This window comes from Schistocerca cancellata, chromosome 3 (genome assembly GCF_023864275.1).
Source record: "Schistocerca cancellata isolate TAMUIC-IGC-003103 chromosome 3, iqSchCanc2.1, whole genome shotgun sequence".
In the NCBI taxonomy this organism is placed as follows: domain Eukaryota; kingdom Metazoa; phylum Arthropoda; class Insecta; order Orthoptera; family Acrididae; genus Schistocerca; species Schistocerca cancellata.
Genome location: NC_064628.1, coordinates 378,721,130 through 378,865,308, shown reverse-complemented (window position 1 = coordinate 378,865,308; position 144,179 = coordinate 378,721,130). Strand labels below are relative to the sequence as shown.

The 144,179-nt window shown below is 41.4% G+C and overlaps 1 protein-coding gene and 1 long non-coding RNA gene across 3 annotated transcripts; one reads left to right on the top strand and one right to left on the bottom strand.

The window, feature by feature from the left end:
- Window positions 1-50,794: 50,794 nt before the first annotated feature.
- LOC126175075 (uncharacterized) lies at window positions 50,795-112,221 on the top strand. 2 transcript variants are annotated; one of them, XR_007535518.1, is made up of 4 exons: window positions 50,795-50,904; window positions 85,913-86,099; window positions 104,437-104,546; window positions 111,920-112,221. It is a non-coding gene; the product is annotated as an uncharacterized LOC126175075 (long non-coding RNA). The 2 variants fall into 2 exon arrangements; XR_007535517.1 differs by lacking the exon at window positions 50,795-50,904 and adding an exon at window positions 83,669-83,782.
- LOC126175074 (thymidylate synthase) lies at window positions 92,009-113,685 on the bottom strand. Its single transcript, XM_049921602.1, has 4 exons — window positions 113,312-113,685; window positions 112,592-112,771; window positions 98,017-98,363; window positions 92,009-92,391 (listed from the first exon to the last, which is right to left on the bottom strand). Exons 1-4 carry the CDS (start codon window positions 113,589-113,591, stop codon window positions 92,182-92,184), a joined length of 1,017 nt encoding a protein of 338 aa, XP_049777559.1. The 5' UTR covers window positions 113,592-113,685; the 3' UTR covers window positions 92,009-92,181.
- Window positions 113,686-144,179: the final 30,494 nt, after the last annotated feature.

The window sequence follows — 144,179 nt, the reverse complement described above, 5'->3', positions numbered from 1 at the left end:
AGGTTTATAGTTAACGATCGCAAGTAGACAGTACTTTAAATCATATACATAACACGTGGCTGTATGCGAGTCGAATACATGCTGCGTCACGCGACCGCAGATCCATTTAAAGTTTATAGACGAATGGTTTTCTATCTTCCTGAAAAGCGTCAAATACAGTAGTCAACTCGCGTGTATCACTGAGACCTCAATAGACATACAGTATAATGCTGCCTCAACGGGCAAAATTGACTGCTTCCCTTCGATTCCATGTCGACGTTTTCGAATGTTCGAATGTGTGTGAAATCTTATGGGACTTAACTGCTAAGGTCATCAGTCCCTAAGCTTACACTCTACTTAACCTAAATTATCCTAAGGACAAACACATACACCCATGCCCGAGGGAGGACTCGAACCTCCGCCGGGATCAGCCGCACAGCCTTAGACCGCTCGGCCAATCCCTCGCGGCAGTCGACGTTTTGTCGGATTTCTCTTGCTGCAACATAATTGATTCCATGTACAAATTGCTCTGCACCAACCAGAAGATATGCAAGTACTCGCTCAGTTTCGCGGCATTTATAATCGGTCAATTTATACCTATTCCCTATCACTTTTCGCAATTCTATCTATTTTATGGGAGTTCTGTCCATGCGATCGTGTAATAATCCCTCATTCTGTCTTCTAGAATTGGTTTTAAATTTAGTATAGCTGCCAACAGCTAGCCTAAATGCACCGATCTGGAGCCGTAGTATAGCACAGTACTCGATTGTATCCAGTTACCCACACATTTGGAGAACGTTTGCTCTGTTTTCTGTATGTCTATATATGCGTCGCAGATGGCCCCCAGGACCCATAGTAGAGCAGAGTTAGTGTTCGAGTGTGGACCCGCGTGCGTTATATCTGGGGGTTCACTTGAGCTACCTAAGAAAATGGTGAGAAAGAAAGGGCAGTTGGACTACCTCCACTAACATAAGTCAAATCGTCCTAGCAACTAAGAAAACGGCGGCAAAGAAACGGTACTCAGGCTACCTCCACTAACCAAACACGAAACTAATGCTGTAGGTAGATAATAAATTTAAACAAATTTACAGACATTTAAAGAAATTTAAACAAATTCAAAGAAATTTGTAAAATTATATTCGAATTGAATGTAAGCTATTAGAGCAAAAAATTCGAAATTCGAGGAGGATGGCGAACACACTTGATGGCGGTACTGTTTGTAATTGTTTAAATAAAGACTTATGTCCAGTGCATGTAATACGGCTATCGATATCTCAACCTCTTGTGGTGGTAACACAACACTAATTCTGTAGGTATATAATAAATCTAAATAAATATATAGACCTTTAGAAAATTAAAATAAATTTAAACAAATTTATAGAAAGTGTATTCGAATTAAATGAGCAGCCTCTAGTGGAGGTGACACCATACCAGTTCTGCTAAACAAAATTTTCCAAGAGGATGGCTAACAAAATTGATGGTGGTACTGCTTGTAATTGTTTAAATAAGGACTTATGTCCAGTTCCAAGGAAGAGGTGACTTTGGTTAGTGGAAGTAGCCTGAGTACCGTTTCTTTGCGCCATTTTCTTAGTTCCTACGACGATGTGACTGAGGTTAGTGGAGGTAGTCCAACTGCCCTTTCTTTCCCACCATTTTCTTAGGTAGCTCAATTGATCTATCTTCCCGCCAAATTTCAAACTTGTCACATGTTCGCTGCATGGGTGACTTAGGTTAGTGGAGGTAGCCCAATTGATCTATCTTCACGCCATCTTGAATGACGTCAATCGCATCATCAGCTGAGGGCACAGCCGCCATATTGGATTGGATTGGATTGACGCCGGCCCTTGGGGTGACAGCGGCCCTTGGGGTGACCTACTTTGGGGTGGTGGCCCCCTTGTCCCACTACTATCATACAGGACATTTCGCAATTCTTATTACAGGTCTCTGTAGGCCGTAGAAGGGACTTAACAAATAAAGTTTTGATAAAGAATCTAAGTCTGAAAATGCACCGTTTGGATGTAAAATAATTTTGAAAACCGGATTACTTTCAAATCTCCCACTTCAAGATATGCTCACAAACTGAACAGATGAGACCCACTAGAAAGACAGGCCTGGTGCGCATGTCACAGCAGATGACTGCAGATCTTACGAGTGCCAGCAGCCATCTCCGGTGAGGAGCGAGTAACTATTTCAGAGGAGTTTAATAGTGTTCTTAATGACACATTTACATGCATGTGAGTACTCGAAAGTACACAACAAAATTTAGATCTTTAGTGGGTACCTTCCAATTAAATACTGACTTCCCGTGGGCCCTGCACGAACGTTCCTGAAGTGTGGTGGACAAGCCCACTTGAGGCCCACGAGATAGACATGCTGCTCAACTCAGCAGACAAACTACATTTCTACATCTGTTAACTCGTAAGTAGGTGTGAACGTACAAACGAGAAGTGGAACTTTTACTGGAATCCGCTATTATGGAGCCTTACTGTTATTAGTCTCACAATGTTCGGAAGTCCATAGGCCTAGTTATAATTTCTACCGAGGTACAATAAAATTAAAACCGTGCCAAAATGGTTATCAGTTGCGTAAGGCCCCACTTCATGTACGAAATGAGGACTGCTAAGCAGAAGGGACTAAATGCTATAAACAAGCCGTTATACCATTTATATCGAGTACTGATCTTAAATTAAATTTTGTTGTAATACTGTTAATCAGTAAGACTTCATAATAGCAGGTTCCAGTAGAAGATAGATTTCTCGTTAATACATACACGCCCAGCTGCGAGTTAGTAGGTTTAGAAATGCATTTTGTCCGCTGAGCTGAGCGAGCGAGTGAGCTCAGGCCTACCTTTGTGATTACACGCCGCTGCCTGCCTTTCTCGTAGGACTTGGGACTAACAGTGTGGCGTCACAAGTTTGTTGCAGGAACCTTATATCTCGTTGGCCCCGGTGAACAGAGCGCTGTCGTCAGTCCCCGTTGTGTTTGCTTGCGACGTCACCCACCATTTTCGTCAATAACATCAACAGCTGAGAGAAAGTGATACGTTCACAACAATTGCAGAAGAGCAGACTGTGGTACTAAACGGACGTGCCACACTCTCTGGTTTGAAGAGTAGGTCCTTCGTCACGCAGGAGAGAACCAGGCCACGAGTACCCAAAACATTGCCCATGCCATGGGCTAATATAGAGCACAGAGGTCAGAGCTCATTTCCTCCGCTGTGAAGTGGGAGATCTGAAAGTGATCCAGCCCTAAAACCTAATTTATGACCATACAGTGCATTTTTAGTCATGGTTTCTAATGTGTTCTACGTGGCAGTACACACTCAGTAACTGATTCTCCCAGGTTGTAGTCAATTAGTATTCACTTTCACTCCATGAACAAATGTTAAAAAGCAAGGAAACATGTTCAGCGTTGACTTAGTGTACCAACTGGACTTGTTGTTGTTGTTGTGGTCTTCAGTCCTGAGCTCTCCATGCTGCTCTATCCTGTGCAAGCTGCTTCATCTCCCAGTACCTACTGCAACCTACATCCTTCTGAATCTGCTTAGTGTATTCATCTCTTGGTCTCCCTCTACGATTTTTACCATCCACGCTGCCCTCCAGTACTAAATTGGTGATCCCTTGATGCCTCAGAACATGTCCTACCAACCGATCCCTTCTTCTGGCCAAGTTGTGCCACAAAATCCTCTTCTCCCCAATTCTATTCAATACTTCCTCATTAGTTATGTGATCTACCCATCTAATCTTCAGCATTCTTCTGTAGCACCACATTTCGAAAGCTTCTATTCTCCTCTTGTCCAAACTATTTATCGTCCATGTTTCACTTCCATACATGGCTACACTCCAAACAAATACTTCCAGAAACGACTTCCTGACACTTAAATCTATACTCGATGTTAACAAATTTCTGTTCTTCAGAAACGCTTTCCTTGCCATTGCCAGTCTACATTTTATATCCTCTCTACTTCGACCATCATCAGTTATTTTGGACTAATGGCTGATAAATAGTAAATATGATGAAAGTGCTTGAAAAACTACACTGATCAGTCAGAAACTTATGGCCACCTACCTAACAGCCGGTGTGTCCACGTTTGGCACAGAAAACAGCGCCGACGTGTTATTTTTTTTATTATTTATTTTATTTACACGTCACGTTCCGTAGGACCAAATTGAGGAGCAAATCTCCAAGGTCATAGAACGTGTCAGTAAATGAAAATACAACATAAAAGGCGGCCGTTGTGGCCGAGCGGTTCTAGGTGCTTCAGTCTGGAACCGCGCGACTGCTACAGTCGCTGGTTCTAATCCTGCCTCGGGCATGGATGTGTGTGATGTCCTTAGGTTAGTTAGGTTTAAGTAGTTCTAAGTTCTAGGGGACTGATGACCTCAGATGTTAAGTCCTATAGTGCTCAGAGCCAATTTAACCTATTTTTTTGGGAATAAGCTAATATTGTTAACAAGAAATGACAGTAAGGAATACATATACTGAGAGGTCAATGACAAAATACCCAGACTCCTGAACAGGGATCGGCAAAAGGTTTGTGAACTTACACCACTTATTGCCCAAACCGCCCGTTTCTGAGCCATAAATATCCTTTTAGAATGGGAAGAGTTACCCGAAAATATAATACTATACGACATAAGCGAATAAATATAAGCAAAGCAGACTAATTTTCGTGTAATAATGGCAGCATTAAGTCTTCGGACAAGATCCTGAGCGTGGGCTTTCCACGACAGTTTACTATCTATCTGAACACCTGTGAAATTAAAACGTCAGGTTTTGTTGAACTGTGTGTTTGAAACTGTAAAAACTGAGTCTTACTGTGATTTAGTGTTAGTTTATTTTCTACAAGCCATGAACTTATGTCATGAACTGCACTATTTGAAATCGAGGCAATATTGCACACAACATTCTTTACTACCAAGCTAGTGTCATCAGCAAACAGAAATATTTTAGTATTACCCGTAATACTATAGGGCATATCATATATATAAATAAGGAACAGGATCAGTGATCCCTGGGGCACCCCCCACTTAACTGTACCCCATTCAAACCCCACATCACGGCCATTCCCAACACCGTGGATGTTGCTAAAGTAAGAGGTGAACCAATTGTGAGCTACTTCCTGTGTTGCGAAATCGTTCAACTTCTGGGGAAATATTTTGTGATCAACACAATCAAACGCCTTAATTAAATCAAAAAGTATGCGTAGCGGCCGAAACCCTTTGTTTAACTCATCCAGTACCTCACAGAGAAAAGATTCAGGTGTTAAACCCCTTCTAAAGCCGAACTGTACATTTGATAGCAAATCGTGTGATATAAAATGATCAATTATCATTACATACACAGCCTTTTCAATAACTTTAGCACACACTGATGGCACAGAAATAGGTCTAAAATTTTCTACATTATCCCTTTTTATACAGCGGCTTTACTACTGAGTACTTTAATCGTTGAGGAAACTGACCGTTCCTAAAGGAAAAATTACAAATATGGCTAAATACAGGGCTAACATGTGCAGCACATTACTTTAATATTCTGCTAGGCACTCCATCATATCTATGAAAGTTCCTAGTCTTCAGTGATTTAATTATTGACTCAATCTCCCCATTGTCTGTATCACAGAGGAACATTTCAGACATAGGTCTCGGAAAGGCATTTGCCAAGAGAGTTAAATGATTCATTGTAGAAACTAATTTTTTATTTAATTCACCAGCAATGCTCAGAAAATGATTGTTAAACACTCTACATATATATCTGATTTATCAGTAACAGAAATATTTTTCCTACAAACTGACTTTATATCGTCGACCTTGTGCTGCTGACCACACACTTCCTTCACAAGTGAGCATATGCTTTTAATTTTATCCTGTCAATTAGCTATTCTATTTGCATACCACACACTGTTTGCCTTCCTAAAAACATTTTTAAGCACCTTACAATACTGTTTGTAATGGGCTACTTAAGCTTGATTCTGACTACTTCTAACATTTTGCTATAACTACCCATGAACCACGGACATTGCCGTTGGTGGGGAGGCTTACGCGCCTCAGCAATACAGATAGCCGTTCCGTAGGTGCAACCACAACGCAGGGGTGTCTGTTGAGAGGCCAGACAAACGTGTGGTTCCTGAAGAGGGGCAGCAGCCTTTTCAGTAGTTGCAGGGGCAACAGTCTTGATGATTGACTGATCTGGCCTTGTAACACAAACCAAAACGGCCTTGCTGTGCTGGTACTGTGAACGGCTGAAAGCAAGGGGAAACTACAGCCGTAATTTTTCCCGAGGGCATGCAGCTTTACTGTATGGTTAAATGATGATGGAGTCCTCTTGGATAAAATATTCCGGAGGTAAAATAGTCCCCCATTCGGATCTCCGGGCAGAGACTACTCAAGAGGACGTCGTTATCAGGAGAAAGAAAACTGGCGTTCTACAGATCGGAGTGTGGAATATCAGATCCCTTAATCGGGTAGGTAGGTTAGAAAATTTAAAAAGGGAAATGGATAGGTTAAAGTTAGATATAGTGGGAATTAGTGAAGTTCAGTGGCAGGAGGAACAAGACTTTTGGTCAGGCGAATACAGCGTTATAAATACAAAATCAAATAGGGGTAATGCAGGAGTCGGTTTAATAATGAATAAAAAAATAGGAGTGCGCTAAGCTACTACAAACAGCATAGTGAACGCATTAGTGTGGCCAAGATAGACACGAAGCCCATGCCTACCACAGTAGTACAAGTTTATATGCCAACTAGCTCTGCAGATGATGAAGAAATTGATGAAATGTATGATGAGATAAAAGAAATTATTCAGGTAGTGAAGGGAGACGAACATTTAATAGTCATGGGTGACTGGAATTCGAGAGTAGGAAAAGGGAGAGAAGGAAACATAGTGGGTGAATATGGATTGGGGGAGAGATATGAAAGAGGAAGCCGTCTGGTAGAATTTGGCACAGAGCATAATTTAATCATAGCTAACACTCGGTTCAAAAATCATAAAAGAAGGTTGTATACATGGAAGAATGCTGGAGATACTAGAAGGTATCAGATAGGTTATATAATGGCAAGACTGAGATTTAGGAACCAGGTTTTAAATTGTAAGACATTTCCAGGGGCAGATGTGGACTCTGACCACAATCTATTGGTTATGAACTGTAGATTAAAACTATAGAAACTGCAAAAAGGTGGCAATTTAAGGAGATGGGACCTGGATAAACTGACTAAACCACAGGTTGTACAGAGTTTCAGGGAGAGCATAAGGGAACAATTGACAGGAATGGGGGAAAGAAATACAGTAGAAGAAGAATGGGTAGCTCTGAGGGATGAAGTAGTGAAGCCAGCAGAGGATCAAGTAGGTAAAAAGACGAGGGCTAGTAGAAATCCTTGGGTAACAGAAGAAATATTGAATTTAATTGATGAAAGGAGAAAATATAAAAACGCAGTAAATGAAGCAGGCAAAAGGGAATACAAACGTCTCAAAAATGAGATCGAATGGAAGTGCAAAATGGCTAAGCAGGGACGGCTAGAGGACAAATGTAAGGATGTAGAGGCTTATCTCACTAGGGGTAAGATACATACTGCCTACAGGAAAATTAAAGAGACCATTGGAGAAAAGAGAGCTACTTGTATAAATTTCAAGAGCTAAGATAGAAACCCAGTTCTAAGCAAAGAAGGGAAAGCAGAAAGGTGAAAGGTGTATATAGAGGGTCTATACAAGAGCAATGTACGTGAGGACAATATTATGGAAGTGGAAGATGATGTAGATGAAGATGAAATGGGAGATACGATACTGCGTGAAGAGTTTGACAGAGCACTGAAAGACCTGAGTCCAAACAAGGCCCCGGGAGTAGACAACATTCCATTGGAACTACTGACGGCCTTGGGACAGCCAGTCCTGACAAAACTCTACCATCTGGTGAGCAAGATGTATGAGACAGGCGAAATACCCTCAGACTTCAAGAGGAATATAATAATTCCAATCCCAAAGAAAGCAGGTGTTGACAGACGTGAAAATTACCGACCTATCAGTTTAATAAGTCACAGCTGCAAAACACTAACACGAATTCTTTACAGACGAATGGAAAAACTGGTAGAAGCCGACCTCGGCGAAGATCAGTTTGGATTCCCCAAAAATGTTGGAACACGTGAGGCAATACTGACCCCACGACTTATCTTAGAAAATAGATTAAGGAAGGGCAAACATACATTTCTAGCATTTGTGGACTTAGAGAAAGCCTTTGATAATGTTGACTGGAATACTCTCTTTCAAATTCTAAAAGTGGCAGGGGTAAAATACAGGGAGCGAAAGGCTATTTACAATTTGTACAGAAACCAGATGGCAGTTATAAGAGTCAAGGGATATGAAATCGAAGCAGCGGTTGAGAACGGAGTGAGACAGAGTTGTAGCCTTTCCCTCATGCTATTCAAATGGTTCAAATGGCTCTGAGCACTATGGGACTCAACTGCTGAGGTCATTAGTCCCCTAGAACTTAGAACTAGTTAAACCTAACTAACCTAAGGACATCACACACATCCATGCCCGAGGCAGGATTCGAACCTGCGACCGTAGTGGTCTTGCGGTTCCAGACTGCAGCGCCTTTAACCGCACGGCCACTTCGGCCGGCCTTGATGCTATTCAATCTGTATATTGAGCAAGCAGTAAAGGAAACAAAAGAAAAATTCGGAGTAGGAATTAAAATCCATGGAGAAGAAAGAAGGACATCGAGGTTTGCCAATGACATCGTAAATGTGTCAGAAACAGCATAGGACGTGCAAGAGCTGTTGAACGGAATGGACAGTGTCTTGAAAGGAGGATATAAGATGAACATCAACAAAAGCAAAACGAGGATAATGGAATGTAGTCGAATTAAGTCGGGTGATGCTGAGAGAATTAGATTAGAAAATGAGACACTTAAAGTAGTAAAGGAGTTTTGCTATTTGGGGAGCAAAATAACTGATGACGGTCGAACTAGAGAGGATATAAACTGTAGACTGGCAATGGCAAGGAAAGCGTTTCTGAAGAAGACAAATTTCTTAACATCGAGTATAGATTTAAGTGTCAGGAAGTCATTTCTGAAAGTATTTGTATGGAGTGTAGCCATGTATGGAAGTGAAACATGGACGATAAATAGTTCGGACAAGAAGAGAATAGAAGCTTTCGAAATGTGGTGCTACAGAATAATGCTGAAGATTAGATGGGTAAATCACATAACTAATCAGGAGGTATTGAATAGAATTGGGGAGAAGAGGAGTTTGTGGCATAACTTGACAAGAAGAAGGGACCGGTTGGTAGGACATGTTCTAAGGCATCAAGGGATCACAAATTTAGCATTGGAGGGCAGCGTGGAGGCTAAAAATCGTAGAGAGAGACCAAGAGATGAATACACTAAGCAGATTCAGAAGGATGTAGGTTGCAGTAAGTACTGGGAGATGAAGAAGCTTGCACAGGATAGGGTAGCATGGAGAGCTGCATCAAACCAGTCTCAGGACTGAAGACAACTACTACTACCACTTTGTTCTACATGATATCCTTATTCCAACTAGACAGTCACCCTGGCTGCCTTTTACTGCTAGTACCCCGTTCTAATAGAAAGCAACTCTCAAAGAGCATGAGAAATGTGTTAATGAAAGCATTATATTTGTCATTTACGTTATTGGCACTATAAACATCCTGCCACTCTTGTTCCTTGACAAGGTTTAAGAAACTCTCTATTGCTGTTGCGCGCAATGGAAGCAATGAGGACTTGGTAAGTCGCTGGAGGGAACTGGCACCACATCTGCTTACGCAAGCTAGTAATTCCCATAAATTCCGGGGAGAGGAGCGATAAAGCTCTGGCGCCACGTTCAGTTACATCCCAGATGTTTTCGATCGGCTGCAGATCTGGCGAGCTAGGGGCGCAGCACATAATTGGAACTCACCACTGTGTTCCTCGAACCACTCCATCGCTCTCCCGTCCTTGTGATGTGGCGCATTACCTTGTTGAATAATGTCACTGCTGTCAGGAAGCATGATCGTCATGAGGGGGTGTACGTGGTCTGCAAACAGTGTACGATACTCCTTGGCCGTCATGGTGCTTTGCACGAGCTCCAGTGGACCCATGGCTGCCCACGTGAATGTTAGCAAGAGCATAATGGAGTCGCCACCAGTTTGTCTCCATCCCGCAGAAAGGGTGTCAAGGAGCCGTTCTCATGAAAGACGACGAATTCGCACACTCTCGTCGGCATCGTGAAGAATGTATCGGTGTCCATCAGACCATGCATCGCTCTGCATTTAAGTCATAGTTGCCGATGTCGCAGTGTTTAATAGACACATGCATGGGTCGTCGGCTTCGGAGGCCCATCGCTTCGAGTGTTCGGTGCACTGTGTGCTCAGACACACTTCTACTCTGCCCAGAATATAAGTCTGATGTTAGTTCGGCCACAGTTCGCCGTCTGTCCTGTTTAGCAGTCTGCCCAGCGCAGGGAGTACTGATAGTAAATGGACCGTACGTGTGTCTGACTACCATTTATTCCATCCACATCTACATCATACTCCGCAAGCCACCTAATGTTGTGTGGCGGAGGGTACTTTCGCTACCACTATCTGATCCCTCCAACCCTGTTCTACTCGCGAATAGTGCGTGGGAAGAATGATTGTCCGTAAGCCTCTGTATTGGCTCTAATTCCTCGAATTTTCTCCTCGTGGTCAATACGCTAGATGTATGTGGGGGAAGATATATATTGTTTGACTCCTCCTGAAAAGTGCTGTCCCGAAATTTCAATAGTAAATCTCTCCGTGATGCACAACGTCTCTCTTGTAACGTCTGCCAGTGGAGTTTGTTTAGCATCTCCGTAACGCTCTCTCGCCAGCTAAACGATCCAGTGACAAAACGCGCCGCTTTTCTTTGAATCTTCTCTATCTCCTCAATCAGCCCTACCTGGTAGGGACCCCAGATAGATGAACAATACTCAAGAAACGGGCGAACAAGCGCTTCATAAGCCACTTCTTTCGTGGATGAGTTAGTTTAGTTTAGTTTAGTTTGGTTTAGATATGTCATGTTCCGTAGATCATTTTCACGATTATTTTATCGATATGATGTGGAAAAATTCCAGATTACAAGATATATATACACACATGAGTAGTGCTAATATTAATGTTACTGAAATTTTTAGTTCTACACATGTAACTACATTTAGAGGTAAGAATTTTTTTTTACCAGTTCTGAAACAGAAACTCGTCCATGGAATAGAAGGAGTTGGTCCAAAAGAAATGATTTCAAGCTAGATTTAAAACTTGATCTGCTACCTGCCAAACACTTTATGTTGCTGAGTAATGTACTTCTTTTTGAGCAACTGACAGCTTCAATAACGGATAGGAAAGGTCATGTTCCCCTCTAGTGTTGTACGTATGAACATCACTGTTCTTCGCTAATTGAGATAGATTATTTATAACGAATTTCATTAGCGAATATATGTACTCTGATGGTGCAGTTAAAATACCTAAAACCTTGAATAGTTGCCTACATGACGTTCTTGGGTGAACACCACTAATTAGTCTCACTGCTCTCTTTTGTGCAATCAATACTTTATGTCTAATTGGTGAGTTACCCCAGAAAACTATTCCGTAAGACATTATTGAGTGGAAATATGCAAAGTACGTTAGGAGGCTGATCTGTTTATTACCAAGACTAGCGATTATACGAAGAGCGAAAGAAGCTGAACTTCATTGTTTGAGAAGCTCAGTAATATGTTTCTTCCAGTTCAAGTTGTCATCAACGTGAACACCCAATAATTTGGAGAAATCTACCCAGTTAACTGAGCCCTGTTCATATGTTACATCAATTGTCAGTATGACTATTCGGTGTACAGAACTGGATATAGTGAGTTTTTTTCAAAATTATGGGAGAGTCCATTTTCTGAGAACCACTTAATAATTCTTTGAAAGGCATCCTTAACAATATCTTCAGCTACTTTTTCTGGAATGGGGTTTATTGTAACACTTGTGTCATCTGCAAAAAGTACTAGTTCTGCTTGCTGAACGTAAAGTGAGAAGGTGAAAGAGGAGGGTCGTAACTTTCTGAACAGCATGGCGGCGAGCTGGTATGACATGGGCATACAAAAACTGCCACAGCGTCTACAAAAATGCATCGACAGAAATGGTGATTATGTCGAAAAATAGCTAAATGTTCAAGCTGTAAACTGATGTAAACCACTGTAGAATTAAACAGGTCTATGTACTTATAAAAAAATAGGAAATCTTACTTTTGGGATTACACTCGTAGATAGCCGCCGTCTTTGCCGGATTAAGTTGCACCTTATTAGCAGTGGCGTCCAGTTGAGCGTCTGATATTGGCCTGTACATGTTGTCCGCTGGAGACAAGGGCTGCGTCATAAGCAAATTGAGCTATCTGGACTACTTCAACAGTCGGCATGTCACTCACGTAGACGTTAAATAGGATTGAGGACAACGCAGAACCCTCAGGCAGCTTCTACAGTGGCAACTATCTTCCTGTCCATAAAAAACTAGCAATAAGCTTTACGTAACAGACAGCAATTAACATATTCCCATGTAGTATGTGGATCCGTTGCACCTTCCAAATTTTGTCGTAGGCATTAGCGATATGCAAAAAGTCTGCAGGAGTGGCTTTAGTCGGATTCAAGTTCCGTATCACTATTTCCGCAAAGCGTGTAAGTTGTAACTCTGCAGAGAGCTTACGTTGGAACCCATACCACTCCACCGTAATCGTGCATTTTGCAGCAAAATGCGGGCGAGTATGACCCTCTCAAACGTTTTGTCTAAGCCGCTAAGGAGCCTGAGAAGTCGATAGTCAGCAGCAAGCGTCAAATTCTTCCATGGCTGGGCATCGGGACTACCCTAACCGTTTCCACACCGGGTGCCTCTTTGCCATTCAGTTTTCTGATAATAGTTATCACTTAGCTGGGCGTCGTTAAACGCGGTTGGAGATGGTCGTCCGCCCTGATGACCCTGTAGACGAGCTGGAAGACATAGGTTCATACTCCCTCTGTGCAACAGCCAACGGGTCTTGCAAGAGCATCGTCTGTTGTTCAAAGGCTGTACCAAACGTTTCCGGCATAGTGACAGGGTCGTCTGTAAGCACTTGGTGGTTCTGGAGCAGTCACTTAGGACTGAGTTCGGCCCATAAATTCTTGATCAACTCCCACTGTTTTTTGGTTTGAAGGACGAAGAAAGACATCTTGTCCTTATCAATGGAGAGACGTCTACAGACGTTAAGGTAAACTCTGGCGTGCCACAGGGGAGTGTTATGGCACCATTGCTTTTCACAATATATATAAATGACCTAGTAGATAGTGTCGGAAGTTCCGTGCGGCTTTTCGCGGATGATGCTGTAGTATACAGAGAAGTTGCAGCATTAGAAAATTAGAAAAAGAAACGAAATGCAGGAAGATCTGCAGCGGATAGGCACTTGGTGCAGGGAGTGGCAACTGACCCTTAACATAGACAAATGTAATGTATTGCGAATACATAGAAAGAAGGATTCTTTATTGTATGATTATATGATAGCGGAACAAACATTGGTAGCAGTTACTTCTGTAAAATATCTGGGAGTATGCGTGCGGAACGATTTGAAGTGGAATGATCAAATAAAATTAATTGTTGGTAAGGCGGGTACCAGGTTGAGATTCATTGGGAGAGTCCTTAGAAAATGTAGTCAATCAACCAAGGAGGTGGCTTACAAAACACTCGTTCGACCTATATTTGAGTATTGCTCATCAAAGTGGGATCCGTACCAGATCGGGTTGACGGAGGAGATAGAGAAGATCCAAAGACGAGCGGCGCGTTTCGTCACAGGGTTATTTGGTAACCGTGATAGCGTTACGGAGATGTTTAGCAAACTCAAATGGCAGACTCTGCAAGAGAGGCGCTCTGCATCGCGGTGTAGCTTGCTCGTCAGGTTTCGAGAGGGTGCGTTTCTGGATGAGGTATCGAATATATCGCTTCCCCCTACTTATACCTCCCGAGGAGATCACGAATGTAAAATTAGAGAGATTCGAGCGCGCACGGAGGCTTTCAGACAGTCGTTCTTCCCGCGAACCATACGCGACTGGAACAGAAAAGGGAGGTAATGACAGTGGCACGTAAAGTGCCCTCCGTCACACACCGTTGGGTGGCTTGTGGAGTATAAATGTAGATGTAGATATCCTCCCACGTCGCCATACGCCATTCCAGAAGCCGATTTCGAAGCCGCCTTTCCAGTTTGTGTAACTGTCAGATCGGCTGTAGTTCCACTTAAAAACAGACAGGCACGTTTTGCACCCAACCCAAGTTGACCTTTTTTTGTGGCTGATACGCCGTAGCTGCCGTGCTGCTGCCGTCTGGGTCTGCCGAGGGAGTGTCTCCTGCAGATATGGAGCGCGAGCAACCTGCAAACCATTCCTGTATTGCTGGTAGCTGCGTTTGCAGGCGAAGGCATAGAATACATCAGTATCTTCATCACAACCTTACCAAGTCCTCTCTACAACCCCTAGGAGCCTGTAATAAGAATTGTGAGACATCCTATAGAAGTAGATGCAATGGAATTCCAACCCACAAATTGCTTTCTCCTACAAAGTTCTTTGGAAAAGGCCGTAGAGATTAACATTAGAGACATTCCTGCTGATACGTAGCCTTACGAGTATCATTCTTCCCGCGCACCATTCGCTAGCTGCGTAGAAAGTGAGTGGAAGAGTAGCAGGACTGACCACAGCAGATGAAATACCTGCCGCCACACACAATCAGGACCACTGCGCAGTACAGTTGTAGGTGTATAGCTGTTTTCCTAGATGCGGAAATTTATCGACGCATGCTACGAAATACGCTTGCGTCTTCCGCTGTCCGATGCCGCAGGATGCTGCGTGAAACATTTTCCTAGGCGAGGGGCGATGCCCGCCAGAGCGTAAAAAATGGTAGTGGTGTGTTTTACAATTTGGCAACTTTACATGGTAGAGTGATACAAGATTTACCTTTTGACCCTTTTTTTTAATTCAATGAAAACTTTGTACTATTGAAATCGAGAAACATTTAAGCTTGTAAGAAATGATTTTTTTTTTTTTTTTTTTTTTTTTTTTTTTTGCGACTCAATATTTATCACGCCATATCTCCTAAACTTTGTGTCGTACAACATAATTTTGTAGTGGCCTTCAGTAGTATATGTCGATAACGTGTGGAAGCTTTCTGGCCAATAGAGTCAGCAACAGTGAAGTAATAACTTAAAATTTAGCGTGTGACGCGGAACATTTACAAAACCAACATCCGAATTGTACTGAGCGATAAACTTTTTCCCTTCCCTTTTTGCGTGGGGGGTGAAAGCGAGAAAATGTTTAGGTATGGGCAGAATTTATTTTTTGCAGTTTGTTAGAAGTCGGTGCGTGCTACAGTTTCCCCTAGACGAGAGCGGTACTGTGTGGTTCAGCGGTGCGACGCGACTTCCAGCGCGCTGCAAGGAACACTTTGCTAGGTGCTCTACAGCAGTAGCGGAGATGGTGAAGGTCGAAAATACAGCGCAGTGCTCTGTCTAACAAGCTGTTAATTTCAGCACTCATTTTCTAGGGAAGAGGAGGAAGACTATATGTTATTGGGAAGGGTGTTCAGGAAGCGCAAAGCAGTCACACAAATGTTCTCACATCTTGAAAGAGGAACGTATAATATTTTACTAAGAAAACATTTGCTCGACTATGTGGAGGGATCTCAGTGTCCATTGCCTTATAATGCCGACGTATCAGTAATTAATGAACTGGGCAAGGGCGACATGGGGTAGCTTTGGTAGGTATCGGCGGTTATGTCAAAACTGAAGGATTCACTGTTGCAATTGTATTCAGTCATTATTTCAATGGCTCGAATTTTAATCGTCTTTTACAGTACTGATCAAATGGCTCTGAGCACTATGGGACTTAACTTAGAACTACTTAAACCTAACTAACCTAAGGACATCACACATCCATGCCCGAGGCAGGATTCGAACCTGCGGCCGTAGCGGTCGTGCGGTTCCAGACTGAAGCGCTCGGCCACTGCGGCCGACACAGTTCTGATCACAACTGCAACAACATCCAATCGTTATAACTACGGTTAAAGAATTAGTACAAATACATTTACAATTGTATTATGTTGTACATAATAAAATACATTTCTGCTTACTTGTTTTATTCAATTTTCTTCCGATTTCTGCCCAGAGTAGTCCCTTTTCTTATTTTGTTTTTCCACTAGGCGTCAGCAATGTTCATCAAAATACTCTGTTCGGGCACCACTCGATAAGCTGTTCATCATGTGTGGCAGAGAAGCAATCAGCCGACACTTCTGGAGAACGTTTCAGCAATTAGACTGGAAGAGTTAGCTTCTCTGTTGACGCCCGCTCTCGCGAAACAAATACCGCAACTGTCTTCTGTACGGTTTCATCATAAGAATAAACCTGATGTAAACATTGCGCCATGTATTCTTCCGCGTTTGCTTGATTCTCACAGGATTTCGTTTCACGTGGAGCGGAAGTCAAGCTGTTAGCAGTGCAGTCAAGCACGATCGTAAGGATACGTTTTATGCTGTGTTACACGCACATAGATTGACCAATAACACAGGCGAACGAAAAATTTGTTTTGAAAAACTTTTTTTACTTTGATAGCTGCTCTTTATAGATTTTTATGAGCTGAATCCAAATCTAGCCTTAGTTTTTTGGTATTACCCATAGTTTTCGAGCAATATCCTTTTATTATATAGTATAAAAATCCTATGCTATAGAGTTAACGGGGAAACTGATGAAACACTTTTGTTACAACATAAGCATGGTTTGTATTTACAGTAAGCTACTTAAAACAATTATATTTGTTAATAGAGGTTTCACTTGTCAGCTGGAATTGGTTTGTATTTTCTTTCTCGTTTTTCTTTCAAGCTTCTTGGGTAGCTTTTTCTACGACGAGTCGCTTGCTGAACTTCTCGGTGAAGTGACTAACAGTAGTCCCCCATCATGTTGGTGTTCCAGCGGCCTTGGTAGCGTTTTTCCATCCCTTTAATGTCCTGGTGAAAACGCTCTCCTTGCTCCTCAGTAACATCTCCCATATTATCCGGGAAGTAATTATGGTGACTGTTCAAAAAGTGAACTTTCAGGCTCATGAAACATCCTAAAGTTTTAACTTTCTTAACATTGTAGCTATAACAGAAACATATTCTGAGTCTTTTTCATGTCCTAAGAACTTTGTAACGACTTGCTCGAATGATACCCTTGCTTCTTTCTCGTTTAAGGTCATTTTGGATTCAAAGTTAACATCAAACATCAGCTTTCTAATGTCAGGTCCGACAAAGACTCCTTCTTTTAGTTTAGCTTGTGAAAGATGTGGAAACGTTTGGGAGAGATACTTAAAGCATGGTTCATCTTTAGGCAAAGCCATTACAAACTGTTTCATTAGGCCTAACTTTGTATGTAGAGGTGGTAGGAGTAGGTTTTTTGAATCTACAAGGTTTTTGCGTAGAATGTTCTTCTCACCAGGTTTTAAACACTCCCTCCCAGGCCAGTTCTTTCTGCACCAGTGTTGATCCCTAGCCCTACTGTCCCATTCACACAAGAAACATGGAAATTTGGTAAAGCCACCTTGCTGACCAAGGAGCATGAATGTTACTTTTAGATCGCCACATATCATCCAACCCCGAGCAGAATAGCTTGTTTTATTTAGTACTATTTTTAGGTTTTCGTAGCTTTCTTTCATATGTACAGAATGTGCAACAGGTATAGATGCATACGCGTTACCATTGTGTGATAAAGAAGCCTTTGAACTAGTTTTGGATGAATCATTAAACAGCCTCCAGTCTTTCTTTTTGTATTCAATATCAAACTCATTCATCATTCATCAGACTGGGAATGTCTGAGCAGTACACTAAATCACCTTCTGGTTGAAAAAACTTAGAAAATTGCTACTCTGTCTTTCTATACATGTATATGCTGGTTACAATTGCCAATAAGTACGGGAGGGAAGCATTCGGCTAGCTTGCTTCGCATCCGCAGCTGCTCGTTCGTGCTCTGCTGGCCGTCGGTCATACAGCTTACCATCAAAGAAAGTTGTGACGAAAGCAAAGAAATATTCGTCTAAGATTTAAGCGGAGCCAAAGCCAAGTTGAAAAACAGACACTTGTTGGGGCGATTATTGAGTATGGTTTATTTTTTGAGTCCCTTACCATGTTCGATAACACAAGAGATTGGGCAGCTTATTGCTTCCTCCCTCAGACGTATCGCGAAAAAACAAAAACAAAAGACCGAAAGCTAATAGGGAGATTTATCGACTATTATTCTTCACATGCGCTATTTGCGAAGGATGAGCGAAGGGGGGAGAGAATAGTTGTATCAGAAATATCTCGTGTCACTCACCGTAAGCGGCTTGCGGAGTATAAAGCATGGTCAAGAGCAAAGATAAAGAGCAGAAACGCTATATACTTAGTGGAGAATTAAGATTAGGGATCAACTGAACTGACCGATTCCAGATGTCGGCTTTGTCCCATGACGAAATGATGCTGTTGTGTTTGAAGTATTACATGTGCAAACAGGAAGTGAACAGAAGTATTACATGTGCAAACAGGAAGTGAACAGAAGTATTACATGTGCAAACAGTAGAAGAACAGATCACTGAGTCTATTTTAATTTGGAGTTTAAGTTGTGGTGACAAAAGGGATCTATAACGTAGCCCGAGGACTAGGTTAAGTGCAAAGATGGCAGATTGGTTCTGAGGTTATGATTCGATGAAGTAAACAAATGTCACTACAAGATCTTAGCTGTGGTGATAGCTTAGGTTGAAAAATGACAGTTTCGTTGAGGACTGGATAAGCAGTATTGAAGGCTTCATTTAATCAAAGATTAGCATTCGAATGAAACTTATTACTTCATTTAAAGCGTCGTTTTTATTAGTACCACATTTCATTATAATGTGATATGCTAAGAATCTTAAGAATGACTGCAACAAATAACGCCGCGTTAGTATTATAGAATACATATTTGGCGACGTCTTTAACCTCACAATTTACATAAAACTCGAAACTGTTGCCAGAGCTTTCTGCTTGCAAGTGTTTGACGTGGAAAACAGGAATTGTTGAATAATACAAGCACGTCTCTTCCCTGTCTGCCTCAATTAAGTGGATAATGCTTTCTTCACTCCACTGTGGAGCCACTCGTGGTAATGAAAAGGCACTGCGAAGTTATGTTCTATCCAAGCGTCTTTCTAGCATGGTTGCGGTCTCAGGTTATGACCCCAGACAGCGACAGGACTTTTGATTGGCCATCACACACAGTGCTCAAGGACACTTACAAAAATAAGAGCACCGGTAAAACTCCCGCAGGCGAAAAGGCTAAAGCTGGGTTTATTCACGACCCGTGTCATACGTCACTTTAGCGCAGAAAATAAACCAGATTGTTGAACCAAAAACAAAACGGAAGAAATGTCATTTAGGAAGTGATTTCCGCTCGCTTATAGGATACAGGACAATTTAATGTGGTTAACATAGTTGTCAGTAAAACGTACCCAGATGATTTCAAGAAATTATTACGAGTGTCTGAAGGCCAACTTCAGTATCCTCTGGAATTCCTTTCGCTACTGATTTTTAAATGTTACAGTATCAGACGGGCAGTAATGAAAAAATCCGAACTTCAAGTGATTTTACGCTATTTATTCACAGGTTTGTCTTTCAAATATGAGGAAGTTTTATTTCAGTTCCCAAAAAAATGCAGTTAGCAAATTTATGCCTGATACCTGCGAAATTTGCAACATAACTATACCGCCAACAGATTTACAGCTAATACAGATTTGTATTTGTTCTATAAAATGTCTTCTTATTTTTCTAACTCTGCTTCAATTTATTTATGATTATTGTAACGTTACCTTTTTTTGTAGCTTTTGTACTTAAAATGGTATTCCTCGTAGTAGCATTTTGTGCCAAGTATTTCAAGGAAGATATAATTGTTAAAAAGAGTATAGTCTGAACTTGGTTAGCCTCTGGTAAAGACGTAGCGGTGTTGCATTTTGCTTGATGCGATAATAAATTTCCTGGCAGTTAAAATGTGGATAGTTTTTGCTCGAGATTCTGGTGATTTGCCTCGGATAGGTGTTCTGCAATGCGTACAGCTGTTGAATAATAACTGCACTTAAAAAGGCTGATAGAAGAAGGACGTTAAAATGGTATTTGATCTGTACGGTATAAAGCAACATGTCCGACCACTCTCGAACTGAGAGAATTAATCACTGTTGTCGATTACCACAAGCAAGTTTCATGCCGCGCGGGGTAGCGGGGTAGTCGCGCGGTCAGGGACGTCATGTCACGGTCCGCGCGGCTACCCCCGTTGGTGGTTCGAGTCCTCCCTCGGGCATGGGGGTGTGTGTTGTCAAAACGTAAGTTAGGTTAAGTTAGATTAAGTAGTGCGTAAGCTTAGGGCCCGATGACCTTAGCGGTTTGGTCCCATAAGACCTTACCACAAATTTCCATTTTCCAAGTTTTGTAACGGGGTGAAGATCAGTTTAATTCCAAATACACAAAGTTAAAAGTACTATGTGTCTCACACGCTATATACGTCCTTGCCATCCAAGTCCTTTTGTGTAATTTAGGCTCAAACAACTTTAACTTATCAAGTAAATGAAGTGTTTCTGCTTTCTCAAGTTTGATGCAAAACATAACAATTCCGTTCAGTCAGTGCTATTTTGTCGAAAACTGATATTCTGAGCTCGTGGCGGTGTACAAAATATGGGAATTATGTAAAAAACCTATTAAAGTGAAGATGTTTTCGTTACTTATGTTGAAAAATCTGCGCCATCACGTTCTAGTGCTGACTGCTTGTGATCATGCAGCATCGAAAACCGTGTGATGTACTTTTTTATGTATATGGGTACCCATAATCTAAAGCACCATTTAAAATTCATTCATTTCCGTGTCCGGTCAGCATATCCAGAAGATAGCAACTCCGATGGCCTTGTTGATTCCCTCGATCAGGTCCTGTGTTGTGCAGGGTTGTTAAAGTTGAGGACAAAGTAGCAGGTGGGCCGGGTCTTGTGTTGTTCCGCGCTCGTAGGATGTATCTCCATCAGCTGGAAGAATGCCCCATTTTCGCATGTTGGTCTTCCAAAGAGGAACGCCCACCCTAAGACGATTGAGTGATCTCCAATAGGGTAGGGCAAGTCATTTCCTGGGGCTAACTCTTCCTGTACAGGGATATCAGGTGATAGCTTGATCTTCCACGTGGTGATGCGGTTCGACTCTGGTGTTCCCTCTAGTAGGTGAGTCCTGGCGATGAAGCTCGTTCTCGACTTCAGTCGACGGACTGCAGCCTGATGATCATGAAGTGGATGTCGGGGATCATAAGTTTGTTTATCCCTCTCTACATCAGCAGCAACAGCCCTTCTAATACAGGGGGGGGGGGGGGGAAGCTATTCCAACAATCGGGTAGATTTTATCGACTGGAGTTGGCTTCATCCATCCCGACAAGATTCGGACGGTCTCATTGATTGCAATATCAACCTGTTTGGTGTGAGTGGATGCACTCCACACAGGTGAAGCTTACCCTGCAGCGGACACACACAAAGCAAGAGCCAAAATTCTCAGGACGGGAGGACTTGTTCCCCAGGCGATGGATGTGAGCTTCCTCAAGATGTTATTCCGTGAACGGTCTCATTGATTGCAATATCAACCTGTTTGGTGTGAGTGGATGCACTCCACACAGGTGAAGCTTGCCCTGCAGCGGACACACACAAAGCACGAGCCGAAATTCTCAGGACGGGAGGGCTTGCTCCCCAGGTGGTGGATGTGAGCTTCCTCAAGATGTTATTCCGTGAACTAACTTTCAACCTGGTGTCGTGGCAGTGTTTTTTGAAGGACAGAGTTCGGTGAAGGGTAACACCCAGATATACTAGTGTTTAACAATGCTCCAGTCGTTTGCCTTGCCATGTAACGTCTAGTTCCCGCCGAATTTCTCTATTCTTCAAGCGAAATGCGCACACCTGAGTCTTTTTGGGATTTGGCTTTAGATGATTGGGCTTTGTAGTATGAGCCAAGCGTATCTAGCGCAGAAGTCAACTTCTCCTCTACTTCTTCAAACGTCTATCTTTGAGCAGCCACTGCAGTATCGTCAGCACAGATGGAAAGCCTGGAATTTTCCGTTATGGGCTGGTCATTAGTGTAAACATTGAAGAGCACAGGGGCGAACACACTGCCTTAAGGTAAGCCATTTAAAATCGTTTTGAGGCACAATTACAGTTAAAAAGACATTATCTCATACCTTGTTTTAGTTGTAGGGCATCAGCACCCCAAGTAAATTTCATCATTTGCGAAAACAAAAAGTGAAGGCTACTGTATAATGTGACTTAACGTGAATTAGATGTCTGAAGATGAACTATAATGTTCGAAACCGGTAACGGCGCTATTTAAATATATACTTACTTGTCACTTCTTCCGTGTGTATTTGCTTTTAGGAAGCTTTAATTGTCGGGTGCTATTAATAGTGTTCAATAGATTTCGTGTTTGTTTTTAATATAGTCAGAGAGAGTTCCTTTAGTCAACCATAGTGCCAGTAGTGCTAGTGTTTGTTTTCAATACAGTCCAGAGACAGGTAGTGCAATTTCCATTGTTTTCTACAAGAAGTGGCTAGCAACCCCAGTTTAGTGAATAAACAGCCGCCTTTAGTGAATTAGCAGTCTATTTAAAGGTTGAACAACTCTCTTCAGTAAATTGATTATTTGGGATGGATAGGATGTGTGACTGCTGTGTACGGACGCAGGAGGAGCTGGCCACTGTTCGCGAACAGCTGAGCGTGTTGATGGCCGCGGTCAGCCGTCTTCAGGCTGCTGCCTCGGAGTGTAGCGGCAGTGGGGAGTCTGGTGCGTCGCAGGGTACACCCCAGGTGTTACATGCTTCACACACTGTCCCTGCTGTCGAGACATCTTCGCGGGTACCGGGCGCGGTTGGGCCACCCTCTCCCCAAGGGGAGTGGCGGGTTCAGCGGCGTTCGCGGCGCACGAGGCGGAGGGTCAATGTGGAGGCTGGCCGTGTGGCATCGCCCGCTCTGCCTGTGAGTGGACATGTGGCTGCTCCTTCAGCAAGGTCCGAGCAGGCACACGGGGGGAGGGGTTTATTAGTTATTGGGAGCTCCAACGTTAGGCGGGTGATGGAGCCCCTTAGGGAAATAGCGGGAAGGTCGGGGAAGAAGGCCAGTGTTCACTCTGTCTGCTTGCCGGGGGGCCTCATCCGAGATGTGGAGGAGGCCCTACCGGCGGCGATAGAGAGCACTGGGTGCACCCGACTGCAAATTGTTGCTCATGTCGGCACCAATGACTCCTGCCGTCTGGGTTCAGAGGTTATCCTCAGTTCGTACAGGCGGTTGGCGGAATTGGTGAAGGCGGAAAGCCTCGCTCGCGGGGTGGAATCAGAGCTAACAATTTGTAGTATCGTTCCCAGAACCGATCGCGGTCCTCTGGTTTGGAGCCGAGTGGAAGGCTTAAACCAAAGACTCAGACGATTCTGCGGAGATCTGGGGTGCAAATTTCTCGACCTCCGCTATCGGGTGGAGAAATGTAGGGTCCCCCTGAATAGGTCAGGCGTGCACTACACGCCGGAAGCGGCTACAAGGGTAGCGGAGTACGTGTGGAGTGCACATGGGGGTTTTTTAGGTTAGAGAATCCCCTCCCTAGGCCCGACAAGACGCCTCCTGAGACGCGGCAAGGTAGGAGTAGGCAAAATGCAACAGGGAATAACAATATTAATGTGCTAATAGTAAACTGCAGGAGCGTCTATAGAAAGGTCCCAGAACTGCTCTCATTAATAAACGGTCACAATGCCCATATAGTACTAGGGACAGAAAGTTGGCTGAAACCAGACGTAAACAGTAATGAAATCCTAAACTCAGATTGGAATGTATACCGTAGAGACAGGCTGAACAGTGAAGGGGGAGGCGTGTTTATAGCGATAAGAAGTGCAATAGTATCGAAGGAAATTGACGGAGATCCGAAATGTGAAATTATTTGGGTGAAGGTCACGGTTAAAGCAGGCTCAGACATGGTAATTGGATGTCTCTATAGGCCCCCTGGCTCAACAGCTGTTGTGGCTGAGCACCTGAAAGATAATTTGGAAAATATTTCGAGTAGATTTCCCCACCATGTTATAGTTCTGGGTGGAGATTTTAATTTGCCAGATATAGACTGGGAGACTCAAACGTTCATAACGGGTGGCAGGGACAAAGAACCCTGTGAAATTTTTTTAAGTGCTTTATCTGAAAACTACCTTGAGCAGTTAAACAGAGAACCGACTCGTGGGGATAACAGATTAGACCTTCTGGTGACAAACAGACCCGAACTATTTGAAAAAATTAATGCAGAACAGGGAATCAGCGATCATAAAGCGGTTACGGCATCGATGATTTCAGCCGTAAATAGGAATATTAAAAAGGGTAGGAAGATTTTTCTATTTAGAAAAAGTGACAAAAAGCAGATTTCAGAGTACCTGTTGGCTCAACACAAAAGTTTTGTCTCAAGTACAGATAGTGTTGAGGATCAGTGGACAAAGTTCAAAACCGTCGTACATTATGCGTTAGATGAGTATGTGCCAAGCAAGATCGTAAGAGATGGAAAAGAGCCACAGTGGTACAACAACCGAGTTAGAAAACTGCTGCGGAAGCAAAGGGAACTTCACAGCAAACATAAACATAGCCAAAGCCTTGCAGACAAACAAAAATTACGCGAAGCGAAATGTAGTGTGAGGAGGGCTATGCGAGAGGCGTTCAATGAATTCGAAAGTAAAGTTCTATGTACTGACTTGGCAGAAAATCCTAAGAAATTTTGGTCTTATGTCAAAGCGGTAGGTGGATCGAAACAAAATGTCCAGACATTCTGTGACCAAAATGGTACTGAAACAGAGGATGACAGACTAAAGGCCGAAATACTAAATGTCTTTTTCCAAAGTTGTTTCACAGAGGAAGATTGCACTGTAGTCCCTTCTCTAGATTGTCGCACAGTTGACAAAATGGTAGATATCGAAATAGACGACAGAGGGATAGAGAAACAATTAAAATCGCTCAAAAGAGGAAAGGCCTCTGGACCTGATGGGATACCAGTTCAATTTTACACAGAGTACGCGAAGGAACTTGCCCCCCTTCCTGCAGCGGTGTACCGTAGGTCTCTAGAAGAGCGTAGCGTTCCAAAGGATTGGAAAAGTGCACAGGTCATCCCCGTTTTCAAGAAGGGACGTCGAACAGATGTGCAGAACTATAGACCTATATCTCTAACGTCGATCAGTTGCAGAATTTTGGAACACGTATTGTGTTCGAGTATAATGACTTTTCTGGAGACTAGAAATCTACTCTGTAGGAATCAGCATGGGTTTCGAAAAAGACGGTCATGTGAAACCCAGCTCGCGCTATTCGTCCACGAGACTCAGAGGGCCATAGACACGGGTTCACAGGTAGATGCCGTGTTTCTTGACTTCCGCAAGGCGTTCGATACAGTTCCCCACAGTCGTTTAATGAACAAAGTAAGAGCATATGGACTATCAGACCAATTGTGTGATTGGATTGAGGAGTTCCTAGATAACAGGACGCAGCATGTTATTCTCAATGGAGAGAAGTCTTCCGAAGTAAGAGTGATTTCAGGTGTGCCGCAGGGGAGTGTCATAGGACCGTTGCTATTCACAATATACATAAATGACCTGGTGGATAACATCGGAAGTTCACTGAGGTTTTTTGCAGATGATGCTGTGGTGTACCGAGAGGTTGTAACAATGGAAAATTGTACTGAAATGCAGGAGGATCTGCAGCGAATTGACGCATGGTGCAGGGAATGGCAATTGAATCTCAATGTAGACAAGTGTAATGTGCTGCGAATACACAGAAAGATAGATCCTTTATCTTTTAGCTACAAAATAGCAGGTCAGCAACTGGAAGCAGTTAATACCATAAATTATCTGGGAGTACGCATTAGGAGTGATTTAAAATGGAATGATCATATAATGTTGATCGTCGGTAAAGCAGATGCCAGACTGAGATTCATTGGAAGAATCCTAAGGAAATGCAATCCGAAAACAAAGGAAGTAGGTTACAGTACGCTTGTTCGCCCACTGCTTGAATACTGCTCAGCAGTGTGGGATCCGTACCAGATAGGGTTGATAGAAGAGATAGAGAAGATCCAACGGAGAGCAGCGCGCTTCGTTACAGGATCATTTACTAATCGCGAAAGCGTTACGGAGATGATAGATAAACTCCAGTGGAAGACTCTGCAGGAGAGACGCTCAGTAGCTCGGTACGGGCTTTTATTGAAATTTCGAGAACATACCTTCACCGAAGAGTCTAGCAGTATATTGCTCCCTCCTACGTATATCTCGCGAAGAGACCATGAGGATAAAATCAGAGAGATTAGAGCCCACACAGAGGCATACCGACAATCCTTCTTTCCACGAACAATACGAGACTGGAATAGAAGGGAGAACCGATAGAGGTACTGAAGGTACCCTCCGCCACACACCGTCAGGTGGCTTGCGGAGTATGGATGTAGATGTAGATGTAGAAATAGCATTGTATAAAGTGGGTGATTGATGTCATCTTTTACGTAAGAGTCAACTTATACATTGAAGTAGGTTTATCTTTCTAACTTAGAATTACCATAGCATTTTCAAATTTATAAAACTGTCAGGTGGACTGTCTAATAGTAAGTACTTTCGTCTGTCTCAGGCTGTGTGTACTGCACTGCCAGAAACTGTGTTGATGTTGAAGCTGACTAGGCAGGTAGGAAGTGATACAATGAATTAGGCAGGTAGGAAGTGATCCAATGAATTAACGGCAATACTTCAGTGTGTCATTTTGTTTTCGGGTATTGATTGCGTTATGTCGACTTAAGTTCAGACACGCTGTAACTGTTGCACCGAGTAGGTGGATCGATACTGTGAAAAAGTAGGGATAGATTACAGGTACCCCACTTCATAGCTAAGAGAACCGTTACTAGCCGACTGTATGAACACAAAAAATATTTAATAAATTAAAATTTTTCCACAGTTCTAACAACAAAGATAGTTTGACTAACTTTTCCGCCCGATTTTGGGTTCAATGAAAGAATAAGGGCCGTTGCTGTTTCTTGACGCTGCCATTCTAGGGTTTCTCTCAGTAATGTTTCATGCTAGCTGCATACAATTCCAGAAACCGCTACGTTTCATTATTTTGTAATTTTGTCACTCGATCCCGCTGTCGACGTGGCGGAAACACACTCATGACTGAAGATCAAACACGTGAAATGTATTCGCAGCTGCGAATCTTGACATCAATCAACTGTATACTGGAATGACGACAATTAAAAACTGTGATGCTCAGACTGGATTATTCAGATAGGATTATTTGTGTGTGACCGGAACTCGAATCTAGACCAATTATTGCGAGCGGCCACGTTCCCATAGGCTACCCGAGCATTCCTCCCGGCCAGACATAAAGTTCCATATGCCGTCAACCATGTGTCTACAATCTGTACTCGTACACCCGTTATGTACAGGGTGTTTCAAAAATGACCGGTATATTTGAAACGGCAATAAAAACTAAACGAGCAGCGATAGAAATACACCGTTTGTTGCAATATGCTTGGGACAACAGTACATTTTCAGGCGGACAAACTTTCGAAATTACAGTAGTTACAATTTTCAACAACAGTTGGCGCTGCAAGTGATGTGAAAGATATAGAAGACAACGCAGTCTGTGGGTGCGCCATTCTGTACGTCGTCTTTCTGCTGTAAGCGTGTGCTGTTCACAATGTGCAAGTGTGCTGTAGACAACATGGTTTATTCCTTAGAACAGAGGATTTTTCTGGTGTGGGAATTCCACCGCCTAGAACACAGTGTTGTTGCAACAAGACGACGATTTCAACGGAGGTTTAATGTAACCAAAGGACCGAAAAGCGATACAATAAAGGATTTGTTTGAAAAATTTCAACGGACTGGGAACGTGACAGATGAACGTGCTGGAAAGATAGGGCGACTGCGTACGGCAACCACAGAGGGCAACGCGCAGCTAGTGCAGCAGGTGATCCAACAGCGGCCTCGGGTTTCCGTTCGCCGTGTTGCAGCTGCGGTCCAAATGACGCCAACGTCCACGTATCGTCTCATGCGCCAGAGTTTACACCTCTATCCATACAAAATTCAAACGCGGCAACCCCTCAGCGCCGCTACCATTGCTGCACGAGAGACATTCGCTAACGATATAGTGCACAGGATTGATGACGGCGATATGCATGTGGGCAGCATTTGGTTTACTGACGAAGCTTATTTTTACCTGGACGGATTCGTCAATAAACAGAACTGGCGCATATGGGGAACCGAAAAGCCCCATGTTGCAGTCCCATCGTCCCTGCATCCTCAAAAAGTACTGGTCTGGGCCGCCATTTCTTCCAAAGGAATCATTGGCCCATTTTTCAGATCCGAAACGATTACTGCATCACGCTATCTGGACATTCTTCGTGAATTTGTGGCGGTACAAACTGCCTTAGACGACACTGCGAACACCTCGTGGTTTATGCAAGATGGTGCCCGGCCACATCGCACGGCCGACGTCTTTAATTTCCTGAATGAATATTTCGATGATCGTGTGATTGCTTTGGGCTATCCGAAACATACAGGAGGCGGCGTGGATTGGCCTCCCTATTCGCCAGACATGAACCCCTGTGACTTCTTTCTGTGGGGACACTTGAAAGACCAGGTGTACCGCCGGAATCCAGAAACAATTGAACAGCTGAAGCAGTACATCTTATCTGCATGTGAAGCCATTCCGCCAGACACGTTGTCAAAGGTTTCGGGTAATTTCATTCAGAGACTACGCCATATTATTGCTACGCATGGTGGATATGTGGAAAATATCGTACTATAGAGTTTCCCAGACCGCAGCGCCATCTGTTGTTGAAAATTTTAACTACTGTAATTTCGAAAGTTTGTCTGCCTGAAAATGTACTGTTGTCCCAAGCATATTGCAACAAACGGTGTATTTCTATCGCTGCTCGTTTAGTTTTTATTGCCGTTTCAAATATACCGGTCATTTTTGAAACACCCTGTATATTCGCGTACAGGGGAGACGTTAATACAAAGTCGCTTGCCCGGTGACGGCGAATAAATACCATATTGCCGTGTGTGTGTCGTTCAGAAGTACGTTGAAATGTTCCTTTGACGTGTTTGGCCCTGAGACGTGTTTGGCCCTGAGACGTGTTCGGATAGCTTAACAATAAGGTAAGCAGGAAATTCGAGCTCAAGTCCCGATCAGCCACAAATTTTCATTGTCGTCGTTCCATTATATAGTTGATGGTTGTTCCTATTGATAAGTGCGAATGCAGCTCACATATTTCACAACCGCTGTACTCGCAGCACTCCCTATTCCTTTGGACATGCTCGCATGTCGAAAGAACATTCATCATATTTCTGAACAACTCAGACATTGCAATATGGTATCGAAGATCAAACAAGTTTGATATGAGGCGTCAGCCTTCACGCATGCCTGTGACGTCGTATGTAGACGTGAGCCCCGTCGCTCACCCGTGACATCGAGGAATTTCCCGTGATGACACATCGATCTCGTGGGCCTTAGTATACACGCAACGAGGTGCAAGCTAGCGTGTCACATGTCACGCGAAAACACACAGTAACAGTGAACGGCGCTTGCCCTGGAACCGTCACGCGAGCCCAGATAAGTTCGCCTGCAGAGAACGCATAGAAAATTGGCCGAAACGCTGTCACGACTCGGCCGATTATTCACCAAAAAAAGGCTGCGTTCTCGTAGAACAAGTTAACTTACAGGGTAATATGTTAGTCTGCGTGACTTGGGCTTAAGTGGTAGTCTTTCGTCAGCTGATATTCGTCGTAGTTGTTGAGTACTGCTTCACAGTGTTACCCCGACTAGCAGTGCGCAGCCAGCGAAAGTCGTCTGTTACCGACATTCGTGTAAATTTTAGAATAAGATTAAGAAAGGCTGGAACGGCCAACTCAGTGATACGTGTACCATCACGATGTGCACGATGCTTCCTTAAAAATTCAGATATCCGCAACATTTTTTTTCTTTTAGACCTATCTAAATATCACAATATTATGCGTAGCGACTACAAATTACGTTACCTGGATTGAAACTAACGTACCGATGAATCTGATATCAAGAAACAGTAATGCAGCGTTCGTAATTGCCGCGTACTTCCACGTTCGTTCTCTTCTGATGTCTTCCGTTCCTTCCATTATAAGTCCTTACTCACGAATGTAAGGTAATTGTTGTGAACGCAATGAAACTGGAGTGTGAGCAAACATGTTTTCAGTAGCAGCAGACTGGTCAGCATTTACGAGTGTGAGCCAATTAGCAACTAGACTCAATTGTTATTATCTATTAGCTCAAAAAGACCCACTTCACTTGATATTTATTTTTATTTGTCTTCTCATAATATTCTATATTACTCGAGAACGTTCGACAACATCGTAAAAAAAAATTCAAAAAATTATTAAAATGTTACGATACCACGTTCAAAAATTAGCTCTAATGCTCAAAAATACTCTCAAGTACTCCCTATAATTCTATTAAGTATTCAGTAATACCCTAATTTAAAATAAAGTACTCCCTCTATCATGTATTAATTTGTTTATAGAACACCGAGAACATTCCAAGACATTCGAGATAATTCCAAAACATTCGTAAATATTTGAGGACGGTAAACGAAACTCTGGAACTTTCTTAAACATTTAAGAATATTCTAAAACTTCAAGAACTCTCTAGAACATTCAAGGGCACTTGCAACAATCCCCCACTCGTGCTAAACCTCCAGAAATGTCTCAGTTTAGCCGGTGAGTCCGTAGATGGTGGTATAAAGGGCGTATAGTATAACTTGCCACGCTTTTCCGCCCGAGTTCTGCGATAATTAAGTCAGTTTGTCCTTCAACTGATTTAGTGAGCCGCCGCGTAGAAATTCTTCCTACCTGTTATGTGAAGATGTCCTCGTACTTTTATGTCCCATTGCAGAGCCGTAGTAGCGCCATCGGATTCTGAAAGTGCAGTACTACTGTCTATGTTCTACGTAATGTGCCGCGAAGAAGTTTTTTCGTGCAAATGATTTTTACACGGGACGCCATTATGGTGCGCTTATTTAAGAAACACCGTAAAATGAACTTGTTCAAACTGGTTACAAGCTAACTATTAACGGTACGAGAGCAGGGTCTACCACATGACTAGATCGAAGGGCATTCTATCGACGACTGCCGACGATGGCGCATAATCTGTAACTTGAACATACAACTGGTATAGTTCGTTTAAGATCGTACAACTTCGGTAATGCCAAAGTTAATCGTATCTTTAAAAATATCAACGATTCCTGGCATTGTAAAATTACTGAAACATAATATTTATGACCTGTAGGATCCTCCTGAAGTCTGAGTGGCAAAAGGTAACTTTTGTTAGCAAATATTTATTAATAACGATTCGCGGCAGAATAAATGCACCTTCCCTACGTATCTCTTTTCTGTCGTCATGAGCGATTTCTGCAGCGTCACCCCATTCCACTGGTTCTGAATGCGCCAGGTGGTCAACTGCCTCTGCTAGCCAGCGTAGGAACCTACCGCTCCCACCTTAGGTACAGGAGCGCTGATTCATTCACGTCATCTGTGTGAAATAGCAAAACTGGAAATAAAATAAAATGCGCTGTTGTCCGCAAACAAGGTGTATCTTATACACTCCGGAATAATCTAGAACACTATGGAGTATTTTAGAATATTCGAGAATCTTTCACATCATTCAAAAACATTCGTTAGGATATAAGAATATTCACAAAAACTCTAGAAAATTATAGATAAATAACGAATTATTTTCTGGAAATGTATACTGATGCGAAAGAGACAGATGATGTCCTGGTGACCACCGCAATGTGATGGCAACCGGTTCAAACATCGTTGTGAATATACATTCATAACAGAGAAGGCGCGTGTGATACGGAATAACAGAAACGTGCAACACAAAACACAGACTAATGCAAAAAAAACCATCCGCAGAAGTATTGTGATGAGGTTGCCATTGGTGTGTGAACAGCTCAGCATAGTGTTTTGCCACTCATCTACTGCATCAACGAACCCACAGCTTCTCAAATGGCATCACCAGGCTGACAAGTGACACTTTTGACCTTGAGCGTAAAAACAACAGTGGTCCGTGTCATTTCAATGCAAAACTCCGTACTTGTCCGCTAGCGCCATCAGACGGTGGCATGTTGTAGCTGTACTAACAAGTGCTCGAGTTGCATGAACGGAATAGTTGCAGTACGAGTATGTCTCTTGGATAGTTCGAATGAGGGTTTCTGTGCAAACTGTGTACAGTGATATCATGAAGAGAATTGATCCTACGAACGTGGTTCACATATTAGGAACAAAGTTGGGACTTGCTGAATATGGAAATGAATTGGGGTCGAGGATAGAGAGTTAACAGATACATTATATTACATAATAATTCTGAAATACAATGGGGATGACACAGAAATACACAACGTTATGCTAGGTAGATGCATTTATTATGACGGACAGGAAGAATCTGAACCTAAAAGTGGTTGTTCAAGTGGTAACACGATGTTCATCTCCTGAGCAACAGGAACAGTTCAGTCAAAGTGAGTACGAACTAGTTCCACCCAAACAGGCGAGGACCAGTGTGTTAGAACGTATTGATGAAGGTGTACTGAAGTATGTTTATGAAGACTATTACAGTCTTTGCTTCAGTTCCTATAGCAAACTAATGTGGCGCTGTAAGTGCATTAAAAGTAAATCAAATTGCAGGTTAATTCCAAATTATGTATCCAGCAAAAGGCAGGCAGGAGCTCATTCCAAAGGAAACAGACTGTTTCAGTTACAAACTATGAAAGAGCATGTAATATCGCAATTTGATACAGCAGGGAATTACAGCTCAGCTATTGGCATCTGCAAATGTTGGCACTAGAAGCGTCTAAAATGGTTGGATTGGACAATTTCAAAGCTTAGATTCCTTTTATCGACACTCTTAAGGCTAAATATGGCATTTCATCCAGGTATATTACTACATTTCTCACAAGCGAGGACATACAAGATATGTCAGAAGGCACAACAGTTTGTAGAGGAAGTGAACGACTTTACGATACAGCAGGATCTAGGGAAAGGAGGTGTTTGGAACAATGACCAGAGTCAGCTCCAGTATGAAATGTCTTCATCATCAACACTGTCTCACACATGAGAGAAAACTACAGCTAGTGTATTGCACTCTCAACATAGATCTACCCACAGCTACACAAGTGATGTGACTTTATCAATGACAGGCAGACTAACAAATAAGTTTTACATCTGTTTTCAAGAGGCACAGGGCACTTTGGCCCAAATATTTAAAAGAAACTTGAAACAGCCCATCCACGAAACATTCATATGGAGGCAAGCAAAAGTGGAAAAATGACTAAAGAAGACATGAAACGGCAGTCCTTGGCAGACATGCAGCCCGTGAAAAGAGCCTGTTGCTGTGTGATTCCTGGTCAAGTCATACAGATTGTACCTTTCTAGATGTTATGTTCAAAATATTGCCTCGGAAACAACAAAATATTGCCAACCCCTTGATGTTTACTTCTTTCGGCAATATAATCTCTGTATCAGAAAGACTGCTGATTTTATAGGCTACACAGAACTTACCCTTGTAGATGTATGTTTTCCAAACAAAGACATTATGCTGAAAATATTGCCTCGGAAACAACAAAATATTGCCATCCCCTCGATGTTTACTTCTTTCGGCAATATAAGCTCTATATCACCGAAGGACTGCTGATTGAGTAGGACTACAATGTGCCAAACCACAAATGAAGATACATCTTCTTTATTTCACCATCAAGATTCACTCTGTGATTTACAATAAAATTTCTGCACCCAAGTATAGGCCTATGTTGCAGTATGCTTGGCAAAAGGCAGGTTATGGCACTGACATACCCATATCATCATTTGAAAATGTAATTAGTGTGGCTTTTGGTACAGGACTGCTTGAATGCGAAAGTGATTTTGAATGTAAAAACGTGGCTTTCGTAAGTTGTGCACATTGTTCTCTTCCATTTAGTCTTAAACACTTCACTGAAATCCCGCATCTGCACTATGAGACTAACATAAGCACTATCAGGTGCGAAGGATATGTGTGCGGCACGGTGATTACCGAACGGTACGTGAAGCTTTTGGAAGATGATTTCAATCCCAGTATCCGAAGTGACCGTGATTTCGACAAGATGTGCTTCGTGCAAGACAGAGATCGGTCGCATCGATGCAGAAGAGTGTTTGATGTCCTGGAGGAGCACTTTGGGGACCGCATTCTGGCTCTGGGGTACACAGAGGCCACTGGCATGGGCCTCGATTGGCCGCCATATTCTCCGGATCTGAACACATGCGTCTCCTTTTTGTAGGGCTATATTGAAGACAAGATGTACAGCAGTAACCCCAGAACCATCGCTGAGCTGAAAACAACCATTTAGGATGTTCCGACACTTCAGCGAGTCATGCAGAATATCGCTATTCGTCTGCGCCACATCATCGCCAATGGTGGCAGGCATATGGAACATGTCGTAACCTAAATCCGAATATCTGTATTGACGTTTACATAATGAATAAAGTGTGTGCACACCGTAGTCTGTAACTAATTTAGGTATTTTTCTTACTGTTCAATAACTGTCATCGAGTAGAAAGGCCTGCTGCATAATTTAAGAGAGATATTAAAACTTAAAATAACTTTTCCAAACTTCGTCGGTGTACGCTTCAGCATATTAATGTTCACAGTGTAAGTCTTCAGAAAGATCAATGTTTCACTAAATACATTATTTAAAGAAATAAATTAGTGGTGCTAAATAATGAATCTAGAAAGCTAAAAAGTGTTCAGAATGTGCAAATATATGTTGCAGTCAAATGTTACAAGTCTCACTTGACCGGAACGATACTTTGGTGAAAATCGGCGAGTCTACGAGAAAACTGAAGCCGAAATATTAGAGACAGAAAACTGAAAATTCGTATGTAGCCTCAGTTTCATGCAAAACCGTTAAATATGTGGCACCACTGAGCTACATCCATTAGTTTTCAAGTTATTTACTAAAAACCCAATTTGGAACGAAAACGTCCTTCTTCATGGTAGATTACGTATCATATTTGCAATAAAATTTCTGGCGAAGTATTCTCGGGCTTCCAGCCGGGTGGCGGTGTCTTCAAACTGCGACGTTTCGACGAGTGACATACTCGTCATCTTCTGGAAACCCGAGAACTCTTCGCCAGCTGTATACGCCGGGAAAGTATACATTCACAATAAAATTTCTACTTTCAGCACTCGATTACTTTCATAAAATAATACAGCTGTAGCAAGTTTCAAGAATGTACTGTAGATAACTATGAACTTGAGGAATCTTAAAGAGACAGTTCAAAGGTCATGTTCTATTGTCAGTTCCGTTCTAAAAATTCTAGCCGGCAACGTTTAAATGCACTCGAGCCTAAACGTTTTCAGTAACTAACGCAAATTTAACTCTATTTATACAAAAATTAAGAATATTGCAAATTGTTAAATGACAGAGCTATTAATTAATATGTGTCCGAGAAAGAGGTCCCTTTAGATATTGCTGCGCCCCTGTATAAGCACAGCCAGAGGGGTAATGGCAGCACACTAGACTTGGCCACCGTTTCTATGTTTCGATACAGTGTATCGATACCTGGAACTGTTTCAGTGTTTCGGAACGGCTATGGTTCACTGTGTCGAAGCAGTGGTGTTTCATTCCGCCCCTGTCTCGGATCTCGAGCCAGACACAGAAACTGTATCGTTGTTTCAAAATAAGACTGTTTCAGTCCACCTGCGCCTGGAACGGAGTAATTGTATCGAAACAGTGATGTTTCATTCCGCTCTGTGTCGGACGAGATTCGTGTTCGGCACAGGTACTGAAACACAACATACCACTTCATGAAACACTTTCAAGAGTGTCGAAATCTTTAGACAAGCAATAGCATGAAGCTTAAGATATCCGAAAATAAAGCTTCGTTTCTAGCTGACTGTCCTATTCCGAAATGGCGTTACATCTGCTTTATAAACACTAACCAAACAATAAAACAACGCATACTATTCACATTCAAAATAATAAATATGTGAAAATCATTCAGTTAAATTACACTTTTTTTATAACATGCGCTTCTCTGTTCATGTACAGTAATCATATTAAGAAACGCAAGTAAGACTACAACATTTTAAATAAAAAAAGGCGTAGACTGACAGTTATTAGACATGTACATAAATTTGATGTAGGTATAATTGCAAGCAATCTGTTTGACATATCACTGATAGTGTAATGGTGAACGGGAAGCATCGTAAATTTATAGTAACGGTTCGAAACACCTTGAAACACAAAAAATTTTTTCTGTTATATTTTGTTATTTGTTCAAATTATTTGGCGTTATTTGTGAGTCTATAGTCACTGTGTCTATTATCCACAATGATTCCCTTTGTGTGCATGGAAATTAGCAGGATGGGTATATTAGCCATACTATTGAAGAACCTCCAGTTCCGTTCGTGGTGGTTCTTCTGTCTTCAGCGAAGGCTTTCCTCAGCCAATTGAAAAGTATGAAAGTCACATGAAACAAAAGCAGCGCATTTGCTGCAGGAAATACGAAACTGCCAAGACGCCTAAGTGATAGTTTCATACTTTCTGCGATATGATTAGCGCTCTCGCACCTCATTTGTGTTTATATGGACATACTTATACAGTAGACATTCAAGATGATAAAATGTGTAGGTTTATTAGATTACAAAACACAAACTGTTTCACTGTTTCGAAACACCGTATCGAAACATTATATTGTACTGTTTCATTTGTTTCGAAACATTTACGTGTTTCAGTTTGCCCATCTCTACAGCACACACTTCGCACCGAGATATGAAACTGTCCGCGTCAGTCAAATACCCGCGTGCGTTGTGCTTCGGATGGCGTCAGAGCTGGGGGAGTCTGGAATGTGTTTTCGCTAAAATTAGGAAGTGAAATAGCAAGGACTGTTCACCGTCGCGGACGCTTAGATTTCACGGAAGTAAATTTTTGTGTGCCGCCCATCACGGTGACAAAATCGTGTGGCGAGTGGCGAGATTGTTTTCCACTTTTGAGGCGAGCAATTAAGTTTTGGTGATTGCATGTCATGGTGGTAAACAATTTTACTTGCAACTTCCCGTAGAGATCGCCTCTGAACCGTTAGAAGTGCTGTGTCCGATAGAGACATTAGTTACAATACTAGGAATATTATTTTGTGTGTGTGAATTTTTGTAAAATAAGTCAATCAGTTAAAACTAAATACTTTTATTTATAGTCATAGTTCCTGATCCCGCTGGGAATAAATAGCAAATAGGAAAATTCAGCGAGCAAATAACTAATGCCAACTTCCAGACTGCAAATTATCTTCAGTATGTCTTCCATCGCTTTCTGGCTAACCGGAAAAATAGTTTTCAGGCGCTTGTACAGCGCGAAGGTACGTGGAAAGCACGCACAGACAATTTGAGAGTCTTTTCATAACGAAGTAACGACCATTTGATTATTACCCGCCAACCCACACACTGAACAATGGAGGAAGACGCCGTTTATATTGTTGCGCCCTATTTTCAGGGCAATACAGAATCCAAGCTAACTGGAGCAAGAAACATGCAACATCTGTCTAACGAAACCCCCGAGACGATGGATAACATATACCAAAGTACTGAGAATGTATCCCTGAAGAACGTCTGAGGATGGAAACACATATTGCCAAAAGAGGTAATCTAGTAACAGTGTTAGCGTAGCGATCTTAGCAGATAAATTGGTTTTCAAAAGAAGACCACAATACAACGTCTGAAACGATTTCGGTGGAATTCGGGTTCACACTATATACAGGGTGAATCAGAACTCCAGCGACAAACTTTCAGAGGTGTTAATATGGACCAAAACTAGAAAAAAACGTTTAGTAAACATTGGCTCTAAAATGCACACGTTAAGAGCTAGGAACACTAGTTTGTCTTCGACATTGTGAACACACTTTCTCTACCGCAAGCTTTTTGCTTTCCATATTTTGGAAGGAGGCAGTGTGAAACAAAAGTATAACAGGTTCACAAGTAATTTTTATAATTTATAGTCGCCGAATTACGACGACTTTTTTTCTAATGGACCTATATACTTGTTAAAATAAGCTTCCAAGAGAAGCAACATGCATGGGACTTGGTCAAATAGTATCAAGATAACAGCGCCGCAAACCACTGACTGACCCGCCGTCAGGAGAAGAGATTCTACAGATGTCTGCCCCATTATGCCAAAACTAAGCCAACACACAACTCAGGTCCGATTCTTCTGTTAACCTGTATAGCAGAAGTCAACCATTCAGTGTTTTCTGCTGTTGTAACAATCAGATAACTTGCTCGTAAAGCTATTGAGACATGCACAGCGTATACAACAGTCGAAAAAGTGAATCGTTTGTGGTGAATGTGACCAAACAGTTAGGCACCTGTGCGGCCGTATACTGAAGAGCATTCAGATTGTGAGAAGCACTCATCGTCTATCTTTGCAAACATTATAAAAAAACGTTTTAGAACCGGAAGCGTAGAGAATGAAATACACCAAGAAAAAAGAATAGCATCCGATGAAATCAATGAAACTAACATTTTATCAAAGTAACACACAATACAGATGTTACTAAGATGAATCCTGGAAGTACGAGAGAGATCAACCAAACGAACATTGCTTGCAAACCACGGAAAAGTCAATTTTCACAATATGTACTAATCTTCAGTTGAAAATCCAAGCTGACTTAAAAGAGGCGGATAACATCCGCATCATTGGTCCCTGTTTTATTGACGTGAATCTAAATACACTCAAGTATCTCGAGTTCCTTAGATATGCTGCTGCCGCAGTTACTGGGTGATATCGCACATGGCCGGCCGGAGTGGCCGAGCGGTTAAAGGCGCTACAGTCTGGAACCGCACGACCGCTACGGTCGCAGGTTCGCATCCTGCCTCGGGCATGGATGTGTGTGATGTCCTTAGGTTGGTTAGGTTTAAGTAGTTCTAAGTTCTAGGGGACTTATGACCACAGCAGTTGAGTCCCATAGTGCTCAGAGCCATTTGAACCATTTTGATATCGCACATGACATAAGGGAATCAGTGTGGTACCAGCTTGACGGGTGTCCCCCCCCCATTCCGCACATGTACTGACAGACCCTATTAAGAGTATTGGAACGGTGCCACGCGGGATTAACCGAACGCCGGCACGGTAGCTCAGCGTGTTCGGTCAGAGAGCTGGTTGACCTCTGTAATAAAACAACTGAGTGAAAGGATCAACAACTAACTAGAACGGATGTTATGTGACGTCCGCAACGACCAAACACAACGACCAACAACGACCAGTCCGCTGCTTGTGGTCTTGCGGGAGCGTTCTCGCTCCTTGCGCGCGGGGTCCCGGGTTCGATTCCCGACGGGGTCACGGATTTTCTTTGCCGCGAGATGACTGGGTGTTGTGTGTCCTTCATCATCATTTCATCCTCATTCACTCGCAAGTCGCCGTAGTGGCGTTAAATAACTTGTGGAGCGGCGGCCTAACCGCCCCGCGAGGGGTCTCCCGGCCACCAATGCTATACGCTCATTATTCATTATTAACAACGAACAAAGTGCAAAAAAAAAAAAAAAGCTGTCTAAGGCGCTGCAGTCATGGAGTGTGCGGCTGGTCCCGGCGGAGGTTCGAGTCCTCCCTCGGGGATGGGTGTGTGTGTTTGTCCTTAGGATAATTTAGGTTAAGTAGTGCGTAAGCTTAGGGACCGGTGACTTTAGCAGTTAAGTCCCATAAGATTTCACACACATTTGAACATTTTTCATTGGAACGGTCATTCAGGAAACATAAAATGGTCTGCACTCTCACCAAACTCGAAACTTCTATACTTTTATCTGCGACGAAAATTAAAACAAGAGACTTCTATTAGGGAAAACTGACAACTTACGAAAGCATGAAATACATAATAACACGGACCTGTCATGCTGTTAATTACAGACGAAATCCAACGTGCAGTACTGTTTCTCCAGAATGACTGCACAGCGTCTAACGATACTCAAGGTCAACATTTTGAGCACTTATTATGACAACATGATAACAAACACATGAACCGTACCTGAGTTACGTGTTTGCTTATATTTGGTACAATAGAGCAGACAGCAGACGTTTGTAGAACCTCTTCTCCTGGTTCAAATGGCTCTCAGCACTATGGGACTTAACTTCTAAGGTCATCAGTCCCCTAGAACTTAGAACTACTTAAACCTAACTAACCTAATGACATGACACACATCCATGCCTGAGGCAGGATTCGAACCTGCGACCGTAGCGGTCACGCGGTTCCAAACTGAAGCGCTTAGAACCGCACGGCCGCACCGGCCGGCCCTCTTCTCCTGGTGGCGGGACAGTGGTATGCGGCGTTGTTATCTTAATACTATTAGATCAAGTCCCATACATGTTACGTCGTTGAAGTTCTCTTAGAAACTCCTGTCAAATGCCACAGAAGAAAGTATATAAGCCCATCAGAAAAAAAAGTCGACGTCATCATTCGGCGACTATACAACTACATCTACATCTACATGGTTACTCTGCAATTCACACTTACGTGCCTGGCAGAGCGTTCATCGAACCATTTTCATACTATTTCTCTACCATTCCACTCTCGAATGGCGCGTGAGAAAAAGAAACACCTAAATCATTCCGTTCGAGCTCTGACTTCTCTTATTTTATAATGATGGTCAGATATCTTTTCCAAATCGATTTGCAATTCATTTTGGTCTTCTGATGACTTTATTAGTCGATAAACGACAACGTCATCAGCAAACAACCGAAGACGGCTGCTCAGATTGTCTCCAACATCGTTTATATAGATAAGGAACAGCAAAGGGCCTATAACTCCCTTGGGGAACGCCAGAAATCACTTCTGCTTTACTCGAGGACTTTCCGTCAATCACTACGAACTGTGACCTGTCTTTCAGGAAATCACAAATCCCGTCACATAACTGAGACGATATTCCATAAGCATGCAATTTCACTACGAGCCGCTTGTGTGGTACAGTGTCGAAAGCCTTCCGGAAATGCAGAAATACGGAATCGATCTGAAATCCCTTGTCAATAGCACTCAACACTTCATGTGAATAAAGAGCTACTAGTGTTTCACAGGAACGATGTTTTCTAGACCCATGTTGACTGTGTGACAATAGACCGTTTTCTTCGAGATAATTCATAATGTTCGAACACAATATATGTTCTAAAAAACTGCTGCATATCGACGTTAACCGTGACAGGTAAAGAGTACCGTACACTGGTTGCAGACCATGTGCACCCGTTCATGAGAATCATGTTTCTCGACGGCAGTGACATTTTTCAACAATATAATGTGCCGCGTCACAAGGTCATGAGTGTGATGAAGTGGGCCGGCCGGAGTGGCCGTGCGGTTCTAGGCGCTACAGTCTGGAGCCGAGCGACCGCTACGGTCGCAGGTTCGAATCACATCTCGGGTGTGATTGAATGTGGCGTAAGAGCTCATCGGCCTTCTCTGCAGAATTTACAGGAATTAGGTGACTTCTGTGCGTAGGCGTGCTAGCAACTCCCTCCAGCGATCTAGCAAGGCTTCCATGCCACGACACGTCGCCGCTGTTATCCGTGCCAAAAGTGGACATACCGGCTACTGGGTAGGTGGTCATTATGTTCTGGCTGAGCAGTGTGTATTACTATACCGCTTTTACGAGTATGTTTAGCCTTTATCGGAGACAATCCTCTGAGGATATTGTGTTCAGGAGAAGATCATTAATTTTAAAATTTGAATATTAGTGATCTTGCTTTATTAATACCGTCGCCAGTTTAATTTTTTTAATGTTGGTTACAGTGCACAGTGCACAGGCCTTTGGGTGGTCTGAGCTTGCATGGTGCCAATTAGGAGTCTAATATAGCTTTTGTCGTAAATACTTTCATTCATGTTCTCTTATTGAATACGGGGCGTGTTCAATAAGATTTGATAAAAGTACCCCTTTTACTCAGAGAATGTATCCATAATCAATAAAACCAGTGGCAGATGCTACAGTGTATCTTCTGCTTTTTTCTGTTAGCCTTGCGCAGTGGATGTGCAGTCTGACCACTATCTACCCTTGTGGAAGTCATGTTCAGAGTTTTTTCAGCCTCTGCTATCGCGTGAACTGGTCGTTGCATAGCTTTGGAATATATGCTGCTTGCTGTGCATGCAGTATGCTTATGGCCTTGCGGTTAGCAGTTTCCATTTTTTCATCCCCTTTAGATATCAGACACCTTGTTATATTCATCACAGGTGTAAGAAACTCTGAAACTGACTTCGAAATTTTTCAAAAGCATACTTAGGCAGCTTACAATTTAAATAATAACAGCCTTGCGTTCGTCTCTTTCTTCATATCGACATAGCTGCATGTAACTCCTCACCTGTCGTTGGACCTACATAAATATGTATGTCTGTTGTTTTATATATTTCCGTTACGTCTCCTTTATTATAAGTCCATACGTATGTGAAACACCTGTAGCTACTAACTTTTCGGAATGGGTTTAAGGACGATATTTCAAGTCTGTTGTACCCGAAATGTACACTACTGGCCATTAAAATTGCTACAACAAGAAGAAATGCAGATGATAAACAGGTATTCATTTGACGAATATATTATACTACAACAGACATGTGATTAAATTTTCACGTAGTTTGGGTGCATAGATCCTGAGAAATCAGTACCCAGAACAACCACCTCTGGCCGTAATAACGGCCTTGATACGCTTGGGCATTGAGTCAAACAGAGCTTGGATGGCGTGTACAGGTACAGCTGCCCATGCAGCTGCAACACGATACCTCAGTTCATCAAGGGTAGTGACTGGCGTATTGTGACGAGCCAGTTGCTCGGCCACCATTGACCAGACATTTTCAATTCGTGAGAGATCTGGAGAATGTGCTGGCCAGGACAGCAGTAGAACATTTTCTGTATCAAGAAAGGCCCCTACAGGACCTGCAAAATGCGGTCGTGCATCATCCTGCTGAAATGTAAGGTTTCGCAGGGATTGAATGAAGGGTAGAGCCACGGGTCATAACACATCTGAAATGTAACGTCCACTGTTCAGAGTGCCGTGAATGCGACCAAGTGGTGACAGAGACGTGTAACCAATGGCACCACATACCATCATACCATCACGCTGGGTGATACGCCCAGATGCTGTAAACAGAACCTGGATTCATCCGAAAAAATGACGTTTTGCCATTCCTGGACGCAGGTTCGTCGTTGAGTACTCCATCGCAGGCGCTCCTGTCTGTGATGCAGCGTCAAGGGTAACCGCAGCCATGGTCTCCGAACTGATGGTCCATGCTATTGCAAACGTCGTCTAGCTGTTCGTGCAGATGGTTGTTGTTTTCGAAACGTCCACATCTGTTGACTCAGGGATCGAGACGTGGCTGCACGATCCGTTACAGCCATTTGGATAAGATGCCTGTCATCTCGACTGCTAGTGATACGAGGTCGTTGGGATCCAGCACGGCGTTCCGTATTACCCTCCTGAACCCACAGATTCCATATTCTGCTAACACTCATTGGATCTCGACGAACGCGAGCAGCGATGTCGCGATACGATAAACCGCAATGGCGATAGGCTACAATCCGATCTTTATCAAAGTCGGAAACGTGATGGTACGCATTTCTCCTCTTTACAAGAGACATCACAACAACGTTTCACCAGGCAACGCCGGTCAACTGCTGTTTGTGTATGAGATCGGAAACTTTCCTCATGTCAGCACGTTGTAGGTGTCGCCACCGGCGCCAACCTTGTGTGAATGCTCTGAAAAGCTAATCATTTGCATATCACAGCATGTTCTTCCTGTCGTTTAAATTTCGCGTCTGTAGCGCCTCATCTTCGTAGTGTAGCAATTTTAATGGCCAGTAGTCTATAGTAAATGTAAGTGTGGTTTGTTCGCGCGTATCCCTGTAGCCCTGCAAACCTATGAGGGTATCATGGCATGAGTAGCGCTCCGCCCCTCATCCACAACCAGCTTTAAATTCGAATATATGGGCGTCAAAAGAAGGCCTTCCACCAAGTGAGGTTGCTAAGACAGGCCACCCCAAATATATCCGCAATGAATTAACATATGAGATGTGATTTTCACCAGGTAATAACGGACAATACTGTCGCACCAGGAGTAACATACAGGGACGCAGGATGCCCGTGACATACTGCTACCCAGACAGAATTCTCTCAGTCACCACCAGCTGTGACCTGAAGTCATAACCAATAGCTACCCACACCACGATGTCAGGAGTAACACAGCTGTGCCTCAGCAAAACATTGGAAGAACAGGCCCTCTCCCCAGGTCGCCACCATACTCGGCGAGGATGATCGTCTGGGGCAGTGCAGAAAAAAAAAAAAAAAAAAAAAAAAAAAAAAAAAAAAAAAAAAAAAAGAGTTCAAATGGCTCTGAGCACTATGGGACTTAACATCTGTGGTCATCAGTCCCCTAGAACTTAGAACTACTTAAACCTAACTAACCTAAGGACACCACACACATCCGTGCCCGAGGCAGGATTCGAACCTGCGACCGTAGCGGTCACGCGGTTCCAGACTGAAGCGCCTTGAACCGCACGGCCACACCGGCCGGCTTGCAGGCTGCAGTTCATCGCTGAAAATGCGGCGCCATTCATTCTAGATGCTGACATGTTTGTTCTGATGCTAATGGCAGCCTACGCATGCCACGGTAATTCCCTAGTCCACTGCTGCTGGTCTCCGACCAACGGTGTGGGATGACACGGAACGTTGCAGGGACTCCATTACTTGTTCTCGGATGGAAGGTGCGTATGTGAACGGGGTTGCAATGTACTTGGTGCACAACACAGCGATTCACCCATGTGGTGGTCATAGGAGGTGGTTGATCAGAACCTTGACGACGCCTGCTTCCACTTTCTCATGCAGTCCAACATCGGAACTCTGTCCCATTCGAGTGCCTGGTGCGTCTGGAAGATGCACGATTCGACCAGCCGGCCAAATGGACTTACAATGAGGCCCCTTTCAAACTCTGCCTCGTGCTGATAATGCTGTCTCACAAGAGTACATGGCATCTCCGGCACAGCGATCACTCTACATCTAGCGGTGTTCATGCCCCCTACATACCCTATCACGAGTGTTAACGTCAGTAAACAGGACCAACACTAGTGCGCTCTGTTGGCTGTTTTTTCTCACAGAGAATTGGAACTGTTAACCATTTGCATAACCGCCAATGGTGTGTACGTGCATGAGACAAGTTTCTATTGACAGTCGACCATGTCTTTTGGGGGCTTCACTTTTTCTGTCAGGCATTGTAACTAAAATGGTTCAAATGGCTCTGAGCACTATGGGACTTAATTTCTCAGGTCATCAGTCCCCTAGAACTTAGAACTACTTAAACCTAAATAACCTAAGGACATCACACACATCCATGCCCGAGGCAGGATTCGAACCTGCGACCGTAGCGGTCGCGCGGTTCCAGATTGTAGCGCCTAGAACCGCTCGGCCACAACGGCCGGCGGCAATGTAGCTCGAACATCTCTATAACAAAGAACAATGTGATGGTATTCGCAGGAAGGGAGTCAGTCTACGCCAAGATATTACCTATCTATGACATCACTTTGCCTCTTCAAAACTAAAAACAATTTAGTATCTTTGTAGCGTGTTGTTTTTGTGATGGTTCGATGCAGTTCTCAATGCTACTCTATCCTGTGCAAACTTCTTCATCTCCGAGTAACTACTACAACCTACATCCTTCTGAATCTGCTTACTCTAGTCGTCCCTTGGTCTCCCTCTACGACTTGTAACCCCTTCCCCACACTTCCCTCCAGTACTAACTTGGTGATCTCTTGATGTCTCACGATATGTCCTAACAACCGATCAGTTCTTCTAGTCAGGTTGTGCCACGAATTTCTTTGCTCCACAATTCTATTCAGTCCTTACTCTTTCGTTACATGATCTGCCCACCTATTCTTCATCATTATTCTGCAGCACCCATTTCAAAAGCTTCTATTCTCTTCTATTGTTTATCGACCATGTTTCACTTCTGTACGTGGCTAAACTCCACATAAATGCTTCCAGAAAAGACTTCTTGACACTTGATTCTATTCTTGATGTTAGCCAAATTCTCTTCTTCAGGAATGCTTTTTTTGCCATTGTCAGTCTGCGTTTTATGTCCTTTCTACTTCGGCCATCATCAGTTATTTTGCTGCCCAAATAGCATACTCGTCTACTGCTTTAAGTGTTTCGTTTCCTAATATAATTCCCTCAGCAACACCTGATATAAATCGACCACATTCCTAACGAAGAACAAATTCCAGAATAGCTCACTGGAGACAATGTTCAGTTTCAACCCATTTTACTACAACCAGTTTTCTAGGGTATCAGTGTGCTCATGATAGCGCTCGGAATGTTTTCTGCGTCGTCATCTTCTGTTAAATCACGAGTATCATTTTCAAACAGAACTCATGGGGAATTTATATTTATGAGTGAGTGATTTACATAGAACAGAAACAGAATTAGCCCTGAAATGGAGTCCTGAGGTATACATTGTAATACCGTACTCCACTTAGAATAATACATAATTTACTGCATTAGAAGTGATACTTACCCTTCTTTCTGTTCTGCAAGTACGATGCAAACCATTTCAGAGCACTGACCTTAATCCTATATTTACCTAATTTGCAGATAAGCAAGGTGTGGCTTACGGAGTCAAAGGCTTTTGTAAGATCACGGAAGACACCTGCAACTTTACTCCTCTGATTCAATGCTTCGCACATCTTTTCAATAAAGTTATTCACTGCATCCGGGATGATTGTCCTTGTTGCAGTCCAAATTGGCCACTTGCAATAATATAGTTTTTCTGCAATAAAATTTTGGGTCTGGTTTGAGGCGACGTTCTCTAGCACTTTCGACAGGTTTGGAAGAATAGAAATAGTGTAATAGATTCCCATGTCTTCCCTCGACACTTTCTTGAACAGAGGCCTGCCTTTGCATACTTCAACACATCAGGAAAGTACCCCTGTTCAAAAGATTGCTTGTTTATTTTAGTTATTGGAGGTGCTTTAATCACTTTAGTGGGTATCCCATCACACCCAGCAGAGATTTTATTCTTAATGATAATATAACATTTCCACAACCTTTATTGCGACTTTTTTACAGTCTGTCAGATACTCAGCTTCTTGATGGAGTCGAAACGGTTTTATATTACTCTAATACTTTGTTATGCCAACATCAGACTTTGCCACAGTTATAAAGAATTCATTTAAATTCACTGATATTTGATACGCGTTTACAATAACGCTATCATCTACTGTAGTCCTACATCACCACTACTAACTACAATGCCTAACTCTGATTTGACGGTAGACACATTGCCTTTGTCTTAATTTTATGTTGTAGAAACTTTTGGACGCTCAACGTATAGGTTATCAGTGTTTTATGTTGTAAAATGAAACTGTTGTTTGCCATTTGTTTGACTGCCTTCACAACTTTTTTAAATGTAGCTTTACAAAGTTTAACGTGCTCAGTAAAATGCCAATTTTTTATTATAATTTACTTCATTGTGGAGTTGCCTCTGCTGGTGCTAGAAATTTTTGTACCCTGAGTTTTACATGTAAGTGTACTATCCATTATGTTGCATGTGGTTCTAAGAGGAAAAGTTTCATTAAAGATTTCTACTTAAAAATTTGCTGAAGTCAGTCTACTTGGAATGCAGTTGTCGTAAGGCCATTCAGAATCTCTTAACTTACTGCTAAATATAACTGAATTTTCTTTTCATGTGGTTTTCGTTACATGAAATTTCTTTGTCTTTTTTTATAGTTTCGTTAATAATGCTAATTGGTCAGAGATGCACAAATCTCACCAAAATCTATAAATATCTTCAAATACATAATTTTTTAAAATATTAAAAATACAGGTCGCTGACTATGTATTTGCTCTAATGACATGCATGAAGTTTACTTTGAAACCAAAGCTTTTTATTGTGTCAGTGAATTCGGACACATTGTTCCTTCCAACTATAATATTAATACTGAAATTAGCCGCCGTCACAGTCTTTTTCATTTCTTGTTTATTGAGATTTTCAAGCAGGCATTGAAATTTGACCAGAAAAGCTTCAATTGTAGCTTTCTCTGGTACTCTGTAAATAGAAACTTCTATGACATTTAAGTCCTCTATGTCGTCACAGCGGTTCTCAAGTATACACTCTTCAGTCAAAAAGTCAAAACTCATTTCCGTTCTCATATTTTATATCAGCATGAGTAAGTATACAAGAGATTCACGTGATTACTTTCGCCTACAAAAGCTACTGCCTACTTCGAAATGTTTTATATTATTAAGAATTGTAAAATTTTCATCTATAATCCAAAGTTCATCGAGGCAAATAATTTTCATATTTTACCTTCGGAAAGAATTGTGTGTAATTCGTTAACTTCATGACTTTGCTTTGAAAAGTCACCACTTAGACCATTTATTTTACAGTGCTTTATGTAGGAACAGTCTTTCTTATTTATTGTTTCAAGCATACTCTTTCTGGTGTAGCGCTTGGGTCTTGCAGTTTTTGTTACCAAACACTATTTCGCATCCCCATCCTTTGTTATAAATTCTTCTATTATTCAGAATTTCACACGTACCAGCCAACATTTTACTAACAATTTTGGATCCTAATCTATTTAAATGGAGACCGACTTAACCCAAGCATTTATTGCTGAATAATTTAGTTGGATTTACAAACACAACTACTAGATCGTTGCAGTTCTCGTTTATATCACGGTTTATTCTCTCTATACATCAATCACTGATGGATCTTCTGTAGGCAACATCACTCGCTATGATTCTAGACTTTTGTGGAAGTTACTGGCAGATCGAATTAGATTTTTTTGTTACACTAACAATTTCCTCTTCTGCGTTGCTTCTAAGAGAATTCGTACCTACCTGGAGGAAGGTTCTTTTGTTATTCTTCTGAGATGTCTCTGCTGAACCTTCCTGCGAGTTATATACAGGGCGGTTAGGACCCGCGCGACTGCTACGGTCGCAGGTTCGAATCCTGCCTCGGGCATGAATGTGTGTGATGTCCTTAGGTTAGTTAGGTTTAAGTAGTTCTAAGTTCTAGGGGACTGACGACCATAGATGTTAAGTCCCATAGTGCTCAGAGCCATTTGAACCATTTTGAACAGGGCGGTTATAATTAAACTTCCGCTATTTGAGCCAGTGTTGGCTGAAAACTATTTACTTTATGAATACCGGTCCTTACAGTAATGATGTTCAGATTGCGTGCTGAAGAATCTACGTTGTTGGTAGAGTCAGAGTCATGACTAACTGTTAGGCGCCAGCACTGGTACGGCGACATAGGGTTGGAACACGAGCATCATTGTGCATTGCAGCTGCAAACAGCCAACATGGTTCTGTACAAGGTGATCAGAGCTTTACTGGTAAAGCTGTTCTATCAAACCCAACAGCAATATTGCTGCTGCTCTTCGCAAGTATCGACTCAGTAAAGGAATACGGTGAGATCCTATTTCGGCACAGCAGTTGAAAAACATGATTAGGAAGTTCTAATTAACCGAAGATTTGGGAATTGCTCCTGGAAGAGGCTGACGGCCAATTGCGCCACAAGTTGTTGAAGAAGCTACTGTTGACATGGTAGAGAATGCTGGACGCATTGTGCGATCTTCAAGCAGCGCACGAGCTGTGTCTCGATATCTCAACATTCCATAGTCCACCGTTCGAAGAATGCTGCAAATGACTGTGAAATGGTAACCCTAGTGCGGTTTCAGATAATCATCACAGTGAGCAACGTTTGTAACCTAGAATGCAGACATTGTAGGCAGTTAACAAATGTTACTTTCTCATGTGGAAATTAAAATGCGTTTCCTTCAATGGTTTATTCGCTATTTCTCTCACAAATGTTTTCATTAAGTTTCATAGTCCTACGATCACTGTTTCTTCATGGGGGCACTATCAAGTAGCAAAGATTTAATTAAAACCACACTGTATACTACTGAAATGTTTCTTCAACTTGTGGATCCTGATTCCTGGACGAACGTCAATCGTGGAATTCGGTAATACCACATTCTTGAACACGAAATCGCCTACAACAAGGAATTAATTTTTTTTCGTTCCATTTTTCATTGCTTAGTTGGTTCGAATTCTTTTTACTGTATGTTACACTTGTTCACTTATATTTATTGTAAGTTTTTGAGACTACTGTGTAAGTTTCTTCCGTATGTGCAGCAGGTTCATTTTATGAACGAACAGATGTATCACTCAGCTTGTCTACGATGTTATTTTCAGCTAGCGCCTCAGCTATTTTGCAACATCATTTTTGTCGCGTTCCAGGTCACAATTTTCTTCCTTCTGCACTAATAATTCTGCGTTTAAAGTGTCAGTCTCGCTACGAGGCGCTTTAATAATTTCTTTCTGTGAGCTCATGGTTAAAGCTACTGTCGTGTTTTTGTTCTGAAAACAGTCCAGGCATGACCAGTGAGATTCATCACTAGTAAATTCAGTGCAAACTTTTACACACTTTTCGTGCTGTCAGGACCTGCATTTCACACACAGAATTACTTTTATTTACTATCCATTCCTGATAGTGCTTACACGATGCACTATTAAACATTCGTCTTTTTACGAACTTTGTGTCACTGCACTTTTCAATAGGCGCCATCTTGAAACTGGCAATTTGTAGTTTAGTTAGGTCATGTTAATAAAAAATAAGCTTCGTAAAATCAATACAGATTGCAGAAGTCGTGGTTATCAGCAAAGATAATGACTGTAATCTAGCGTCCGTGCTACTTCCTGATATGACAGAGCTGTGCCGTCCATTCATCGCACGTGCGCCACAGCACCATTAGCTCTGCCTTGTGGGAGAAATGTACAGTTTTCGAATCTATGCCTGGAGCAGGAACTACAGATGGAAATGTTAAAGCAGTATCCACAGGTATGCCACTCTGACAAATACACAATACAATCATTCAACGACGTGCAACGATGTCACCCATTGTCAGTTGCAGTACTGTCGACTATTTCAAAAAATGTAGTTGAAAAGTATTGATTTGATGGTGTTTGTCTGATCGTGTCCTGAATATTCAGTGTCGTAGCAACATCATTCAACCAAATTCCACGAAAAATGTGCTAGTATTGTTGTAGTTATTGTCTAGAGGTTTTTGTGTTCTTCCTAGAAAATTGGTGAAGTATAGTGAAATTATTGATGTCGCTGAGTCAGCTGCCTCTCGCGAATGACACTGATGAGTAAACAACGAGAGTGACAGTGATACAGGAGGAATACTGGCTTCAGCAGAGTGGAGGACACCGCGTGTTCAGTGTTGGAATTATTTAATGCTCTGACCCAGGTTCACGAGTAAATTTAGTCTCTTTGTTGATATTGTAACCACTCTAGGACTCGAAGTTATTTCTAAACACTACTGCACAAAGTTCTCTTTGCCGAGATGCCAACACGACGCCGAATATAGATGAGTTATGCGTCATCTCCAGAATTATACGTCAAAATACAGAAGAAAAGTGGTTAATGCACGCCAGGTACCGCGTATGTTGTGATAAAACGTAAGTTTTGTGCTAAATTATCGCAAAAGTCGGCGAAAAACGCAGTGAGGCAACAGAAAAACATAACCATAAGTAGAGTGAACAGCATCAACATCGTACTGTGAAGGACGAAGCACTGAGCTGTCTCTGGATCCCTGCGCCTGTGAAAATTGCCTGTTGAAAGGCATAATGTTCATAAAATGTAGCTACTTAGTTACATGTTCCATTGACCGTCTGAGTGATTCTTCTATCAAAAGGGCGTGGAACGAGTAAGTTTACAGTGTATGTATATACATAATTCGTCCGTGGAATAGGAGTTGTTGAGAAGAAATGATTTAAGGTTATAGTTAAACCTTGCTTTGCTACCTGTCAGACATTTAACGTTATTGGGCAAATGATCAAAAGTTTTTGTTGTTGCTTATTGAACACCTTTCCGAGCCACTGACAGCTTTAATAATGGGCAATAAAGGTCGTTTTCTTCTATCTAGTATTGTGGTTATCGATGTCACTGTTCTTCTCGGATTGCGTTGGGATTATTTATGACGTATTTCGTTAGCGAATACGTATACTGTAAAGGTGAGGCTAAAATTCCGATCTCCTTGAACATATGTCTTCATGACAACTAGGGGTGAACACTACGTATTATTCTTACTGCTCGCTTTTGTGCAATCAATGCTTTCTAAGTGATGAATTGTCCTAGAAAATCATTGCATAAGCCATTATTGTGTGTGAATATGCAAAATGTATCAGAAGGTTTACTGGTTTGATTCCAAGACCAGCAATTATACGAAGAGCAAAAGTAGCTGAAATTAATTGTTTGAGCAGTTCACTAAATATCCTTCTTCCAGTTCAAGTTTTCATCAATACATACACCTAAAAATTTGGAGCATTCTATCGTGTTTATTGACTACTGTTCACGTGCTTCATCAATTGTTGGTGTGACTGTCTGTTGTACAGAACTGAATGTAGTTAGTCTTCTCGAAAGTGACGGAGTGCCCATTTTCAGAGAATCACTTAGTAATTATTTGAAAAACGTCATTAACAATCTCTTTTGGTAATTTCTCTCTAATGAGGTTTATTATAACGTTAGTATCGTCTACGAAAAGTACCAGTTCTTCTTTATAAATGCTAAGTGGAAGGTCGTTCACATAAATAAGGAATAGGAATGAATCCAAAACTAAAGATTGTGGAACTCCCTTCGTGATTTCTCCCCAGTCACTAAAATTTTCTCTCCTCTCTACCTTGTTTGAATTATTCAGCACAACCGTTTGCGTTTTGTTTATTAAGTGTGGTTCAAACTAGTTATTTCTAATACCATCAGTTCCATAAAACTTAAGTGTTTCTAAGTAACATGATCTACGCAATCAAATGCCTTGGAAGGACCACAAAAACTACTTACGGACGATATTTAGAAATTTAAGGCTTGTAATACTTGGAGAGCGAATTTATAAATAGCATTTTCAGTCGAGCAACCCTTCTGAAATCCAAGCAGTGCTGTGATAAGTAAACTTTTAACTACTTAAATGTGGAACTGCTCTTGAGTACTGTACATTACTTTTTTGAATACTTTGGCAGAAAAATATTTGATAATTATTTAAGTCTTTCTTGTCATCTTTGTTATGAAGAAGTTCCATAAAACTAAGTGTTTCTAAGAGAGTAACATGATCTACACAATCAAATGCCTTGGAAAGATCACAAAAACTACTTACGGGCGATATTTCGTTATTTAAGGCTTGTAATGTTTGGAGAGCGAATATTTTAGTTTGTCTGGAAAAATTCCCTGTGCCAGCAATGCATTACATATGTCACTAAGGATATTACTTATTAAGAAAGAACAACTTCTCAGAATTCTGTTTTCTATCAGCATCATATGAGCTTTTGTTTGAAGAGTTTTGTTAATTTTAGTGAAGGATGTTGGTGCTACTTCTAGCTGCTTAAAGTTATGTTGATTGACATTTTTAGCATCGCCTCTTGCTTCTTCAACTGGATGATTTACTCCTATTTTTGTTGCTTATTTATGAACTGTTTGTAAAGGTACTTGCAACTTGTGGGTATTATCTGCCTCATCACCATTTAGTTCAAGTGTTGTGGTACCTTGTCTGCTGACTAACTGTCCTGTCTCCTGCTTCACAATATCCCATATAGTTTCAGTTTTATCATTTCCATTATAAATTTCTGTCAGAACGTGCATATTTCTGGACATTTTAATGACTTCCCTTAAAATATTACAGGATTTTTGTAGAATGCAAGCAACATCAGATCTGGTCTCATTCTGGCCTCCGTATAAATTTCCATTTCTCTCTTATATGATATTTTAATTTCTTTAGTTATCCATTGCTTACTTGTTTTCTAATGACCTTTCTGGATAACTTTTCAGGAAAGCTACTTTCAAATATTGATACAAATTTACTGTTGAATATTTTGATTTTCACATTCGAATGCAAATATATATATATATATATATATATATATATATATATATATATATATATATATATATATTATGTCATTTTTAATTACCGATGGTGAATCCAAGGCAAAAAGTTGGACTATGCTCACATTGTGATAAAGAAAATCTTGGCAAGAAACTTACGAAGACTGTTCAGGTGAAGTCATTACGCGGTTTAAATCACAAATGGGCAGAATATAAACAAAAGTGTGATTCAGAAATAGGCACAAAAGTGAGAGTAAACACATCTAATTAAAATGTTAATTGTTATCTCCGCAAAAATTATAAGAGAATCGTGAGAAATGGTACTCTGTGCACTCAATGTGACACCACATTTCACTTTCGATTTGGTAAAGTTGATCCCTTATCAAAATAGGATGAGAAACGTATAAAAGAGCGGAGACGCAGTTCTTGCAAGCATAGAAGAGAATTAATGGACAGAGACGCTAGATGCGAAGTAAATGAACGTAAGAACAACCGTGGGGAGGCAAGTCATTCAATCTACATAAACAACTGTGGGCCAACTACTGTTTCAGGTGCAAATAGACTAGGCCAGTCAGCTTGGAGACCTGTTTTAGAAGATGGTAGCAGAAAAACTGTTACCTGGAAAAATATGGGAGTTCTGACGGTGAATAACTTTTTACACGCTTGTCAGATTTTTGTGGAGCAAAAGAATCTGGCAGAATACGTCCACTACTTAAGAACCAATTTAGACCTAATCCGTGGAATACCAAAAAAGGCTGCATATGTATTAGTACACATAGCTGTGAAAGAAACATTGAACCAGTCACGATAGAAAAGCATCTCCAAGATATTACTAGTACAATTAGGCCAAATTCTTGTTTCCAAAACGTGGTAGGAAGCAACTCTAAGATATATAATTTGGGGACTGACTATATTACTGTGTTCTCGGCCGGCACAAACGATGTGGCTGCAAGTGACACGAAAGTACTTAAGTTCAGTGGGTTAACAGCATATGACAGTCCTGTTTATTTTGTATGGCAGGGGACTTACCGACCATACGCCTGCTCAGCAAGTTTCGTCCATTTCTTTCTGTGTAATGCACTGAATGTGAATACGGTTTTTATATCGATCCTTTACACGTCATCCCAGATGTGAAACCGCCATCTGCTACTGGGTATTCCTCTTCCTCGTGTTCTATCTGTTCTCCCGGATAACACTGTGCTAGATAACCTGTTCACCGACATTCAAACTATATGACCGCCTCAGCACATATTTCTCCTGTGACGACGTTACGGCGTTTGTACAACTCCCGTAGCTCATTTTTTTTCCCAGTCCTATATTATCTGGTCTCTTTATCGATTAGAGTTCGAACAATTTTCTTAATATTTGCCTTTCGGGGAATGTTAACAGTCTTTAATCATAGTCTTTCCATGACATACCGGTACTGTAGTAGGTCGAGATATGCGAATTTTTAAGTTGATTCTGAGTATTCTTTTTCTTAGGATTCTGGAAAGGCTAAAGTTTTCTGCTGGCATCTCCCAGACGTTCCGGTATTTCTATATCTGCTCTGTTGTATTACCTGATTAGACTCCTTAAAAGAAAGTAAAGCGGTGATCTCTCTTGAAGGTTAGTCTACTGCCAATGGTGGATTAATACGTTTTCCTTACTAGTGAGGAGTTCTGTTTAGCAGCTTTGGAATTGTTTTCGTGATTCTGATTATTTCTGTCTTCCTATTAACGCTACACTTCATTCGTAGGCAAGTCTCGTTCTGTTTGATCGTGTCTGTCGTAGGCACGAAACTAGGTTGGGGAAATAGGGGCCATTCCATAGCGCCTCCTGCCACTTAAAAAAAAATTCAAATCCGCTTTACCGTCTTTCTCTTCGTAGCAGACCTGTCACCTGTCCACAACACATGGTACCAAGCGAAGGAGTCCCTGACTTCATATTTAAATTTCTCGGAAACTAAAATCGATGGACGAGTGCAACAAAAGGTGTGTTTATTGTGAAAGCTGTAAGAATTTTGCACAAAAGTTTCGAAATAGTACGAAAAGCTGCAAAGAGATGGCGCTATAGGTTGTGCAGTTCGTATAGTATCAGCGTGCGTAATTAATCTAGTCCTCTGCAAACAGTCTTCGCAGTCACATCACAGTCTTTTGGAAATGTCCTCCACTCGCAGTGCAGAGGTAGCGCAAACGAACAATGAAATTTACCACCACATCCTGTAGTGTCTCAACGGAAATGGATTCAGATGCCACACACAGATCGCCGATTCGAATTCGTCCAGCGTGGTTGCATGATTCCGATAGACAGCGTCTTTCAATGTGTGACACGAAAAGAAGTCAGATCAGGCGAATATGGAGGCCAATCCATCCCTGCGTCAGTAAATTAGCAATAATACAACGTATTCCTGAAGTACCCATCCAGAAAGCGAAACACGTGTTCGATGCGATCTGGTTTGGCCCCATCTTGCATGAACCAGTGCCTGAGCGATCCTCTAACGCTAGGTGTGTGGCAACAAATTGTTCCAAAATTGCACCATAACGTTCACTGATGATCGTTTATCGCATAAAAAAGGGCAAATAATGCCTCTGATGCATACCGTAGCGCAAACAGTAACTTTGGGAGAATACGGCGATTACCCTTTACATAAATGGCGAGTTTCGGAACCCTAAAATCGTCACTTCTGTTTATTCAAGACTCCATTCAGGTGGAAATGTTCCTCTCCTGTGAACCCGATGCAGCCAAAATCAAACCTTTCATTATCAATCATTGTGAGAATCTGATTCGTGAAGTCGGCCCGTTCTGTCGCTCAGCTCGTACAGGTGTGGCCTGGTGGCTTTGGATTTTGTCTGGAAACATTTGTAGGCTGTGTCTCAGAATTTTCTGCGTGCTGGAACTCTTCAAACTGATCTCTTCTGCAAGTCTTCTGACGTATTTCCCTGGAGTTTGCTGAATAGTTCCAGAAACCGCGGCGACATTTTCAGGAGCAACTGCACCTTGTCTGGGGCCAAAATTTCTCGCTTGAACACCAGCCATACTGCCCGTCCGTTGAACTTCGGCGAAGAGTCTGATAATGTTTTCCGCATTGGCTGCTTTCACGTTGTTCTGTACAATACATGACTTCAACGTCTTCCTTCGGTACGTTAACCTCCTTTCACGTTTCAACGGTGAGTTTGCGCTGTGGCGCAGTATTTATAGGTAGAGCACTGGATATACCGAGTTGAACAATTCGCCATTTTGAATCCCAATCCGAGGACATTGATACATGCTTCGCGTGGCGTAGGTAAGTGACTCAGCGAATTTTGCTTAATTTTATTGTTCCACAGCGTCAAATGGTTGGGTGTGCAGCTCCAAACTGTTCAAATAATAGCAGACATGGTCGCTATAAGTTTTATCGGTTTCCTTTAGATATAGATCGGCGTAAAAGGTGGCTTGAAAATTAAAGGCGCAAAGACTGGACATCAGAATCGAACAACTACCTGTGTAATGTAAGTAAAAACGGGTTTTTTCCTTTGTTTTAGAAATAGATATGCTCATAGAGTGGTGGTGATGAAATTATATATGTAAAAGTGTTTTTATTTCAATCTTGGTGCATATCATGTTTACATCACACGACGTAACGTTGTCCCAAATTTAAGTGTAAGCTACTTTTCTTGATTATATTTACAACAACTGTATAAAACCAAAAGTCATCCTAAGGAGCTGTAAATTTTATAGAAAGAGTAAATTGATGATACTTACCTCATCGAAACTTGTTGGTACAAGAAAATATTTGCAGTTATTACTACAGTTCCATTTTGAAGAAAGCCAGTTTGAGCATAACCGAGGACAAACTGAAACCAAATGCCATCCCTACTCTTTTTGATGTGCCAAATCCTCCACTTCCAGTTGCTCAGCTATGTTTGAGAAGTAACGGTTAAAAGTGTTAGCCACTAGTGAGGGGTCAGTTAGTTTATTGCTTTTTCAATCAATCTGGTATTGCTGTGATTACCTAGCATTCAATGCCCTTTTAACAACATGCCAGGTTGCTTTAGTTTTATTCCTAGATTTACCAAACAGTTTGTCGTTTCTCAGTTATTTTTTTAACTTTTTGAAACAACTTCTGACAGATTTCTTTTAAAGCTGTTAAAATAGTCAACAAATTGACATCAGTAATATACTTTGAGTACTCATACAATTCCCTCTTCTACCGACATGACATTTTTATGTCAGTTATGTTCCGTTTTAACATTATTCCGTAATTGTTTACGAATGCAACACTTATTTACTGTAAACTTAATGGATATACCATATATGAAACAGAACATACGATACTGGTAACGCATTTTAACCGATTTTGGTAAAAATATAGAACAGCAACGTACGGCTTACATGGCACCTAAGTGAATGTGTCATATCTCGAAATACTCGACTAATCACCTACTTTAATTTGCTTGCCTCTTAATGTCAAATGTAAGCCAATACATTTACTACACCGTAATATTATTTGCGGAAGGAATATACCTTTGATGGCCTTAAGAGCATATTAAAAAGCGAAAACGTTCCGTAGAGTTTAAACGAGCGTCTTCAACGTGGGATTCAAGATGACAGATTGTTCAGCTTGTGCTATAGAGTGCTCTATCTATAGGCACTACGTACTGCAATTAAAGAGCCATCAGTTAGCGGCTTTTCGAATTATTGTGAAACTTCTTTATAATTTACATATAAAATTTTTACAGCTTACAGAGTAAGCATACCGTTTGTTGTACTCGTCTATCGACCTTAATTTTCGAGATATTTACTTTTAAATTTAGGAGCTCCTTCGCAGGACACCCTGTTAAGTATTCCATTTACCTACGCCTCTTCTAACGCGTAGCTATCATTCTCAGCTGACTTTCGATATTCTGATAACCTACTAGGAAATATAACGCATACAAACTACAGGGAGAACGGTGGAAAGACGGACATAAGAGACAACTGCAGAGGAAGGAAACAGATAAATCTTTCGTAACGGGGCTCGCTTTCTAGCGGGAAACCACAACATTTTGTCTGATAAGCCATGGCAGCTGCAAGCGGATACCACAGTAGATTGTACAGCCAGAGAACAGAGGTTACTACACAAGGAAATAAAAACTATAGCTTAGTATGGTGACAGGATTCAAAAAGCAAGTTCTGTGAGTAGCTTCAAGGATAGTTTTAAAGCCACTAAACCAAACGTTTTGGACAGGGACGTACGGTGATGTTCGTGTACTTACAATAAAGATTCGTTGACGTTCTTAAAACTATGGTAGACGTAGCTCTAACGATTAAGAAACGTGATAAGCGCAGTGTAGAAATAAGTCTTAAGAAGAAAACTGAATGCACGACTTCTGTTAATCTGCATATACACCTGCGTCTATACTCCGCAGACTACTTAGTGTGTGTGGTGGAGGTTACTTCTGCTACCACAATCTGATTCCCCTCCCGTTCTCTGACCCACTCACGAATGGCGCGTAAGTAGAATGACTATCGCAAAACCTCCTCATTAGCTCTAATTTCCCAAATTTTCTCGTCGTGGTCATTTCGCAAGACGTATGTGGCGGGAAGTAATTTGTTACCCAACTGTTTCCCAAAAGCACTCTCTTAGAATTTCGATGATAAACCTCTCCGTGACGCACAACGCTTCTCTTCTCGAGTCTGCCACCGAAGTTTGCTGAGAAGCTGCGCGACTCTCCTGTGGCGAGTAAACGATCCCGTTACGAATTTTGTCGCCCGTCTCCGCATCTACATCTGCGTCTACATCTACATGGATACTCTGGAAATTACATTTAAGTGCCTGGCAAAGGGTTCATCTAACCATCTTCACAATTCTCTATTATTCCAATCTCGTATAGCGCGCGGAAAGAATGAACACCTATATCTTTCCGCACGAGCTCTGATTTCCCTTATTTTATCGCGGTGATCGTTCCTCCATATGTAGGTCGGTGTCAACAAAATATTTCCTCATTCGGAAGGGAAAGTCGGTGATTGGAATTTCGTGAGAAGATTCCGTCGCAACGAAAAATGCCATTCTTTTAATGATTTCCTGCCCAAATCCTGTATCATTTCTGTGACACCCTCTCCCATATTTCGCGATAATACAAAACGTGCTGCCTTTCTTTGAACATTTTAGATGTACTCCGTCAGTCCTATCTGGTAAGGATCCCACACAGCGCAGCAGTATTCTAAAAGAGGATGGACAAGCATAGTGTACCGTAGGCTGTCTCCTTAGTAGGTCTGTTACATTTTCTAAGTGTTCTGCCAATAAAACGCAGTCTTTGGTTAGCTTTCCCCCACACGATTTTCTACAAGTTCCTACCAATTTAAGTTGTTCGTAATTGTAATACCTAGGTATTTAGTTGAATTTACGGCTTTTAGATTAGACTTATTTATCGTGTAACCGAAGTTTAACGAGTTCCTTTTAGCACTCATGTGGATGACCTCACACTTCTCGTTATTTAGGGTAAACTGCCACTTTTCGCACCATTCAGATATCTTTTCTAAATCGTTTTGCAGTTGTTCTTTTTTATCTTCTGATGACTTTATTAGTCGATAAACGACAGCGTCATCTGCAAACAACCGAAGACGGCTGCTCAGAATATCTCCCAAATCGTTTATATAGATAAGGAACAGCAAAGGTCCTATAACACTACTTTGGGGAACGTCAGAAATCACTTCTGTTTTACTCGAAGACTTTCCGTCAGTTACTATGAACTGTGACCTCTCTGACAGGAAATCACAAATCCAGTCACATAACTGAGACGATACTCCATAAGCACGCAATTTCACTACGTGCCGCTTGTGTGGTACAGTGTCAAAAGCCTTCCGGAAATCCAGAAATACGGAATCGACCTGGAATCCCTTGTCAATAGCACTCAACACTTCGTGTGAATAAATAGCTAGTTGTGTTTCACAGGAACGGTGTTTTCTAAATCCATGTTGACTGTGTGTCAATAGACAGTTTTCTTCGAGGTAATTCATAATGTACGAACACAATATATGTACTAAAATCCTGCAGGATATCGACGTTAACGATATGGGCCTGTAATTTAGCGGATTACTCCTACTACCTTTCTTGAATATTGGTGTGACCTGTGCAACTTTCCAGTCTTTGGGTACGGATCTTTCGTCGAGCAAACAGTTGTATATGATTGTTAAGTATGGAGCTAATGCATCGGCATACTCCGAAAGGAACCTAATTCGTATCTAGTCTATCACTTCAGTCAAGCCAAGGAGCAATACTCGAGAGTGAGTCGAACAAGTAGCTTCAAGGATAGCATTAACTCCACTAAACCCAACGTTTTGGCCTGGGACGTACGGTGCTGTTCATGTACTTAACTAAGGATTCGTTGAAGTTCTTAAAACTATGGTAGACAAGGGTGTCGTGAGGAGTGCCCCGGGGGAGTGTGATGGGACCTCTGTTGTTCTCTATTTACATAAATGGTTTGGTGGACACGGTGGGCAGGAATCTGCGGTTGTTTGCCGATCATGCCGTGGTGAACGGTAAGGTGTCGAAGTTGAGTGACTATAGGAAGATATGAGACGACACAATCTTTCCAGTTGGTTGATGAATGGCAGCTAGCCCTAAGTTTACATCTATCTACATCTACATTTATACTGCGCAAGCCACCCAACGGTGTGTGGCGGAGGGAACTTTACGTGCCGCTGTCATTACCTCCCTTTTCTGTTCCAGTCGCGTATGGTTCGCGGGGAGAACGACTGTCTGAAAGCCTCCGTGCGCGCTCGAATCTCTCTAATTTTACATTCGTGATCTCCTCGGGAGGTATAAGTAGGGGGAAGCGATATATTCGATACCTCATCCAGAAACGCACCCTCTCGGAACCTGGAAAGCAAGCTACACCGCGATGCAGAGCGCCTCTCTTGCAGAGTCTGCCACTTGAGTTTGCTAAACATCTCCGTAACGCTATCACGCTTACCAAATAACCCTGTGACGAAACGCGCCGCTCTTCTTTGGATCTTCTCTATCTCTTCCGTCAACCAGATCTGGTACGGACCCCACACTGATGAGCAATACTCAAGTATAGGTCGAACGAGTGTTTTGTAAGCCACCTTCTTTGTTGATGGACTACATTTTCTAAGGACTCTTCCAATGAATCTCAACCTGGTACCCGCCTTACCAACAATTAATTTTATATGATCATTCCACTTCAAATCGTTCCGCACGCGTACTCCCAGATATTTTACAGAGGTAACTGCTACCAGTATCTGTTCCGCTATCATATAATCATACAATAAAGGATCCTTCTTTCTATGTATTCGCAATACATTACATTTGTCTATGTTAAGGGTCAGTTGCCACTCCCTGCACCAAGTGCCTATCCGCTGCAGATCTTCCTGCATTTCGCTACAATTTTCTAATGCTGCAACTTCTCTGTATACTACAGCATCATCCGCGAAAAGCCGCATGGAACTTCCGACACTATCTACTAGGTCATTTATATATATTGTTAAATGTGGAAATATGTAAGTTAACGCGGATGAGTAGGAAGAACAAACCTGTAATGTTCGGATACAGTATTACTAGTGTCCTGCTTGACACAGTCAAGTCGTTTAAATATCCGGGCGTAACGTTGCAATGCGATATGAGATGGAACGAGCATGTGAGAACTGTGGTAGCAAAGGCGAATGGTCGACTTCGGTTTCTTGGGAGAATTTTAAGATACATTGGTTCACCCGTAAAGAAGACCCCATATAGGACGCTAGGGCGATCTATTCTTGAGTACTGCTCGAGTGTTTGGGATCCGCACCAGGTCGGATTGGAGCAGTTCAGAGTCGGGCTGCTAGATTTGTTACCGGTAGGTTTGAACATCATGTTAGTGTTACGTAGATGCGTCGGGAACTCAAACGGGAATCCATGGAGGGAAGGCGACGTTCTTTTCGAGAAACAGTGTTGAGATAATTTAGAGAACCGGAATTTGTAGCTGACTGCCGAACGATTCTACCGCAGTCAACATACATAGCGCTTAAGAATCACGAAGATAAGATACGAGAAGTTAGGGCTCATGCGGAGGCATAGAAACGGTCGTTTTTCCCTCGCACTATTAGCGAGTGAAACAGGGGAGGGGACCGACTAGTAGTGGTACAGGGTCCCCTCCGCCACGCACCGTACGGTGGCTTGCGGTGTTCCTGTCTAGATGTAGATGTGTCAAGCTTCCCATCGAGTGACACGTCCAAGGTATCTTTGTGCAGAATTGTGGGAAAATTTGGTGCCAATGTGACATCATAAACCCAGTTGAGCCGGCCGTTGGTGGCCGAGCGGTTCTAGACGCTTCAGTCTGGAACCGTGCGACCACTACGGTCGCAAGTTCGAATCCTGCCTCGGGCATGGATGTGTGTGATGTCCTTAGGTTAGTTAGGTTTAAGTAGTTCTAAGTTCCAGGGGACTGATGACCTCAGATGTGAAGTCCCATAGTGCTCAGAGCTATTTGAAACCCAGTTGACACGTCACTGGGCTTCTGAGTTTTTGCCTGTTTACCTTATGTGTGGAGACGCTGCTATCTGAAGCATCGCCGAATCCGACGGCAAGGTAGTAGGGCGTCACGCTTTTGTACCATTACACAAGGAAGTCGTAGACACCGTTGACGCAAATCTCAAAATTCTGCATCGCACTGGGAAACAATTGCAGCATTTGAAAAAAGTGATCATTTAATTGCTTTAGTACTCTGCATCTTGTAGAGATGTAGATGTAACTCCAACAAGTTACTTTTATCGTTGACGAGCTACACTTCCTTAATACTCTTCCAGTTCATCTCGTCCTGACGTCTGTTTTTCCCGTAATTTGTATTACGTGCCCATTCCGCTTCAGGTCGCTCCGAGATATTTTACGGCAGTTACTGTTTCCACAAATGGGAGATATAACCTAAGTCGAAACAAGGCCACGGGAGTAGACTACATTTCATTAGAACTACTGACAGCTTTGGGAGAGCCAGTCCTGAAAAAACTCTACCATCTGGTGAGCAAAATGTATGAGACAGGCGAAATACCCTCAAACTTCAAGAAGAATTTAATAATTCCAATCCCAAAGAAAGGAGGCGTTAACATATGTGAAAATTACCGAACTATCAGTTCAATAAGTCACGGCTGCAAAACACTAACGCGAATTATTTACAGACGAATGGAAAAACTGGTAGAAGCCGACGTCGGCGAAGGTCAGTTTGGATTCCGTAGAAAATTGGGAACACGTGAGGCAATACTGACCCGACGACTTATTTTAGAAGCTAGATTAAGAAAAGGCAAACCTACGTTTCTAGCATTTGTAGACTTAGAGTTAGCTTTTGACAATGTTGACTGGAATACTCTCTTTCAAATTCTGAAGCAGGCAGGGGTAAAATACAGGGAGCGAAAAGCTATTTACAATTTGTACAGAAACCAGATGGCAGTTATAAGAGTCGAGGGGCACGAAAGGGAAGCAATGGTTGGGAAGGGAGTGAGACATGGTTGTAGCCTCTCCTCGATGTTGTTCAATCTGTATATTGAGCAAGCAGTAAAGAAAACAAAAGAAAAATTCGGAGTAGGTATTAAAATCCATGGAGAAGAAATAAAAACTTTAAGGTTCGTCGATGACATTGTAATTCCGTCAGAGACAGCAAAGGACTTGGAAGAGCAGTTGAACGGAATGTACAGTGTCTTGAAAGGAGGATAAACATCAACAAAAGCAAAATTGAGGATAATGGAATGTAGTCGAATTAAGTCGGGTGATGCTGAGGGAATTAGATTAGGAAATGAGACACTTCAAGTAGTAAAGGAGTTTTGCTATTTGGGGAGCAAAATAACTGATGATGGTCGAAGTAGAGATGATATAAAATGTAGACTGGCAATGGCAAGGAAAGCGTTTCTGAAGAAGACAAATTTGTTAACATCGAGTATAGATTTAAGTGTCAGGAAGTCGTTTCTGAAAGTATTTGTATGGAGTGTAGCCATGTATGGAAGTGAAACATGGACGATAAATAGTTCGGACAAGAGGAGAATAGAAGCTTTCGAAATGTGGTGCTACAGAATAATGCTGAAGATTAGATGGGTAGATCACATAACTAATGAGGAGGTACTGAATAGGGTTGGGGAGAAGAGGAGTTTGTGGCACAACTTGACTAGAAGAAGGGATCGGTTGGTAGGACATGTTCTGAGGCATCAAGGGATCACCAATTTAGTATTGGAGGGCAGCGTGGAGGGTAAGAATCGTAGAGGGAAACCAAGAGATGAATACACTAAGCAGATTCAGAAGGATGTAGGCTTCAGTACGTACTGGGAGATGAAGAATCTTGGACAGGATAGAGTAGCATGGAGAGCTGCGTCAAACCAGTCTCAGGACTGAAGACCACAACAACAACAACAACTGTTTCAAATGGTCAAGTGGCTCTGAGCATTATGGGACTTAATATCTGAGGTCATCAGTCCCCTAGAACTTAGAACTACTTAAATCAAACTAACCTAAGGACATCACACACATCCATGACCCGGGCAGGATTCAACCCTGCGACCGTAGCGGTCAAGCGGTTCCAGACTGAAGCGCCTAGAACCTCACGACCACACCGGCCGGCTAACAACTGTTTCCCCACGTTTGTCACCAGGAATGTAATCGTAAAATAGTGGATTTCTTCGCCTATTTATGAGCACTACGTTACATTTGTCTAAGTTCAGGGTCAGCTGACAATTCCGGAACGATCATTGAACCTTTGAAAGTCATCCTGCGCTGCGCAACATTCCTCAGGCGTTGCTACGCAGGTTTGTCAGAAATATGGAAACGCCGCGAGAAACGCATGCTCGAAAACAAATGCAGATCCTAGACAAGCCCCCAGGTTGCGCTGTTGTATTTGACCGCGAACGGCACCTGTGAAACGTCGTCAGTACCTTGCAAGTGTCATTCGTGATCAGAATAGTGTTCTGTGTAGTCGTGACTGCATTATATCAGAGCTAAGTGAACTTTATTTTTAATTCTTTTTTTATTTACACGTCTCGTTCCGTAGGACCAAATTGAGAGACAAATCTCCAAGGTGTCAGTACATGAAATAACAACATAAAATTAATAACAGATAAACATAAATGTTTATCAACCCGAAAAAAGTCAGTCCATAAGTTTAAATAAGCGCAATGAACAGCTTAATTTTTCAAGGAACTCCTCAACAGAATAGAAGGAGTGACCCATGAGAAAACTCTTCGGTTTCGATGTGAAAGCGCGTGGATTACGGCTAAGATTTTTTAATTCTAGTGGTAGCTTTTTGAAAATGGATGCAGCAGTATACTGCACACCTTTTTGCACAAGAATTAAGGAAGTCCGATCCAAATGCAGGTTTGATTTCTGCCGAGTATTAACCGAGTGAAAGCTGCGTACTCTTAGGAATAAGTTAATATTGTTAACAAGAAATGACGGTAAGGAATATATATATTGAGAGGCCAATGTCAAAATATCCAGACTCGTGAAAAGGGGGCGACAAGAGGCTCGTGAATTTACACCACTTATTGCCCGAGAGTGAGATCCCAAGAGATGAATACAATAAGCAGATTCAGAAAGATGTAGACTGAAGTACACTCGTGCTCATAAATTAAGGATCTTTGAAGAATGTGATGCCACACAACGTGGTACTACACAAAACTGGCGCTAATAGCATAAGCACCTATGGAACACACACGACACAGATCTGTAAGTCCACAGTATTGGTGATAAATTGAGAAAACCGTCCCGAAACATTTGTGCTACAAAACGCCACTGTTCCCTGCCCATGTACATCGACATCAATATGGGATATGATCACCATGCACACTTACACAGGCCGCACAACTGGTTGGAATACTCTGGATCAGATGGTATAGCCTCCCATTCTTGCACCAGTGCCTGTCGGAGCTCCTGAAGTGTCCTAGGGGTGTGAAGACGTTCAGCGATACGTCGACCGAGAGCATCCCAGACGTGCTCGATGGGGATAAGGTATGGAGAACAGGCAGTCCACTCCATTCACTTGATATCTTCTATTTCAAGGTATTCCTCCACGATGGCAGCTTGGTGGGGCCGTGCGTTATCATCCATCAGGAGGAAGGTGGGACCCATTGCACCCCTGAAAAGGCGGACATACTGGTGCAAAATGACTTCCCGATACACCTGACCTGTTAGAGTTCCTCTGTCAAAGACATGCAGGGGTGTATGTGCACCAATCATAATCTCACCCCACACTATCAAACCACGACCTCCATACAGCTCCCTTTCAAGGACATTAAGGGGTTGGTATCTGGTTCCTGGTTCACGCCAGATGAAAACCCGGCGAGAATCACTGTTCAGGCTATAACTGGATGCGTCCGTGAACATAACCTGGGACCACTGTTCCCATGACCACGTGTTGTGCGTCTTGACACCAGGCTTTACGGCTCTCCTGTAGCCAGGGGTCAGTGGAATGCACCTTACAGGTCTCCGGGCGAATAAACCATGTCTGTCCAGTCATCTGTAGACTTTGTGTCTGGAGACACCTGTTCCAGTGGCTGCGGTAAGATCCCGAGCAAGATTACCTGTAGTACTCCGTGGCCGTCTGCAGACACTGATGGTGAGACATCGGCCTTCTTGTGGTGTTGTACACTGTGGATGTCCAGTACTGTGGCGCTTGGACACTTTTTCTGTCTGCTAGAATTGTTGCCATAATCTTGAGATCACACTTTGTGGTACACGGAGTGCCCGTGCTACGACCTGCTGTGTTTGACCAGCCTCCAGTCGCCCTAGCATTCCACCCCTCATAACGTCATGAATATGTGTTCTCTGAGCCATTTTCAAAAGTCACCATTAGCACGTATGAAAACGTCTTCACACTTACTCGCTGCACCGTACTCTGACATGCACCAACACACCTCTGCGTATGTGGACTGCTGCCAGCGCCACCGTGCGACGACCGCAGGTCAAATGCACCGCATTGTCATACACCGAGGTGATTTAAACTCGCAAACCGCCAACCAGAGCGTTTTATCACCATGTATCAGCATATCCTTAATTTATGAGCATGAGTGTAGTTATTTGCAGATGAAGAGGCTTCCACAGGATAGGGTAGCATGGAGAGCTGTATCAAAACAGTCTTCGGACTGATGACCATAACATCAGCATGGTAGATGGACTACTGGTAGCATTTTGGAGCTCGCGGGTAATTGATTGCGATCATTTCAAGCGATTTCTTATAACCACCCTCCGCAATGCTCGACGGTCCCTTTCCGTCAGTGCACGAGCTGCGCCTGGTTGTTGGTTTAGCTGTGGTCGTTCCTTCGCGTTTATGGTACACTTCACACCCACATCACCAGCAGTGAACTTAGGCAGATGTACGAGTGTTGTTGTTCAGGTCTCATCCAATGACTTGTCCATATTTGAAGTCACTCAGCTCTTCTGTTACCGCTCCTCTTCTCACCTCCTTTTAAAATCAGGGGTGGAGAGGGGAGGGAGGGGGAGGGGGGCGTCCACCTCTCGTGACATCTGGTGGTCAATTCAGCATTATATAGAGGTGTCCAGACACTTTTTAGTAGACAGTGTACATCTTCTGTGAACAGCCACATGGAACCTCCAATGTTACTCGCTGGATCATTTATACTTATGTAAACAGCAACGGTCGTATCACAGTTCCTTGTGCTACTCCTGAAATTACCATCAAACCTGTCGATACCATTTCGTTAAGAGTGACGTGTTGAGTTCAGTCTGCAACGAAGTCAGTTTACTCACAAATCTTATTTTGTCCACAAAACGACAATGTTGTTGTTGTTGTTCTTGCTGCTGTTATGGTCTTCAGTCCTGAGACTGGTTTGATGCAGCTCTCCATGCTACTCTATCCAGTGCAAGCCTCTTCATCTCCCAGTACCTACTGCAGCCTACATCCTTCTGAATCTGCTTAGTGTATTCATCTCTTGGTCTCCCACCACGATTTTTACCCTCCACGCTGCCCCCAAGTACTAAATTGGTGATCCCTTGATGCCTCAGGACATGCCCTACCAACCGATCCCTTCTTCTAGACAAGTTGTGCCACAAACTCCTCTTCTCCCCAATGCTATTCAATACCTCCTCATTAGTTATGTGATCTACCCATCTAATCTTCAGCATTCTTCTGTAGCACCACATTTCGAAAGCTTCTATTCTCTTCTTGTCTAAACTATTTATCGTCCACGTTTCACTTCCATAAATGGCTACACTCCATACAAATACTTTCAGAAACGACTTCCTGACACTTAAATCAATACTTGATGTTAACAAATTTCTCTTCTTCAGAAACGCTTTCCTTGCCATTGCCAGTCTACATTTTATATCCTCTCTAATTCGACCACCATCAGTTATTTTGCTCCCCAAATAGCAAAACTCCTTTACTACTTGAATTGTCTCATTTCCTAATCTAATTCCCTCAGCATCACCCGACTTAATTCGACTACATTCCATTATCCTCGTTTTCCTTTTGTTGATGTTCATCTTATATCCTCCTTTCGAGACACTGCCCATTCCGTTCAACTGCTCTTCCAAGTCCTTTGCTGTCTCTGACAGAATTACAATGTCATCGGCGAACCTCAATGTTTTTATTTCTTCTCCATGGATTTTAATACCTACTCCGAATTTTTCTTTTGTTTCCTGTACTGCTTGCTCGATATACAGACTGAATAACATCTGGGATAGGCTACAACCCTGTCTCACTCCATTCCCAACCACTGCTTCCCTTTCATGCCCCTCGACTCTTATAACTGCCATCTCCTTTCTGTACAAATTGTAAATAGCCTTTCGCTCCCTGTATTTTACCCCTGCCACCTGCAGAATTTGAAAGAGAGTATTCCAGTCAACATTGTCAAAAGCTTTCTCTAAGTCTACAAATGCTAGAAGCGTAGGTTTGCCTTTCCTTAATCTTTCTTCTAAGATAAGTCGTAGTTTCAGTATTGCCTCACGTGTTCCAACATTTCTAAGGAATCCAAACTAATCTTCCCTGAGGTCGGCGTCTACCTGTTTTTCCATTCGTCTGTAAAGAATTCGCGTTAATATTTTGCAGTTGTGACTTATTGAACTGATAGTTCGGTAATTTTCACATCTGTCAACACCTGCTTTCTTTGGGATTGAAATTATTACATTCTTCTTGAAGTCTGAGGGAATTTCGCCTGTCTCGTACATCTTGCTCACCAGATGGTAGAGTTTTGTCAGGACTGGCTCTCCGAAGCCTGTCACTAGTTCTACTGGAATGTTGTCTACTCCCAGGGCCTTGTTTCGACTTAGGTCTTTCAGTGCTCTGTCAAACTCTTCACTCAGTATCATATCTCCAATTTCATCTTCATCTACCTCCTCTTCCATTTCCATAATATTGTCCTCAAGTACATCGCCCTTGTATAAACCCTCTATATACTCCTTCCACCTTTCTGCCTTCCCTTCTTTGCTTAGAACTGGGTTGCTATCTGAGCTCTTGATATTCATACAAGTGGTTCTCTTTTCTCCAAAGGTCTCTTTAATTTTCCTGTAGGCAGTATCTATCTTACCCCTAGTGAGATAACCCTCTACATCCTTACATTTGTCCTGTAGCCATCCCTGTTTAGCCATTTTGCACTTCCCGTCGATCTCGTTCTTGAGACGTTTGTATTCCCTTTTGGCTGCTTCATTTACTGCATTTTTATATTTTCTCCTTTCATCAATTAAATTCAGTATCTCTTCTGTTACCCAAGGATTTCTACTAGCCCTCGTCTTTTTACCTACTTGATCCTCCGCTGCCTTCCCTATTTCATTCCTCAAAGCTACCCATTCTTCTTCTACTGTATTTCTTTCCCCCCTTCCTGTCAATTGTTCCCTTATGCTCTCCCTGAAACTATGTACAACCTCTGGTTCTTGCAGTTTATCCAGGTCCCATCACCTTAAATTCCCACCTTTTTGCAGTTTCTTCAGTTTTAATCTACAGTTCATAACCAACAGATTGTGGTCAGAGCCCACATCTGCCCCTGGAAATGTCTTACAATTTAAAATCTGGTCCCTAAATCTCTGTCTTACCATTATATAATCTATCTGAAACCTTTTAGTATCTCCAGGGTTCTTTCATGTATACAACCTTCTTTATGATTCTTGAACCAAGTGTTAGCTATGATTAAGTTATGCTGTGTGCAAAAATTCTACCAGGAGGCTTCCTCTTTCATTTCTTAGCCCCAATCCATATTCACCTACTAAGTTACTTTCTCTTCCTTTTCCTACTGTCTAATTCCAGTCACCCAAGACTATTAAATTTTCATCTCCCTTCACTACCTGAATAATTTCTTTTCTCTCATCATACATTTCATCAACTTCTTCATCATCTGCAGCGCTAGTTGGCATATAAACTTGTACTACTGCAGTAGGCGTGGGCTTCGTGTCTATCTTGGCCACAATAATACGTTCACTATGCTGTTTGTAGTAGCTTACCCGCACTCCTATTTTTTATTCATTATTGAACCTACTCTTGCATTACCCCTATTTTATTTTGTATTTATAACTGTGTATTCACCTGACCAGAATGCTAGTTTTCTTTCTCCTGATAACGATGTCCTCTTGAGTAGTCCCCGCCCGGAGATCCGAATGGTGGACTATTTTACCTCCGGAATATTTTACCCAAGAGGACTCCATCATCATTTAATCATACAGTAAAGCTGCATGCCCTCGGGAAAAATTACGGCTGTAGTTTCCCCTTGCTTTCAGCCGTTCGCAGTACCAAAACAGCAAGGCCGTTTTGATTAGTGTTACAGGGCCAGATCAATCAATCATCCAGACTGTTGCCCCTGCAACTGCTGAAAAGGCTGCTGCCCCTCTTCAGGAACCTCACGTTTGTCTGGCCTCTCAACAGATACCCCTCCGTTATGGTTGCACCTACGGTACGGCTATCTGTATCGTTGAGGCACGCAAGCCTCCCCACCAACGGAAAGGTCCATGGTTCATGGGCGGGGGGAAACGACAAATCAGAACTGTATTCGGTGCCTTTCACAAGGAAGACGCCATCAACCTTTAACAGTTAAATTCGCCAAACAGCTGTGTAATTGAGTTGTTATTTTATTTCGTTTTCGCTACCAGTTTCGTCAGTCATTATGCCATTTTCAGGCCTCACATGCACCTCTCAGAAATAATTGGTATTGGCATACTGGGGCCATGTGTTTCTGGCCCAGTTGCAGTCAAGTCTACGAAGCGAGTACTTGAGCTACGAATTCACGACGTCCAGAAACGCATGGCCCTAGTATGCAAATATCGATTATTTTTGAGAGGTGCATTTGAGTCCTGAAGATGGCATAATGAACTGCCGAAACTAGTACCGAAAATAAAATAATATCTCAACTGCACGGCTGTTCGGCGAATTTCGTTGTTAAACATTTGACCAGCCGCTGTTCCAAGTCCACAATGGATCAACAGAGACTCCATCAATCTGGTCACCTTAGTCTAAAGCGGACTCAGTGCGGACCGAGCGAGGTGGCGCAGTGGTTAGCACACTGGACTCGCATTCGGGAGGACGACGGTTCAATCCCGCATCCGGCCATCCTGATTTAGGTTTTCCGTGATTTCCCTAAATCGCTCCAGGCGAATGCCGGGATGGTTCCTTTGAAAGGGCACGGCCGACTTCCTTCCCTAATCCGACGAGACCGATGACCTCGCAGTTTGGTCTCTTCCCCCAAACAACCCAACCCAACTCAGTGCGAAGCAGTCGAAAATAAAAGCAATAGAGTACGAAAGTTCTTGCAATATGAAAGTAAGGACGTTGCCCCCAAGACTGTTGTTACACCCCATGTCGGTTGCCGTTTGTTGTCAGATATTTCTGAAATCTACAGACAGGACGTGGGCATCTGTCTCATACCACCATCTCTTCTGCGATATTTGTCTCAGGATGTACAAATGCTCCAGTGTGGATCTGTTTTTGCGGTAGCCACATTGGTAGTCCCCTACTGGTTCTTCAGTTATTAGGATCAGTCTTTTTATAAAGCAGTCGATATGATTTTGTGTGTAGCATCACGCTATGCAACTCTTCTGTGGTCATCACACACAAGAGGATGATTTTTTTTTAATGTCGGATAAATAACTGGTTTCCGAGTTTTCAGCTGTGCTTTGTGTCTTCCAAACAGTTTTCATTAAAGACTGTAGTTACGATTCTAGGGGAGTTGAAACTTTAATATTGGCAACCATTTATTTTAAACTTATACAAAATAGATACATGTTTTAAAGTTTTACTACCCTTCGAAGTAATTACCAGCATCGTCTACAACCCGTTACCAGCGATATCGAAGTCGTAGGGTACTGTTAACAGCACCATTTATGATAGGTCGGGTGGAGTGGTCTATTGCACGACGAATCTCTGCAGCAGCTCTGAAGCGAATGCCATGACGTGCTTCCTTCAGTTCACGAATGAAGTTGAAATCACACAGCACTTCCTAGACTTATCGATCGAATAAATCAGTCACAACTTGGGTCGTATGTGCCCGAACATTGTCCTGCAAAACGATGGGTGGGTCCAGCAGAAAGTATCGCCGCTTCTTTCTCTAAACTGGTCGCAGGCTGTGTTCCAAAAATGAACAGCATGCAATACGATGCATGGTGATTACATAGCTCTTAAAGAACCATGTCATGCCTTTCGTAACGTCCAGGGTACCATCATAAATCGAGGTGACGTCAGTATAATTATTGTCTTTGGACAAAAGTGTCATTTCTGCTCGTCTCATTGTATAATTTTTTCGGTTACCTTTTGTACTATACTATATTATGCTATGTATGATCCAAGTTTCGTTGTGTGTGGCTATAATCAAAGTGCAGCTACTCACGGATGTCCAGCGTGGCCTGTAATTATCGAATGGCTGCAAAACTTGGTAGATATCCTAATGCGTTAATGCGGAACCGATTTGCGCTGCAAAAAATTCAGTTACAATTTTGGCCACCAGGTGCAAATCTGGCAACGTGAGTGCAAGAAAGATGTATAGAAATGTTTCCAAATTCTATGGATTAGGAATGGAACGTAGGCATAAAAGGTGAAACGAATGCGAAAGGCATACTGTTGATTTTACTATTAACTGTCTCGCGTACACAGTTTTTCCAGTATGAGCACCAGAGACATCCATGCTATGCTGCATCAACAGTTGCTCACAGCAGTTACAGTGGAACCTGTGTAGCGTGTTCCTGTGCATTGGCCTTCGAGTAAGGTAAATACCAAACTCCTTGTGAACGCATTCTTTTAGATACCCCCAGAGCCAAAAGGCACATGGATTCAATTCAGGTGATCTTATAGGCCATGCACCTGGAAAACCTCTGGAGATGACATCTTCATGGAAGGATGCATTAAGCAGGTCTTAAAGGATGGGCGAGTGACGTGAGGTGTTGCCCCAATTTGCATGAAAACAGTGGATTCCACACAGTTATGCTCTACCAGAATAGGACTCATTTACTGTACAGGAAGGTCTCAATTACATACAGACATCACGGTGCACCTGAAAGGCCTTCTGGATGTATTCTCTTCAAGGAAGAATGGATTGAGAATGAAGGTGCCCGTTAATCCACACCACAGAGTCGCATACGGCAAGTGAAATAGCTCTTCGTGCAAGACACGCAGTTTAACAGTACACCAAACTCGGCAGTTCTGTGTGTAGAGGACAAGGGGGTATTTTTAGGAAATACAGTGCGAAATTGTGATTTAGTGTGTTTCAGTGCGCGATGCGCCAGCCTCACGGCAGACGGCGGACGAAGGCCGGCCGGAGCGTTATGCAGGTGACACAGTTTTACAACGAGCGTCGGTACGTGTGTACGTGCGCGGCATCCATCAACAGCCAGAACGCAGCATTAGCAGAATTACGCAGGCGCTGGCCGCGTGTGGTGCGGTTGCATCAGCCAACTCATCGAGAACCTTCTAATAAACACGCCGCCGCGTAACCGGCAGATTCAGCAGCGGTCTGCGCGATTTAAGGGCATCAGAGGTGGGCGTCGGCATTCGGTTCGACCGATTGGGCGTTCGGTCGCTGTTACGTCGTCGTCATCTGTGACGCTGTCCCGGAGGACTGGCCGGCAGAGGGCGTTGCCCGCTGCTGCACCGGCGACTCGTGGCATCGTCACGAGCCGCCGCGACTGCAGGGGGCGCGCTGGGCCGGGCCTCGTGCTGCTAACCTCCTACCGCCTGCGAGGCCGAAGACCGAGCATGGTGTCACGTTCCCCGGGCTGCGTGCATCAGCACGTCTTCAAAATGGTTCAAATGGCTCTGAGCACTATGGGAATTAACTTCTATGGTCATCAGTCCCCTAGAACTTAGAACTACTTGAACCTAACTAACCTAAGGACATCACACACATCCATGCCCGAGACAGGATTCGAACCTGCGACCGCAGCGGTCGCGCGGTTCCAGACTGTAGCGCCTTTAACCACTTGGCCACCCCGGCCGGCAGCACGTCTTCCCCGTGACATGAGCGGTGGGGCTGAGCTACCGGAAAATGTATTGAAAGAACCAACAATAAAGAGGGAGATTGCTAAAAACAGCCACCTTCTTCTTCCCAGCCACGCCCTACAAACCCGACCACATCACCCGATCTGGTCATCCGATTACATGTATATTGACCCTGCAGTGTACTAAAATGTGCTACGTCACTCCATTGAATATCGCCCGGCCACATGTTATCAACGTCGATCCCTGCCAGAAAATAACGAGCAAATTCAGAATGTTGCTGTGGATCGTGAGTTTCAGTTGCTGCACTATCTGGATCCTGTACGGGTACCATTGTAAAATAGACTACAAAACTTTCTGTGCTGCTGACCATGGGATGGACAATTCTCGTGACACTGCACGAGCACAAGCACTACCGGGGCTCGTGCAGCATGGTCAGTTACAGCAACAGCAACCTCGTTAGTCACTTCCATCGGGATAGCAGGCCTTCCTCTTTCAGGTGCCGCACAAATCTCAACCGTGTTTTCAAATTTCATTGTCATCTTCTCTAAACCATTTAATGACATCTGTCCTCTCTGCTGATCCTTTAGTCGGCGATACTCTCTCAATGCAGCACTATTATCGCTGCCGTTCAGATAACACAGTTTGAGTACTGGCGTGTGGTCTCTCTTCTCGATAGCCATACTGTTCACTCACGTTGTGGCTTGTCAAATGGCAGCGTGGATGTCATACCATCATGGAAACAATGTACAGCACCAGATTTGCACCATCTGACCACAACTGGAGCTACTTTTTACTTTTTTTCAGTGGAAATCTGTTCCACATTAATGCATTAGCGTATCTACCAAGTTCTGCTGCCATGCGATAATTACAGCCCGCACTGAAACTCCGCGAGTAGCTGTACTTTAATTATAAGCACACGGTCGAACGATCTTATTTGGCAATGATATATCTTGCGAAAGTTACTTTTATCCTTAAGTTTTGTACATCACTGTATATAGAAAGGCGTTCATTATTCTCAACACACATCAAAAGTCTTGTTTGTGTAAAGCTATTATTTAAGAAGTGGCTGAAATACATTCATAAATCATTCTACACTCCTGGAAATTGAAATAAGAACACCGTGAATTCATTGTCCCAGGAAGGGGAAACTTTATTGACACATTCCTGGGGTCAGAGACATCACATGATCACACTGACAGAACCACAGGCACATAGACACAGGCAACAGAGCATGCACAATGTCGGCACTAGTACAGTGTATATCCACCTTTCGCAGCAACGCAGGCTGCTATTCTCCCATGGAGACGATCGTAGAGATGCTGGATGTAGTCCTGTGGAACGGCTTGCCATGCCATTTCCACCTGGCGCCTCAGTTGGACCAGCGTTCGTGCTGGACGTGCAGACCGCGTGAGACGACGCTTCATCCAGTCCCAAACATGCTCAATGGGGGACAGATCCGGAGATCTTGCTGGCCAGGGTAGTTGACTTACACCTTCTAGAGCACGTTGGGTGGCACGGGATATATGCGGACGTGCATTGTCCTGTTGGAACAGCAAGTTCCCTTGCCGGTCTAGGAATGGTAGAACGATGGGTTCGATGACGGTTTGGATGTACCGTGCACTATTCAGTGTCCCCTCGACGATCACCAGTGGTGTACGGCCAGTGTAGGAGATCGCTCCCCACACCATGATGCCGGGTGTTGGCCCTGTGTGCCTCGGTCGTATGCAGTCCTGATTGTGGCGCCCACCTGCACGGCGCCAAACACGCATACGACCATCATTGGCACCAAGGCAGAAGCGACTCTCATCGCTGAAGACGACACGTCTCCATTCGTCCCTCCATTCACGCCTGTCGCGACACCACTGGAGGCGGGCTGCACGATGTTGGGGCGTGAGCGGAAGACGGCCTAACGGTGTGCGGGACCGTAGCCCAGCTTCATGGAGACGGTTGCGAATGGTCCTCGCCGATACCCCAGGAGCAACAGTGTCCCTAATTTGCTGGGAAGTGGCGGTGCGGTCCCCTACGGCACTGCGTAGGATCCTACGGTCTTGGCGTGCATCCGTGCGTCGCTGCGGTCCGGTCCCAGGTCGACGGGCACGTGCACCTTCCGCCGACCACTGGCGACAACATCGATGTACTGTGGAGACCTCACGCCCCACGTGTTGAGCAATTCGGCGGTACGTCCACCCGGCCTCCCGCATGCCCACTATACGCCCTCGCTCAAAGTCCGTCAACTGCACATACGGTTCGCGCCCACGCTGTCGCGGCATGCTACCAGTGTTAAAGACTGCGATGGAGCTCCGTATGCCACGGCAAACTGGCTGACACTGACGGCGGCGGTGCACAAATGCTGCGCAGCTAGCGCCATTCGACGGCCAACACCGCGGTTCCTGGTGTGTCCGCTGTGCCGTGCGTGTGATCATTGCTTGTACAGCCCTCTCGCAGTGTCCGGAGCAAGTATGGTGGGTCTGACACACCGGTGTCAATGTGTTCTTTTTTCCATTTCCAGGAGTGTATTTTCGGGCTGATTTTTTACGTTATGCTAGAAATATACGTAATTTGTCTGTAGTGTTTGTACTATTTATTGTAAATCTTATGTCATAATTCACAATGATGAAACTAAAGAAGTCTTTTATTGCAACTGAATACGATGTAGTGAGCGCAAAACCAGGCTACTGAAACGACAGGGCCATCTTTCTTGTCATACATAAGAATGATTTTGTCAAATTTTGCCCGAGGTGTAGAAGTGCATTACGTCATGATAAAAAGTTCGTGTGTGGTGGACGATGGACTGAGGAGAGACAAGGCCAGTACACTCCGTTACTTAAACGCAACTGGGCAGTATGTTGGCTCCAGGGTACACTATATGCCCCTATTGTTACGTAACAGTCTATTGCCAGCCCGGTGGGTCTCATGCGCTACTCATAATTTGATTTATGTGAACTTTATTCCCGTCACTTAATAAAACAGTAAACCATTGTAATGAATAACGTCAGTAACTGGCAGCAGTATGCCATCTACCATATTCCGAAGGTGGTTTGGAAAGTTCTCAGAATGGAGCAGAAGAAAAGTATTTACATCACTGAAAATGTTTTTATTTTTCAATTTAGTCTCCTTGTAGATTAGTGCATTTCGTCCAAAGATGTTCCAGTGCCTTGATCCCAGCTCGAAAATGAGTTTCCTCCAGGCCTGCAAAATAGTTGTCAACTCCAGCTATCAGTTCTTCCTTTGAAGTGAATCTTCGTCCACCAAGAAAAATTTTCAGTTTTGGGAAGAAATGGAAGTCTGACGAAGCCATATCAGGTGAATAAGGCGGGTGTGGCAACAATTCATACCCTGGTTCGTGTAATTTTGCGATAGCGACGGCACATGTGTGCGGCCGAGCATTGTCTTGATGGAAGATGACTTTCTCCCTTGCTAAACCTGTCCTTTTTTTCGCGTGTCTTTTGTTGCAATTTGTCCCGGAGGTTAGCATAGTCTTCTCCGGTAATTGTTTGCCCAGTGGAGAGATAAATCTACAAACAGAATCCGTTTCGCATTCCAGAACACTGATGTCATGACCATTCCCGCCGAAAGAATTGTCTTTGCTTTCTTTGGTGGTGGAGAATCAGCATGTTTTCCTGCTTTGACTGTTGTTTCGTGTCTGGGGTATATTGGAAATGGAAAGGTTTGGGTTTGTTGAATACCTGAAGAACGTTACCTGGCCGGCCGCGGTGGTCTAGCGGTTCTGGCGCTGCAGTCCGGAACCGCGGGACTGCTACGGTCGCAGGTTCGAATCCTGCCTCGGGCATGGGTGTGTGTGATGTCCTTAGGTTAGTTAGGTTTAAGTAGTTCTGAGTTCTAGGGGACTTATGACCTAAGATGTTGAGTCCCATAGTGCTCGGAGCCATTTTTTTTAACTTTACCTGCCGTCACGTGTTGCGCCAACAGCGAGGTACACAGGTGGTGGTGTTGAGGTATGAGATATGAGGTGTGTGTTCCACGGTAAGGGTGTGGTTCCCTTACTACACTTAAAAAAACGTTAAATGAGGATAGATATGAACACTTTTTACAGCAATGTATAGTGCGTACCATAGAGGAACATTTCAGAGATGACAACTGATTGTGTGAGCACGATAATACACCTGTCATAAAACAGTATCTGTCAGGAAATGGTTTGTGGACAGTAAAATTCCTCAAACGGACTGACCTTCCCAGACACTTTTCGCATGAGCTAGAAAGGTGACTTCATTCCTGACCCCAATGTCTAACATCATTACCTTGTCTGGTTTCAGCTCTTGGGGAAGAATGGGCTGCAGCACACACACACACACACACACACACACACACACACACACACGTTCTGACTCCCCATTGCCTCACTGAAACTGTCTTCAGCAGAGTTCAAGCTGTCGTAAAAGTGAAGGGTGGAGACATTTCATATTAATGTTCAGTGTAAGTGTCCTGATACCTTTGATCGGATAATGTGTACTGGGCAACAATAGCTCCATTGTTCTTGAAGCAGTCCGAAAGGGCACCATGAGAAGTTCCAGAGCTGAACAGTGCAAGACACTATTACGTATGTGGCAGAGGGTTGCACCATACATTCGGCTTACTTTCCATCCCATTGATGTATTGAGTGCACAAGGAACAATTGTTTATTCGCTTCTGTGTGAGCTGTTATTTGCTTCATTTTACCTCAATGATCGATAAATTGCGAGCTGAAGATGCGAAAGTCGACCCTTGGAATTTTCTGAACAGGTTTTCGCGAAATATGCAGTGCCTTTCTTTGAAAGCTTGCCAGTTAAGATTAGGCCTATTTTAGCATTTCTGTTAAATGCCAACGTTCGTCACATAGGGCTGTAGCCATTCGCCCCATCTTCCCTTGCATTCACGAAACAAGACCTTTTAGTCACACGTGATACTTTATACAGTCTCTGCAAGTGTCCCCCAAGCGATTTGTTTTGTAGACATATTGCAGTTTCCGCGTGTCCTGCTCAGATAGGCAGTGTTCTATCACCAAATAAGTATTCTTCAATACCACGCAAAGGTTGCTCTTTTAATACACACAAAATTTTAATACTAAATTGCTCCATTGGTAATCATTGAATATCCTCGGGTAGAGCATTTTAGGGCCACCATTGCGAAACTGTTGTGTTTCTCTGTTAATCAATATCTTGGCCTGCCTATACCGTCTTTATTACCAGTGCTGTGTTGATGAACTTAATTTCTCTGTCTGTAGGTCTGATGATATGTCTTTGTGTGAACGAGCTGCTTTGTTTTGCAACATAAGCATATTGTTGCAGCCTACAGAATGGTTAGATAGTAATAAAAAGCCCATGGATAATGAGGCTGTGGAACATTACAGAGTGCACTTTAGTAGGTACTATTCTAATATAACAACTTTTAGTTTCCTCAAGAATATAGAAAGTTTATGACATACATGAGTGCTGATGCCAGGTTAACCCTGTATCAATGAAAAAGCCCAAGCTTAGTTGCTGCTATGTTACCTGGTACTTCAGAATCACTGAGGCTGCATATCATTCTGTGTTGTCTCTTCATTAATGCGCATCTTGTTCGTGATAGACCAGGCCTCAGCCTCACTAAATAGGATTTCTGCATGTTGAAGAATCAGAGCTACATCCCCCGTTTGAGAATAAAGTTGTATTGTGCGTGAACTGCTAGCTGTGTCCGTTGGAGCCTGTCATAAATGAAAATTAGGAACAACAGAGGCACTATTACGGATACCTGTGGCACCCTGTGTTGTAATTTGATTTCATCTGAGTCTGCTCTGTGCATTGTGACAATGTGTCATCTGTTATTCAGGGAGGATTCACTGTGTAGTAACTTCATTTCTCCTGAGTCTGTTCTCTTCTCTGAGACACTCCGTCGTCTGTTATTCAGCTAGGATTCGAGAATTTGTAGAACAGCTCCCCCAGTACCATACGATTTTAGCTTGCCGAGTAGGGCCTTATGTGGGATACAATAGAAGGCTTTATTAAGGTCGCAGAGTGCCATTGCTATAGACTCTGTGTCTTCAAAACCCTGACTTATATTTGCAACTAGTACTACTGTTGTCGAGTTTCCTTCCTGAAGCCATGCTGCATATCACACAGCAGGCTACTTCTTTCAAATTAAAGCTTTAATTATGGACTCAATCTGGCGTTATAGATATAGGCCTGTAGCTTGATGCTTCATTTTTCGTATATTGGCACATGTGTGCTATTTTCAGGAAGTCTGGAAATTTACCGCCATTGAGGCATTTATATATTACCAGTGGTTAAAAAATTTCACAGATTATATTTTTTAAAATACAGGGCATGCCATAAATATAAGGGCTCTGCTACTGTTTGTAATGTTTACTATTTTTATGTCATTTTGGATACACTCTCTTCCAAGTTACCACGTTGCATTTATTTCCAAATTTCAGAGCAACTGCAGGATCTATTCCAAAGTCAGGAATTTCACCCATTGTGCTTTCCTTTATGTTTATAAAATAATGGTTAAATTCGTCTGAACTGCAAAAATTAGAGTGAGATGTTAGCTTTTGCCTTTCTTCGTTAACCAGACCCCACAGAGGCTTGCAAGGATCATGAGCTACTTCAATAAATCTGGCATTGCTTTCCTACTTTGCTTTCTCTACTTACTTCTACACATCCCTTTAACGTGTGCAGGCAAGACTGATGTGCTGCAGCTTCCTCTACATCCAGGAACATTATTTGGCTTCTAACGACGTTCAATACATGCAGCACCTGCCGTGGCTAGATACCTCGCAGCTACCTCTGGGCAACGTCTCCTGTCCGCATCAAGAGGTTGCCCTGTATTTGCCGTGACCTGTCAGATGCATTCCTCACAGACGTAAACTATGAACCTCAGACTTCACTATATTGTAAAAATGCAAGGCCATCCCCACACGGAGCGACTGGAAAGCAACACAATGGGCAGGCGATTTAAACTGGTAACTGGTCACGTGGCTGACAATGCAGTGAAACACGGTGCAACTCAGGACTGACAAACTGCAGTTGCCGTGTGCAAATGTGGAGGAGAGGAAGCATTGTTTGTTGCACGCAAACATCTTTTGATTACACTCAGCATGTAGAGTACAGTCACACTTGGAGGAAGCTGTGGTGTTCTATTATTATTATTACACATGAATGAGAAAAAATTCTGGATTCATCTGTAAGAGAGCCAAACTGTAGGCTGTCCGTAGCAGACAGATCGATTCGAAATTCATTGCTTTTTACAGAATGAATACACATTGCTACAGTGATATTGTACAGTTTATTTTTCCCGCCATTGACACCACATAAGACAAACGTGAAAGAATGTGTCAGTGCAGAGGAACAGATAAAAATCTCTCTGAAGTAAGAAAGTGCCACAATTTATTTTATGCACACAGTAAATAAATACTGAAAATTATATCAATAATAAACATCACAATAATTAGATTAGTAAACAATACATGTAAATGGCAGTACATTCTGATTGTTGTGTTTTGTAAATCACTTTTGAAACCTAGCTACTGGGACAGACAGTTGTGGAGTAGTTGCTTGGTTCATAATTTCATCGATTTGTTGTAATACTCTACACTTGAATACTTTTATTCCTTCATCACTCATCTCATACACCTCACACGACAAGTTTAAGCGGAAACATTTTCGTATCTTCTCTCCTCTGGTTCTGGGATTTAGAGTGCTGTGAGGTGGCCTCCATTTTGGCCTCTGTTTTAATCAGTTTGATGAAGCAGCTGTAGAGGAGAATCTGGCATTACCTGGAAATTTCTCTCAGGCAGGCAAAACTTGAATTGTACAGGTTGGCTGTCTTCATTCAGCTCAAAAGTCGCAGTCTCTGGAAAGGTTTTTTTTTGCACATTTGGTCCCACTGGCGTGTAGGTGATTTTCTTTTAAACAATAGATGTACCTGCCAAGTGATCTTTTCTCATTTCACACGTCTCGTTCTATCAATCCTTCATTAAGTAGCCTGGGAACTTGTACAAAATCGGATTTTTTCTACTTGCCGTACAAAGCTAAAGTTCACCACCTGCTCGTTCGTCTTCATACTGAACCAATACAGAGGTCAAAGACGCAATTCAGATCATTAGGCAATGCCGCCGGCAGTTGGTTGGTGACGCGTTGCGAACGATTTAGTAGTGTTGAGTAACGCAGCAGTCGCGCCATTTGCGGAGTCCCATTGAACTACACAGGAAGTCATTCGCAATCGACCGGTTACCAACTCGCGTCGGCAACGAGTTTCAATTGAGTCACTCCGTGTGCGTAGCGCACGTCTCGTGGTTTTGAGCACTTTGCCGTGACGCTCCGCCTGTATTGTTGCGCTTGCGCAGTGCGGCATCCGCGCACGCACAGTTCCCTGCTGGGGCCGCCGGCTGTGAGCAGTTCGATAACGGTCGCGGCTTCGGCTGATGCGACCTCAAACTCTCACGGGCATTATTTCGAAGAACGCGGAAATCTTGAACCAACCGCCATTTCTCCAGAAGCGAAAAAAAAAAAAGAGTCCGGATGCAGAATTTGGTAACTTGTCAGCTGGATGCCATACTAAACCTATTCGCTTTTGCTGTAACTGCAAACCTGTTTGCAAAATAAACGACTGTTCGGAAAAAGCTATGATTTTGTTGAATGTAGTATATAGAACGAATCTCAAACATATTGCCCAGCATGTAACTCACGTAGAGCAAATAAATTTAAGTCAATAACGTCAAGTATTCCCTAAGGAATATTTCTCGCTGGAGAGCTATTTGTGGTAATAGTAACATGTTCCTCTCGTTTTTTCTGAGTTTGCAATAAAATAGTATATTACTAGTAAAACCATATTTTCATACTTTCATCCGAAACCTATCAGTAGATTTTGAGTTAGTATCTGAAAATTTAGTTGTAATCAGTGACTAGTGTTGTTATACTGCCTTGGCACACGAACAAGCCTAATTTGAGCTTGCAACACGTATGTTACATTAAACAACAAGCTGCTGCTCACTTGCTACCCTTTGGAGTCTGAGGTGCAGAGTTTTATTCATTACAGAATTTTCATACACTATGTTTAACCATAAATTCTCTGGGATATGGTATAATACATTTTTGTCAGAGCTATAATATTTACTTCTTGTTGTGCAACTAAGTGGCACACACACACACACACACACACACACACACACACACACAAACAAACAAACAAACAAACGTTGTCTGGACAACATCGAGAGACTGTGTGGTGCTGGGGTGCAAGACTTGCACGTCTCTCAGTTCAGTTAACTTGGCCCATTGTGTGTAACCGATCCTCTTCTGTATTTAATCCACTACCTAGATCTCTCGAAAGCTGCTTCTCTGAAGATATGGTGCTGGTTAAGGGAATTTACTAACTACTTTTCTTTTCTTGAAATAACTTTAGTACTCTTAGAATACTTTCCAGTTCAATCACAATATATTTTCAATGTTCATAAAAAATAACTTCAGCAAGTTAACTCATTCTTTGAACATTAGTCATTTACACTTCTTCAAAATATCTCACATGTGTCTCGTTCCAATCATAACCTAGACAGAGTAATTCAAGAATCTCTAGTCCCAACCGAGTCCAATTCATGAGTGTCCTTAGGAAACTACTTTCAAGTGTCCACTAGTCTTCTTACAGTAACCATAGACATTAAAGAGCACAGGATACTACATAAACTTTTCTTGTTGTTCTTTGCCTGCACACGAAACTGTGTACCATACAGCAAGTACTTGTCTGCCACCGTTCGGCCACTGTGTCCATCTTTTTCCTCATGGTTGTTCTTTTTGACCTGCACATACAAAAACTATGTGCAGTCAGCTGATTAGTATCTCCTAGTCATACCTAAAATATGAGGTGTCTGGAACAGTGGAAGGCCAAGTGATTCTAGAATATCCTCTGAAATTTCTGAAATTCTCGAAGCACTACAACACACACACACACACACACACACACACACACACACACACACACACACACAAATTCGAATAATTTGTGGCACTGCTCCGTTCCTTTTTTTTTTTTTCTATGCAATATTAGACTGTTAATCATCTTTGCAAGACAGAGGTAAATAGAGCACTGCATTAAGTTCTAGCAATGGGGCAGCTGGATAAAAATAAGTTGCACAAAATGATCATTTCTTGTTTCAACAGGTTATTTCTTATTAATCAGGATTTGAAGAATCATGTTTTGTGGTCACCAATTTATTCAAAAATCTTCAATTACAACAGTTGCAGATTTTTCAGTAAGCCTGTGATGAAAGATCTGAATATAGCTTATTTTATAAACCAAAGCCACCAAGTGATGTAGTCATTTCCAGTGTAATTCTAATGAACTGTAGTGTCCTGCCAACCTAACACTAAAATTTTACAACCTACTTACCAGTAAGAATGATTTATGATCATGAGAACGTAAGAATTTTCAAGTAAGTTTGAAACTGCACAATATGAAGTTTATTGGTGGAGTGTGTCCCTCAAAAGATTGGATATAATCCGTCTTTTTGTAGGCTGTAACAAACTGAGAAATTCATAGCACCAAGTAAATGAAAACACATTTTGCAGGTTCCCAGTTTGGTGTAGTGCTTCTACATATATCAATAAGTAAAACAGCTGGTCTTTCAGTTACTGTTCCAGACACTACTTTCATTGTGTTATTTGCAGTTCCACGTGCACCACTGGGTCACTGCCTCTTCGAAGAACCTTGAGAACAAAACTCTCACCTTCCTACTTGCCACTAATTATTGCCCAGCAGCTGCATTCGTGGAGTTGCATCACTGTCCAGAGGCATAAACATGCCACTGAAAGTAAAAGGAGGCATTGACAGATCCCAGGCTTCACTGGAAAACATGTAAGTAGTGGTATATGGCACAGGTGATAAATCACTTCCTTAACCAGATACTCTATGTTGATGGAATAAAACCAAATGACATTATGAAGCTGTGGAAAATATGCATTATGATATACAATGAATCCAAATAAAAAACTGCATGTTTCATAAGTCTGCTTGATAACATTAAATACGAATATTGAAGATAAGCAAGAAGGGCCATTTTACAGACTGTTTCATGCCACTGTCTACTGAGGATGCACCGCAACTGTACTAATTTCCAATAATTCTTTTTTCACTGACATTGAATCCATGTGTCTGCTTACAGAGAAAGCACAATGATTACAAGTTTAAAATCAGTACCGCTTTAAACTGGAATCAGAAATGTTCAAACCATCAAAAACACACTTTGATAATTGATTGCATTCATACTCACAAAAAAATAATCTGTGTCAACTGATATGAATTTGGGCTTCCAATTTATTAACTGTATACAGTTGCTGTTAGTTTTAACCTCACTGTGTGAAAACGTTTTAGTTGAGTAAGCATTTAAACAATTCCTCCACCCATTGAGGGGATATATGGTGGCAGCACTAATGCCATTTGTGCGTATAAAATCACAGTTCTATGACCCAACTTGGATATCGTAAATCAGAAGGCACAACAATGGACTTCTATAGCATAAAGGAGGGAGGATTTCTCTCCAGGCAAATACGAAGCCTGCATTATCAGCACTGCAACCGAGTCCTCCATACAGCCTGCTCCACTTGAGTTTAGCATTCTATCTACAACTACCTAAATAAAGCAAAATAATTGTTGGTGTAGGACTCAAATATTTTAACAGATTTACTGAAACAAACACACAATTTAGCTGTCTGCATCTGGCACTGAAATGCCCCATCCCAAAGTATTACACAAATTTACTAAGTCGGCAGTCCATATTTGCATATCTAGTGAAAAATTTGTCTTCAACTGCAGCACACACAGCCAAAGAAAAATTCCAGGAGTATAAGAGTTGTCTCTAGCACAAATGACTGTGGTGATTGTGTGTATATTGTAGTGTAGTGTTTATGAGGGCCTTTTTGTTTATGAGGTGTACAGGTTATTATCATAGTGTCACATACCTCCACTCCACAAGATACTGAGAGAGGTATTTGAATTGAATCCAGAACAATGGTGCAAGGTTACCCCTTGCTAGGTAAATACATATAAATAAATTTCATTCCATTGACAGGGATCAAAATGATTACCTTCTGCTCAAGCACCAATGTACCAGCATGCACTGACAAAGTTATGGAATTGGATATGTAAAAACTGATTAACATAAGAGCACTCTCAGACCAATATATGTGCCACACAGAATTCAATACAAGCAGGGAGGGTGGAGGGTTAACATGTGTGGTGCTGTAACTTCGTCAAAACATATCTGAGTAGAAATGCAGAGAAAAGGAATTAAGTTTGTTCAAGGTAAAAGCTATCCAAATACAATTTTATTTGCAAGAAATACACAAATGCAACAATGAACTTCATCCTCAAGATGAGTTGTGTTACTTGGGAATAAAATCAGTGGGAAATATGTGTACGCAAGAGTGAAATGGCTGCAGGAAAAATGAACAAAGCGAAAAAGAAGTGTATCGTGGATGCACACATCCAGCTTATAAAGAAGTCGAAACTACTTCCAACAAAATTACAAGCAAACCTGTCAACTTTAAGTATGATGAAGATCTCTACAAGAGAGAGGGACTGCCTGCTAAGAAGGCATCTGGCATCCAGTATTAGAGTTTGTTGCAGCTCTGGAAACTTGCAGTTAAACAAGACAGAAGGAATAGGTAACATATCTGTACAATTTATTAAAACAATTGGGGGTAATGGTAATCAAAAATTGTTCAAATGGCTCTAAACACTATGGGACTTAACACTTGAGGTCATCAGTCCCCTAGACTTAGAACTACTTAAACATAGCTAACCTAAGGACATCACACACATCCATGCCCAAGGCAGGATTCAAACCTGCGACCGTAGCAGCCGCGTGGTTCCGGACTGAAGTGCCTAGAACCGCACGGCCACAGCAGCCAGCGAATAGTAATCAAATGATTAAGTCTGTGCACAGGGTCTACGATACTGGAGATATACCATTGGACTTTCAAAAGAGTATCATCTGCACACTCCCTAATATAGCAAACACAGATAACTCTGAGAACTATTGTACAATCAGCTTAACAGCTCTCGAAACCAAGTTAAAGACAAGAATAATATACAAAAGAATGGAAAATAAAATTGAGAATCTGTTAGATGACAATCTGTTTGGCTTTAGGAAAGGTAAAGGCAGTAGAGGGGCAGTATTGACTCTGTATTAAATAATGGAGGCAAGACACGTATAATCCACAGAGCTTCATATTATTTTCCCACCAATAAAAAATATTTGACAGTTTAATATAATGCAAAAGGTTTGGAATTACTAGAAAAAGAGGAGGTGTAAGATAAAGAAAACGACGGACAATAAACAAGACATGCAATAATAAACAGGCAACAACAATGGAAGACCAAGACAAATGTGCTCGGATTGAAATGGGCATAAGCCAGGAATGTTATCTTTCTCCCTACTATTCCAGCTGTACACTGAAGAGGCTATGACAGTAATACAGTTTCAGGGGTGGGGTTAAATTTCAGGCTGAAAAGATATAAGTATTTCATTGATGACTTTGCTATGCTCTTTAAAGTGAGATACAATTACAGATTTTGTTGAATGGAATGAACAGTGTAATCAGCAAATAATATTGCTTGGGGGTGAACAAAAGAAGGAAGAAAGTAATGAAGTATTTCAGAAATGAGATTAATGATGACTTTAAAACTGGACCATACAGCCAACAAAGTGAAGTTCTGCAATCCTGGAAGGACAATAACCCATTACAGAAAAAGAAAGGATGTTACAGGATGATTAGCATAGTCAAAGAAGGCATTCTTCACTGAAATTATTTGCGGAACATACCGGGTAAGGCAGTGAAAGAGCACGGTTTTGAAAAATCACCAATTATATATTTACAAAAAGAGTATAATTATTTCAACATGAATCTTAAGTACATGAGAGGAAATTAATGTTTTAACTTAAAACAATCATTTTTTGAATATGGTGTCAGTAAGGTGGCGTCCTTGGTTTTGCACACATTGTGTGAGTCTAAGATGAAATCCTCCCATGATGTTCTGTAACATCTACAGCGGAATGTTCCTGCCAGATTTGCTCCTTCAGACCTTCTTTTGTTCTTGGTGGATTTTCCTCGAAGACTTTGCATTTAAGATAGCCCCAAAGAAAGAAGTCTGGGGTGATCAAATCTGGCAAATGGCAGGCCAAGGGATATCACCATTCTTGTTGATTAGCCATCCTGGAAATGCGAGTTTAAGCAAATCCATTGAGACATTAGTGTATGGCTTGTTGCACTATCTTACTGGAAGAGCCTTTCTTCATCTGGATCATACTGATCGATTTCAGGCAGACCAAAGTTGCCAACATGTCCGCATAATGTTCAGAGGTCACTGTTACTGTGTTATTAAGTTCATCTTCAAAAAAACAGGGTCACACTATTCCACGAGAAGATATTGCACATCTAATTGTTACTTTATCAGAATGGAGTGGCTTTTCATGAAGATCACGTGGGCTATTTGCGGACCAATACTGGAAGTTTTGCTTGTTGAAGTAGCCACTAAAGTAAAAGTGGGGTTCATCACTCATCCATAAGTTATGCACTCTTTCTCCATTTCTTCCGATAACTAAGCATCGCTTGGCAAAAGCATATGCAATGGTTGTAATCATTAGGTTTTAGGGCTTGCACTATCTATATTTTGTATGGATGATAGTGTAGATCATTCTTCAAAATCTGACCCACTGATCGATTGCTCAGACCAAGTTCAGCGCTGTGCCACCTTGCTGACTGTCATGGACTTTATACTAATGAATCACATGCACAATCAATGTTCTCTGGTGTCCAGATTGTTTTTTTCAATGCCACTTATTTTCTTCGTCCTGCTTGCAGTGGCTTCAAAGTTTTTCACCCACAGGAGGATATCTTTCCTTGGTGGCACGGGAGCCTATGGCAGTAGATTAAACTCAACGGAAAGCGCGCTGGCCCCCAATCACACTATGTTTTTATAATATGTTATAATATGCTTTTACACCAAATGCACATTGCATGCTTGACCAATGCTCCATGGCTACTGAAATTTCCACCTGTTTAGACACTCAAGGTCGTTTCCCCCACTCCCACAACCCTCCATCACACCTGTCAGCCGGAGTCGAAATCGTGCCGTTTCACTGCCTCCCCCTGTATTTCTGTGAATGTACATCTGGAATATAGCATTCAATTAAAGTTACGCAGTACAATGGGAAAACTGGTGATGAATATGGCACAGGAGATGAAGTAGTTGTGACCTGTGTCAAACCAGTCAGAACAATGGTGACCTTAAAGTTCAAAGTTTATTATACCAGCAGCATTTGGAATTTTATATTTGACAGTTAAGAATGGACCTGATATTCTATCTCCTTGCAAAGACGTTGGCTGGAACATTCTGTCTAACCAATTAACTACTGTTACTCAAAGTACAGCCATTTAGGTTAACAAAAATATTTAAAACACTGCACTTATGTCTAACAGTAGAAAATCCAGGTTGAATGTAACAGTATTATGAAAATGAAAGGTGCTACTCACTGTACAGCAGAGATGCTGTCACAAGACAGTGAGTAGCAACTCTCATTTTGATAACATTGTAACACTTATGTCTAGCGGAATGTAAGTGCAGACGACACTGAATGTTTAGTACAAATAGAAAATCTACAAAAACAGCAGCTGAGATGAAATCCAAAGAAAATAAAACACACTACCAAATGGAACATAATCAGACAGCTAAAAGATTTACTCATCAAGTGGTAGCAGAACACATACATAAAAGTAGGTTATACTTATGCATGCTTTCGGAGCCAGTGGCTCCTTCTGGCAGAAGGGTGGGAGGAAAAGGGCTGGAGATGATTAGGGAAAGGGATTGGTTTCTGGTAAGCCACCCTGAACTGTGGGTTAAGGCAGACTTACCGGATGGGTTGGTCTTCCCTTCTCATCCCCTGACCCATGGTCCTGGGTGACTTCTCTGAAATCTACCACCTTTTCCTAGGCTCTCCAGTCTTTTTCCTTCACACCTCTTCCCCTTCAATCAAGCCACTGGCTCTGAAAGCTTGCAGAAGTATAACCTTTTATATGTGTTTTCTCTGGCCACTGCTTGAGGAGCAGATCTTTTATCTATCTAATTACAATATATTCTAAAAAAATTATTATTTTCATTGTTACATTACCAAATGAGAAGGATATAACTGCAGGAGTTTCATATTACAGGTATAACTGGGTTCATTTGCTGCTGGTCTGAAGTGTAAAACAACACGTAGATTGCAACAGAAGACATCAAGTACATTTAAAATTCGGTTAACATCAAGTTTTGAAGTTTTAGAACTGGCACTGCTAGGAGACTCCAAAAATAGAATATGAAGAAGCAGATGTACTTTCCAAAAGATGTGTTGTATTTTACTGCTGCACACACGCACGCACGCACACACACGCTCACACACGCTCACACACGCACACACACGCACACACACACACACACACACACACACACACACCCACACACACACACACACACAGTGTCGACACATCTTCACGATTGCCATGTGTACGTAATAGATGAAAAGCACTCTGACAGCTGATCTATAACCTTTATCATCTCACAGATGACTCTCACACTGATGAAGTCAGTCATACCAGAGACGAGCTTGAAAATACAATAGCTGCAGATGTACATCAAGTTTTCCAACAGGGTGATCACATACAGTCAAAAGTGTGCTGAGATATCAAAATGAAAATGTTTATTTATTATATATTTGTTTTTATTTTCAGTAAAACAGTGTACGCAAAATCTTAAAATATATTGTTTCTACAAATAACACTTAATACTACAATTAAAAATTATAATTATCACAAACATATGTATAAAATTTCCACAATATTTGGTTCTTGCACTGGAAAGATCAAAATACTGAAGAATATTAGAAAGCTGAGCTGACTTTCTACACTGCCATTTCCATCTCAATTTTGGGATGAGGATTATAATTCTGAAGCTCAAAATCTTCTAGCTTGAATTCTTCAATGTTGGCGACTTCACGTTTTATTACCAGCTTAGGGAAAGGACGAGGCTCACGCTTTATCTGCACTTTCAGTGCCTCAACGTGGCTCAAGTAGACATGAGTATCACCAGTAGTGTGTATAAACTCACCAGGCTGTAAAAGATGCAAAAAGTTCCATAGTACCATATTACTGAGTAGAGCAACAGATTACACTTACTTCACTTTAAAGAACCATTACATGACTTTTCAACTAATTCTATGCTTATGTAAAATATCAATACTGCGATGACTTAAGACGCGATTTATATTGAGTCTTAAGGGACAAAATTATATACCTGTTTCTTCAGCTTCTGTAAGCCATAGAGCATATACCAGACTATTCAAAGTACTCACTACTTTCCAAATTATTAGCCAGATTGATATAGAAATGCATTAGCATAAAATCAGCCAGATGTTACATGATACAACAAATACATTATCACAGATCTTCTGGTCAGAGCAGGAAAGATGTAGGAGCAATCAGCCTGTGTCGAAATATGAAGAACCTCGTTGTGTGTTATGGTGACAAACTACACACCATGTACATTTATTGCACTCCACGGACTTTAATAGTAACTCGTTAACACCCCCACTTCATATGGCCCCTTCTGTAATAAACATCCTAATGCAATAAGCATCATACGCTCAGCCATTCAGCAGAATAACATCTCCTTTCCAGCAATTTATAGCTATGATATTAATTATCTTATTTACCAGAGACTTATGACTAAGTCATCAGCTGCGGTAACTTACAAATAGTGTCACATATTGCAACTTATGTTAATTTGTATGAAAACTGCAATGCACGGGAAGAATGGCCCCCAAAATTCCAAACTCAGATCATACGTAGAAGAGTGGAACAACAAGTGATGAAGTTTGCAAATGTTACAGTATCAGTATGTGAGTGATTACCAACAGGATGTCATAATTTGTCTCAAGTTGAGCATACAGTAAACACCATTGTTGGTGTGCTAAGAAAAATACAGCATTTTTCCGACAAGTCCAGTCTCAGCCTCTCTAAGAAAGACAGTGGCATCTGTACCAGTTCCCACACTCCTACCTTCTACATGCTCCTAACCACCCAGGATGCCACATTGTGGGCAGTTACTGTGCACCCACTGAGATAATCTCTGCTCTCATAGATAAACACCTTCAACCTATTAACCACAACCTACACTTCCACATAAAAGACTCCAACCATTTCCTTTAACTCTCCACAGTTCCTATTCCTTTACTACACGACACTGCTTGTCACTATTGATGCCACCTCTCTTTACGCTATTATCCCAAATGCCCATAGCCTTACCGCTATTGAACATTACCTTTCCCAAAACCTGACAGATTCTAAACCAACTAACTCCCTCCTAGTCACCATGACCAACTATATCCTCAGCCATAATTACTTCTCCTTTGAAGGCATTACCTACAAACAAATCCAGGGCTTGTCTATGGGCAACCACACGGCACCATCCCACACCAACCTACTCATGGGCCATCCCAAAGGAATCCTTCCTAAACACCTAGAACCCCAAACCCCTCATCTGGTTCAGATTCACTGATGACACCTTCGTGATCTGAATTGAGGGTAAGGGACACACTATCCACATTCCTCCAGATACTCAACACCTTCTCCCCCCATTTGCTTCACCTGGTCCTACTCAACCTATCAAGCCATCTTCCTTGATGTTGACCACCTCAAAGATGGCTGTATCAGTACCTCTGTCCATATAAAACCTACCAACCACCAGCAATACCTCCACTTCCACAGCTGCCACCCATTCCACTCCAAGGAGTCCCTTCCATACAACCTAGCTATCCATGGCCATCGAGACTGTAGTAACGAGCAATCCCTCTCAAAATATCCCAAGGGTCTCACTGAGGCCTTTACAGATTGTAATTACCCTCCCCACCTTGTACAAAAACGGATCTCCCATGCCTTATCTTTCCAGACACCCAACACCTCCCAAAGTCCCACCATCTGGCCACAGAGGAGCAAGCACCTAAATTACATTCTCTGCCAGGGTTTTGGCTACCTCTTGTCATCCCCGACATGATGACTGTACTACCCACTATCCCTCCCACAGTGGTATTCTGCCACCCACCCAACCTACACAATATCCTCGTCCATCCCTACAAAACCCCTGCTCCCAGCCCCTCGCCTCAAGACTCAAATCCCTGTAATAGACCTAGATGCAAAACCAGTTCCATACATCCTCCCACCACTACCTACTCCAGTCCAGTCACAAACATCACCTATCCCATCAAAGGCAGAGCTACCTGTAAAACCAGTCGTGATCTACAAGCTAAGCTGCGAACACTGTGCTGCATCCTACGTGGGAACAACATCCAACAAACTGTCTGTCCACATGAATGGCCACTGACAAACTGTGGCTAAGAAGCAGCCGGACCACCCTGTTCTGAGCACATCACCCAACACAACATTCTTCATTTCAATGACTGCTTCACAGAATGTGCCATCTGGAGCTTTTCTCAGTTGCACAAGTGGGAACTCTCCCTGCAACATATCCTATGTTTGCATAACCCTCCTGGCCTCAACCTTCATCAGTCATTGTCCCTACCCATCTAGCCCCTTGCCTGTTCCCATTCCAGCTCTACATAGCCCTCTATTCCACAACTGCATCCAAACTTTTTACTTCTCTTCTTTTCTGCTAAGCCCCCTCTCTCTTCCCCACCCTCCATCTAACCTCCTGACTGCACCTAGCTGCCCTACTGCCCACTTTGTCCCTGTACACTATCACTAGCAGAACTTTAACATCCCCCACCCCTAACCTGCTATCCCTCCCCCTCCCCACCCCAGCCTCCTCCTTATCCCCACTCAGTTGCCTCTCCCATAATGCACTGCTGCTCGCAGTCTGGTTCCAGCTGCAATTGACCATGGCCGCATTTCGCATATTTTGAGAAAGCTAATTTTCTGATAGTCTTTCTTTTTGCCCCTTTCTGTGACCTCTACTCTATTCTTTTTGTCTTCTGTCTTTGGTAGTTTCTCTGTTATTGGTAAAAAGGTGTATGTTGGTTGAACCTTCCTCCTATTAAAAACATCTTCATTTCTTTTTCATGTTAGTTCCTTTTCTTAGCAGATGCACTGGGTTCTGACACCACAGCCTTTTCTTAGCAGATGCACTGGGTTCTGACACCACAGCTGAATTTACTGTCTTGTTCACTATGTGCACACATTTCAAATGAACCTGTGATAGTAATAGTTTCCTCTTCTTCAACAAGAGGATCTTCATCAATGTCTTCTTCATCTTTGATTTGATCAACACCTGGTGGAATGTAAGTGCAATGAAAGCTGTCTGCAACCTCAAAGATCTTAATTCAATATAGCCATAAGTTCTGCAGCAGACAGGGATTTTGCATAATAATCAGACATTCCTAAACAAGCAGAAATCCCTGAATGACCTGTCTGCATTCATTCATAGCAAAGCTGTGGTAAATTACCATTCAATTCATAACACAAAAGTAAATAAAATGCAAAACTTTAATGAAACTGACTTAACAGTAGGGAATATTTGGTCACAATTATTGTTCCAGTGGTAAACACACCTCTTATCAATAAAGTTCAAACTGAAACAGAGATGTATATGCCTACAAATATCTTGGTTATCTTGGTTAAGACTGTCATATTAGAATGACACTCAAGTTATAAAACCACATAGTCCTCAGTCTTCCCTCTGCCTAATTTCGTCGGATGTTCTACACGTAAACCAACCAAACTGAGTGAATATCTTTCAAACAACACCTAACCGTAATAAACTGTTCAGACAACAATGGAATACCAATATATCACTGAGGTAGAATAAAGCAGCCACGTTTCACAAATACTGTCCCAAAGTTGTGTAAATGCAACATTATTGTAAAACAATAGTTTGAAGTGTACGTGTGGATGGATATGTGTGTGTGTGTGTGCGCGCGAGTGTGTACCTGTCCTTTTTTCCCCCTAAGGTAAGTCTTTCCGCTCCTGGGATTGGAATGACTCCTTACCCTCTCCCTTAAAACCCATATCCTTTTGTCTTTCCTTCTCCTTCCCTCCTTCCTGACGAGGCAACCGTTGGTTGCGAAAGCTAGAATTTTGTGTGTATGTTTGTGTTTGTTTGTGTGTCTATCGACCTGCCAGTGCTTTTGTTTGGTAAGTCTCATCATCTTTCTTTTTAAATATATTTTTCCCACGTGGAATGTTTCCCTCTATTATATTCATAAACAGTGATATAGTATGATAACAAGGTTGAAAGAAGTTCACTGTATACAATTCATTTAAAAATCATCATGTGCTAATTAGGAAAGAAAATGAAAACTTTCACAATGAAATACACAAATTTATCTGGAAGTTTGAAAATACAAAGTGGCCAACATTACATTCAGTGATCCATTTAAAATTCCTGAACCAGTTATTGCAGATGTCTTAATTTTTGAATAAAAAAATTTGAAATTTTGTGCAACTCATTTATATAAAAAGATTATGAATTAAATGTTGCATTAATGCAACTTTGGGCCTTAACAAGTTATGTTTAGCGTTTAGTTGTAACAGTCATCAAAAAGAACAATACAGAACAAAAATTTAAGCTCTATTTTGGATTGTAAATCTTGCAAACAACTTTTATAAGAAAGCCCCTTTCCTCACTTCACTTCATTCTCCATATACATTCAAACAAATAGGAGTTACACATGTTTTTGCATCATTTTGCTCCGTGTAGAGTGTACCTTATAGCCACCATGTCCCTTCCATAGGAGTGTATGCATTTGCACCTGGATTTTTGAAAGTACTTCTATGGTTCATAGTTATGTGCATAAAGCCATCAGAAAGTTACTTGTATGATAGGATGCAATCTGAAATTACTGTTTTTCCATCACATTCATGAGAACATAGTCTATCCTTTGGTCAACAGCTTTAAAGAAACACTTCTTGCTTCCTCTCTCCACACTGCCCAACATCTGTTGGCAAGGAATACGATTATTACCTCTTCTGAACTTTCTCTTCTGAAACGTATTCATCAATCTGTACAATACGACCAACATCTCCAAGTTTGTTGCCATTCTTCATACAGTACACAACCCAAACTTCACCTCAAAAGTGGCACCGACTGACAACAGAATGATTTGATAAATGCAGCTGTTCAACAATAAAACTTGCCCTACTTTGTTTCACCCACAAATAAATTTACTTTTATATGTTTCCTATCATCAGGCTGCTTCCCACATACAAACTTTTTTGCCAAATATTATTTCAATGAACTTGAGAAGTTTGCCTGCACACCATCACCTCCATCTTTCAGGACTGGAAGCTTCGTAGATGCTGAACATTACATACGTAACCTGCTTTTTACAATGAAATCTATTCATACACAATTGTTCTATCTTGCCCTGCAAATTAAAGCAACTGCATTGGAATACAAAATAATGACCCAATAAATTAGGTTGTATTCTGAGGTACATAGAACACAAATATAGAACATGAAAATCTGTAACCAAACTTATAATCCATTATCAACAGATCAATGATCATCTAGCTTTAGCTCTCCACGTCAAAACCATTATTAATGAAATCTTGTCTGAAGTCTAATCAAGTAATCTGAACTGGCAATCCTCGCTGAATAGCGTATACTATCACCCAAATGGTTAGAAGTAATGGAAATAAATTGCACAGAAGAGCCTGGTATACTGTAAGTGCACTTTAGCACAACTTTCTATTATCCCAAAAGTTGGGAAAGCAAAGAATTTTACCTTCAAGTTGGTGACAGCTGCTAACATGCATGTCAACAGAGCATAGCTGGCAACATTAAATGGCACCCCAAGTCCCATATCTGCTGACCTCTGATACAGCTGACATGACAACTCCCCATTTGCTACATAAAACTGGACCAAGCAATGGCAAGGGGGCAGTGCCATTAAGCCCAAGTCTGGGGGGTTCCATGCACTCATGATAATACGGCGGTCATCTGGATTTGAACGTAGCATGTTTATCACTTGGTGGAGTTGATCAACACCTTTGCCTCCATAGTTTGCATGTGGTCCTTCATAGTCTGCCCCAAAGTGGCGCCACTGAAAACCATATACTGGACCCAGGTCACCTGCAAGTTAAAATGATAGTAAAAATGTAGAGTTTAAGATCAATTGTGATTAATTCAGTCTCGTGTATGGGAAAAAGATTGGGAGGAAAGGAAAAGTGAGAATCACATTAACATAAATATAATACTATCCAGAAACTGGTTCTGTTGTAATCCAAACCATGAATGTGCTGAAAGAAATTAACTGTTTAACTGTACATTTTTTTTTTAAATTATCAATGATGTTGGCAGCATTGATTGTTTCTACAAAGAATATAGCAAAATCATGTAATTCTGTTTCAGCATGATTGTGAGTCACACTAACCAACTGTTGTCATCGTAATCAGTTTGAAAATTGGTTTAGCAGCTCTCCATGTTTGTCTCACTGAAGTCTTCACACCTACAAAAAGATACTGCACCCAACATCAATTTACTGCAGTAAGACTTTAGTCTGTCTCCCTCTACAGTTTTTACTTCCCATACTTCTTCCTCATTACTAAATCAAACACTCCTCAATGCCCTATGATGTGCCCTACCATTCTGTTCCTTTATTTAGCCAAGTTGTGCCACAAAGCTCCATCTTCCCCAATTTGATCCTCTATCTCTTCACTGGTTACTTGATCTCACCAACTCATTTTTGGCATTCTTGTCTAACACAATACGTCAAAAGTTTCGACTCTCCTTTTGTATGCACTATTTTTGCTCATATAAGGCAAGACTCCAGACAAATACTTTCAGGAAATACTTATCTACACTTAAATGTACGTATGGTAACACCTTTTTCAGAAAAACATGTCTAGCTATTATACATCTGCATTTTAAACCACCTCCTATGATCAACTGTTATGTTGCTCCCCAAATAAAACTAACCTACTGCTTTTAGCTTCTCAATTCATAATCTAGTGCCTCAATCATTGACTGATTTAATTCATCTACACTTTTAGTTCTTTTTATGTCTACATAATACAAGACAGTCTTTCAAGGCACCATCCATTCCTATCTTTGAAATACTTTGGCATCATCAGTGAACTTCAAAGCATTTAATTCTTCTCTCTAATTTTATTTATTTCTTCCTATTGTCTGCTTGATTTCCCTTAGTATTTGTTCAGTGTACAGAATGAACAACATAAGGAATAGGTTACAATCCTCTAACCCTTCTTAATTACAGCCTCCCTTTGATTTCATTCACCTCTTAACAATAATATTTTTTCTTTTAAAATTTTAGATAACTTTTTACTCCCTGTATTTTATCCTGATAACTTCAAAATTTTGTTGCACTCAACATTATCAAAAGCCTTTTCTAAGTGCTTAAAGTATGAATTTTAGATTCTTCAATCAATCTAAAGTAAGCTGTAGGGTCAGTATTGCCTACAATGTTCTTACATTTCTTCTGACACCTATGTGGTCTTTCCTTAGATCTGCTTCCACCACTTATTCCAATATTGTGTTGATAACTTGTGTCAGTATTTTTCCATCTATGACTACTCAGACAGGCAATATAACTGTCAGCATTTGCCTTCTCTAGTACTTGGAAATTACATTTTTCTTCAATCCTGAGAGTATTTGGCCATCATATATATAAAACAAACTGGATGAAACAGTTCAGTCATGGTTGAGTGTTCCACAGATCTTAGTAACGCTGCAGGAGATATGCTTGTCTGCCATAGGTTCTTTTTCAACTTAGGCCTTCAAACGCTTTGCCAAATTTTTCTCACAGAATTGTATAGTCAATCATTATCATCCATTTCCTCTTCTCTTTCCATAACACTGCCATGTAGTTTTCCCCCGACTCTACGTTCCTACCATCTTTCAGCATTCTCTGCTTACAATGCTGGGCTGTCATCTGAGAACCACCTTTTCACATAGCTTCTCCTTCTTCCAAAGGTTTGTTTAATCTTTTCATAATTGGCATCTACCTCTCCTACAGTTGCATGCTTATACAGCTTTGAATTTCTTCTCACCTATCTCTACTTATTAAATTGTGGTTTTATAATCTGAAAAGCAGAAAAATTTAAAAATTTTGTCACTTTAATGTTACACTATAGGATTGTAATAGTATCTACAGATCTATTTACCAACCAATACTCATTCCACAAAGTACATATAAGAAGAGAAACTGAAGTATGAAAAGGAAATATCACTTCAATATTGCAAGTTTCAAATTAATGTGAATCAGTTGCCACACAGAAGACTGTAATACTGAATCTTTAATCTCCAACACACACACACACACACACACACACACACACACACACACACAAGCTACATTGTCTTGGCTAACTGAATTCTGCCAGTACTTCATTTCACACACTACTGAGTTGTTCATACTGTATGATCTTAACTCGTATCAAGTACATCAAATCATTTACAATGTGTTTGCTGTAAATAAGTGCACACACAGGTCTCCCCTGTGCCAGACATTTGTCCTTTGACATTTACTCTGAATCCATTTACATACTGCTTAAGAACGGGAGCATTTTATTCAATATCTCCATCTTTCTATGGCATGAGAGGTGATGCGATGGTAGGCGGGTTTGTTGGACAAGCATCTTGTTGTTCATGTAGACTCATATTTTCAGGTCACCTGTCAGACTTCCACATGACCATTGCAGTGAGACCCTGTGATTTCCACTTTTGGCTCTGGTTTGTCGTTTGTCACACCTTTACCCCTGGTGACATAGTGGCCAGCCTCTGCATGTAACTTCATCTGCTCACACACACACACACACACACACACACACACACACACACACACACACAAATATGCAGTTTGTGATGTGAGCTGATCTGATATGCAAAAATTCAGGTTACAGAACCAATGGCCTGGTGTTAAGTCTCTGACCAGTCCTCCCATAACTGGTTGGGTATATAAATTCGTCATTAGAGAACGGCAAGTGCACATTACCTCCAATAGGACTATGCTGAGTGAAGTGCTATTGTCATTAAACCAACCACTGTTTGTGACAATTTAACCTCTTTTATGCTTAATGTTGTGCAACATGAACCAGCCAATGCTTTACTCCTTCAAGACACAATGCAATCCGCATCTTTCTCTACACATCCATTATTCTTAAATTTGTCTTTTCTACTTCAGCCACAGATCTGTGGAATTAACACTCCAGTTAACAGTGTCAAAATCAAACCTGTGCTAGACTCAAGAGAACACTGAAGTTTCCCGATTAGTGTATCCCATTGTCCTGCCCAATGTGGCAGAGTATTTTTGTCCTACTGCCAGCAATCCTCTCCCCCCCCCCCCCTCTCTCTCTCTCTCTCTCTCTCTCTCTCTCTCTCTCACCCCCCCCCCTACCAGCTTTCTTCATACTTCTTATTTTCTCTTCCATCTCCATTGTTTTTTCTTTCATTATCTATTCTTACTTTCCCTTATTATTTCACACTCTTTCCCAGACCAGCTAACTGTCTCTCCAAATTTTATTTTATAATGGCAGCTACCATACATCTGTAATTCCCACATTTTATAGAAATGTTATATCGTGAGAAATGTATTTAGCAGCAACAGGACTCACTACAGTAAAGATAATTTCCAACGATTACTGGATAGATGCAAATAACGAAGCTCAATCTTCTTCACAAACTAAATGCATTTATAATGGATCATGAACTCTACTTCATGTGCACATGAATTTTATACACCATTTACTCCAAGGATCCTCAGACATCCAGAACATACCTAATCTGCAGTGTTCATATCACCACATTTTAATTACATTATGATGTACTCGTGTACAATAGGGCAAAACTGCCATTAACTTCATTCAGTTCTGCCTGTACACACATTTTTAAAGTTTTTACCAGAAATGCTTGTAAATGGATAGAACAGGTGTCATATATTCATCATGACTGAACAGCCTTATTTGCAAATGCACACTCAAAAATCTTAACAATAATTGTTGAAGGGTATCACCTCCAGCTCCCTCCACTTCAAGTCATGAAAGAAACTGTGCTTTAGAGCCAAGCTTGCAAAACAGCAGTTCTCGTTGTGTCACTCAAAAACAGCAGAATAAACTTGCCAAATCTAGGGGATCCTACCATCAGTGCATAAAAGTGAGTGGTTTATGGCAACATACTACCCTTATGTGCCCCCAATTAACTATGGACTCTTTCCTGGGTACTAAAAGTACAAAATATGGGCAATTTCCAGACTGCACAAAAAGGGGCCGTAAGAAAAATAACAAAGCATAGTTGTTGGACTTATTTTAAAAAACTATTAAAAATGTATTGAACCTTTTCTGCACCAAATGAATACATCTACCCATCTGTCGCGCACACTAGGACAGAAGTTCAGAGATTAAGCTGTCAAATTCCCAAAGGAGATGAAATGATAACAAAGTCACTTATTTAAAAATGTCGTTGAAATATACCTCCTAAATAATGTTTTCTTACTGAAATCAGTATACAGGTTAATTTCAAAAAGTGACGACTAGATCATACTTCATATTTTAACATAAGTTCACTATGTAATGGTTTTTACCAGAAAATCATACAGGGTGTTTCAAAAATGACCGGTATATTTGAAACGGCAATAAAAACTAAACGAGCAGCGATAGAAATACACTATTTGTTGCAATATGCTTGGGACAACAGTACATTTTCAGGCGGACAAACTTTCGAAATTACAGTAGTTACAATTTTCAACAACAGATGGCGCTGCAAGTGATGTGAAAGGTATAGAAGACAACACAGTCTGTGGGTGCGCAATTCTGTACGTCGTCTTTCTGCTGTAAGCGTGTGCTGTTCACAACGTGCAAGTGTGCTGTAGACAACATGGTTTATTCCTTAGAACAGAGGATTTTTCTGGTGTTGGAATTCCACCGCCTAGAACACAGTGTTGTTGCAACACGACGAAGTTTTCAACGGAGGTTTAATGTAACCAAAGGACCGAAAAGCGATACAATAAAGGATCTGTTTGAAAAATTTCAACGGACTGGTAATGTGACGGATGAACGTGCTGGAAAGGTAGGGCGACCGCGTACGGCAACCACAGAGGGCAACGCGCAGCTAGTGCAGCAGGTGATCCAACGGCGGCCTCGGGTTTCCGTTCGCCGTGTTGCAGCTGCGGTCCAAATGACGCCAACATCCATGTATCGTCTCATGCGCCAGAGTTTACACCTCTATCCATACAAAATTCAAACGCGGCAACCCCTCAGCGCCGCTACCATTGCTGCACGAGAGACATTCGCTAACGATATAGTGCACAGGATTGATGACGGCGATATGCATGTGGGCAGCATTTGGTTTACTGATGAAGCTTATTTTTACCTGGACGGCTTCGTCAATAAACAGAACTGGCGCATATGGGGAACCGAAAAGCCCCATGTTGCAGTCCCATCGTCCCTGCATCCTCAAAAAGTACTGGTCTGGGCCGCCATTTCTTCCAAAGGAATCATTGGCCCATTTTTCAGATCCGAAACGATTACTGCATCACGCTATCTGGACACTCTTCGTGAATTTGTGGCGGTACAAACTGCCTTAGACGACACTGCGAACACCTCGTGGTTTATGCAAGATGGTGCCCGGCCACATCGCACGGCCAACGTCTTTAATTTCCTGAATGAATATTTCGATGATCGTGTGATTGCTTTGGGCTATCCGAAACATACAGGAGGCGACGTGGATTGGCCTCCCTATTCGCCAGACATGAACCCCTGTGACTTCTTTCTGTGGGGACACTTGAAAGACCAGGTGTACCGCCAGAATCCAGAAACAATTGAACAGCTGAAGCAGTACATCTCATCTGCATGTGAAGCCATTCCGCCAGACACGTTGTCAAAGGTTTCGGGTAATTTCATTCAGAGACTACGCCATATTATTGCTACGCATGGTGGATATGTGGAAAATATTGTACTATAGAGTTTCCCAGACCGCAGCGCCATCTGTTGTTGAAAATTGTAACTACTGTAATTTCGAAAGTTTGTCTGCCTGAAAATGTACTGTTGTCCCAAGCATATTGCAACAAATGGTGTATTTCTATAGCTGCTCGTTTAGTTTTTATTGCTGTTTCAAATATACCGGTCATTTTTGAAACACCCTGTACATGAAATGTGTGTTGTGCTTAATACTAATGGCTTATTTTCCTCAGAACATCATCTCACTTGTCATGGAGCAATGCTGACTCAGTTCTTGAGACAGACAAAGGAAGACAGAGACGTAACAGAGTTGAGGCAGTATGGTCACTGTCTCAAGTTATCTGTAAGTATGTGTGACATCTAGAGTGACATGTTTTGAGTGATGCTATGAACAGCACACAATCATTTTCCATATTATCAAGCTTACTTGTTCCAAGTGCATACAAAAAATATTTACTACAAAGCGCGCAATGAAGGATGTACATCTGTTAAGGCACTGACTTCAGGAGGCTGAAGTGTCTACGCTGTGACCAACAATCCTGATTTTACACACTTGCCAGCTCAGTCAGTATAACAGTTGCCACAACACTTGAGTTTTAATCTCAGCCCAGCACACAGTTTTAATTTGCCATGAAGTTTCATACCAACACAAAAATCCACTGAAGCCAGAGCTGACTACCTTCCTCGCATTAAGCTGACAAATCCTAACAGCATCTGTCCTAATTTTTTTAAAGAAGGGTCTAACAATAATATGCTTTGGCCTGTGTACTTGAGAAAGCAGTGCAATACACTGGTACATCTGAAGATTCTGTCAGTAGTTGGCTTGAAATGTTTCCAACGGCAAACAAATTCTCTCTTTTAAGAGAAAATTAATTTTCTAATGTCCTTGGAAGAAGTTAGCAAGACATGAAATCAAATTCTTATGCCACCTATTTGCAAATATAATTCAACGATTTTTCTTTGCAGCTGATTGTATGGAGCTCTTTGTTGTTGCCATATGTTTGTTGTTGTAAAGCATTATAGTCATTACCTTTTGTTACTACATCATCTAGGTACTTACTTAGCCAAAACCCCTAGAGAACTTTGCAGATGCACTTAGCTGACTATCAATATGCATAACCATGACAGATTTTGATGAAATTTTGTGTGAACAATTACACATGTTCCCAATGAAAGTCGGTAAAGTTTTACTTTTGCCTATTTAACACTAGGAGAGAGCGAAGTTAGCTTTTTATATCTCTGGAATACATCTGAAACTTTGCACGTGATGACATACCAATACAAGATCTTAGAATACAAAATTTCACTCTCCTAATGCTTTCCAATAGTTTATGATTTGAGGACAAAGTTGACAATATTTCTAAAAATGTCAAAAATGGTTTTTTGGCACACACTTACAAAAAAAAAATCTACGAACTCTCTTAAACCATTTTGATTAGAAAGACCATATCCTAAACGGCCTAAAAATTTTTTTGGTTTTGAATGTGAGCATATAGGGCCCTACAAAAGAACGACAACATGGAGGTACATTGAAAATTGACCTATATTCTGCTGACACTCAAATTAAATCTATATATTTTATTATTTTCTACAACTATTCAGTACTCACTGTGAAAGATAGTATCAAAAGTCATGATTACTAGGAAAATGAGCATGAGCCAGAAAAACGAAAAGCAAGCTGTCTTTTTCTTCTTTTTTTCCCTCTACAGCATTCTGCTCTACAAAATTATTTTTATAAAAGATGAAATGGAATAAGGAGTCAAATATAAGTTGTTATTTTTTCCCTCCAATAATTTGATGTAGTCACATTTGAAAAATGTAATTTTTTTTGCATTCTGTCTTATCAAAATTTCTTCCCAAACAATCATATCAGCAGTATATTACAGAGGACATAACTGAAACCTGTAAAAAATTCAAACAACTTTAAGATAACACAACATTGGGTTCTTAGAAGAGATCTTTTCCAGCTTTGGCCTCATACTTATAGAAATGTATCATCAGCTTGGGATCCTGATGATCGGGATTGGGAACCTGTGTAACGACATTTACCCCTGGGTGCTGCTGCTGCTGCTGCTGCACAGCAATCGGGTGTGGCCCCTATGGCGATGGGGATGCTGGTTTTCTGACTTTAAAAGGAACCAGCAGTGGTTAAGCCACCATTAACCATACCAACACATTTATACAATTTGAAGTGCACACAAATGTTCTGTATTAACCACAAACTACACTAGCACTAAATACCATATACAATGAACCAGAATCAAACTAATACATCAATAGCTTTACACAATAAAAAGGCACATTAATAGTTCTCTACAACATGAATCCATTTCAAAAAATGTCAGGAAGACAGTTGTGAAATTCACAAAAATTTACCCAATGTGGCAGTGGTGTAAAACCGGCAGGCTACTTATATGAAGTGTGCTGCAGCTGTTATGCAACAATTTTACTACCACGATCTCCTCTGCCTTAGTACTGCACAGTAAATTGAGAGGTTCATAATCGGGTTGATTCTGTAGTGACAGCAGAAAAACAGACTAAAATATGTCACTATGAGTCGCGGCAAAAGACAACCCTTTTTTGAACTTTTTCAAGCTCTCTCTCACTTCCTTGTCATCCGACTTTTGACTGATTTCCCCAGAGAGTACTAAACAATTGTAAGATATAATAAAAGACGTCAGATTTAATCTGCGGAATATTGACTGATTTTCAATGCACCTCCACCTTGTCATTGTTTTTTTTAGGACCTTATAAGCTCTCATTGCAAAACTAAATATAATCTGTAGATGGTTTAGAACATAGCCTTTCTAATGAAAATAGTCAAAAGAATTAGCTGGAGACATTTTTTAAAAGTGGTCCAAAAATTGCCATCCCTGGCTTTTCAGAAAATAGTCAACCCTGGCTTCAATTTGTAAACTATTGAAAAGCTGTAAGAGTGAAATTTTACATTCTGAGACCTTGAATTGATAAGGTATTACGTGCAAAGTGTCAGATGTATCCCACAATTACTTCTAAAGACATAAAAATCTGAAGTTCGCATTTTTTGAACGTCTATCTCTCTGGCTGACTTTGCTTCAAATTACCCACATGCAAATCACTCAGGAAATCTGTTTTATTATTTTGCTTAAGATAAAAATAATAATGAATGCTCCTTTTCCACACTTGCTGCACATGACTCTGGTGGCAACTGCCATTATACTTAAAAATCTCATACCCATACACATTTTGAAACGTGTTTTCCCCCCATTGAACCATACAATCTACATCGCTAATCTGCAAATCACACAAGTGCCTGGCAGAGGGTTCATCAAACCACCTTCACAATAATTCTCTATTATTCCACTCTCTAACAGCACGCAGAAAAAACTAATGTCTGTATCTTTCCATGCGAGCTCTGATTTTCCTTGTTTTATAATGATCGTTTCTCCCTATGAGGTTGTTGCCAAAAAAGTATTGTCCCATTCGGAGGAGAAAGTTGGTGGCTGAAATTTCATGTGAAGATCCCACCACAACAAGAAATGCCTTTGTTTTAATAACATCCCCTCCAAATCTTTAAATGCATGACACTCTCCCCTATTTCTGGATAATACGTAACGGGCCGCCGCCTTTTAACATTCTCAATGTACTCCTTTAATCCTATCTAGTAAGGACTCCCCACCACACAACTGTACACCAAAAAGAGGACAGACAAATGTAGTGCAGGCAGTTTCTTTAGTAGATCTATAGCATTTTCTTAGTGTTCTGTCAATAAAACACAAGCTTTGGTTCTCCTTCCCAACAACATTATCTGTGTGTTACTTCCAATTTAAATAATTTGTGACTGTAATTCCTAGGTATTTAGTTGAATTCAAGTCCTTGAGATTTCATTATGTAACCAAAGTTTAATTAATTCCTTTTAGCACTCATGTGGATGACAGCACACTGGTTAGCTGCCAATTTTTGCACCATACAGATATCTTATCCAAATCATTTTGCGATTGGTTTTCATCTTCTGGTGACCTCGCTTGATGATAAACAACAGCATCATCTGCAAACAACCTGAGATGGCTGCTCAGATTGTCTCCTAAATTTTTTATATAGATAAGGAACAGCAGAGGGGTATAGCACTACCCTGGAGAATGCCAGAAATCACTTCTGTTTTATTTGATCACTTTCTGTCAGATGTTACGAACTGTGACCTCTCTGACAGGAAATCATGAATCCAATCACACAACTGGGATGATATTCCATAATCGCACAACTTGATTATGAGCCACTTGTGAGGTACAGTGTCAAAAGCCTTCTGGAAAGTTAGAAACACCAAATCAATTTTAAATCCCTTGTCGATAGCATTCAACAAAATGTGAGTAGAGAGCTAGCTGTGCCTCTCAAGAATGATGTTTTTTAAATCCGTGATGACTGTGTTCATAAACCATTCTCTTTGAGTAATTCATAATATTCAAACACAATATATGTTTCAAAATCCTGCTGCATATCTATGTTAATGATATGAGCCTGTAATTTAGTGGATTACTCCTACTGGCTTTCTTGAATATTGTCTTTACCTGTGCAACATTCCAGTCTTTGGATGCTGGTCCTTCATTGAGTGAACAGTTGTATATGATAAGCAACGAGATATTGCATCAGCATACTCAAAGGAACCACTGTCATCATCAGCATTTCCACTATTATTGCACAGAGAAGACATTGATCATATCTTCCCACTAACATACTTCACATATGACCAGAATCTCTTTGGATTTTCTGCCAGGTTTCAAGACAATTTCAATGTGGAAACTTATTATAAGCATCTCGCATTGAAGTATGCACTGAATTTTGAGCTTCTGTGGAAGATCATCATCTTGGGGATTTCACATTCCGCCCCCGCTGCAACAATGTTCTGACCCCATTTTGTGTACAAGTGGGGCATCAGCTCCATTGTTTGCTAGCTTATTTGGTACATATCTTTCAACTGCTGCCAATACTATATCTCTGAATTTAAGCCACATCCAGTCTACACTTACATTGCTAATTTGGAAGGAGTGGAAATTGTCGCTCAGGAAGGTGTCAAACAAATTTTTATCTGCTTTTCTGAAAAGATTTTTTTTTGTTTGTTTGTTTATTTTTGGTGGATTTGGGAGTCACAACATTCAGTCTCACTATGACAACCCTTTGTTCACTAATCCCAGTATCCATTTTGATGCTCCTTATTAACTCCGGTTTATTTGTTGCTAAGAGGTCAAGCATGTTTTCAGAACTGTTTACTGTTTGGGTGGACTCGTGCACTAATTGCTCGAAATAATTTCCAGAGAATGCATTTAGGAAAATTTTGGATAATGTTTTATGCATACCTTTGGATTTAAACATGTATTTCCACCAACATATTGAGGGTAAATTGAAGTCACCACCAACTATAATTGTATGAATTGGGTATGTGCCTGAAAGTAACTCAAGTTTTCTTTGAACCTTTCTGCAATGTTATCACCGAGTTGGAAGGTCAGTACAAGGATCAAATTAGTATTTTATTTCAGTGGCCAAGAATGATCTCTACCGATACTAACTCACAGGAACTATCTACTTCAATTTTGCTACAAGATAACTCCTTGTAACAGCAACAAACTCGTCACCACCAATTGTATTTAGTCTATTCTTTCTGAACACCATCAGCTCCTTTGCAAAAATTTTGGCTGAACTTCTCCTGATTTAGCCAGCTTTCAGTGCCAGTAACTATTTGAGTATCAGTGCTTTCTATTAGCGCTTAGAGCTCTGGTACTTTCCCAACACAGCTACGACACTTTACAACAGTTATACTGTTATATAGGTCTACGAAGACCTACTTTCTGTGTTTGATCTGCATCATTTGAGACTACAGCCCCTTTTGTTTTTTCCCTAACCTAAAAAGCCCCATGTCACACAGGCCCCACTACCCTTGTAGCTGCCTCCTGCATGTAATGGACCACTGACCTATTCAGCGGAATTTGAAACCCAGCCTCCCTGAGACGTAGGTCGAGGAATCTCCAACCTACAAAGTCACAGAACTGCCTCTGATTCAGATCCTCCACTCGCCTCTGTACCAGAGGTTCACAATCAATCCTGTTGACTGCTTCAAATGGTGAGCTCTGCTTTCACCTCACAAACATGACATGCCTTTAACACTTCAGAAAGCCACTCAAAATTGGAGGAAACCTCTTCGGATCCAAAGCAACAAACATCACTGGTACCGGTGAGAGGCAACACCTGCAGTTGGCTGCGTCCTGTGCTCTTCACGGCATTCAGAAGGGCCCATTCCACATCGGAATTGACTCCAAGGAGTGCACACTGACTTTCTTCCTTTCCTTGGCAGCCATGTCCCTAAGGGGCAGGGTGCAATAATGTGTCTAACACTGGAGGTCCCAACTATCAACAATCCCACCTTCTGTGATTGCCCAGATCTTGCAGCCCTGATAGGTTTCCTCTGAAACAGGACAAGCTAGTGCATCTGACTGAGTGACACTGTCAGCCACAGGCAGCACCTGGAACCTGTTCGTCAGACTAATTAGTGAGGGTTTATGTTCAGTCCCCATGGGAGTCTTTCGCAGCCTGCCACACAATGAGGTGATCTCCCAATTCACCACGGCTGAGGGATCAACCAAAGAGTGAGCAGTAACTGGGCTGGTCACTGGTGCAAACCAATCAGCAGACGTGTGGGTCAGGCTGGACATCCATTCGATCCCCACAGACAGTCCACAGCAGTGATGTCCAACCACTGCAGCCTCATGCTGTGTAACCAAAGACAACACAGTCTTGAGCTGAGAGCGAAGTGTCTCCAACTCACCTAGCATGTTAACACAGCAATTGTAATCCCTGTCCCTACTAAAAGCAGTGGAAAACTACATTTCACAGACAGACACATAACTCCTGAGACATGCTACAGTACTCTACTAACAGACACTAATGAAAGAGCAAGAACTGGGCCTAGTAAATTATATTAAGACACAGATTTATAAACTAAACTACCAAAGCACAAAAGTGAGACTCAAATCATTCACCCCTTGTTAGGAACTCTTATGTCCAAAAATCTATGACTTTCCCGTTGCTACTGCTTCTCGGCTGTCAGCTGGTGCCTGATGACACTCATACATATCTTCCACATTGGCATAAGTCTGGAAACTCATACATATCTTCCACGTTGACATAAGTCTGCCACTTTCTTCAAGAATGTGAGAGATTTTTTACTGTAAGGGGCGTTCAAAAAGAAACTAGCCAGAGGCATAATTACAGAAACCAGTACCTGTATGTTAGAAGTATTGACCCTGGCTGCTGAGACACTTGTCCCACTGAGACACAAGGTGGTCAACCACCTCACAGGTGAGATTGCTCGGTTGTTCTGATCGCTTGGCGAAGGATGGTCCAGGTTTGCAAGTAACACTGGGCACTCACTGCTGTCCCATGCTGCAGGAAGAGAAGGGGCCCACCTTGGTCAAAGGAGGTCAGCATAACCTTTCCCGCACTGGTGTGGGCGACGTCCAGCTGTATGTGCAGAACTGGTTAACATCGCAGCCCTGGGAATTTTATGAAACGGCCATTCACAGCCTTGCGTCACAGTGGGACAAGTGTCAACAGCCAGGGTCAATACCTCCGACATATATGTACTGGTTTCTGTAATTATACCTCCAGCTCTCTCTCTCTTTTTTTTTTTTTTACATCTTTCACACAAGAAATATTTCTGTGGCTGCTGCTATGTTTTGATTGTTTCAGGAAGCTGCAAACCCAGAAGCTGTTAAAGTGAGTCTATTAAAGAGCAATAAATATTGTATAAGTTAAATCAAGTGTTAGTTATGAGTGTCAAGAAGTTGTTTTAGCCCGTCCACTGCCACACAAGGATTACATTCCACATATTGTTTTTGTGCATAATGAAGACACACATTTGTTTCCACTTTGTATGTTCTGTGGGATATACACGGGTCCATATGATTCTACAAAATGATCACAGGATGAATAAATGTCATTTTATTTCACAGTCCACAAAGACACACCATTTTACTTCATATTAATATAAATATTTGTGGAAGACTTGTGTATTACCTAATATACGTTTTCTGAATTTCACCTGCAGTTTAGGTTTTTAAGATAAAAAGTGCATTAAATATGGCAAAGTGTATTTCATTATGACATGAACATAAAAAGAAGAGTACACTACAGCACCCCTTGTTATCACAACCTTTATTTGCCATTTACACTCATCGGCTTTACTACCTCACAATCAAATTATCACCTTTCAACCAAACCTAGGCCTCTGACTACAGTACAAACTCGACTGTCCACACAATTCAGGTTTTACGAGGGGGCTCATAATAAAGATGGGGAAAAAAAAGCACTTGGTAAAAAGACCTGTCACTGGTACTGCATATACTTGTTATATTTACGTACCTTCTTCTCTGTCATAAAATCCTAAACTGTCGAGAAATTCCCTTGAGCTATTTCCATTCCAAATATTTATTCCCTTGGCTTGTAATTCTTTAGCATTGGTTGATCCACGTATGAACCACAAGAGCTCTTCGACAACAGCCCTCCAGAACACTCTTTTGGTGGTGAATAGTGGGAAAACACCTGTAGAAAAAAAATTACAGAATGCGGACCAAACAGAACTTTAAAATCAGACTACTAAACAGTGAGCAAAGCTTTGCCAACAATACAAAATGCTTGCAATAAGGAATAATTACCGCAATCATATTGTGCTATTTCTGATACATACCACAGTATGAAAATTCACAGCTGACAGTGTCTAACCAAACAACACTCAACATAGAAACAAAATTTCAATATCCCCATGTTGAGTTCTAGTTATAAGCCTCTGAATATGCAGTATTTTATTCTCAACGAACGATTAACGTGCAATGAGGTGCAGATTATACCTTAAGTCTCACATAAACTTGTTCTTCACGGTCACACATCGGTATTTTCGAGAAATAACTAGTGCACTTTATTAAAACAATTAACGCCTGTATGTCGTTACCTGAATATCAGAGGCCTGTCAAAGTATTCCGGTAATACGCTGTGACAAGTATACCAGTAAATTTGCTTATTAATTCCTTCACATTGCTTGTGTTACACGAAAGCTTAACTTAAAATTAACGTAAAAATATTCACCTTCTCTCAATGAATATCGCATTTGAGCTCCAAAAAGTGACAATGTTCCAACACCAGTCCTATCACTCTTCTTGTTCCCATGCAAAATTATTTTTTCAATTTGTTTGAGATACTGATACTCTTCATGAACAGGAAGAGCACCATTTGTCTTCTCGAATGGCACATCTGTTCCATTTTCTGCCACATTTTTCAATGCAATGTTTGAAATGTTATGTTTCCCTGCTGTTTCTTTCTTGCTTGGGCTACCATTCTGCAAGGTGCAACACACAGTTTCACTCATGATTACAAACTAACACAACAACGAACAACACGTCGCAACATGCACAGACGTCAGACTGCTTCTCGTACCGCCGGCGCCAAACTTCAAAATCTGAAGCAGGTTTACCACATGCAACAAAAATGTCAACACTTGGCCGCCACTCGAGTGGCGTCACCGATGTTGTGTGTGCATAAACTCTTTGGATGGTTTTGCACACAAACAGGACATGAATGATTTTCCAACTTCAAAATATGAGAAACTGAGAATAGCCCGCAAATAAAACTACCGAACAGCCGCAAAAAAGCCTCAAATTTCTACATAGTTAATTCTGCTCATTTTGCTGGTTGCAAAAATACTGTATATCTCTATCATGTAAGAATCAGAATAACACTCAGTAAATATTCTACTAAAATATTCTGACATAATAATAGTTTGATGAAATTACAAGTTCATATTGATAGATGTGACTGTGTAAGAGAAGACGTTCGAAAAAATGGAGCTGGATTTTCAGGTGCACTGAAAACTCCCATATTCTCTCTACCACCTTTTCCGACTTGTAACAGCTAATTTGCATGTGGAAAAGCCCTTCTGGCAATATGATCGACCTCTTGACTTGATAATTCAAATAACTTATATGTTACATTGCCAGGTCTAACAGATAATGGTACTGGCCCAACAGTAAATCTACCATGAGTAGAAGTTGCTGGCAGTACAAGAACGTCAGCTGACTCACCTGCAGACGAGTTAGCAGAAGTAAGCCAGCAGCATCCGATAGCAAAGAAGAAGCCACCAGCAATCCCCCCCCCCCCCCCAAAAAAAAAAAGTGGCAGTAGCAACACCAACAGGTAATTTAGCTGCAATGTGCTGCAATTAGGCCAACACCGTCTGGAGACCCAAAACCAACATGCCATTAAGAATCTACTGGACATCCTGAACTCAATAATAAGTTAATAGCACAAAGAATTTTTAACATTAAACGTCAATGCTCTTTTATACCAGGAAAATTGAAACAAAGTTCTGGACAAATACCAAATCCAACTCTTAGCCTTGCCAGAAACCTGATTTAAGGATGAAAATATAATGAAATTCGAAGGATATAGAACTTTCAAGTGTAAAAATGAATGAAATCCAATGAAAAAATGGGTACCACACCTAGGAGCAGGACTTATCGTTCACAAATGAAAAGTTATTTCTACCAGATTTTTATTCACCAAATGAGAGCCTTTCAGTTTTAACCCTCTGATGTGTGAATGAATCACATACTTTAAATTTACATGCCAAAATTAATGAAAATAATTTTAAAAAACCAAAAAAGTGGCATGCTTCTGGGAAGCTCTTGGCATGAAATGTCTAAAAGGCCAAGGAACAATAAATAATACTACTGGGTGACTATACTGCACAAACAGGAAAACACAAAAATATAGGAAAACTGTTAGAGAATGTTCAGTTCTCTAAACACAAATAAGACTGTAAAAGACTAAGAGAACTGTGGAAAAAGTTTAATCTCTAGTTGATGTCCACAACTTTTTAAAAACTTCCAAGGAACAGTAAACATGGAAATCGTCAAATTCACATTTAGGAGAATATTTCATTTTAACCAAGTGGGTACCTCTTTTGTACAAGTAAAAAAGGCAGTAAATATACTGGGTGCTTCATAATTAATGGCATAAATGCATATAGTTGAAAGTACATGATACTAGAAACAAAATAGTCTCAGTAAATATAGGATAGAAAATACATACCTTAAAAGCTAGGAGTAATTTTTCACCTTTGAGACTGTTAAACAAATCTCTTCTACTGCAAGTTCTTTGCTCTCCATATTTTGGATAGTGGTAGAATGGAGCAAAATAAGGAGAAAAAGTCTTGCAAATATGTTCTCTAAAATGCATACCTTAAAAGTTATGAGCATTAGATCATTAAGGAATCGTGTTACAAAGTAGCAAAGATGAACAAGTGCTCATAGCTCTTAAGGAATGCATTTTAGAGCACATGTTTAATGGACTTTTTTTCTTCTTTTGGTCCATACTACCAGTTCTAAAAATATGGAAAGCAAAGAACTTGCAGTAGAAGAAACTTGTTTCACAGTATCAAAGACGAAAAATTGCTCTTAGTTCTTAAGGTATGCATTTTTGACCCTATGTTTGCTCCTGGTATTGTGTACTATCAACTGTATGTGTTTACGCCATTAATTATGATAAACCTGGTATAAACCATTCTCTTACTACTATAAAAATGAAACTCATACACAGAACAGAAAAAATTATCAAAACGTTAAGAATAGATACAGAAATACTGAGTATCAAGAAAAAAAGAAAAGAGAAGTTGGTGTACAATCGGAAAGTTTGCGCGAAATTCAGTCTAAATTGATCAAGTCAGCTTATGGAGTAGCCATAGTAAAGAACAAAGATACACTGATGGTGGAATTCACAATGTGAGAAAGCATTATAAATAAGAAAACTAACTTGGATTGGCTGCTGGTAAGCCTTTTGGGATGTGAGATCACAGTCCAAGAAACTCTCCTGTTGCTGACGTTTCATCCAGGACTGCGCTGGACATCCTCAGAAGCGCTCTTCTGCTTAGTCTTGCCGACCTCTGAGGATATCCAGCGCAGTCCTGGATGAAACGTTAAGAACATAAGAGTTTCTTTTACCACGATCTCACATCCTGAAAGGTTTAGCAGCAGCTATGTCATTCGGTCATGAAAGCCTTCATTCTATAACTTGAATTAAATGCTACTCTTCAAAAAAAAAAAAAAAAAAAAAAAAGAAAAGAAAAGAAAAAGAAACACTAGACTGTGTTGTATTTGAAAGACAAACATCGCTGACAGCTAAAATTATGAGATAAATTAAACAGAACCATGACAAGGATCAACTTTTGCAACTTCATGACGAATTCCAGAAAAATAATACGACTTCATTCTACAAAGCTTTTGAATCTAATTTGCAAAAATACCAACCACCAAATCTGTGTTTCAAATACGAGAAAGGAAGCGTGATCCTAAATAGTCAGGAAAACTCTAAAATACTGGCAATATACTTTCAGAAACTGTAAAGAACAGAATGAGAAATTGCTAAAGCCACTTCCTTAACATAAATTTGATGATTCACAACTGCCTCATTTCCAGGAAATTCTACAAGTTATTAAAGAACTAAAAAGTATCAAAGCTGTGGGAGAAGACAATTTGGTGGCAGACATGTAGAAAATGCAGGTGATTGAACAGTCAAGCAACTACAAAAGGAATTGTAAGCGCCTTGGAAAGTGTACAAACACCAGACACATTCTTTCATTAAACAAAAAGGGGACAAAACACATGTAAATAATTATCGAGAGATATCTCTCCTTCCAGGCGAGTATAAAATGTCAAAATCAAACAGGGGAACAGTTAGAGAAACAGAACAGAGAGTTTATGAGATGACAGTCATATGTTAAGTGATGTTAAACCTAAAGCTTTTAATCAGGTGTTAGAAACTTTGAGTCCCAAGTCTTTACATATCTTTTTTATTTTAATAAAGCCTGTTATGCTATCAACAGAGATACACTGGTCCTAGATGAATCTGGAGCTGACAATTGTAAGGGGCCATCTGCCCCTTGCGAATTGAGAACAATGTATCTTTACGTCATGCAGGTCGCAGTAGATACTATCGATAGTCAAGCGCCCAGTGTGCCGGAGTAGTCAGTGTTGAGACTCCAAGTAAGTAAGTTGTTGGTTGCTAAACGAGCAGGGCGGATTTCGGCAGGATGGCAGACCTTATTTAAAAGTGTTTAATGGGTGTGTGTGTGTCCCAACACCATGGCCCTGATCTCCAGCAAATTCGTAAATGGCAGTCACTGACTGAAAAGTTAATGTGTTTAAGTGGCCATTTGTGCACAGAGGTTACGCGACAACTGCACTGGGCACCCACAATTTGGATTGCAGTGAGGGCTGTGCATTCAGTGTTACTTGAAGAATATTGGTGTCTGACGAAATTAATAGGCGACTTGTGATGAGTTAACCGTTATTATTTTGTCAGACAAAGGGAGTAACTGTCTCATTCATGCTGTTTAGACAATAGATATAGAACATTAACAACAAAGTATGTACCGATTATTGATATCTGACATCGTAATTAGCTTTGTTTGATTTGATACGAAACAAGTCCTGTGCAAATATTAACTGATGAGCCTTTATCAGTTGCACATGGTCAAATTATTCTAAACTGTTAGGCTATAATCCACTAGCCAATAATGGTGGGTTAATAAGGGAGTGTTTTGCAATGAAACATTGGCAATCATTAAGTAAACTTAGATTAACACAAAACCCAAAGTAAAATTTTTAGGTGAAATATCAAAACCCTTCTAAATTAAAATAGGCGTCAGATGGAGGGATGGACTGTGTTTATCTTTATTTAACTGTTTTTTTTTTTTCAAGAAAATGGCATGGGAATGAAGAATGAACGAAAGAAGAGGAAATTAAATGAAACATGGATGTTAGGGAGAGTACCTTGAGACTGACTCCTTGGCTTTTGCTGATGATTTAGCAGTCTTGACAAAAAGTCTAAGAGATGCAATGAAACAGATAAATATTCTCCCAGAGAAATAAAAAAACTGAATTACAAATCTCATTTGATGAAAAACACATACATGGCCAACATTAAAGCTACACCAAAATGGATGGAATCAAAATATGGAGAAATGAGGAAAGTTTCAGAATTTAAGTACTTGTGAGAAACAATACAGCAAAATTCTCTATATGTTAAAGCTAATATAAACAGAGCTAGAAAAATACAAATGGAATTCAACTTAACAAAGAATGTGTACACAAAAAATCCTTACCTATTAATACAAAACTGAGTTATAACAATGTAGGATTGAAACTTTATACCTCAGAATGTCTCACCATAAATTTTGTAGGCCAAAAATATGACAGTGGAATTTGGAAATTGAGAAGCAACAAACAATTGCATGAAGGAACAAAGGATGTAATAGATACAATGAAAAAGGTAATGATCACATTTTGTGGACACTTAAAAACAATGGATAGCAAGAGATTTACAAAAAATCATTCAAATTCTTTGAAAAAACCCAAAAACCAAAATTCATGGTTTATAGAATCTAAGAAAGATCACAAGATCAGTAGGAGTTGGGACTAACAGACAAAGACAAAGAAAATGGGGATGAATTCAGGGAAAATGCACAAAAGTCAAGGATTTTCAGAAGAAAACGTGAAAGAAGAGAGAAATCTCATGGACACAACAAAGAAGAGAATGGGAGAGAGCTAGAATGAAGAACCATTAAGTTATAGCATAAAACATACAAATCTGTTGTTCTTGTTGTGTTCTTCAGTCCAGAGACTGGTTTGATGCAGCCCTTCACACTACTCCATCCGCCGCAAACGTCTTCATCTCCAAGTAACCATTGCAACCTACATCCTTCTGAATCTGCTTAGTGTATTCATCTCTTGGTCTCCCTCTACGATTTTTACCCTCCACGCTGCCCACCAGTACTAAATTGGTGATTCCTTTATGCCTCAGAACTTGTCCTACCAACTGATCCCTTCTTCTAGTCAAGTTATGCCACAAATGCCTCTTCTCTCCAATTCTATTCAGTACCTCCTCATTAGTTACGTGATCTACCAATCTAATCTTCAGCATTTCGAAAGCCTCTATTCTCTTCTTGTCTATACTAGTTATCATCCATGTTTCACTTCCATACATGGCTACACTCCCGACAACTACTTTCAGAAAAGACTTCCTGACACATAATGATGTTAACAAATTTCTCTTCTTCAAAACCGATTTCCTTGCCTTTGGTCGCCTACGTTGTATATCCTCTCTACTTCTATCATTATCAGTTATTTTGCTCGGAATAGCAAAAGTAATCTACAAGTGCTTTATTTCCTAATCTAATTCCCTCAGAATCATCTGATTTAATTAGACTACACTGCCATTATCCTCATTTTGCTTTTGTTGATGTTCATCTTATATCCTCCTTTCAAAACACTGTCCATTCCGTTCAACTGCTGTTCCATGCCCTTTGCTGCCTCTCACAGAATTACAATGTCATCGCCAAACCTCAAAGTTTTTATTTCTTCTCTATTGATTTTAATTCCTACTCCAAATTTTTCTTTTATTTCCTTTACTGCTTGCTCAATATACGGATTGAATAACATCAGGGATAGGCTACAACCCCGGCTCACTCCCTTCCCAACCACTGCTTTTCTTTTGTGCCCCTCGACTATTATAACTGGCATCTCGTTTCTGTACAAATTGTAAATAGCCTTTCACGCCCTATGTTTGAGCCATGGCGCCTTTAGAATTTGAAAGAGCGTATTCCAATCAACATTGCCAAAAGCCCTCTCTGAGTCTACAAATGGCAGAAATGTAGGTTTGCCTTTCCTTAATCTATCTTCTAACATAAGTCGTCAGATCAGTATTCCCCCACATGTTCTGACATTTCTATGGAATCCAAACTGATCCTCTCTGAGGTTGTCTTCTACCAGTTTTTCCATTCATCTGTTAAGAATTCGTGTTAGTATTCTGCACCCATGAATTATTAAACTGATAGTTCGGTAATTTTCACAGCTGTTGACACCTACTTTCTTTTGGATTGGCATTATTATATTCTCCTTAAAGTCTGAGGGTATTTCGCCTGTCACATACATCTTGCTCACTAGATTGTAGAGTTTTGCCAGGGCTGGCTCTTCCAAGGCTATCAGTAGCTCTAATGGAATGTTGTGTACTCCCGAGGCCTTGTTTCGACTTAGGTCTTTCAGTGCTCTGTCAAATTCTTCATGCAGTATCATATCTCCCATTTCATGTTCATCTATGTCCTCTTCCATTTACATAATATCGCCTCCAAGTACATCGTCCTGTGTAGACTCTCTATATACTCCTTCCACCTTTTTGCTTTCCCTTCTTTCCTTAGAACTGGATTTCCATCTGAGCTCTTGATATTCAAACAGGTGGTTATCTTTTTTACAAAGGTCTCTTTAGTTTTCCTGTAGGCTGTATCTGTCTTATCCCCAGTGATATATGACTCTACATCCTTATATTTATCCTCTAGCCACCTCTGTTTAGGCATTTTGCACTTCCTGTCGCTCTCATTTTTGAGATGTTTGTATTGCTTTTCGCCTACTTCATTCGGTGCATTCTTGGAGTATTGCTCTGCAATGTGGGACCTCAATCAGATAGAACTGACAGAAAACATCGAGAAATTTCAAAGAAGGGGAGCTCGCAGCTCGTTTTGTACTATTGTGAAATAGAGTGCCACAAATATATTACAGGAACTGGGGTGGCAATCATAAAAAAGGCCTTTTTCGTTGCAGCAGGATCTGCTGATGAAATTGCAATTTGTCCTCCAAGTGTGAAAATATGAAGGAATTCTCATAATAATAAAATAAGGGAAATAAGAGCTGAAACAGAAAAAAAACTGATTGTTCGTTTCTCCCCCATGATGTTCGAAAATGGAAGGGTAGAGAAATACCTTAAAGTTGGTTCCATGGATGCTGTGCCAGGCTCTTACTTGTGAATTTCAGAATAGTCATGTAGATGCGAAAAAAGCAAAAGGATGATGTAATGATGTCATGAATCAGCTGTTCCACATGATCCTGAGTTGGTCAAATTCGAGAAATAATAACAAGATAATTTCAGTAAAATGTTCTGTGGTAGACCTAGCTACATCTTTAATATCTTTTACTGCGCCAACAGCACCAGGGCGCTACCAAGAAGAAACAGCAGCCACAGTAAACTTGATAATAACAGCACCAGTAGATGATGAAGATGGTCTGATGCCAGTAGAAGTTCCTACCAGAACATCAATAATCAATCAGCAAACCTACACTAGGTTGAAGAAACCTACATGTCTTAACAGGGAACATTTTTATGACATGGAATGGAGCCAAGGAAACTAACCTATCTTTTCTAGGTGGAGACAGAGCAACTGGGAAATTAATGTGGTGGTTGGTATCAGTTCTCACCCCTCAGCACATCAGCAGTAGAGAGCAACCAGAAACTTAAAATACAGAATTACAGCAGAAGGCAAAGATGTAAATTATTCAAAGATTTTTCGCCAGAATTTGCGATTTGTTAGAAATGATATACAGTATTTAAATTTGTTTTTCAATTACTAAGCACTTTCATTACAAGTTGAAGTATGTACTTTATATATACAATTATTATCGTATTATTTAGTACATTTCCATGGCAAGACAGCTTTAAAAAGGGAAGACTCTTGTATATAAGGAAACTTATCAGCTTAGAGTAGATGTACTTGCATTGAATGAATATTTGAAGTTTGAAACTAGCCATTATAGGGATGTATGTTTTGATCATGCGAGAGAGACAATCACTTATTCTCTTGTATTATAATTACTGTCAAAAAAGGTAATAATAAATTTAAATGTTACCTGTAACACAAACAGATGAAAAACCAAGACAAAAACTTTTTTCTAAACATTCTAAACATTTTCCCTAACTCGGTATTTTAAGTTTCTGGTTGCTCTCTACTGATGATATGTTTATGGGTGAGAACTGATACCAGTCCTCTCCTCAATTATGTGCAACAAAAAGGGACTAAAATTAGCATCAGCAACAGACCACATAATAAGAAATATACATAGAGGCTCATGTGATGTACCTATTGTAAATCTAGTCTTCTAATCTCACCACAGCAACTTAAATATGCAATATTCAAATTCTTTATTAGTCATTTGCAATAAGTGCATGCAATAGACTTTACAAGTGCTCTTAATTTATTAATAATTTGTAATGTCAAATATTGCTTAAACGATTACTGTGAACCGTTACTCATAGTGGCTAAATGACTTTCTAATGAGTAAAATGAGTTTTATATTAAAAAGCTGTGCAGTTTTTTGTTAAATGGTTTGACTAGCAAGCTTTGAGTGTATTTAGAAAATTTATAACACACTTTGACTGTTATATAAATGTGACAGTAGTTAATATTCGTTAAACTGAAAGCTAAAGCTCTGTCTACTGATCCTGTCATGCCATTCAGTATGGAGCAGCTACGGTGTCATCCTTTGTGAATGGCATCAGTCAGATGGAGTGTGGAGGGGTACGAAGTCAGCAAACCACTCTGTAGACAATTGTCAGCGGTCCAGATCTTAGAACCAGTACTTCACATTCAAGCAGCTTCTCAAGTGCAACAAAAGGCTGAGTGCACACTGTTCTGGTCCTCTGATTAAGGAAAAGTCCCTGACAGTTTTAGAAATCGAACCCAGGTCCTTCAGATAGCAGTCAGACATCTGAACTATTGAGGTGGTCTTTAGTTAATCTGGTTTATTGGTACAACTGGAGGTGTACTGGTATTAGTGTTACACTTGTGAAATACATCATCACTTAAAACACACATGAGAAAGTTCATGGAGTCTGGAATGTATGAGATCTCTGTTGACTTCTTGGTTGAAAACTTAGATGGAGTATTTGCTGGTAGAAATGTAAGTGAAAAGTTCATTGTATTTGCTGCATATTCATGATGAAAAATAGAAGGAAAGGCAGCCAAAGTATTGACATCTACAAAAAGAGAAATAAATGCATCTGGGTGAGACATGCAAGCAAAATATCATTGAATTAAACACAAAAATCACTCTAATTTTTCTTCATAACCACATAAAGTATAGAAAAATACACAAGACTGTATTTATTCCTACTAAAAACGATCTAACATCAAACCTATTGAAAACTCTGATGAAAATAATTGATATTCTATCTGGGACATTTCAAAAATGGGCACCAGGACTCATAAATTAAATTATAATTTCCATTATACAAAATAATTACAACCATGTAATTAAATCATGCAAAATTTATAACATGGTACTTCTCTAGTATTGCTTTGAAGCTACAGAGTAAAAGTAAATGAAAATTATTAATGTAAAGTATTATAATGAAAATATTTTGCCATTCTTTCCAGTGACAGAATCTGAGTTAGTAGCAACACTGCAGAAACTGAAAAATACAGTCTACAGGGTATTTTAAACTATAATTTTGTAATGAAAGAAAATGTACACAGTCTGGAAACGGCTCTAGCCAACATAATCGATGAATCATGAACAGTCACTATCCTACCAGAATATTTAAGACTTGCAAGAATTTTGCCACTCAATGGAGAATCCAAACAAAAAAATTAGAATGTATAGACACCACAGCAGGCCACCAACCTCACTAAATCAAAAAAAATTGGGGAAGTTCCCCATTGCAGTGGAACTGCATCCCACACTTAACTACAGTAAAGAGGTAGTAATATGTAGTGACATCATGCATACAGAGACTGGAGAGCTTAAGGAGGAGGGAGGCAATGAAGATGGTCCTGAAATTCCAAATGTAATGAGATGAGTGAATGGATCGTTATATAAAATAGGATCAGTTACACTCATGATTCATTCTCCAGTTTTGCTAGCTTATATGAAAGCTAGGTTTATAATAGTAAAATTAAGGCCATGCATCAGAAACCACATGAAGTTTTTCAAGTGCCAATAATTGAGGCAGACCTCTATGGGATGAAAATGTGGAATTGTGGAAAGTGTCGTATGGTCCCTCAAACTGAAGGAACAACATTTTCCTTTCTTGACTTCTGGGTTAATTGCCAGTCCAACATACAGCATGCAGCAGAAAGTGTACTCTCTTTGGAGAAGCAAAAAAGTTCAAGAACTAGAAGTAACTAAGCGTATATCATAAGGTGAGATGAAGAAGTTGTACAAAACTCTTGAACCCTTTACATTTGCAACATCGTTTGTGGCAGTGCTCATCAAAATAAAACAGTACTTCCACACAGACATCATCAATCGATCCAAATAAACTACATATGTGTGTACACTCATGTTCAGAAGAAACTGAATGCCTTGAACGAATAGAGATAGGTCGTTCATATTCAAAGAACATGTACATGTTCTGCAGAAATGATTAGTATTTCAGGCATCTTGGATCAGCATGTGTTGTGTTGCCTAGTAGGCACAGGGTCTGCCATGGTCCATTATAACTTGTTCCATGCATGATGGCATTGATGTGTACAAGGCGCGAATGGTGTCCTGTGGTATAGCCATCCACGCTGCATTCATGTCGTTCCAAAGTTCATCTGTGGTGGTTGGTATTGGGTCACAGCCCTGTACCCGTTGTTTCACCATAGCCCATCTTCAAAATTGCATCCTGCGATCAGGATGTTCATCATCAATTGTGGGCAGTACTTGTGAAATGTAAACTTTCCACTTTGCAGCTTTCAGAATTCTTCGTACACTTGTACTGTTAACCCCCACTTCAAGTGCGCATTGCGTAGCAGACTTCTGTGGAGAATTAACAAACGTGTCCAACACGAGAGACGACGAAGCTGGACTTGTAGCTGTAAGCAGTCTTCCTGGTCTTCCTTTGTGAATATCATAAATCGTTCCATGCAATTCAAACTTGTCAGTGATGCGTTTAATTGTTAGTTGGGTTGGTGGTTCTGTTTCAAACTCCCGACTCCACTGACATTGCACTTGAACAGCATTATCAAGCTCGAAAAACCGCTTCACAATACATTCGTTGCTCGAATGTCAAGCGTGCTCCAACCATCTTGTTTTCTGAATACCAAGATGAAAGTACTACCATATGTTGAGCCAAAGGTCATACTAAACACACTTGTAACTCAAATCGAATGACAACATCGATATCTCGCTAGAGCCTGACAAAGAGTGTATACATTTTTCTGGCGGATTCTGTAAATGGGAAGTGGACCTACAATATTCACTTAAAACGCAGACTGGAAATACCATTACCAAATACAGTAAAATTACGTTAAGAGCTATTTGAGACCGCAAAAACTAAGTCCATTTCATGATAATACATAAAAGATTCACCAGCTCCAATTAGTTCACAGTTCAACATGATTATTCACAAACTGACACACACAATACGAAGTAGAGTCTTGTAGTGGCCATTCACCATCCACAATCAATCAGCTGTAGATTTGAACCAAACATGTTACCATGTTCTTCTTCCAGCACTTAACATCAAGTGTCCCAATCATTCCCTTGAGCTCTTCCTTGGAAAAGTCCCAATTTCCACTTGATTCCCATAGTACTCCACTACTGTCTGCTTCTGCATTTGCTGAAGGCCATCCCCACCAAAAGTACATCGTCCTTACATGCTACAAACATGATCTGACTCATTTTGATAACCTTCCCACATTAAAATAATTTGTTACAGTAATATATAAATAAAAGCTGTGTTATAAATATTCGGTTACATTCGGGTCATTTACAATAAATAGAGGGTGATTTTTTCACCATGTATAAACTCTAGGGATTGATTGATGAGAGGATACAGAAAGGAGAAATTCTAATGTACTTATATCCGGCAATGCAAGCTTTCCATGCTAGAGATCATTTATGCAGTCATACATTGTTACAGAGACTGTGGTCAAATACATGGTGTACTATGCAGCCACAGTTACAGCATGCATGGTTTCCTCGTAGAGTGTGGTACTCTTCCTCATACATTATGTCATAGCACCCTCTCCTGCCATAGTCACTGGTAATGTTGTGTCCAATTCACTTCTCTTGCTGACTCACCTTGTACTGGATGTGATACGGCATTGTACACAATGGTTCCATATTCGGATCGAGAGCTTGCCAACATGGTGTTTACCTCTGGAAAGGCAAATGGCAACGAGTGGCGAGCAGTAAGGTTGCATCAGGAGACCTATCCCCACAGACAATAGTCACAGCATTCAATTTTTGCAACAGTATTTCGCTGTCTGTCTAAAAAAGGGTCGTTTCAAAAAGCAGGAAATCATGAGGGACATACCTGAAATGTTCGGACACCAGACTTGGAGGAAAATTTTATTAACATTGTGGAAGGCGATTGCCATCTCAGTACCAGGCAGTTGGTGTGTGTAGGGCTTACTAACGACAGACTTTGCACATTTGGAGCAGTTTTGTCGCTAGTTTCTTGTGAAATCAACCATGATACCAGGATTTGTGTCATCCATCGTATTCACAGATGAGGTGACCTTTATGTGGAGTGCTATCTTCAACTTGCATAGCAGTCATCTGTGGGATAATATGCTGGGCCCTCATGGTCTGGTGACAGCGAATCATCAGCATCGGTGAAGGTGGAATGAGTAGGCTGGGATAACTGGCGACCATATTTTAGGACAAGTCTTCCTTCCATGTCGCCTAACAGGCTGGAACTGTCGACATTTCTTGTTGGTGATTTTGCCTCCCCTGCTGGAAGATGTGCTATTGATGATTCGAATGCTTATGTGGCTGCTATATGATCCAACCCACTTTGCTGTTTATGTCCAGATGCATCTCAATTGTGTCTCCTCTGGTCGACGGATCAGATGAGAGGGTCCAGTTGCATGGGCTGCTCATTCACTGGATTGCAACCCATGGATTTTCTGATTATGGGGCAATGTCCAAAGTATCATGTATGCAGAGCCCATTCCAGATGTGGAGACAATGGAGCAGCATATTCGTGCTGCCTTTGACACTGTTTGGATGCAGCCTGGCCAATGTGAACATGTGAGACCGAACATGCTATGGCGTGCAAACGAATGCGTTGAGGCACATGGAAACCACTTTCAACACGTGCTGTAACTGTGGCTGCATGGTACAGCACGTATTAGATCGCAGTCTCTGTAATAATGTATGGTTGAATAAATGTTACCTAGCATGGAAAAGATACATTTCTGGACGTAAGTTCATTAGGCCTTTTTTATTCTCATCGATCAATCCTTAGAGTTTGTACATGGCGGCAAAAATCACCCTGTATAAATAATAGTTGGTTCATAAATAAATAAGCCAGTTTTATTTCGCAAGTGGGCTCACATTAAAGGACTACAGATTACCAAAAGTATTGTTTAAATAATTATTTATGTCTGCTTGACAGAAACGTCTTTTGACACTGTTTTCAACAGTAGTGTCAGCTAACACATGTGGTTGACCAGTTTCAAATTAGCGCATTTCTTAATAGAACTTGTAATCAACATTTAAATAGAGTAACTGGAAAAACAGTAAACAGTTCATTACATAAAACCACAAGTATGACAAAGTGTCAGGTATTGATGCTGTGTTAAATCTCATGAAACGATTAAAAGTTGTTAATTCTGAGATTCATTGTGAAAATGTTAATTCAGCGTGAAATATTATTAACTTATGTAGTTTTAAAGATATTGAAATAGTGTTATGTCTTTAGATACGCCTCATTTATCTGAGATCGCCGGTCTATTCAGATCTACATTAATACTTGATGTGAGTTATTGTCGAATCTCAAAGAACTATGATTTAGCCATCTTTAAGATTTTCTGACACTCCCCAATTCTTGAAGCTTTGTCTCCTGCAGAAAGGGAGTGCGAGCGACAGCCATTCAAATTCCTAGCATTGGAATTTACCCTTTCCTGGTGGCGCTACTTGTCTCTGCACCTGGGCACGCCCATGTTGGTCACGTGACATTGTCATCCAGCTAACTTCGACCCACCCCAGCAGGTAAATTCACCTCTCCTCAGTACCAGTACTAGGTGGACGAAATATGCTGTCTCAGAGCGACCAGAGTAGTATGGCGGTGTCCCTCAGGGATCTGTTTCAAGTTTGACTCCATGTATTGTAGTGAGCAACAGTATTATGTTCACAGGAAAATCTCTTCCTCAGTGTTCACTGTTCATATATGGCTTTGACATATTTTCCTTCTCCTCTTCCTCTTTCCCCTCCCCGAGCCACGCAAACGACTAGTCGTCAGTTGCAGTTGATCATAAAACGACTGTAGGAGTAGGCAGATAGCACTGGTTTTAAATTTTCGTGAGACAGGTGTGTGTGTTAATTTTAATTTATACCTTCGTTTGTAACCCACATATCCTTAAAATAAGGGAACTGTTATCAATTCTGAAAGCACAGTTTTATATTTGATGAGCAGCTGATGTGGTCACTGCAGCTGAAATATATATAGGTGGAGGACTAAGGGCAGCGAATGTATTAAAATGCACTAGCCACAGGTCGTGGGAGCTAATCAAACATATCTTCTCCAATTCTACATAGTTTTTGTGTGCATGAGGGGACCAGGATGGCAGTCTGATTTCCAGCCTCTGTGTTGAAGCTGGTGAACCGTCATTTGTCATCCCACTACTCTCGACCGCCATGGTTGCCAGCATTCCATACCGTTGTCCAACTTTCTGTGACACATATATTCATAATACTATGGCGCAGAATAGTAAGTGGTATAAATTAGAAAAAAAATTATTAAAATTGACTCACACTGTTTAAAGGCACATTTGCAGGATTGGTGTTGATATATAGCAAAAACATAGATATAAGTTGAGACTATAAATAAAGAATTACTTAAGATATTAATTAGTATAAGTAGTTGTATCGATTGTGTAGTGAAACTACTGAAACATTAGAATAATTACGCATTTCAGTTGTCTTGCTGAGAAGACGGCACCTTTTTTTGTTCTGGTAGTGCTCCAGATCGGACACATATCTGCTATCACAGCAGAGAATTATTTGGCACACCACCATTGTTCTATTCTATTGGGACGCCATCTCACTCAGCGTACTCACAGTTACACACAGCAACAGTATTGATGTAAGTGTCTATGTAATTTAATTTAGTGTAATATTTTGTGAATACAATGATACTACTTAATCTTGTGTCTTATTTATGTTGCAAACTATTGTTCCAATTAAATGGCGTCTTGGCATGGCTAAAGGTTCCGTTTTACAAATCTTATGAGCCGTCCTGCGCGAGCCAATGCTTTGGAATTATGTCATCTACGAAGTCCTATGAATTTTCAGAAGAGTCACTCATGGTCAAACTTACAATGAACAGACCTTACGCAAAAAGCCATTGTCAAGCGCCCAAAGTTTGTATTAAGCAACATCAGAAATTTGTCTTCTGATCACATACTATTATCACTATCTATTATCATTCGTTTGTTGGTTGATATTCACAAACCAGACCGGAAAAGCTGATAAATTAAAACTGCCACAGGCAAAGTCATGTCATGCTGGAGACAGAGTCGCAAGAAGGAAGCAAACCAGTATGTTAAAATGGGTCAGTACTGTCTGCCAGGTAAGTATACTCATTCAGCAGAAAGGATACTGCGACAGAAAGCCAAAGGAAGCGAGACAAGCATATTAGTTAAAACATAAGACATGTTGCAAGAAACTGTATCTCTTTCGTAAGAGCATGTAATGAGGGACTGGCATAGTAGTTATCAGCCTGTTAAAAGGATGTAGCAGACTGAGTAGGACACATCTGGTCATTACGAACAAAGGTTTGCATTATAGTCTCATGCTAGCTCCCATTAAATACTCCAGCTCTCTTCAAGAATTGACCATTGGGAACAGTGACATTCACAGTAATAGTTCTCAATTCCATGACTGCGATTCTGTAGTGAATCTATGTTCTAAATGCTCCAGCACAGCATACGAACATGCCAAAGATGTACTAATATGATGGCTTTCACCTGATGGACTTCCTGCTGCTCGATGCCATCTACTGATGGAGAAACTGACTGTGTTTCGACGACACTATATTGCAGAGTGCTCCCAATAACGGACTTCAAGAAGGAACCCAGCAACAGGGTCTCCTGGGGTCCACATTCCTGTTCAACACTCAGGCACCATCGGGTGCTGGCACATACCAAGGGTATATGAATGCTAAGGAGGCAGATGTTGGGGAAGAGAGGTCTCACAACAAGCAACCAAAACTGCTTAACAGAGTGAAAGGCATCTGTTCTACAGCGGTTATGTGAAATAACTTGTCCCCCTTCTACCAGCAATTACTTATAGGTCGCTCGAGCAACGAAGGTTACTTAATGATATAGGAAAGTTCTGGCTTCCTAATTTTACAATAAGATTTCTTGAATGGATCTTCATAATCACAGTTAAATTCAATCTATCAAAGAATTATGAAACATCTTTTATGTTCATGGACCTTTGACAAGAACGAAAATCTACTCTCTACACGCAAAAATCTTACCTTACACAGGCGACTCTGTTGGTCCATGAGATCCAGAGTAACAAGCCAAAGGTATCTCGCCTGATGCCGAGTTCCCTGACGTCTACAGGACTTTTGATACTGTTCTGAAGTGTCATTTAATGAACAAACTTTAAGTCAGCATGTAACGGATCGGGTTCATAATTAGATCCAAGACTCCTTAGCGAATAGAACATAACGCAGTCTTCACTGGACGATAATGACAGATTTCACTATGCGACCAAAACTATCTAGACACCTGGCTGATAATGACTTACAAGTTCGTGGCGGCCTCCATCGGTAATAGTGGAATTCAATATGGTATTGGCCCAACCTTTGCCTTGATGACAGCTTCCACTCTCAAAGGCATACGTTCAATCAGGTGCTGGAAGGTTTCTTGGGGAATGGCAGCCCATTCTTCACGGAGTGCTGCATAGAGAAGAGGTATCGATGTCGGTCGGTGAGGCCTGGCACGAATAGGATTCAGCTCAGGACTCTGTGCAGGCCAGTCCATTACAGTGATGTTATTGTCGTGTAACCACTCCGCCACAGGCCGTGCATTATGAACAGGAGATCGATCGTGTTGAAAGACGCAATCGCCATTCCCGAATTGCTCTTCAACAATGGGAAGCAACAAGCTGCTTAAAACACAAGGGGTGCAAGCCCTCTCCATGAAAAACATGACCACACCATAATACCACAGCCTCCGAATTTTACTGTTGGCACTACACACGCTGACAGATGACGTTCACCGGGCATTCGCCATATCCGGACCCTGCCATCGGATCGCCACATTGTGTACCGTCGCTCCACACAACGTTTTTCCGCTGTTCAATTGTCCAATGTTTACGCTCCTTACAGCAAGCGAGGCGTCGTTTGGCATTTACCGGCGTGATGTGTGGCTTATGAGCAGCCGCTCGACCATGAAATCCCAGTTTTCTCACCTCCCGCCTAACTGTCATAGTACTTGCAGTGAATCCTGATGCAGTTCGGAATTCCTATGTGATGGTCTGGATAGATGTCTACCTATTACGCATTAAGATCCTCTTCCACTGTCGTCGGTCTCTGTTAGTCAACAGACGAGGTCGGCCTGTACGCTTTTGTGCTGTACGTGTCCCTTCACGTTTCCACTTCACTATCACATCCGAAACAGTGGACCTAGGGATGTTTAGGAGTGTGGAAATCTCGCGTACAGACGTATGACACGTGTGACACCCAATCACCTGACCAGAAGAGCGTTAGTCCCGCGGAGCTCATCATTCTGCTCTCTCAGAGGTCTAATTACTACTGAGGTTGCTGATATGGAGTACCTGGCAGTAGGGGCAGTACAATGCACCTAGTATGAAAAATGTATGTTTTTTGGAGTGTCCGGATACTTTTGATCACATAATGTATGAAAGTAGTCCAAGAGTTCCCCAAGGAGGTTCGAGTCCTCCCTTGGGCATGGGTGTGTGTTTGCCCTTAGGATAATTTAGGTTAAGTAGTGTGTAAGCTTAGGGACCTTGCCGCTTCCCCCCATGAACCATGGACCTTGCCGCTGGTGGGGAGGCTTGCGTGCCTCAGCGATACAGATGGCCGTACCGTAGGTGCAACCACAATGGAGGGGTAGCTGTTGAGAGGCCAGACAAACATGTGGTTCCTGAAGAGGGGCAGCACCCTTTTCAGTAGTTGCAGGGGCAACAGTCTGGATGATTGAATGATCTGGCCTTGTAACATTAACCAAAACGGCCTTGCTGTGCTGGTACTGCGAACGGCTGAAAGCAAGGGGAAACTACAGCCGTAATTTTTCCCGAGGACATGCAGCTCTACTGTATGATCAAATGATGATGGCGTCCTCTTGGGTAAAATATTCCGGAGGTAAAATAGTCCCCCATTCGGATCTCCGGGCGGGGACTACTCAGGAGGACGTCGTTATCAGGAGAAAGAAAACTGGCGTTCTACGGATCGGAGCGTGGAATGTCAGATCCCTTAATCGGGCAGGTAGGTTAGAAAATTTAAAAAGGGAAATGGATAGGTTAAAGTTAGATATAGTGGGAATTAGTGAAGTTCGGTGGCAGGAGGAACAAGACTTTTGGTCAGGTGATTACAGGGTTATAAATACAAAATCAAATAGGGGTAATGCAGGAGTAGGTTTAATAATGAATAAAAAAATAGGAGTGCGGGTTAGCTACTACAAACAGCATAGTGAACGCATTATTGTGGCCAAGATAGACACAAAGCCCATGCCTACTACAGTAGTACAAGTTTATATGCCAACTACCTCTGCAGATGATGAAGAAATAGATGAAATGTATGACGAGATAAAAGAAATTATTCAGGTAGTGAAAGGAGACGAAAATTTAATAGTCATGGGTGACTGGAATTCGTCAGTAGGAAAAGGGAGAGAAGGAAACATAGTAGGTGAATATGGATTGGGGGGAAGGAATGAAAGAGGAAGCCGCCTTGTAGAATTTTGCACAGAGCATAACTTAATCATAGCCAACACTTGGTTCAAGAATCATAAAAGAAGGTTGTATACATGGAAGAATCCTGGAGATACTAGTAGGTATCAGATAGATTATATAATGGTAAGACAGAGATTTAGGAACCAGGTTTTAAATTGTAAGTCATTTCCTGGGGCAGATGTGGATTCTGACCGCAATCTATTGGTTATGAACTGCAGATTGAAACTGAAGAAACTGCAAAAAGGTGGGAATTTAAGGAGATGGGACCTGGATAAACTGAAAGAACCAGAGGTTGTAGAGAGTTTCAGGGAGAGCATAAGGGAACAATTGACAGGAATGGGGGAAAGAAATACAGTAGAAGAAGAATGGGTAGCTCTGAGGGATGAAGTAGTGAAGGCAGCAGAGGATCAAGTAGGTAAAAGACGAGGGCTAATAGAAATCCTTGGGTAACAGAAGAAATATTGAATTTAATTGATGAAAGGAGAAAATACAAAAATGCAGTAAATGAAGCAGGCAAAAAGGAATACAGACGTCTCAAAAATGATATCGACAGGAAGTGCAAAATGGCTAAGCAGGGATGGCTAGAGGACAAATGTAAGGATGTAGAGGCTTGTCTCACTAGGGGTAAGATAGATACTGCCTACAGGAAAATTAAAGAGACCTTTGGAGAGAAGAGAACCACTTGTATGAATATCAAGAGCTCAGATGGCAACCCAGTTCTAAGCAAAGAAGGGAAGGCAGAAAGGTGGAAGGAGTATATAGAGGGTTTATACACGGGCGATGTACTTGAGGACAATGTTATGGAAATGGAAGAGGATGTAGATGAAGACGAAATGGGAGGTAAGGTACTGCGTGAAGAGTTTGACAGAGCACTGAAAGACCTGAGTCGAAACAAGGCCCCGGGAGTAGACAACATTCCATTAGAACTACTGATGGCCTTGGGAGAGCCAGTCATGACAAAACTCTACCATATGGTGAGCACGATGTATGAGACAGGCGAAATACCCTCAGACTTCAAGAAGAATATAATAATTCCAATCCCAAAGAAAGCAGGTGTTGACAGATGTGAAAATTACCGAACTATCAGTTTAATAAGTCACAGCTGCAAAATACTAACGCGAATTCTTTACAGACGAATGGAAAAACTGGTAGAAGCCGACCTCGGGGAAGATCAGTTTGGATTCCGTAGAAATGTTGGAACACGTGAGGTAATACTGACCTTACGACTTATCTTAGAAGAAAGATTAAGAAAAGGCAAACCTACGTTTCTAGCATTTGTAGACTTAGAGAAAGCTTTTGACAATGTTAACTGGAATACTCTCTTTCAAATTCTGAAGGTGGCAGGGGTAAAATACAGGGAGCGAAAGGCTATTTACAGTTTGTACAGAAACCAGATGGCAGTTATAAGAGTCGAGGGGCATGAAAGGGAAGCAGTGGTTGGGAAAGGAGTAAGACAGGGTTGTAGCCTCTCCCCGATGTTATTCAATCTGTATATTGAGCAAGCAGTAAAGGAAACAAAAGAAAAATTCGGAGTAGGTATTAAAATTCATGGAGAAGAAGTAAAAACTTTGAGGTTCGCCGATGACATTGTAATTCTGTCAGAGACAGCAAAGGACTTGGAAGAGCAGTTGAACGGAATGGACAGTGTCTTGAAAGGAGGATATAAGATGAACATCAACAAAAGCAAAACGAGGATAATGGAATGTAGTCAAATTAAGTCGGGTGATGCTGAGGGAATTAGATTAGGAAATGAGACACTTAAAGTAGTAAAGTAGTTTTGCTATTTAGGTAGTAAAATAACCGATGATGGTCGAAGTAGAGAGGATATAAAATGTAGACTGGCAATGGCAAGGAAAGCGTTTCTCAAGAAGAGGAATTTGTTAACATCGAGTATAGATTTAAGTGTCAGGAAGTCGTTTCTGAAAGTATTTGTATGGAGTGTAGCCATGTATGGAAGTGAAACATGGACGATAACTAGTTTGGACAAGAAGAGAATAGAAGCTTTCGAAATGTGGTGCTATAGAAGAATGCTGAAGATAAGGTGGGTAGATCACATAACTAATGAGGAGGTATTGAATAGGATTGGGGAGAAGAGAAGTTTGTGGCACAACTTGACTGGAAGAAGGGATCGGTTGGTAGGACATCTTTTGAGGCATCAAGGGATCACAAATTTAGCATTGGAGGGCAGTGTGGAGGGTAAAAATCGTAGAGGGAGACCAAGAGATGAATACACTAAGCAGATTCAGAAGGATGTAGGTTGCAGTAGATACTGGGAGATGAAGAAGCTTGCACAGGATAGAGTAGCATGGAGAGCTGCATCAAACCAGTCTCAGGACTGAAGACCACAACAACAACAACAACAACAACAACAAGCTTAGGGACTGATGACCTTAGCAGTTAAGTCCCATAAGATTTCACACACATTTAAACATTTTTTGAGTTCCCCAAGGAAGTGTTGTAGGGTCATTTCGTTTACAATAAACATACATGATGTAGTGGATAGTATCGAAAGTTCTTTGATTCTGTTTGAAAACGACACCAAAGGACCCGAAGAGTTTCAGTTTTTGCAGAGACTGGCAACTGATCCTCCACATAAATAAATGTAATGTTTTTTTCACAACTAAGTGGAAAGATCTATCATTGTCGAATCACGCCATTGGTGATAAATCACTAGAAACAATGAAAGCACAGAATATGTAGGTGTGACTGTCAAGAGATCCCCCAAAATGGAGTGGCTATTCTAAACCAGTTGATGGAAAAGCTGATGCCAGTCTGTCGCACTGGAAGAATCCTAAAGAAACGTAGTTAATCTGTGTCTGTGATGGGAATGCCTAATAGAACAATCGTTCGACAGATTCTTGAACTTTCTCATCTTCCAGATGTTCTAATCTAACGAAGTATTCTGGCAGGAGTGGATCTGTGGATCTTATTTGGGGACAGTCACACTTTTTCACTGTCTCTCCACACCTCATCCAAATATTATTTGCCATCGCATCTATATATATCTGTGGTGCCTATTCTTTTGGATATATCCAAAAAATAGAAAACATTTTGAACTAGTAGTCATTCTGATTAAGATACAAAAAAATTACAGACATTGGCTGTCAGCGCACATTGATTGAAATCAGTGGGAAAAGTGGAAAATTTATGCTTTACCAGGATTTTAACCTGGGTCTCTTACTTACTAGGCAGATCACCTTTTGTATGTATAATTTGTTTCCTATGGACAGTTATGGGAACTACAAAAAGAAGATCTACTTGCCACAGTCACTTTTGACATAAGGAAAAAGGAACTGCACCTCTTGAGGCATTGGCGCTTGTCTGTGCCTATCCCAAAACAGCTAACCTATTACTAAAAGGAAGGTAGGAAAGGAAGAAGTTAGAGGAAGAACACACAGGAGAGCGATAAAATGTACCAGTATTCCGGCAGTCGCTCGCTGCTACAGATGGTGGAACATATAAACTTGTCTTCTCAAAATTTTTATGGAAGTTCGGTTTGTAGTTCGCTCAGAGCATCTTGTCGGCGAAATTACCATTAGCATCTTATGGCCTGGCGGTTCTACCTGGAATGCAGGTCATGAAAGGCGCCCCATAAAAAATTTGAAAATAACTGTTTGTATCTGAGGTTGTGAACAAGTGCACACTATCGATCATTAAGATACGCCCAATGACACAGTTTTGATTTCTCATCTGGGGCCAAAAAGGTTGCGGACAGTAAGGCTATGTATCCAATTCACAACGATAGTTTTCGTTGCACGATAATGAATCAAGTCTGGGAATAAAAGCTTCCAGAAAGTGACCTGGACAGGTGTCTGTCGGATAGGTAAAGCCAAGATATGTTCCTGAGCCTTCAGACGTCAGACTACGGTCCAAGTGAGAACCAGTGGGCGTCTGTATCGTCCACATCTCAGTGAACACATAGGGGTTTTTCAATAAGGTGGGTGTAGTGCAGACGAAATTGGTTTCCATGTTTGCCATTGATGGTGATATACGAGGCAGACTGGACTCTGCTGTCGAGAAAGCCTCCATGCACCACTTTCCGTACATGATACTATATGATCTGGGCAAACTTGTGTTTCATGGGACTGGGAGGCCAATGCATTAGCCGCTCAAGAGGCATATTCCACTGTTACTACATGAACTGGAAAACCCATGTGCTGGAGGACCGACTTCAGAAAGGTGTGATCAACATGGTTGAATGCCTGACTGAAGTGAAGCAATGCCAATGCAGATGTCGCGACCTGGAGAGTGCAATCAGCTCCCTATAACAGCAATGGGCCATATGAATATTCGTGTCATCACTGAAGGAAGTCTATCAAGATACATGATGTTTCACACTGCCTTCTTCAATCATGATGCCAACAAATGAATGAAAATTTTCATGTCGCTGTTGACTACAGTGATGGGCTGGTAATACGGATCTGTGATCGTCTATGCAGTTTAGGGACTGGGATAGTGACCTACCAAGGAAGGTGGATGGAATCGTCGTTTTTGGGGACATCGGCTCATGACAAATGGACATCTAAATATGTACCAACACATAGCTAAAACACTTGTAAAATTCGAGGGAGAGGCCATCAGGTCCTGGGGATTTATTGGTGGCTCCCACCTTGATAGCGTCTAGGACTTCATCTGTGGTCATGTGTTCCTGAAGTTCCTGAGCGACGTCCTCCAGTGTGGTATTTATGGTGAGTGCTGCTACATCCTCAATTAAGGGTGGGTGATGCAGGATGGCAGTGTACAGCTGGGTGAAATAGAAATGGGGAGCGTGACCAATGGCGCATTTTGCAGTATATCATCGTCCTTCCACATGAGTGAGGTTGTGTATGAGAGCTCGACAACAAAGACAGCATCCTGTGAAGAGGTGCACATCGAAGATGTTTCATGATGCATAGGGTCATGGGTGTGAGACATGGCTAGGATCCCTTCCAAGCATCGTTACTTGAGTGAAGTCATATGCACTTCTGCACGATGATGCTCTACCATCTGACAAATGGAAGAGAATGCCATTGAAGTGCTGTCACATAGGATTAAATTATAAAAGTCCATGGCACTCGCATGCAAAGCCTTGATGTCTTTGCCATATACTATGAATGCCCTGGTTTCGTGTAGCATAGCCACCAGGGAAGGGTGCAAGTGTAGGTGGGGCAACATTGAGGGCAGAGGACCCATTTGTCCTCAACGATTTGACAGCAGTCAGGGGCACTCAAGTGCGAAACGTTTAATTTCCAATGGCCATGACTATACCACACCTGTTGGCAGGCGAGGGTGACATGACAGATGCAGGCCTTGTGGTCAGAGAAAGCAAAACACCAATCTTCAGCATGTTGAGTATTATCAACAAGGAAACATGTGAGGTAGACACAGTCGAAGAGAATGGACCAGTGTACTGTATAGTAAGTTAATCCCACATAGGTACCATGGACCATATATCGACCAGCAGAAGTTGGTCTATGATGACAGAGAGCGCCCTATATGGGGAATGTCATGGGAGTTGACCAGTAGACCCTTGTGTAGAGTTGAAGTCCCCATTTAGTGCCAGATCGTCCAGGAGACCCTCGGAAAGTGCCATTACCTCGTCAGCAAAGAAGATGTGTCGTTTGTGAAAAGCCGACTGAAGCCAGACAGTGCATATACATCGAGGATGCACACGCTGAACAGTGTAAGAGCCGTATCCCTAGTACTAGGAATGTACATCTACATCTACATCTACATTTATACTCCGCAAGCCACCCAACGGTGTGTGGCGGAGGGCACTTTACGTGCCACTGTCATTATCTCCCTTTCCTGTTCCAGTCGCGTATGGTTCGCGGGAAGAACGACTGTCTGAAAGCCTCTGTGCGTGCTCTAATCTCTCTAATTTTACATTCGTGATCTCCTCGGGAGGTATAAGTAGGGGGAAGCAATATATTCGATACCTCATCCAGAAACGCACCCTCTCGAAACCTGGCGAGCAAGCTACACCGCGATGCAGAGCGCCTCTCTTGCAGAGTCTGCCACTTGAGTTTGTTAAACATCTCCGTAACGCTATCACGGTTACCAAATAACCCTGTGGCGAAACGCGCCGCTCTCCTTTGGATCTTCTCTATCTCCTCCGTCAACTACATCTTCAGCGGGGAGCCCTGCTTGTGGGTGGATAGTCACTCTGCTACTGTTGTCAGAGGCATGGGAGATGTGAGCCATGCAGCTAGTGGGAGCATAGAAATCAGTGGCGATCACTTTTTGGAGGAGGACAATGTCTATATCAGAAGTGTAAACAATATATCTGAACATTGCCACGTTATGTGGAGTTTGAATGGGGGCCAGATTTATCGCAGCAATGTGGTAGTGTTGTGGATGTTCTCCCCCTGTTGGCGCAGAAGGTCCTGCAGAGATGCCAGTGTGGTGTGAAACATCTGAGGCAGCCACTGTGGCTACAATCACTGGGTGGAAGCTGGGTTGTGCACCACTGTGTGGCACTTTCTGACAGGTGGACCAGCGTCTCAATCTGCTGCATCGTCGAAGCCCAGGAGTTCGAGACCGGTGGTAAGCAAATGTTGAGCCCATCGAGGGCTAGCAGTGGTGACACTGCCACAGTGGCATCTGGGAATCTCCCTCCATTAGATCCATCACTGTTGGATGGGATCCCAGGCAGGGGAAATGATGCTCCACAGACAAGACATTAGGAAATCACTATCTGGTATCTGGTCCTCTACCTGTGATGCCATATGAAGAAGGACATTCAACTTCGCTTCTTCCGTTTTCAAGACGACCGCTTCTTTCAGATGTGTTGTTCTGAGTCAGAATGTGGCCGTTTGTCGTCTGACATTGTGCCTGTCTGAAGGTAAGTAGAAGTAGGCCCCACACTATTGTGACCTCCCTAACACACCCGTCAGAATATTTGAACTTTAATCTATGTTTGTGTTGCCGATCTACGTAAGTGCAGCTTCCTTCATCGTCATTTTAATCATGCATGCTATACAACACAAATACTGGGATGTGGAAGTAGACAACTACATTAGCGGAGCACTGCCCAGTGCATGGAGCTGGTCCACAAATGGCCATGGCCAAAAGCCAACTAATCACTAAGCAGTCCAGACACAGTGGTAATTGCAACTTCATGGAGTATGCTAGCATGCTTCCTGTCAGACCCAAATTGTTAGCTTATCCACACACTACTGATACAGTGTTCCTTGCCCATTATCCTCATTATTGGTAGCATTTTGCTGGGAAGAACAGACACCATATATATATATATATATATATATATATATATATATATATATATATATATATAAAGGCGAGGACAGTTAATGATCTTTTCCAGGTAGATGCACAACAGGCTCAAACTCTTACAGGAATTGGCGAAATGCCACAAGTATTGAGGAAATGGACAATGGACACTACATTAGAATTTGTGTCTGCTGGGAGGTGTGCTAGGGTAGTCCATGTTGCAATGACTACTGTGTCCAGATGGCTTAGCATTTGCTAAAGCATTTGCCTAGAAAGCATGACACCTGGGTTCGAATCCTGATCCAACACAAATTTTCAACCTTCCTCATTGATTACAGTCAATGCACACTTGCAGGCAATGTTTACAATTCCTTTGTGTCTTGCTGTCCTACATATATGCATGCATACATATATGAATATAAATCCAAATTTTTATAGGAACCTGTACAGTAAAATCAATGATAATACCTTAATCCTAGACTAATTGGATGCCTATGTTTCCCAAATACCAGAAAAACTCCCCTCAGAAGTCAAGCATGCTACAGACAAGATGAAAAAAGGGACCACTCCAGGTAGTGATGAACTCTCAGTCGATATTTTTAAAGCTAATGGATGACGATTGCATAAAGCATTTAGCTAAAATATTTTCAGGTTGCTTGCAATGTGGAAAACAACCAAGGAATTTGGAAATAAAGCCAAAAGAATCCTAATCCATAAGAAAGGTAGTACTAAAGATATAAAGAACTATCCCCCTATCACTATACAAAGTTTTTACTAGAAATTTGACTACCAGATTGAGCAATACACTTGACCTGGCTTAAGCCATTGAGCAAGCTGGTTTCTGCACAGGGTTTGATGCAAGTGATCGTATCCTCACTCTACATGGAACAAATAGTAGTAAAAATGAGCACCATCCACCTCTTTACCTTGCCTTCATAGATTTTTAAATGACTTTCGATTCAGTCAGTCATCCAGCGGTGCTTGAGGCTCTAACAAAGCAAGGAATAGAATAGGGCTATGTTAATGTATTATGAAATATAGACAAACCAATGAATTTACCCTAGCAAATAGCGTAAAACAATGTGATTCTGTATCTCCGAAACTATTTTCAGCAGTCCTCGAAAAAGCAATATCCAAATTAGATTGGAAAACAAAGGGTATACAAATTCTAGGAGAGAGGTTAAATGAACTGAGATTCGTTGATGATATTGTACTATTTGCAAATAGCATAAAATAACTTCAAATACTGGGTAGTGAATTTACGTCAGTCCATTCTGAAGTTGGTCTAAAAATTAACTATAGTATAACCAAAATCATGATGAATGAATAGACACTGGAGAGAAATATATCTGTTGTAGGTAAGCAACTGCAAAGGGTCACAGAATATGTCTTCTAGGTCAACAGATAAATATGAAGGAGACCTAAAACCAAAGATATTTCGGCATATTAAATTAGGCTGGCAAGCATATGGAAGGCGCTCTTAAGTTTTGAAGTTCAAGATTTCGGCCGAGTTGAAGAAAAGTTTTTGACCAATGTATACCATCGATAATAACTTGTGGCCATGAGACAAGGACAATAATGAGTTTATTGTTAGAAAACTAATAGTAGGGTAAAGTTGAGATGAGTTACACAAAGAAAGGCAGAAAGAAAGCAGTTGATATCAGACAGACAACATAGGTCACTGACATAATGGAAAGAGTGAATACCTTAAAATGGCAGAGGGCTGGTCATGTCACTCGAAGGACAAATGGTAGATGGCCAAAAGAAGTACCAGAATGGAGCCCAGTGTACCAAAAAAGACAAAGGGGAAGACCACTGAACAGATGAGACAGAGACTTGAGAAAGACAACCGAATTGAATTGGCAACAGGAAGCTCAAGATCGGCAGAAATGGAAGAAACTGCAGGAATCGCATTTTAAGCGTCCACCCAGAGAGGCCACATCACAAAATCGTCGAACTGGCTGATGATGATGATGATGACAATGATGATGATATAAAATGTTTAAATATGATCATAATAATTTGTTTACGTAAATGTATAGCGCAGTGGTTTTGCATTTAGCCTGGGGGGAAGGCATTATGTTGCTTCCCCGCGGTGGCAAAAGTGCATCTGATGGAGCCCAAGATGGCAAAAGTGGAAATTTTTTACTTCTGTTTCTTTTTATTCACTTACGTAATGTTATGTACGTTTGTTTACTAACTTCAGTACAGTGCAGTACAGTAATTCCATGGTAATCAAGTTGGAATTGGCTGTAACCAGTCAGTTGTGTAATGAACTAGGAGGCAAACCATGTCTTTGCAATCAGGGTTTCGAGTTTCAGAGGGATATAAAATGAGATTTTAGCGAAAAAGTATCCGCAAAGGCTGAGGGAGTAAGCTCTGAAAGAAAATCCTCAGATGCATTAGGTTTAGCAGGCCAACAGAGGAGTAAAATATATTATTGATTTCATGGACTAACGAGCCTCAGACTGAAAATGCCTAATGATACCACTTCTTGTACCCATGAAATGACTGATGGCTCTTTCCAGCCTGAAGAAAATCCAAGTTATGCAGGAAGAACCACTGATAAAGGACGAAAAGCTGGAACAAAGATAAAAACAAGCTGGGTGTGGGAACATTGAATGTAGTAACGTTGACAGGAAAGAGTGAAGAGATGGTAAACATGATGTAGAGCAGAAAGATTTGTATCCTTGGAATGAGTGAAACTAAATTGATGGGAAATGACTCAAAACAACGGAGAGGTGGGTACAAATTATCCTGGCATGTTTACAATAAAATGGCAAAGAATGGAGTGGGCCTTGTGTTTGACAAACACATTGACTCCATTACAGATGTAAGCTTTTAAGTGAGAGGATAGTTAAAGCCAGAGTGAACATGAGAAAGAATAGTTTCACTATACTCCAAAAGTATGCACTTCAGGTCCAGTGAGGATGAAAAAGTAATATTCGTTGAAACACTGGAAGACCAAGTAGGAGAGGATAACATTATGATAATTTTGAGATTTGATTGCTCAGACTGGCATTGTTAGAAATGGATATGAGGAAGTAATGGGACCTTTTGGATATGGAAAAAGAAATGTTGAAGGTGAAGAAATTCTGAATCTGTGCACAAGGAATAAGCTTTTAGCAAAGAATACACTCTTCAAAAAACGAAATATCCATAAGGTTACTAGATGTGGCTGGGATGGCAAATCTAAGACAGTTATCACCTATGTAATAACAGACAAATTAATTGGAGGAAAAGTGAGGAACACCAAAGTAACTATCAAGTGGGTGTCTGAATAGTGATCACAGGTTACTAGTAGCTCATCTTAATTACAAGATTAAAAGAGTGACTGCTATACAAAGAATACCCAAAATGAAGAAATGGAAGCTGAAAGAAGAAGAAAATAAGGAAAGTTTCCAAAAGTCAGTAGCACAAAAAATTTCCAGGAACAGAGACTGGTAGCATGGTCGAAGAATGGAATCTGTTTAGAACATCAATAGTGAGTAATGCCATGCAAGTTTGTAGCAAAACAAAAGGTAAGGTAAAGGAGAAAGAAACTAGTTGCTGGAGCAGTTGAGTAAAAGATAGAATAAAAGAATGCAATGTAACAAAGAAAAACATGGAAATTGAATAAAGAGATCAGAACCAAGGGCTGGTGTCAAAAGATGAGTGCAAGGTGATAAAACTGGAGCATGAATGCTGATAGACGAAACTCCAAGCAAAAGAGTTATGAAAGAAGAAAAGGAGAAGAGTTCGGAAATATTCACCCATAAACTAGAGAAATACAGCAAGGCGAAATAAAAAACTGTTATACAGCTTGCTGAAAAGTGAAAGATCTGAAATTTATTGTATTTTAAGACTCTCCTTAAGGCGAAATTACCGACAGTAACAATAATAATAATATAATCGTATAATTGGAGTTGATTTGAAGGATGTAGGGGATGCAATGGAAAATCTACCAGGACAAAGGGACACAAACCCCCAGTTCCAAAATCTCTAGAGGGCTCATGAGGAACTGGTTC

Coding starts and splice junctions, on each gene's coding strand:
- LOC126175074 (XM_049921602.1), bottom strand. CDS start 113,591: ATGAGTGAAACTGTGTGTTGCACCTTGCAGAATGGTAGCCCAAGCAAG. Junction 112,772..113,311: donor GCGATATTCATTGAGAGAAG/GTGAATATTTTT, acceptor TTTTTTCTACAG/GTGTTTTCCCACTATTCACC. Junction 92,392..98,016: donor CAGCTGTCACCAACTTGAAG/GTAAAATTCTTT, acceptor CATCTTTTACAG/CCTGGTGAGTTTATACACAC.